This window comes from Sorex araneus, chromosome 1 (genome assembly GCF_027595985.1).
Source record: "Sorex araneus isolate mSorAra2 chromosome 1, mSorAra2.pri, whole genome shotgun sequence".
NCBI lineage: Eukaryota > Metazoa > Chordata > Mammalia > Eulipotyphla > Soricidae > Sorex > Sorex araneus.
The window spans coordinates 67627393-67741755 of record NC_073302.1 but is presented as its reverse complement, the minus strand read 5'-3'; the positions used below and the strand labels follow the sequence as shown (position 1 = coordinate 67741755).

General features: G+C 39.9%; 3 protein-coding genes across 8 annotated transcripts; 2 read left to right on the top strand and 1 right to left on the bottom strand.

Moving 5' to 3' along the window:
• Positions 1 to 12497: 12497 nt before the first annotated feature.
• SPATA6L (spermatogenesis associated 6 like) lies at positions 12498 to 66074 on the bottom strand. Of its 6 annotated transcripts, XM_055121739.1 has the most exons (14): positions 65946 to 66074; positions 65723 to 65767; positions 61382 to 61519; positions 58121 to 58169; positions 55898 to 55939; positions 42771 to 42895; positions 38487 to 38564; positions 35899 to 36114; positions 32670 to 32772; positions 30039 to 30073; positions 29137 to 29330; positions 21503 to 21596; positions 17610 to 17714; positions 12498 to 12549 (listed from the first exon to the last, which is right to left on the bottom strand). In XM_055121739.1, exons 2-14 carry the CDS (start codon positions 65759 to 65761, stop codon positions 12517 to 12519), a joined length of 1251 nt encoding a protein of 416 aa, XP_054977714.1. In that variant the 5' UTR covers positions 65762 to 65767; positions 65946 to 66074; the 3' UTR covers positions 12498 to 12516. The 6 variants fall into 6 exon arrangements, with proteins under 6 accessions (XP_054977714.1, XP_054977890.1, XP_054977826.1 ...); XM_055121915.1 differs by lacking the exon at positions 35899 to 36114; XM_055121851.1 differs by lacking the exons at positions 65723 to 65767; positions 65946 to 66074 and adding an exon at positions 61846 to 61932.
• Positions 61912 to 64750, top strand: PLPP6 (phospholipid phosphatase 6). Its single transcript, XM_055122122.1, has one exon. It carries the CDS (start codon positions 61986 to 61988, stop codon positions 62862 to 62864), a length of 879 nt encoding a protein of 292 aa, XP_054978097.1. The 5' UTR covers positions 61912 to 61985; the 3' UTR covers positions 62865 to 64750.
• A 12944-nt stretch (positions 66075 to 79018) lies between the features above and the next one.
• CDC37L1 (cell division cycle 37 like 1, HSP90 cochaperone) lies at positions 79019 to 110351 on the top strand. Its single transcript, XM_004600135.2, has 7 exons — positions 79019 to 79303; positions 83158 to 83439; positions 85812 to 85905; positions 95902 to 96017; positions 96427 to 96549; positions 100352 to 100516; positions 108626 to 110351. The coding sequence occupies exons 1-7, from the start codon at positions 79172 to 79174 to the stop codon at positions 108716 to 108718; spliced, it is 1005 nt and encodes a 334-aa protein (XP_004600192.1). The 5' UTR covers positions 79019 to 79171; the 3' UTR covers positions 108719 to 110351.
• Positions 110352 to 114363: the final 4012 nt, after the last annotated feature.

Genomic DNA, 114363 nt, shown 5'->3' with positions numbered 1-114363 from the left:
TGACACACACCTTGTCACATAATAGGCTAAATAAATGCCAATATCTGCCTCTCCATCTCCCACACTACAGAGTTAAGCCTAATCTCCACTGCTTTGTATGGGAATTCATAGAGATAGAATAGTGATTGCAAGTGTCTAAGGACTCTTGACATCAGCATGATTAAGGTATGTAGCTCTCCCTATTTGAGTTAGCTGGATTAAAATAGTAGATCCCATGAGTTAATTCCCAGCCCATAAAAGTGATCTGCCTTTCTGAAAATGGACATTGTGATTTTTAACTGTGTAATCTTAGAATATTTTCTTCTAGACAGTATCACGTGAGATGAAACAGAATAAGTGTTCGCAATTATTTTTTTCTATGGCCTGAGACCCAGGCTTGTGAGCCTCAGGCTGAGAGGCTTGTCCGTGGGGTACCCTTTACCTGTCCTGAAATAGAGTATGATGTGAAGTTCGCTTTCGCCATTGTGACTTATAAATTTCATGCTCCTGGTGACTGTACTTCCCACCTGCTACAAAGAGAACTTATTACAGGTCTCACATCAGGGGTTTTAAAACCCCCACAAGCTGCTCCAGCCCCTGCAATCTAAGACAGTTTTGAGCAAAAAATCATATACTTTAAAGTGGTGGTTTTCAACCACCGGTCTCCAGACCAGAGCCAGTCTGCATATCTAAAAATGTTGAAAACTACTGCTATAAACAGGAAGCATCACTGTATCACTGTATCACTGTCATCTCGTTGTTCATTGATTTGTGGAGTGGGTGCCAGTATTTTCCTTGTCACATGCTAGTGTAGCCCGATGGCATACTGGGGGCTCTTTCAGGATCCGGGGAACAAGGACCGTCGTTGTTAATGGTTTTGGCATATCGAGTACACCACGGGTAGCTTTCCAGGCTCTGCTGTAGACAGGAAGTAAGCCTTGAAAACTATATGGTATTTGAAAACTATATAGCAGTGTATGCATGTCAAATTAGGCGAAAGGATGTAAATAATATGTGACTGACAATGGATGGGGACACTGGGGACATTTCTCAGTGGTATGGGCTAAGTCATGCCATAAATCTGAGCAAACAGGGAGATCTAAGCCATACAAATGATGCTAGGAACCCCCTAGCAAAGGAAGTAATGGGAGGAGCTGTGTGTGATTTGAAAGCTTCTCTCCGAGATTACAAAATACTAGAGTTTTATCTGTAAATCTCCTCTTTGGTGAGCCAGTTTGAAGATATCACAAAGTTCAGAACAGTTATTAGTAGAAACTCAAAGCCACAGTAAAAACTGACTTTTTTGTTGTTATTTTCATGGGAGAAGAGGAAAAAGCAGCAGTATCCTCTCCTAAAGAAGGTCCCACTGATTTCAAGCGGGCCGTACCAGCCTGCAGCAAGAAGCTCTGGCCTCACGAGAGCAAAACTAGTATATTACCACCAGAAGCCTGACCCACCTGGAATTAAAATACACAAGCAAATTCCCGAGGGCTGGGATTCCAACCCCTCGCCCTGGCTTCCCTCTGAGAAGCTGCCTTTTCCTCACAAATGGGAAGGAGCTGGGCTCTGCAGCTCTCCTGCCTCTAGGACTCGGAAGCTGTCAGCAAAGGTTAGAAGAACACTGTTCTCTTCCCTCAGACCAGTGCACTGGAGGGAATGCAAAGCAGATCTGCATCCCCTGGGCATTTCCGAATCAAAGATCTAGCTGCCAAAGTGTGAGCACTTTGGAGTTAGGGCACTAGCCAGGATCTGTTTCATCTCATCCAAGCATGATGTCCCGGTGTCCTACCCAAGGGGATGTTGAGAATGATTGAAATGAGCAGCTGATGCCTGTGGGAGCAGGGAAAGATTCCACCTGGTCCCCACATCGGCGCTTCCTTCATGGACACAACTGGGATGAGTGCTGAAGGCAGGCACCTTTCAAAGATAACTTTGTGCAGACCCCCACGTGACCAAATGAGACACTGTCTGCTCCAGAACTAGGGCTGGGAAGGTGGCAGAATGAATAACAGGAGCTCAATTTTCTTTCCCCTTTCTTGTTAAGTGTTTTGGGAAGATTAGTGTTCGTGTGCTGCAAGCAAAATCCTCCCTAGCACCAATGCATTTGTACACTGTGTCCAGCTTCAACCACAGAGCTTTCCTCAAACTCCACAGTGATCAATATCCTGCTTGTGAAATTCAACAGATATTTTTCTGGGTCACCAATTTTTATTCTTCTGCAATATGTCCCATTTATTGACTAGCTCCCAAGCTAAGTTCTGCTAAGTTCTCTTCCCTTACTACAAGTCATGACTAGGTTGCACCGTGAATGTTCTCCACCATTCATTCTTCCATCACCTCTATAACCTCTATCTGTGTGCCCTACCTGGAACTCTCATTTTTGCCCAATTATCAGCCTGAGCCAAACATAAAAGAGTGGGAAGCTCAGAATGTTTTTGTAATAAATGAACAAGCTCCATTTCCTTCTAATCTGTCTTAGTCTTACCACCAGAAAGTCATCCTATATTTTGGGTTCACATGTCCCGTCTCAATACACAGATGGTTACCAAAAGTGTCTCTTCAGCTGCCCTTGATGTCTCTTCTTGGACAAAATCCCAGCTCCACTCTTAAAAATTGTGATGGACATCTTGGGCTTATGCATCTTTTTTTAATTGAGTTTATCCAAAAGCCTCAGGGGGAAAAATGTTGTTTTGGGGCCAAAACCTGCATTATTCGGGGCTTACTCCGGGCTCTGCACTCGGGAAATATTCCTGAAGATGCTCAGGGGAACCATATGGGATTCCAGGGCTTGAACCCTGGGCCAGCCACATGCAAGGGAAGTGCCCTACCCTCTGCTGTTTCTCCAGCTCAGATTTATTTATTTATTTTTTTTTATTTATTTATTTTAATAATGTAGGATCCAGGCAAGCTATCAAGAGTATCCTGCCTATATGGCAGAACCTGGAAAGCTACCCGTGACATGCTTGATATGCCAAAAACCATAACAAGTCTTACAATGGTGATGTTTCTAGTGCCCACTCGAGCAAATCGATGAATGAGACGATAGTGCTATACTGCTACAGTGCTAACATAGGAGTACTGCTCTTTATTCAGTCATTGATCATTGATTAAACTATTGAATTGGACATGAACTCCACATTACTTTTTTTTCCTATTCTGAATGTTAACTTTATTTTATTATTATTCCCCCCTTTTTTTTTATTCACCGTGCGATACAGCTACAAAGCTTTCACATTTGAGCTTCGGTCATATAATCATCAAACACCCATCCCTTCATCAGTGCCACACTTTCCACCACCAAAATCCCCAGTATCCCCCCCCCCATTGTTCCAACCCTTCCCCTGCTTGTGCGGCAGACACTTTCCCCCATACTCTCTCTCTACTTTGGTTACATTTGATATTTCAACACCAGTCTTACCACTACTCAAACCTGCTGAAAAGGCAATGCTAGGCAATGTTTTTGTATTGCTTGTTATGGATAGAATATAATGTCCAAGAAATTATGTGCCATTCTCTTCCGGGAGCTTTAGTTTATAGTCTCTGGGTCTTGGCCATTGATGAGATTACATGGCACCAGGGGCAGTTTGTGGGTGTGACTGCCAAGCTTCTGGAAAACTGTGAACCTGGGGGGAGGAGGCCCAGTCCCAATCTAAGTGGCTCGGAGATCTCAGTCATGTGTTCATGCACATCTGAGTTTTCCTGCCGGTCCACTCTCTGGTGAGGTTCATCCCATTTTCGGTGAGGCTTGTCCAAGCATGTGGAGAGTGGCCTTGGGTGTGGCAGTGGTTGGGTTCTGGAGGTTTATGGCTACCAGGATTCTGCTTGGGGCAGGGAGGGAAGCTCAACCCACCCTGGCAAAGACAGCCTGACATGGGGTCAGGGCATTCTTCAGCGGTCTCTCCTGGGAACTTTAGTTTATAGTCTCTGGGCCTTGGCCATTGATGAAATTACATAGTGCCAGGGGCAGTTTGTGGGTGTGACTGCCAAGCTACTGGAAAACTAGGGACCTGGGGGGAGGAGGCCAAGTCCTGATCCAAGCGAGCCTGGAGCTCTCAGTCATGGGTTCCCACCTACCTCTGTGCTATAGGCCCTAACTGCATCTTTCCATCTCTTTTGAGATTTATGGGTCTCTGAAATAAGGCCAACAAATGAGCTTATATAGATGAGCTGGAGGTGGTTTGTGGGTGTGTCTTCCACATACCTAACTTTTGACCATTTAATTCTTGGTAAACTTGGCCCCGAGTTGTTGGGGTCTGGCCAAAGGCACAGCAGAAATTTTGGGGTATCTGGAAGCCTGAAGGAATCATCAAGCTGCTGATGTACTTGCCCCACAGGTACAGGTTTACCTGCTGGCGGTACCATACCCCCTTCCAGCTCAGATTTCTTCTGTAGTCTCTTATTCCTAAAGTGGGAGTTGGGTTTTCAAAATCACCATAACTTATATTGCAACCTAGGATCATAATAATTTATTCAATCTTGGACCCAAGACACTCGAGAGTTGCAAGGCAGGTTTCTAGAGGTTATTTCATATATATATATGTATATATATATATATATATATATCCCTCTGCTTTGGTGGGAGTTTCAGGTGGGAACTCCCAGTGAACAGTGCTCGGTGAAATGGGTGGCTCAGATTTGGTCTCATCTCAGACATGGATAATTAACATGGTACAGCTCTACTTTTTGCCTTCCCATATAATTCTAGGATAAACCAAATGTATTTTGATAACCTCTATAAAGCTCAGAGTCTTTTGTACTAGGAATAAGAGTCAGAGAGAATAATCGCCACCAAAGTACAACCAAATCCAAGAGAACAAGACCCCTACTGGCCCTTAGCATCCGATCCCCCAGTAACTCTGAGTGCTCCCCACCCTGCCTGTCCCTATGGCCAAAAAAGACACCATGAAGGAAAAAACTCTTTCCAAAGGCTTTACTTGGTTTCTATTTAGTTCTCATAATTTTGAGTTCATTTGTTTAGAATATGAATCTATAATTCCATCCTTAGAGCAACAGAGTAATTATTTTCTCTCAACCAGTACTTCAATCCTGTAATTAAATGGTGCCACTATAAAGAGGCAACTCTGCCCAGGTGCCCAGCAACTAAATGAACCATTTCTTCCTTAAGGGAAGCCAGATACCTATTCCCTATCCTTCCTTATCTATTGTGAAAGTAATAGATAAAATAAGCTCTTATCTATTAAGTAATAGTAAAATAAACTCTTATCTCCCAAATTTAACAAGTTCTTTTATAAGGGGCCATGAGGAGCCACACCTGGCAGTGCTCAGAGCTTTCTCCTGCTTCTTCCTTGGCTCCCCTCTGCTCAGGGATCATCCCTTGTGGTGCTTAGGTGGATTCTGCGTGGTGTCTGGTACTGAACCTAAGGGGGCCACTTACCTGCAAGGAAACCACCTTACCTAATGTACTGTCTCTCTTGCCCAATGAGCCTCACCCTTTCATATGTGACCCTCTTATCTGGTGCAGGCTGTGTTACCCAAATTTCCACACCAGTCTCCTTGCCTCTGGTCTCTGCCTACTCCCAACATCCTTGAAAAATACATTAACAGCCTTGTTTTCTTTTCTTTTTAATTTTTTGCTTTTTTGGGGGGGGTCACATCCGGCGATGCACAGGGGTTACTCCTGGCTCTGCACTCAGGAATTACTCCTGGCAGTGCTCAGGGTACCATATGGGATGCTGGGATTCAAACCTGGGTCGGCCGGGTGCAAGGCAAACGCCCTACCCACTGTGCTATCGCTCCAGCTTCTAACAGTCTTGTTTTCCCATCCCCAACTTTAACAGTGAGTCTTATGAGTCTTCAACCATTTGTTGACAGACTGGTGCTGGTCCACAGGTGTAGAATGGCCGAAAAACACTGGACTATGACAGCGTTTTTCACACTTGTTCTGGCTGTGGTCCCGCCCAACCTTGTTTTACCTTGTGACCTCCCTGTCCTACTTGTTGGCCCTGAGTATCTTGCTAAGGTTCTCCATTTACTTACTTTTCACTTGTGGCCTCCTTGGAATATCTTGGGGGCTTAGTAGGGGCCCGATGGCCTCCAGTTGATAAATACTTGTATACAGACACATAAAGTCTAGAATACCAGTCCTGAATTAAATATAAAATTTAAATCTGGAAGATATAACCCTCGACAATATGTCCTTCTCCATGCACATGCCTTCATTAAAATGTCTCCAGTCTCCTTAATTCTCTGAAAGTTCTTTCCACCTGGTCTTTCTATTCCTTAACATCAAAAATCAATTATTCACCCTCAGTCTCTAAGATTCCATCATTTTTTACCTTCTGGAATCTGGAAAAGATACTGTATCTTGGCCTATATAATAATCAAAACATATTATGAAGTTCATAAATTTGAGTTTTGGTTACAACAATGAACCTGAATTCCACTAAGTTCAGTATAAATCAGTTGCATTATTTTATTAAGCCAGAATCAAAACTGGTGGCAACTTCAGATCAACTTTTATGTGGCCACAGTGTCTTGTTATTTAGAGTTGAATGTAAAGACCCTGAACCCCTTATGGGCAGTACAAGGGTAGTAACTCTCTCCATTTCACCCTAGTCCTCATCACTTACCTTTATTGCAAACCCTATTGTTTTTGACTGTCACAAATCCTGCCTGGTCTTTAAAGTCCTTGAATTTGCAACACCTTTTAAAGTCACTCTTGAAACACATCAGTGTCTGGGAACTCTGAGAAGTACAGGTTGTATCTTATCATCCTTAGCACGATTCACTTCTCCACCACTCTCAAACCACAGGGCCTGCTATGATACTGAGAATAGTAGGAGAGTTACAAATATAAGGTAAATAATTCCATGAAAGGTTGTGAATCAATTTGGTTAAGTGTCAGGGCTGAAGGGCTGCCTGCCTTAGTGAACATAAGAGGCTGTCATTAGCCAGTGTTGAGTTTCCCTTATGAAATGACAAATTAGCTTTCATGATAAAGAATTTTCACTATGAATCCAGAACTTCAGCAATGTCACCTATTACACATAGTCTATTCCTGGAAGTTCCCCCACTAACACAGGTGTGATATTTATCTCCATTTAAGATACCAATGAAGTGAGTGTCAGTTCCTGGAGGAAAAGGAACAGGGATATTTATTTTGGGCTGAGGGTGGAGGTGGCTTCCTAAAAATGCTGTTTACAAACATAATATTCCAATGACAGGAAACAGGAACAGGAAACAACTCTTTTTGGCCTAAACAAGAAGTGGTTAACCTCCTTCCAACTTGTCTGAGACCTTAATTGCCCTGTCACTCTGCTGAAATGCTCTGAGCTGGGTTTTATTTTTTAAACCTCTTGGGTTGAATTATCCAGTGTACACTGATCTTCGGGACAATTAGGTCACAAAACAAACAACAACAAAAAGTAATCGAAAGAACATGAGATTTGGTGACTAATAGTCCATGGTTAGTAAATAGGTTCTCACAGTCAGCTTTTCTGAACCTCAGTGTCCTGAGGTTCCTTCAAGTTCCTTCAAATAATTAAATAAGAATAACAATTAACAAGTTCCTTCAAATAAGTAAATGAGAATAACAACAGCTAGTACTTACTGTTTATTTTATGCCAGGCTCTGATTTAATGTACTTTAAATGTGTTAACTTAAGTACTCTCATTATGACATTGATACTACCTTGCACTGCACTTTACACAAAGAAGGCACAAAGGGATTCAATTGTCTGAGTTATTCAACCAATCAATAACTAAACCAGGATTTAGTCTGGGTGTTTTCACTTCCAGAACTCTGTCTTAACAGATGTTACAATTTAGCCTGTAACCTGTAAGTGCTTGGTACAGGGCCTGGCAAACTGAGGGACGGAACAAAGGAATGAAAGAGAGAAGGGCAGAGAGAGAAAATATTCTTCACATCACTTCTTTATTGGGGTTTCAGGTCTTCCAATGTCACACTGGAACATCTTTGAGAGGATGAAGCTTTCCCACACCCCTCAGTGTTGCCTGGATTTGCTTTCTTCTGTGTAAAAACTCAGAGATCCTCCTCTACACCCACGCAGGCTGAGCAAAATACATCACAACTTGGATGACTCCAGAGCACCTAAATCCATCATAAAGCGAAGGTCCAGGATCCACCACATGTACTTCAATCCTTTGCTGCAGAACTAAGTCTGGACCTTGCCAAAGATTTCTATTCTTTCTCTTCCCTTGAGGTCCTAATCCTGCTGAATCTGCAGCCTACTAGTTCCCAAATCCCTTTGACTACCCCTGGCATGCCCACAGCCATGCTGCCATCTTAGTTCCTTGTGCTGACACAAAACTTATGTCTACCCCCACCGTGATCCGCCCTCATACAAAACCAACAAAGCTGTGTGTCTGTCCTATTAGCCCATGTTGTCTTGAAGAGGAGTCAAAATGTGGTCACTGAAGAGCCACAGAGAGTAAATCAGCCCCGTAGGTGACCCTTGTTGATTGGTAGGAAGAGCTGATATCATAATATGGACTACAGAATACCTGAGGACAAAAGATAGAAAGGAGAATAGATATACAAAGTAAGGATAGGGAAGGTTTCCAACTTTAAGTAGTGGTAGAAGGTTTTGTGTGATAGAAGGACATTTTTTTTTTAAAATAGGGTATACCAACAGTTGGGAAATATATATTCTATGTACTATATAGAAAATCTCTCTCTATATATATTTTTTTCCATCAATTTGCTCGAGCAGGCACTAATAATGTCTCCATTGTTATTACTGTTTTTGGCATATCGAATATGTCACAGGTAGCTTGCCAGGTTCTGCTGTGCGGGCAGGATACTCTCGGTAGCTTGCCAGGCTCTCCGAGAGGGGCGAAGGAATTCGAACCTGGGTCAGCTACGTGTAAGGCGAATGCCCTACCTGCTGTGCTATAACTCCAGCTTCTCTCTCTCTCTATATATATATATATGTATGTATATATGTGTATATATAATATTCTTTTTATACATGTATGTGTATACTCACATATGCATAGGAAAAGCACTCTAAAAGATCATCCTTGAGTAGAAATTTCAGAGTTGGAGCTGAGGAAACAAACAGTACAACCACTCTGAAAATCATACTTTGACTCCAAGGAAAACTCTTGTCCAAGGCATAACCTGTTTTCTGCTGAATTTTTCTGGTTCTTACAGTGAAACTGAGTATTTGTTATTTTCTCTGATGAAAAAAGCAACTTTCCTGCATGCTCAACCCAGCACAAAGGATGGAAGGATCTCAGTAAGAGAGAGTTGAATGGAGTAAAACACAGAGGGTTCTCTCTGAGACCTGCAGGTCACCGAGGAACATTGGGGTGTGTCCCTAATCAAAGGCAGCAGTCCCTTCAGTGTTGTTAGAAGATTCACTAGTCACAACAGGACAGAGAGCCCATCCAGTTCCTAGAGCTATCTCAGAGAGACCAGAGGGCCCATGAACAGAACCAACTACAACAGAACCAATGGAGGAAAATCACAGGAATTGCTAAGACTGACCATCATTCAGGGTCTTGGCTAAATTCACACATCTACCCTCTCCAGCTATCCACTCAGAAGTAACCTATTTTTATGTTGAGCATGTCATACACACCCGCGTTTTATAAATCTCATGTTGAATTCTAACTCAGAGCCTTCAGACTCAGCTAACTCTGAATCAAGTTGGGTGATCTCAGGGAACGTGATCTTACAGTAGAGGGGTTTTGGCTTAGAAATCCCAGACTCCTCAAGAAAATTTTTCCTGGAACCTGTGTAAATCCAGACTGCATGAAATATGCTTTTAAATTATGACTGGGGTGTATAGTTACCTCACTTTGCCGCCACCAATCAGTCAACATTATTATAAGTGTATTACCTAAACTGTAATAATTTGAAGTTTTTAAAAGCACTTTGGTAGCGGGGTATGGACACTTTGGTGGTTATGCAATAACTCTGTGAAGTGAGAACTAAAGGCATTAATACTATTATAACCATGTTACTGAACTACAATTTTTAAAAAATTGGATATACTTCTAAAAATAAATGAGTAAAGATATTATGGTCCTGGCTTTGACAGCTGAAACTTTGAAAGTTGAGAAAGGAATAACAAACTGAAGCAGAAATTGCAGAAATATTATTATGTTTAATGACAGATCTTCTCAAAGTTATCCCATCTTTAATAGTCACAAAATTATTCACATTATTAGACACTCTAGAAAGAAACTACCTAAGTCACAAGACTGAACCCAGTTTGATACCTCAAAACTGAAATAATTCTTTGATAAAGTTAAAGTAAAAGGGGATAATTTAAACAACAGACTTAAAATAGAAGGGGGTGAAGGTGGATTAATTTATGGGGAAAAGACTTTCAGTAATGATAGGCATTTAAGAGGTAGGTAGAGGCACTTATAGCAGGTAAGGCACTTGCCTTGCATGTGGGTGGCCCAGGTTTGATTTCCAGCACCACGTATTGTCCTCTGTGCACTGCCTGGGATCCTTCTAATGCTTGAAATTACTAAAAAGTTAAGCTCTTAGCATTGAAGGGTGTTACCCCAAAGCAAAACCAAAAACTGAAAGAACTAAGTAAAATTAAGGAATTATGTTCACTATCAAATAACTGATCATATCATAAGGTGTTATCTGAAAAATAATGACATGGTACACCAATTAATTCAGGTTGATTTTCTTCTGCTGCTTGGAGTCTTTGAAAGTGATCCTCAGCTGAGAATTGTTCAATCATTTGGGTGGAGATGGGAGGGCCTTTACGTGCATAAGAAGCCTGGGGGCCCTCCCCGTGATTTGCTGGAGGTCCAGGCATGTGGTGCTTCTGGGGTCCTCTCGTGCCAGAGATTACTCAATGGTGCTCAGGACCTCTAGGATCATACTTGGATGCTGTGGAAACTATGTAGTCTCAGGGATCCAACCAGGGTTGGACACAGGCAAAGCAGGCACCTTAACCCCTGTACTACCTCACTGGCCCCTTGTTCCACAGTCTTAACATGAACCAGCATTTTAATTTTTTTGATCACTCTTACACTGTCAAAATAACAAACTGACAATTATACCTTCAGAGACACCAAGGGCATACAAGATGTAATTTAAGCACACTCTCTATCTTCCAAAGGTAAAATGTTTGCTATAATTTTTAACTTTATTGATTGGAATTCTAAGAAGAGGGTAAATTTTGTTTTATTGTTTGTTTATTGTTTTATTTTTTTTGATTAAATTATTCCTTTCATCTGTCCATCCTTTTCCCTTACAATACTTTCCCCTTCTCTTTCCTTGCCCTCCTGCTTCCTCCTCCCCCCTGCACCTTTTTCTTATCTTTTTGTCCCCAAGATAGAACCTGAAGTCCCATGTATGCAGAACATGTTCTCTATTGGTGAGCTGCTTCCCCAGTATTCCTAAACAATAAATTTATTTGAGGAAAAAACCATCTTCAAGTGATTTTGTCCTTCATCTGAAAGGACATTTTAAATTGGCTTTGCAAGTATGACTGCCCAAAGTGGAGTTTAAATGAGTTACAAAGGACACCTTTATTAAGTGCTTATATAGTTTGAAAGAACATGGGTAGGAAGAGGGATCAGAAGCATATCTGTCTTTATGGATACAGACCCCAAGAAAAGACACCTGAAAATGAAAACCTATCTTTCCTTCATAGGCCAACATTAGGATTTTCCTCTCCCTCACCTCAAAATCCTTTAAGCTTTCACAATAATTGGTGAGAGTCGAGCTTTCTTCTCTCATTATAATTGCAGGAATTGGCTTACTAGGTAAATTATATGGGTAATTAAAATTAAAGCATAAAAAAGATTTCCCCTCCCCCAAATAAAAGCGAAAAGATGTGATAGGAAAGGGGGAAAAAAAGAAGACAAATAGAAAGGGAAGAAAGAATTGTTGGGGGGAAGAAAGGAGGTAGCAGAAGTAGTCTAATTACAGCTCAAGAAATTAGTCTCCTATTACATATGTAATATAGAAATTCAACCAAAAAAATCTAAATCCTTACTTTCAGTGGAATTCATGTAAATTAAGCCTAATACGAAAAAAATTAAAGAGAAAGTCTGGTTAACAGTCTTTTCATGGATTTATTGGGTATTTCCTTTAAATAGACACTTCCTCTAGCTCATGGAAGAGGGAAGGAGGAAGGAAGGATGAAGGAAGAGAGGGAGGAAGGAAAACCAGTAGAGAAAGGGAAGGAAGGCAAAGTAAGGGAAGAGGAAGGGAGGGGAAAGGAATAATGGGCTCTTACAGCACATTATTACAGAGGAGAGGGGTGAGGAGTGGAGGGAAGGGGAAAGGAAAGAAAGGGAGAATTTTTTAAAACACATGCATTGCCAAAAATGAACACCAGAAAATGTATCTTGACAATTATTTATTTAGCTAGTCTAAGAACTTTCCTGCCATCAAAACACACTCACACACAAACAAAAATCTGACAAGAGAATATGAGCCCCAACCAGCAAATGCTTTAATCAACACCCTTACCTGTGTACAGAAAACAGAGTACTGGGTTTGGTTTAAAGGGTTTAGACACTGATGATTAGTACATTTCACACAAATTGCTCTTTGTTGTCTTGATGAGTTCCTTCACCATGCACCTCTGGCTTTGTTCGGCTTCTCCTGTGAAATGTGAAATTTCTTATACCAATTGTGATACTGAGAAAAAGAAGCCAATCGCACAAGCAAGAAGATGATTTCACACTAGCCTAACTTAGCCATGTTACTCTGAAAGGTCTCCTGGGCACATTTTCCTTCCTCTCCAGCACAGAATGGGGCAGTGTTGGACGAGCAACTGTGATACCCAAACAGCACTTTGAGTAACATCAAGACCAGCCTTTCTCAAATGGGGCCATATGGTCCCCTGAGGGCTCTCAAAATATCCCAAGGGGGTCACAAGTAAAAACTGCATACAAAGAGGCCAAAGCATAAGAGGGTGTTTTGTTTTGTTTTGTTTTGGGGGAGCAAAGAGGGGTGCAGGGAAAAGAAGGAAACAAGGTGAAACAAGGAAACAAGAAGGCAGAGCCATGATTGGAAAGATGTGGAGAAACACCCACTAGGATAATAAGCAGGAATCCACCTCTTAGTGTAATGAGGAGTCAATAGGTCCTTTGAATTAAGTAAATGTACCAGAAATTGATATTGAACTGAACAGTGAAATCAATTCCAGTTTACAAAATAATTCCTTATGTGCACGGAAGGTCAGCATAGTATCGGATGGAAGGTATTCCAAACCTCTATCTTCAAGGCTCTTGTAGCCTATTACGACAGAGGCCCACAATCCTGAATGTGTGCCAAAGTCCCCTAAAGAGCTTTTATAAATGTTAAAAGGCACACCCACAAGGAGTTCAATTTAAGTGGTCTGGAGTGGGGCCCAGGCATCAATGCGTATTTTTCTAGCCAACCTTCCCCACCATGTGGTTCTAACACTCGAAAAAGATTCTTGGCCCAGGAATGCACAGATACCCCATGTGATCGATCAGGTTATTCTGATAGGAACAGCAGTTCCTGGGTACTTATCTTTATCCATTTCATCCACACCCAGAAGCCACCAAATGACAAAATCCTCAGAAGTTGGTGAGCAACTTGGAGAAGGAGGCCCCTGAAGGCCGGAACCTGAGATTTGTAGGCTGATTTGCTTTGGGCTTTGTTTATAATGGAGGTGAGGGGCCTGCATGGGAGGAAGCAAAATGTGAGCTTGGCAGTTATGGCATTGGAGGTATAATGAGCTACACAGGCTCATAAAGCAAGACTTCGATTACTTTTTATCCCTAAGAGACATTCTCATTTAAGAATAAAATGTTCTCGGTTATTTATCTTATTTGCTATTTAACCTTAGAAAGGCTTTTGTACTACAATTCTTGTCTATGCCTAATGAAATCCAGGTCCGAATTCCTCACCCACCCTCTGGTTGGGAGCATACAAGAAGTGTTGCTCCAACTGCAGGCTGGTGTTGGTGCGAGAGTTTCCCAGTTCTCTGGGCCCTTCTTGGAGGAGGGTTTTCTTCGTTTTTCTAATTTTATGGTGCTGGGGAGTGAACCCAGGTCTGCTGTAAGCAAGGCTTGTATTCTGCTACTGAGCCACATCCCTGGCCCTGGAGGGTTTTATTTTCCATTTCTTTCTCTCTTTTTCAATGAAGCAAAGTAATTTTCACTGAAAGTAATTTTCAGGAAACAAAGTTTCCTACTGAACAAAACTTGGTTACAAAGATATGAAAGGAGAGAAAGGGGAAATATTTGTTCAAGAGAGAACACAGGTGTTTCTGAAATAGAAATAAGCAAGCAAAGAAACAAAAGAGATAAGCAAGTGAGATACATGTTCACAGCAAGCAACCAGGAGATATTCTTTTCTTTTGGGGGGGTGGGGGGGGTGGAGGCAGAACATACCCAGTGATGTTCATTTACTGCAGGCTCTGTGTTCAGAAATTACTCCTGATGAGCTCAGGGAACCCTATGGGGTCCTGGGGATCGAACCCAGGCCAGTCATGTGCAAAGCAAGCACTCTACCTGCTGTATAAGGGCACAAGGCTGAAGGAAAGAAGTCAAAAGTAAAGGCATATGAAGAAGCATACAGCAGAGGGCCTGACTGCTGTATAAAAGGTTCTCTGATAATTCTACTCTGTGTGAGCAGGGGAGAGAAAGTGGGGGGTAGTTTTGATGGTAAAAAATCACACAATAAATAATTCATCATTTTGACAATTTCAAAGTGTCCTAATTGTAAAACCTATTCCATAGAAAGAGATGAATTCCACTCCTTTCTACCCATTCTTCCACCCATCCCTGTTAATTGGATTCATTCCTTTGGGTTTTTGAACTGGGTCTCTGAATCCTGAACTCACTAGGAAGCCAGATGAAGGGAACATGACAGTGAAGATGAAGGTGAAAAGGAGGATGCAATTGACAAGGACAGGAGCTGGTGTTGCCAGAAGGAGAGTCCTTGAGAGGAACCGCAGAGGGCAGGAGCAGAAGCCAGGGCCTCTGCAGAAAGCTCCTCTCCTGAGTGGTCTTCCAGCACCAGGGGGGATGGCTGCCGCATCTTCACTGTTTGACGTTGCTTATTTGGATCTTGCCTGGATTCACTGAGGCACTCAGCTTCTCTCAATAATATCCTGTTTGCTTAAGACAAGCCAAAAATCACCTGTTGTTTTGTTTTTGTTTTTTTCACATCCATGAAATCTTCACTAACACAACCCTCTAAAAACTCTGCCTCACTAGGAATCCCTGACCCCAAAGTGGGAAGCTGAAAGGCACTGAGAGGAAAATCGAGGGATGTAGAACTTCCAGAGAAGGTCTACAAGCATTTCCTAAAATAGAATTTCCTCTTTCTTTATCTTTTCTCTATTCCCTCACATCAGTGTCCAGGTATCAGTTGACCTGGTGCTTTATGTAATATGATGCTGCCCCAACTTGAAGCGCAGACAATTTGGAATTTATTAATTAAGGGAACCCTGTTCTCTAAGTGGTAATTATGCGGGCTATGTTCTGTACCACCAGCTAGTAAATGCCTCAATGACTGGTTTGGCATCTGGAGACTAAGGGGCCCAGAATACATCCTGTAATACACTGAGCAGAGCATTCTAAGGTAGAAATCTACAAAATGGGCAATTAGAACTGCCTCTTTATTCCTCAATGCTAACCATGGGGAGCCCTGGCCAGACCCTAGGGAGGTGACTGTGCCATCGCTCATAAATACCTTCAAATCTGACTTTTATGAGCCTAACTACAATGAAAAACTAGCATGTCATCCAACACTGCTTAGAGTCTTTTTTTTAAGATTCATAATTGGAACTGGAGTATGATAATACAGTAAATAGGGCAGTTGCCTTGCATGCAGCTGACCCACATTTAATCTCCAGTATCACACATGGTCCCTCAAGCCCACTACGAGGGATCCCTAAGCACAGAGCCAGGAGTAAGCTTTGAAATAAAAGCCAAAAAACATCATAATTATTTTGATATTGCTAGAATGTGGGATTATATAACACAAGGTATAGGGATCCTTGTGAATGGTGATCAAGGGTAAACTCTGCTCAGGTTTCAAAGTGCTCTTCTGTGTCTTCCCAGGGTTCTCCCACCACACATTCTAGGGTCAAAGAGGCAATAGAAAATAATAGTTCAAAGCATGATTTGCTGGGGAGATAGCTCAAAGGACTGGAGCACGTACCTTGCCAATGTGAGGCATCAAGTTCAATCCTGGCATTTACATGGGCCCCAGGTACTTCTGGATATAGCCCAGTGGCTTCTGAGCATCACCAGGCCTGGCTCTGGGCTAGAGCAGCACTTCAGAGCCAGACCCAAACACTGACCCATCAGGCCCATACTGCCAGGTTGACTGCCACCCAGGAGGGAACCACCTCCACCCTGGGACCTTAAGTCCCCAACTATTGTGGGGGTAAATATCACTGTTCCTGACACCAGACTACTTGGGTTCATATGCCAAATTGTTCCAACTACTTGCTGTAAAAGCTTAACTAAAGTGCTAACTTCTCCATGCCTCAGTTTCCCTATCTATGAAACATAATTAATGATAGTGTTGACTTCATAAGAGGGTATTGTGAGAGTTAACTCATTTCATGCATTTGCAGTATCTGAACCAGGTCTTTCCTGGCATGTAGGGAGAAGTTAGTAAGGAAGAGCTATTACTATTCTGGGCTAGGGAGCAAGGGATAAAACATCAAAACTGACCGCCACCTCACCCTGCACTCACCATATGGCCAGCTCGTTGTAATATATCTGAATTATAGAGTTGCCTTGTTACCTCAATTTAACACTCACTCCTAAAATAATATTTATTGAGTATGATACACTGATCACTGCCCACGAGTGATTTCCAAGTACAGTTAAAAGTAAACTCTGAGCACCAACTAGAGAAGAGCTTCATGGTATTCAATGGCAGCAGCAGCAAGAAGTGGGGAGCAGGAAGGATGGATAAGAGTGGGGAATTAGGCTTTGCTCACGGCACATAATAGTCTCTGATGTTATGTGAGGATGAATTCACCTGAATTAAATGGAATTCCACTGTCACGTGCTAAAAGCTGACTCAAAACAGGGAGCAGAGATAAGGGTTCTTGACCTCATTAAGGAAGAGTACCCTCAGTGGAGCACAAAGTAATGATCAACCCAGATTTTTGAAACAACAACAAATGTTACCACATTGTATGAAAGTCAAGCACAGGGTGCTAAAATGGTATACCTCAGAGGAAGAGGGAGAGTCATGGAAAACCATTAGACCTGAAGAATAAACAGAAGTGACCCAAATCAGAGCAGGAAATACTTCAGACAGAAAAAGGAACATGAGCAAAGGTTCTATGGTAGCAAATGGCTCACATTCAAGGAGCTAACATTCTGGGCCAGAGAGATAGTACAGCTGGTATCTAAGGGGGTGATGAATTATTCTACTTTCTCTCTGCAAAGTCATTGGTTTTACTATGTTAATCACCAATCTTTTCAAGTAAGGCTTTGCAAATGGCCAACCTGGGTTTCATCGCCAACATCCTATATGGTCCCCTGAGCCCCTCTCTAAGCAAATACGTGCTATAGTTATACTGAGGAAGACCGTGATTCTCAGGTATCCTCCATGTCTCCTAGTCACATTTTCTAGCTACTTCATATTGACAACATGACACTGAAGTTATTTTATTCAGCAAAACCAGATAAGAAATGGCACTTAAGCAGCTTACTTACATCAGAGAACAACTTAAAAATATTTTTCTCTTCATTCAATTGGTTTTTCTTCAGAGGGTAGCTTGGTTTCTCAAGGATGTCATTGATTTCAGAGACAGAATCTTTCTGTAACAACAACAAAATAGTCAAATTCAGTAACAGCATTACTCATAATATAACATAGATCAATGACAACCAGATGTATAGCTTTGCATGTAAGTGATTTGAAATGCCATATGTATTTTATATATGAATTTCTTTATGAGTCAGTATTATTTCTTGCCTCCTTCTTTTACTTTCTTCCTCTCTTTCTTCTTTGTTTTTACATTTTAAATGCCAGTCTTACTTGAAAAGATTAGTAATTAACATAATAAAGCCATGACTTTGCAGAGAGGAAGTAGAATAATTCATCACCCCCTAACTATAACCAAGATATTCATTGGTGTCATCCTAGGAAACAGCAGGATTCTAGGTGCTGAAAGGACATAAAATAATATCATAATGCTCTATCAGTATTGTAAACCACATTGTCTAAAAGGCAAAACAAAAAGAAAAAATGTGACACAGAGGCAGGCTGACGGGCAGGAGGAAAAACTGTGGACACTGGAAAAGAGATTGGTGTTGGAATATGAATCCCATTCATGAGTAAATTTGTAATTCATGGATTTTTTTTAATTAGTAAATCACCTTGAGACAAAGTTACAGACTTAAGGGTTTTCATGCTTATGTTTCAGTCATACAATGATCGAGTACCCATCCCTCTACCAGTGCCCATTTTCCACCACCAATGGTCCCAGCATCCCTCCCACCACCCCCACCCTGTCCCCTTCACCCCACCCTGCCTCTGTGGCAGGGCATTCCCATTTGTTTGCACTCTCTTTCTGGGTGTTGTGGTTTGCTATAGAGGTATTAAATGGGCATCATGTTAGGTCTATAGTCTATTTTCAGTCCGAATCTCCCATCACTAGTGGACCCGCCTAGCACCCTTTGCTTGGTGATTCCTTCTCTATCAGAGCTGTTTCTTCACCTAGCATGTGAGGTCAGCTTCCAAGCTATGGAGTACTCCTCTTGGTACTTATCTCTACTATTCTTGGGTGTTAGTCTCCCATTCTGTTACTTTATATTCCACAAATGAGTGCAATCTTTCTATGTCTCTCTCTTTCTGACTCATATCACTTAACAGGATACTTTCCATGTTGAACCACCTATATGCAAATTTCATGACTTCATCTTTTCTAACAGCTGCATAGTATTCCATTGTGTAGATGTACCAAAGTTTCTTTAACCAGTCATCTGTTCTCGGGCACTCATGTTTTTTCCAGATTCTGGCTATTGTGAACAGTGCTGCAATGAACATATAGATGCAGATGTCACTTTTACTATACTTTTTTGCATCTCCAGGATATATTCCCAGGAGTGGTATTTCTGGGTCAAATGGGAGCTCAATTTCTAATTTTTTGAGAAGCATCCATACTGTTTTCCAAAAGGGCTAAACTAGTCGGCATTCCCACCAGCAGTGAAAGAGAGTCCCTTTCTCCCCATATCCACGCCAACACTGGTCACTTTTGTTCTTTTGGATGTGGGCCAGTCTCTGTGCTGTGAGATGGTATCTCATTGTTGTTTTGATCTGCATCTCCCTGATGATTAGTGATGAGGAGCATTTTTTCATGTGTCTTTTAGCCATTCGGATTTCTTCCTTGAGAAAGTTTCTGTTCATTTCATCGCCCCATTTTCTGATGGGGTTGGATGTTTTCTTCTTGTAGAGTTTAACCAGTGCCTTGTAAATCCTTGATATCAACCCCTTATCCAATGGGTATTGGGTGAATATCCTTTCCCATTCTGTAGACTGTCTTTGTATTCTGTATCTTTTGAGGTACAGATGCTTCTCATTTGTTTATCTCTGTTTCCACTTGCCTGGTCAGTGGCGAGTCCTCTTTGATGATACCTGTAGCTTCAATGTCATGGAGGGTTTTGCCGACTTTGTCTTCAATGTACCTTATGGATTCTGGTCTAATGTTGAGGTCTTTAATCCATTTTAATCTGACTTTTGTGCATGGTGTTAGGTATAAGTCTGAGCCCATTTTTTTGCATGTAGCTGTCCAGTGTTGCCAGCACCATTTGTTAAAGAGGCTTTTCTTGCTCCCCTTTACATTTCTTGCTCCCTTATCAAAGATTAAATGATCATATATTTGAGGTTGTGTGTAAGGATATTCTACCCTGTTCCACTGGTCTACTGCTCTGCCTTTGTTCCAGTACCATGCAGTTTTAAATTATTACCGCTTTGTAGTAAAGCTTGAGGTTGAGGAAGGTGATGCCTCCCATCTTCTTTTTCCCCAAAATTGCTTTAGCTATTCGTGGGGGTTTGTTGTTCCATATGAATTTTAGGAGTGTTTGGTCCACTTCCTTGAAGAATGTCATGTGTATCCATTTAAGGATCACATTGAATCTGTATAATGCTTTGGGAAGTATTGCCATTTTGACAATGTTAATTATCCCAATCCATGAACAGGTGATGTGTTTCCATTTCCTCGTGTCCTCTATTATTTTTTGAAGTAACGTTTTGTAATTTTCTCTATACAGGTCCTTCACCTCCATAGTTAAGTTGATTCCGAGGTACTTGATTTTCTGAGGCATGATTGTAAACGGGATTGCCTTTTTCATACCACTTTCTTCTCTCTCATTATTTGCATATAGGAAAGCCAAATTCATGGATTTTTTTAACTCTTAAAGAAAGAATAAAATAAATAAGACAACATGACCAATTCAACAACATGGATTGGCTAATCCAACCTCTAGGAACACTAATGCTGGTGAACTGGTGACAGGTACATCTACAGTTGACATTTTGCTGCTTACTGGGAATATCCATGGATCACTCCCCAGACTCCATAAAATTCAAACAGCCCCTGTGGCCATATAGCTTGAAGGGCTAGTATGCATGCTTTGCAAGTAGGAGGCCTGGGCCAGGTGTAGCCCCTGAGCACTGCTGGGGTATGACCCCAAAACAAAACAAATAGACAAAAAATTAAATAACCCCAAACATCTTACTTTTGCAATAGCATTCCTCATTGTCCTAGCCTCTTGCATATCTAGATTATTCTCTGAGTGGAGACTCTAGTACACAGTGGAAAAGGATGTGTTTCAGGACAGAATTAGCCTGAAATTTGAGCTGGAAAGATAGAAGAGCAGGTAGGGCACTTGTCTGGCATGCGGCAGACCCAGGTATGATCCCCTGCATCATACATGAGCACAGAACCAGGGGGAAGCCCTGAGCTCCATTGAGTGTCAATAAAAAAAAAGAAGGAAGAAGGAGGAAGGAGGAGGAAAAAGAAGAAGGAGGAGAAGGAAGGAGGAGGAAGAAGGAGGAAAAGGAGGAGGATAAGGAGGAAGAGGAGGAGGAGGAGCATATTCCCTACTTCTGGAACTTCATCTGATGCACACAGTGCTCCAAATTAGCTATAACTCATCCCTTAGATGTATAATGAGCACCAATGTCTCCCTTTTGATCATCTTCCCTGACTCCCAACCAGGTCAAATGTCCCCTTTTATATACTCTCAGGATACCATGCACCCTCCTTTGTATGGGTCACAACTTTCTATTTATTTTTTCCCACTTATTTCTATGGTTACTTAATGATTGTTTCCCCTATACACCGGATTATATAGTCTAATCCTCATATGATTTTTTTAAAACATAAATCAGGGTTTTAGGGTCTGGAGAAATAAAACAGGGGTGACGGTGCTTGCCTTGCATGTGACCAATTCCATTTTAACCCTGGCACCATAAGGTTCCCCTGAGCACCACAGGGAGGGAGCCCTGAACTCAGAGTCAGAGATAGTCTCCAAGTACCATAGGGTGTGGCCCAACTTCCTGCTCTCCCAAAAAAGAGCTGAATGTTATCAGAAGTGCTAACCTCATTTAAGTGTGTCTCAGCTCTGTGAGATGTCAGGAGACTGCACACCCTTTCATGAATCTTCTTCCACGTGGACTCAGAACTGGGAAGAAACCTGCACAAGAGATGAAACAAGGTGGGGATAATGCAGCTAAAACAATACTCAGACACATAACCAAATGGTGGCTATTATTAACAGAATGAAAAGAAAAAGCAGTGTGCCAAATAGCATGCAGTGTGCTTGAATATATTGATTAAATTGATGTGAAGGAAAAAAATAATAGACAATAAAAACAGCCAAAATGTAAAGAATAGTTTGTGTTTGAGTGTGGGGCTCTGGGTTTTGTCTGTTTTGTACTTTTACTGTGTACACCCAATGGTTCTCAAAGCAACACATCTTGCTGTTATTTAAAATTTTAAGTAGGGCAGAAATGATAGCTCAAGGCCTGTACCCAAGCTTTCTATGCAGAAGAGCCAGGTTCAATCAGTACCATTGGTCCCCTAGCAACCTCCCCCAAGAGCAAACCGAGCAAAGCTAGTAGCCATTCCAGAGAACTGCTGGTGTGACTCCCAAACCAAAATAAATAAAAGAGACCTTGGGCTGGAGAGATACTACAGTGGGTACGGTTTTTGCCTTGCTTGCAGTCAGTCCAGATTCGATCTCTGGCACCACATACAGTGTCCTGAGCACTATCAGGAGTAACTCCTGAGCACAGAGCTGGAAGTCACACAGTAACACCTGAGCACTGTCGAGTGTGGCCTATCCTCCACAAAAAAACCAAAACCAAAATTTAAAAATTCTTAATCTACCCTGAGTACCATCAGGTGTGAATTGATGTGGCCTCCCAGCACCACTAGGGGGACTCCTTTGTTGTCTCCCATCCCTGCTAGGCCCAAGGAGCACATTGCTGGGCTTGGGCATGGGCCAAACACCATGAGCCGTGGACAATGGGGAGTATAAGCAATGCTGGAAGTACACCCCTCATCACCACCAGAGAGGAATTTAATCCTGATTTTTTTAACAAGAATTGTATTTTATATTTCGTGTGTGTGTACTTCAGGTCACCCAAACCAAATTAAACCACAGGCCTTACACTGTCTTTCAGTGCCTTAAACACAAAATCATTTTCTCCCTTCCATAGATTTTCCTCCAACACTGCATTCTCTGCCTAGATGGGGGTGATGTAAAGCCCACAAAATCATGTTGTCTGACTCTGGTACATGATAGGACAGACATGATGCCCCTGTCTGGCTTCTTGTGGCCCATCTGCCTGTACTGTATTACCCACAAACATATAAATAAAATATCCAAATAGCCTTGGCAAAAGAAAAAAAAAGGTTCTTTACCCCTGGCCTGGAATGTTGCTACCTTAACCCATTCAAATTAACCCCTATTCATCCTTCAGAGCTCATGTCAATTGCTGATTTCTCAGAAAAGTCCTTCTTTCCCCTTCCATAAAGAAATTCAGTCTCTTTAGGGGAGAGACTCTCCAAACAATAATAGTGAATTTTGTTGAAATATTGTATGCAATCAAAGTGAAAGTAAAGTGAAATTTATTAGTTACACAGGCGGGGGGGGCTTAGGGTGGGGGGGCTAGGGGCGTGGGGGGGTTAGGGGTGTCAGGGGGTGGGGTGGAGCTATACTGGGATTCTTGGTGGTGGAATATGAGCACTGGTGAAGGGATGGGTATTCGAGCATTGTATAACTGAGATTTAAACCTGAAAACTTTGTAACTTTCCACATGGTGACTCAATAAAAAATTTAAAAAAAAAAAAAAGAAATTCAGTCTCCCCAGTACTTAAGAGTCCAAAATTGTCCCCAATTCACAGTCTTTCACCCAGTATGCATTTGGTGATTGTTAGGTTAGTGTCTGTCTCGATTCCAAGAATGAAACTGGAACTGAGACTCTAGCTGAGAGCTCATCCCAGAGTCTTGTAGGTTCTGAAAGCCACAGTAGCTGTTTAGCAAGTTCCTCCTAGGTGACTGAATTCACTGTCACTGTCATCCTGTTGCTCACTGATTTGCTGGAGCGGGCAACAGTAATGTCTCCACTGTGAGACTTGTTACTATTTCTGGCATATCTAATACACCATGGGTAGCTTGCCAGGCTCTGCGGTGTGGGCGAGATATTCTCGGTAGCTTGCCATGTTCTCTGAGAGGAGTGGAGTAATCGAACTTGGATCGGCCCCATGAAAGGCAAACGCCCTACCTGCTCTGATATCGCTCCAGCTCATAAAAAGTACAGACATTATTTCCTAAAAAAAAAAAAAAAAAGCCTAGAGAATTTGAATAATTTAGAGGAAAGTGTTCTCTTTGATAACTGTACAACAAACACAGGAATTGACAGGAACATCTGGGAGTCAATCCAGTTGTAGAAATCAACACAATAATGAGCCCCTACGCTGCCACCACAGCTTGGTTCTGGGCTGACTTCCAGGTCACCCATCCCAGTTGTCTCTGGAACAAGCACTTCCTACTGGTTTCCAGGGAAACAAGACCAAGAGTATAGCTGAATCTATACAAATGTATTACCAGCCCTGGAAAACAACTTACAGCAAAAAAAAGGACCACCTAAAAGCATTACGGTGTTTAAGAAACTACCAGACTGGCCACTTCTCTAGCATTTTCAAGAGGGCACTGTAAAAATACTTTTAAACTAGCAAGATAGCATTTTAAAAGAGCCACCAACCTGGATACTAAATGCTTTTTCGTAGGTCTTAAGCACAATTCCTACATGTGTTGGCATTATTATGATATACAAGTATTACTACATTTGAAAGTCTGTGAGAAGGATGAATCCACAAGCACTGCTCTGAGCCTTTATTATGGCCTTCCCTTCATGCAGTTGGAAGACTGAGGACATTAAGAATAAGGAAAAATATCTGCCACGAGTCAGTTGGTGGAGATTGGGATCAGGCTAGAGAGTGTTCCTCCTTCCCTTGAGATTCCCAGTTTTCAATCTTGATAGTTAAAAGGGTTTTCCACTTCCTTTATTAAAACTTTGGGCTTCTTCTCACTCTCAAATCTATCCCCCACCTCTCCTTCCAAGATTTGCCCTTACTAAGTTCAGCATTAAACTAGAAGCAAAGTTTTTCTCTTGAGCCTCTGACACCCAGGCATGAGGAGACCGGGTTCTGATAATTCTGGTATGAAAACAGTGAGCAAGAGAAGCAAACTGCTGGGAACACTCGTGTTCCTGTGGCCATTCTAGATCTCAGTGAAGTCACAAGGAATAAACACATCCATCCACCCACCCCAAATATGAAGACATATCCTTTATCCAAAACAGATGTCTTGGGTCAGGAGGTAGCTCAAAGGGCTACTGTGCATCTTTATATGCTGACGGTTGAGATTCAATCACTGGTACTATATGGTCCTTGAACAAGGTACTGGGAGTAGCCCCGGAACATTGCCACGTATGGTCCAGAAACAAAACAAACAAAAACCAAACCAGCTATCTTAAAATACTACCTTTTAGTGTCACTTCTCCAATTGACCTGACAACTGACCTGGTCTGCTATGTTTCCCAGAATGCAGGATTTTCAGTATTGAAACAAGATCCCTCCAGATCCTGAGCAAACCAAATGACCTTTCTGTAAGCATGTTGTTCTTTGTTGCCAGTGATTACAGGCTTATTTACAAATCAATTGTCCAATTAGGTGCAGTTTAAAATGCCTAGGCAAGGGCTTGAGCGATAGCACAGCGGGTAGGGCGTTTACCTTGCACATGGCCAACCCGGGTTCGACTCCCAGCATCCCATATGGTCCCCCAAGCGTCGCCAGGAGTAATTCCTGAGTGCATGAGCCAGAAGTAACCCCTGTGACTCAAAACGCAACAACAACAACAAAAAAATTAAAATGCCTAGGCATATATAATTTTCTGATTCATCAGAGAGAGAGATGACAAAACTCTGGGTCTGTAGCCAGAATCACCATGCAGTAGTCAACTGTGCAAATTCTTATACCTAAACTTGCTAAACTTCTCTGCTGGCTTCCAAAAAAGCCCAGACTCTTTAGCTTGGTTCCCATAATCCCCACTATACGAGCCTTAAGCCTTAGATGCCCTATTCTCCAGAACCGGTCTAAATGCTAGAGGCTGACAGAGCTAAAAGTTGCTTCATACCTTCAGTGTCTTCACCTTTCCACTTTCACCTCCATTATTCTATCACAATGCCTGACAGGACTCACTGTTATGATGACAGCCCTCCCATTAGCACCCACATGAAAGTACAACCTCCACCCTGAAACACCACAGAAATGCCTTCTTCTACTCCATTAGTGTTTGGTTTGTAGTAGTCTCAAGGTTCTGCCTTACGGAAGGCTCTATTGTATATATATGTTTTTTATTTTAATTTATTTTTGGTTTTGGGGACACACTCAGCAGTGCTCAGGACTCACTCCTGGTAGGGCTTAGGGAACCATATGCAATGCTGGGTATCGAACCTAGGTAGAATGCATGAAAGGCAAATTCCCTACCACTGTAATATCTCTCCAACCCTTATATGCATCTTTAAATCATCTGCAAGATTGCAAGTTTTCAAAAGTCAGAAGAAATGTCTTAAACATTAGCATTTTCATTCCAGGCTGAGCAAATGATCCATCTCATTTTCCTTCTGAGGCTCTGTTTTAACCACAGAGATATATACGTACATTGCATTACACATATCTAGGTCCACCCCCAGAAATTTGATTGAATAGATATGGGAAAATTCTTTAATGAGCCAAAGTTGAGAATCCCACCTTATTGCATAGATAGTGGCAAAAAAAGAGAAATGGGTTGAATGAATGCAGAGACTAATATTTACTTAATGAAAAATGAATCTCCCAGACCTACATCCCAATATAATTAACCTCCTACTGATCGGAGTTTCCCCTACATTTGGATTATACTTCTGTTCAATACATATCACAATCTATCTTCTCTTTAATAGGGGTACATCTGTTCCCCTGTCTAATATGTGAACCCCTGGAAAGCAGGAATGTGACATGATTGTGTACATTCCATGTAAGAGGTACTGCATAAATTCATATTTAATTCAATCCTTTAAAAAAGCATGCTGTGCTCACCGCCAGGAGTAATTCCTGAGTGCAGAGCCAGGAGTGGCCCCTGTGCATCGCCAGGTGTGACTCAAAAAGAAAAAAAAACAAAACAATAGCACAGCGGGGAGGGCGTTTGCCTTGCACGCGGCCGACCCAGGTTCGATTCCCAGCATCCCATGTGGTCCCCTGAGCACCGCCAGGAGTAATTCCCCAGTGCAGAGCCAGGAGTGGCCCCTGTGCATCGCCAGGTGTGACTCAAAAATCAAAAATAAATAAATAAAAAAGCATGCTGTGCTGATTATAAAGAAAACTTTAAGGGCTGTACAAAAGAAAACAAAGTGCATGAACAAAAGCCATTAGCTTTCTCCAGTTTATCAAGGAGAAGCATTCTGTGGCCTCTAAGAAGATGGATCTTTGGCCATTACAGATAGGACAGTGATACCTAAATGGCCAGCTATTTGTGTGAGATCTCAAAGCACCTAGAAATTGATGAGTATGAACATTCAGCTCTCCAAACAATCACCAGTTGTAAGTTCTTATCTTTCTCCATTTATAAACAATTCTCAGTAAGTCTTTACATCTGAGCTAAGTCCCCTGGCTTTCCAACCTACTGAGTTCCAGGTGGCAGGAAAAGCACTAGCTGGAAGGGAATGGAGACCAAACACAGAACAGCGTGTGAATAATCTCTAGCCAACTGACTGTGGGTGCTGAGGAAGATTTGGTTAACATGCTGATGCCAGATCAAGTACCAGAAGCTCATACTTGCATATGGTTTAATAAATTGCAATGCCAGAGTTAAATCAATCTATATGTATTCTCTTCCAATGAAGTAACTAATCAAGACTCACCATTCTTTACTAGATTTTATTAAAGTATTCGAAAGGTATTCTGTCATTTCTGAATAACACTTGTCATTGCAAATTGCCACAAAGACAAATGCAGTGCCACTTTCTTAATCTAACTCAATTTTAGCATAATTCCTATTAAAGTATCAGGGGTACTTTGGTTTCTGGAACATAGTTACTATGAGTCCTTTAATGAGCAATCATGTCATTTGCTATGGGGATTTCTCTTATTCTCATCAGGAATAATGCACAGGAAGTCACACTGACATAATCTTTGAAACAGCTGTCATTAAAATAGCTTCAGTATCATTCAGAGAGATAGTACAGGGATTAAGACACTCACCTTGCATGCCATAGATCCTTGGTTCAGTTCCTGGCACTACTGATGGTCCTGTGACCATCGTGGAGTGATCCCTGAGCACAGAGTCAGGAGTGAGCCCTGAGTACAGCTGGGTGTGACTCAAATGCCCTCTCCCAAAATACACAAACAAACAAACAAAATAAAAAACAATCTTCAGTGCCACTTCCCTATAGTTAACCCTGTTCTTGTTCATTGGGACAGAGAAGTTCCCAAATATCAAAAATGCCAGTATTAAACTCAGGACAACACTGGGCAATGGATAGTCATCAACTTACTTGAGAACAGTTTGGGAAGTAAATTCCCCTGCTCTCAATCTCTGATCTGTCCTCTAAACACATGGGATAATGTTTTGTTTTTATATATGAAAGTAATAAAAACCATGTCTAGAAAACATACTAACAATTAATAAAATGTGTCTTAGGGTGGCAAGACTATAAATGAGTTTTGTTGTTGTTGTTGTTATTGTTGTTTTTGGTTTTCAGGTTTTTTTTTTTCTTTTTGGCTCACACCCGGCAGTGCTCAAGGTTTGCTCCTGGCTCTGTACTCAGGAATTACTCCTGGTGGTGTTCACAGGACCATATGGGATGCTGGGGATCAAACTCGAGTCAGCCGCGTGCAAGGCAAACACCCTACCTGAACTATAGCTCCAGCCCCTATGGGTGAGTTTTTAAACTCCTTTGGCATTTTAACTCCCAAACTCCTATGATGTGCACCTTTATGTTTGGGTGATTACAGCTTGACATTTTAAATTTATGATTAAAAAATGGGTATATAGTCTATGCCAAGATAATTATCTGTCCCATGTTGTTGCTGATTTGTTTTTGGATTTGGTGCCAGACCCAGCTGTCCTCAGGGGTGATTCCTGTTTCTGTGCTCAGGGATCATTCCTGGTGGGGCTCAAAGAAATGTGGTTTCAGGGATTGACTCCAGGTTAGCAGCATGCAAGGTTTTAAGTATCCTACCTGCTGTACATCGCTTCAACCCCAATTCAATCTTTGTTTCTGTTATTGTTGTCGTGGGATCATCCTGACTGTGCTCAGGAATCCCTGAGTTCAACTCTGGGTCCCATGATGCTTGGGGGGACCATACCTGGTGCTGGGAATTGGACATACGCAAGGCAACCACCTTACCCTCCGTACTATCTCTCCAGCCTATCTGTCCCACTGTGATCCGCTTTCCAGAGGCAAAGACAAAAGACTTACTTTCACACAATGATCAAACACTATCTCACGGTGATCCAATAAATTTTTTTTTAAAAAAAGACTCTTATTTTGGGAGAGATTTCAAAGGAAAAAAAATTTTTATATCACAGTGCCATCAAAGAAGCAAAACGATAAAGAAACCACCCAACGTAATCCCTGTCAGACCACATTCACATTTAGACAAAGACAGGGCTGCTCGTCACTGACCTTTCTCGAAGGGATTGATCCAGAAGAGGGCTGGGAGACTTGGAATGCTGGGATGCAGCAAATGAAGTTTCCCGGTAGAAATCAGCATCCCCTTGGTCATTGTAACTGGGCATGAGTTTTCCAAACTTACTTGATTCTAAAGGTGATGGTGAGTCACTCCTTAAAATAATCCGTTCATCGGGCTCTTTGATAACCTGAGTGATATGGATCATTGTTCTTTAGTTGTAGTCTTGTTTTTGTTTGCGTAAATGAAAGCTTGGGTGGTGAGAGTGGTTTGCATGGGACATGCAAGAAAACTGGGGAGTAAGACGATAGAAAACCAGCCCTGAGGTCCTCCTTCAATGAGAGAGTTTAGAAGTCTTTGACAAAATCAAGGAAAGATAAGGAAATTCCTGTTCATTTGGCATCTATTAGCAAGCCAAAAATAAACTCAAGCTCTAAAGTCTCATCTGATGAAATTGGGAATTTGGATATTTGAGAAAAATATTACTTTAAACAAAATATTTAAGTACTATATGGTGATAGTATACAACATTTTTTGTATATGTCATTTCTCATATTGTAATACAGAAGTTTGCCTCCACTTTGAGGGGCCAATCAAGTTTGAAGACTGAGTCACTTATGACCTCAATGTATAAAGAGATTCTGTTAGAGAACAAGCCATGACAGTACCTACTTATGATGTGGAGACTGAGCCTCTGTGTACCCTCATTGGTCACTCTTCCAATGAAGGAGAACAAATTAACTGAAATATACTGTTGAGTCTAGCCACCTAGAAAATTCTAGTTAAACTATAGCAATTAAGCTGCACTAGCTAGAAACTTTCCAACATTCATTGGAAAAGTAACTGACAGAAGATAGCTGAAAGTAATACACGGTACAAATATTACTTCTAAAATTACCTTTACTTTTGCTGTGAGGTCGTCAAGAGAAGAAGCTAGAAAAAAAGAGGAACAAGTGTTTCAGTGACTCATTATTACCAGTTACCCAAACTGCTGCTACATCTATTCCACAGCAGACAGAAATATTACACAATGAATGAGCTACTAGAGAACTTAAAATGCTCTCTTAAAAATTATACTATCATGTTAATTTCCTTGTCTGTGAGTTTTTCTGTCCTCTTGAGGTAAAACATTGGTTTATATTATCAATGACAACACAAATGGGCATGGTGATAGTAAGACACAGTGTAAGTGAAGCAATATATTTAGTAACTCTTATGCAGCTTAGAAAACTTACTTGCCCAGGTATCCAAGGTCTTTAAAAAAAGTCATATAACTCTAATATAAATTAGAATTCACTCTCTTCTATCATTTTCTCTATATATCTGGCTTATGTGAAACCATATTTATGCAGGAACTCATAAATATCCTCATTCAAGGTAGACACAAATGTTCAAATGAGATAATGATTACATAAGACAAATACTTCAATACATTGGAGAAATGTGACAGGAAGTATGGGAGTCATTAAGATTACACTAAATAGTTAAATAAGTAGACCTAGTGTCAGAAAATGGTAAGAATGACTAGGATGAGAAGTAATAAATACACATAGACAAAAATAGAACTAAAACTGAAATGGATCTCTCCAAGTTGAGGGGGGAAAGTGCTTATGACATGAGCATCTGCCAGGCTACACAATGGCCGAAAGGACTTTCCCCGTGTGACAGGGACTTGGGAGTGACAAGGAGCTATTGCTAGACTCCTCACTCCCCTCTACCACTGGCAGTAAGAAGATGCTAAAAGGGATTTTTAAGGCATGGTAATATTCATATCCTCTGGGCAGGCCTTTATATATGTGTCTATCTTGTACTAAAGTTCTCTCCCCATGCCCAGCTGCACCAAGAAATGTGGCAAGCTAATGTCCTTCCCAGCCACCATCCTGTCTGTGTCCTACCTAGCAGCCCCTGTGCTATTGGTTTTGAGCACTCCCTTTCACAGAGAGATGGGTTTTTTCCCCTTGCTTTACAAAGTGCAGTCCATGGACCAGTAGCATTGATATCAACTGGAAGCTTGTTAGAAAAGAATCACAGGCCCCACCCTGTCCTCCTGAATCAGAATCTGCATAGTCACATGCATATCCAAGATGAGAAGCACTGCTTTTTTCTACCTTAGACCTGGATGAATGAGCTGACAGGTGATCTAAGCAAAGGTCTGGGTTGGAAGCTACAGGGATTCCAAGGATTTGTCTGAACATCTTCTCTAACTGTAGTTATGTCAAAAACTTGGTGTGTGACCTTAGCACACTCTGTAACCTCTCAGGAACCTTCGTTCTCCACCTGCCAGGATGAAGAAAAGACAAAGGCCAAGACCAATGTGATGTCTGAGTCTCACTGCAACTGAGCCCAGTATAAAGCCCAACCTGTCCTCCCTATGGGAGAGCACTTGCTGAATTTCTCGCCTGACTGCTAGAGGAAGACAGTGCTTCTCTTAGAGGCTACATGAGTGATTTTTGATCTAAAAGACTTAAATTAAATGTTAGAGGTGATGAAGCACTTTCTGCTTCAAATTGAGTATCTTCCCTTGGTTGGCTGCTGTCAGACAGTCACTGCAGTCCAACAACACCAGCTTGAATTATCATGAGACTGAATGGGCCCTTGAAAGTATAAATTTTAAGACTAAGATAGGGACCTCTCTATTCGGGGATGCTGCAGGTCCACTCCAGGAAGCATTAAGATAACGGACATCACTATCTATGTCTAACATAAGAATTCTTAAGGGACTAGCACATGCTTTGCATGCAGGTAATCCAAATTTGATCCTCAGCATCACATGATCCTCTGAGCAATGCGTGGACCCCTAAACACCACCTAGTGCGATCCCCCAATATGGAATTTAGAGTAGCACTATCAAGTGTGACCCCCCCAAAAAAAACCTCCAAAATTTAAAAGTTCAGAAATGTATGTATTTCATTGCAATGACCTTCAGTATTGCCATGGTCCATGCAGTGTGTGTTTGGTTTATTGGAATTTTCAAATATCTGTTTTAATTTCTAATACACCAGCTATAAATAGGCATCATCCACATATAAGTTCTTGGGGATCCTCAAATATTGAAGACTGCAAAAGGGTCCTTCCTGACTTTGAGATCCCCCAGTTTAAACAAACTATCTAAGCAATTTAGATAATTTCTTCAACAACTCACAGACATGAGATCTTTTAAGGAAAATATTAGGTCTTTTTGTTTTAACATGCTCTGCTCTTTACCAGCTACAGAAATGGTGAGCTCTTCTTGTCACTAACAATAGCACCTTTGTGAGGAATTTATACCAAGATAAGCTGCTACTTCTTGTGGCAACGAGACCAAACTTGGTTATCACACCACTCAGAGCAATCTCCTTTGGCAGCTATAGGAACTGACTCTCCAAGGGCAAAGTATTTATCTAATCTGACTATGGGGACTCTTTCCTGAAGACTCCATGACTTGAGAATAGTAAAGAATTAAGCATCAAGTTGCCAAAATATCCTATGATTCCTCAGAATAAAGATTTATTCCCATGGGGAATATATAAGCACATCAAGAAACAAGTACCTCTTCTCACTGGAAATGGTAAGTTTGAAGAGCCAGGCTTCATTCTAGACTTTTGGGAGTGGTGCTCTGAAGTACTCTCACCAAATGGCTTTGTACTGTCCACCTGCAAGAGAGAAAAATAAAGAACTTGAATCCACCTTAGCTTATATCATTCTCTTAGTACCCACCATGCCTTTCTCCAAACTTAATCCTGGATCATGTGGGGAAAAATTATTGGGAACAAACTAAATCCAGTCACCTTGTACATTAAATATATTTTAAATGTCATATCCAGACTATATCAAAATGCTTAAAACTATGGTCAGGATGTAGGAACTGTACACAACGTCATCATAGTACAACAAATCTTATACATAGCTGATGGGAATGTAAATTAGTTCAAAGTTTCCATGGAAAATACTGTAGATATTGGGAAACTCCAACAACAATAGTGAGTTTTGTATTGAAATATGGAATGTAATCAAGGTAAAGAGAAAGTGAAGTGAAATTTATCAGCTACGCAGGCGGGGGTTGGGGGGTGGAGGGCTGGGAGGTATACTGGGGTTTTTGGTGGTGGAATATGGGCACTGGTGAAGGGACGGGTGTTCGAGCATTGTATAACTGAGACATAAGCCTGAGAACTTTGTAACTTTCCACATGGTGATTCAATAAAATAAATAATTTTAAACAATAATGAAAATAGAAACAAATTCTACCCCTAGGTATCTATGCAAAAATTACTTAAAAACAAAAGGTGAAAAACAAAACAACTATTTCAAAAAGATATGTCCATACCTATGTTCACTGCAGCCCTAATTGTGATAGCATCATCTGGAAACAACCCAAGTATTTATAAACAGATGAGTGGTTAAAAATAATGTTATGTTTCACAATGGAGTACTATTCAGCCATCAGAAAAGATGACAGATTGCCATTTGCAAACAACATGGATGGAATTGGAGTGGGTAATGCTAAGTGAATAAGTCAAAAGGTGGAAAATATATATCAAATGATTTAACACATATGGAATATCAAGAAGCAAAACAAGGGAATAGGAAAAAATCTATGAATTCAAACCACAAAACTAAGATTATCATAAAGGAAGGAAGTATGAAAAAATGATGAGTGGCTAATGGACTGTGGTGGGAGAATAATGGTATTTTGATGGTGGTTTAGGTGAAGTAACATTTTGAAGAGACAGAAAATTGTATCCCTAAAATTTACATAATTATGTAAACCAAAAATGCCTTAGTAAAACTAAAAAATTAGACAAATAAATGTTATACTTAGCACTGTAGCACTGTCATCCCATAGTTCATCGATTTTGCTCAAGCGGGCACCAGTAACATCTCCATTGTGAGACTTGTTACTGTTTTTGGCATGTTGAATACAGAATATTAAATATTAAACAGAATATTAAATGAATTTTATTCTCTAAGAAATTGACCAGTGTTTTAGGTTATTTATCCCATAATGGCATAGACTATATTTATTTTATTATTTTTTATTATTTTTTTAAATTTTTAAATGAATCACCATGAGGTACAGTTGCAGACTTACAAACTTTTGTGCTTACGTTTCAGTCATGCAATGATCGAATACCCATCCCCCCACCAGTGCCCATTCTCCACCACCAATGATCCCAGTCCTCCCACCACCCCCATCCTATCCCCCTATCCCACTCCGCCTCTGTGGCAGGGCATTCCCTTTGTCTCTCTCTCTCTCTCTCTCTCTCTCTCTCTCTCTCTCTCTCTCTCTCTCTCTCTCTTCTCCCTCCCTCTCTCTTTCTTTCTCTCTCTCTCTCTCTCCCCCCACTCTCTCTCCCTCCCTCCCTCCCTCCCTCCCCTTTGGGTGTTGTGGTTTGCATTATAGGTATTGAGTGCCATCATGTTCGGCCTATAGTCTACTTTCAGTTTGCATCTCCTATCCGGAGTGGGCCCTCCAAGCATCCTTTACTTGGTGTTCCCTTCTCTATCTGAGTTGCCTTTTCCCCCAGCATGTGAGGCCAGCTTCCAAGCTGTGAAGCAATCCTCCTCGTACACATCTGTACTATTCCTCGGTGTAAGTCTTATATTCTGTTACTTTACATTCCACAAATTAGTGCAATATTTCTATGACCTAGACTATATATTTAAATTTTATACTAAATGGAATAAATCAGTGTTCAATAAATTCAAATCAATTTTTTATGAAGTCATCTTTAGAGACTGTCATTCTGTTGTCATTGTTTTTATTTTTGTTTTGGTGTCACACCCAGAGATACTCAGGCAACCAACCCCAACTCTGTGCTGAGGATCCACTCTTGGTGGTGTTCAGGGAAGCATCCTATGTCAGGGATTAAACTGAGGACACACTCAGACAAATTATGAGGTCAGACTTTTTGGAATCTCTCCAGCCCTGGATGCCATATTTTTGCTAAATACTTTTATTCACCCTTTCCTTCCAGAGAGCTAATCTAAGATAACTTAAAGACTCTGACTATGGCATATCATTACTTCTTCCTACAGATACTATTTTACCCTGCTTTAAATTTTGATCACCGAGCAACAACCTCATTAAGAAAATCCAAGCAGGGAATGGAGAGATAGCACAGTGGGTAGGGTGTTTGCCTTGCACATAGCCAACCCAGGTTCGATTCCCAGCATTCCATATAGTCCAAAAAGCAAAGAAGAAAGAAAGGAAGGAAGGAAGGAAGGAAGGAAGGAAGGAAGGAAGGAAGGAAGGAAGGAAGGAAGGAAGGAAGGAAAAAAGGAAAAAAGGAAGGAAGGAAGGAAGGAAGGAAGGAAGGAAGGAAGGAAGGAAGGAAGGAAGGAAGGAAGGAAGGAAGGAAGGAAGGAAGGAAGGAAGGAAGGAAGGAAGGAAGGAAGGAAGGAAGGAAGGAAGGAAATCCAAGCAATTGGTGAAATGTTAGTTTCAAATCAGGAGGGCATATGCCAGCCGTGTTGTGCATGTTACCCTTCAATTCACGGATTCTTCCCAACTGTGGTGTGCTATCATATGCAGACATTATTCTTTATTAAAAACTTTCAAAAATTAAACATAGTAATGACTGACATTTATTGATAAAACCTTTATATGTGATATTTTTGTAAGCATTTCCTAACAATGATTCTAGAAAATGAACCCAATTTAATGAGTTAACACTCTATATAAATTCCCTATTTATTATTACTCATTTGCTTTATGCTCCATCTACCCATATTACACCCTCACCATTCCACGAACCCTAAAAAAATAACTTTAGGCTCACGTGTCTAACTACAAATGGAGGTTTGCTTTCTTTTGGGCCTTTGAAATGAGGTGGCCGGTCCTGGAAGAAACGCCTGGTAGAAAATGGAGAGGGTGTCCGAGACTGCGTATAGTCCAGCAGTGTGTCAAGGTTACTATTTCGCTTTGTCTTCTTTTTACTTAAGGGAAACTTTGGTCCATATGATGATAAAGGTATTTGTGATTTATATCTTTGCTCCTGGAATCAACAAAGAAATAATTTTAGTTTAAAATTCTGAGATGGAAATTTGATCAGAATATGACTAGATGAATAATTAATTACAGTCGACAGAATATAAAGATTTACAAAACTTAAATTAAGGGAGGAAATTTCTCTAATTTTTCTTCAGTTCATCTTAATACCAATATTATTATAACTCGCTGATATAATTTCAATTAAAAGCAGATTTATTTGTATTAGGAGAAAGTTGGAAAGGAGTGCAAAATAATAGTCATAGTAGAATATTCCCAATCTTTTGAAACAATATATGTGAAGATGTATACTCAAAAATTCAATCAATTTCATATCTAGATAAAAAGATTTTCATTTTTATTTTATCTTTATTTGCTTATTTGCATTTTCTAATTTTTTGAAAAGAGATAATATTTTTCTTTTTTTTTAATTTTTATTAGTGAATCACCATGAGGTACAGTTACAAACTTATGAACTTTCGTATTTGCATTTTGTTTACATCCCTCCACCAGTGCCCATTCTCCTCCACCAATGTTCCCAGTATCCCTCCCACCATCCCACCCCATCCTACCCCATCCCCCTCACCCTACCCCACCTCTGTGGCAGGGCATTCCCTTTTGTTCTCTCTCCCCTTTTGGGTGTTGTGGTTTGAAATAGAGGCAATGAGTGGCCATCATGTTTGGTCTATAGTCTACTTTCAGCGCGCATCTCCTATCCCATGCGGGTCCTCAAACCACACTTTACTTGATGTTCCATTCTCTGTCAGAGCTGTCCCTTCCTCCAGCATGTGAGGCCAGCTTCCAAGCCTTGGAGCAAACCTCCTGGTACTTATCTCTACTATTCTTGGGTGTTAGTCTCCTATTCTGTTATTTTATATTCCACAGATGAGTGCAATCTTTCTATGTCTGTCTCTCTCCTTCTGATTCATTTCACTTAGCGTGATACTTTCTATGTTGATCCACTTATTTTTTTCATAAGAAAAAAACAAGTCAGGACATGGTTCAGTGGTAAACATGTGGTATATGTCTGAGGTCATGGGTTAGATCCCTGGTACCTTTTTTTTTTAAAGGAAAAGTAACACTGATTATAAAAGTTTACATGTTGGAACATTGTATGAATGAAATCTTATCTGAACAATTTTTAACTGTATCTCATGGTGACTGAATTTAAAAAAGGAAAAGTAATAAAAACTGTTATTTTTATATTAAAATGGTGAAATAAAAGAAAAAGATACGACTAAAAATAATCATACTCAAATATCAAACCAATTAAATAAGATGGTGGGTAAATAATATATTAAAAAGCAGCCAATGCTTCCCTTAAAACAAATAACTTTATTATTACAAGTGATATCATGCAAAATTTTCTCTTTTAGAATTATTAATAATAATGTTAGGGTTGACATATTTGTACAGATTGATGATCCTTCTCATTTACTATTTACTTATTATAGCCCTCATTTCCAAAATATTATCTATAACCCCAGGTAAGATTTAGAACAGCAAGCAATGTATTTGAAGAAAATTTACAAATTACACCCATTTGTTCTCCATAATCTAGAAAGATTACAAAATTATGGACAATCAGTAAAACAAAACAATCAGGGCAAACGTAAAATCAGGACTGAACAAGAGAATAAAATCAAGGAAAAGCTAATGGATGCAAATAAAAAAATGGCCCACAAATACAACTCTAAAAGGCTATAAATATAATACAGCAGGTAGGGCATTTGCCTTGCACTCTGACAACCTGAGTTCTATCCCTGGCACTCCAGTAGGTCCCCAGAGACCAGCCAGGGCCCTTAACCAGTTATGCCCATCCCCTTCCCCCCAAAATACAAGTCTTGAGTTTTAGCCTCAGCAAAGGAAAGAAGCAAACACGTGTCCATAAAGTCAAGAGTAAAAGCCAGAGAACCACAACAAGAAGTTAACATGTTTATATGTTGAACCTATGATCCTAACTTCTGGATCATTCTATTCCATGAACTCTACCATGACGGACAAACGCACACCACTGTGATCAACTGAACAACTAGTTTGGATACAGATTCAAACCAAGTGTTGAGTCTCTAGGTTTCTATTGACCCAGTTGTATCTAAACTTGGTGAAGCAGGGCCAGATAGCACAGTGGGTATGGTTTTTGCCTTGTACAAGGCCAAGACCAATTTTGATCCCCAGGCATACCATATGGTCCCCCAAACCTGTCAGGAGTGCTACCTGAGTACAGAGCTAGGAGTAAGCCCTGAGAACCACGGGGTGTGGCACAAACAAACAAACAACAATATTAAAAACACTTGATAAAACAAGTTTTAGATAAAGTTGTTTAATTTTGTGGAAATAAGTTGATAATTTTATCACTGGATTTTTTGTCATACTTACAAAAAATCTGTTTCTGTCCAAAAACACACATCCTCTGATGGCTGTCCTTGTACAAAATTCTAATTTGGGAGCAATACCCTAAAAAACAAAACAGCATAAAAGAAGGAAATAAAATTACTAGAAATAGATTCTTTGTAGATTTCATGCTAACTTTAATCAAGAACCTAATTGCTCTTTCTGTGGTTGGTATCATCCAATACATTATACTAAAAAGTATATATAATAAATATATATTCAATGGAATTGAATAGTATTCATCCTTTTAAAATATAAAAATCTTGCATATGTGATTATACAGAAGACCCTGGAGGACATTATGCTAAGTAAAATAAGTCAGTCACAAAAAGACAAACATTGCATGATCTCATTGAAATGTATTCTCTACATAGCCATGCCACCGAACTCTGCACCAGGCTGTTTCACTCAGGTAAAGTGCTTGCCTTGCTTGCAGCTGAACTTGATTTGATGCCTGGCACCCTTTATTGTCTCCCAAGCCTTCCAAGAATAAGTCCTAAGAATAGCTGGTTATGCCCCCCCCAATAAAACAAAAATATTGGGGCACACAATGAATTTGATCATATGGAAGAATCAACAAAGATTCTTCTTCCCTACCCATTTGTTTTTGAATGATTATATTTCTTATCAATAAATTTATCTGGCGGGGGTCATACAGGAGCAGAGGGATAAGGCAGAACAGTGGAATCTGGAGGCTGGGTCCCTTTGTGGTTTAAGTTGCCTATCATGCCACCTTCCTAGTTGCTCCTGCCAAACTATTCTCTCCTTAAATCTTTTGTCTTCAGGAACAGATTGTTTTCACTGCAGTAATGGATACTGCAGGTATCTAGCCCTGCACAAGTAGGGACCTTTGAAGCCTTCTCTGTAGCTGGTATTTTTTTTTAATCCCTAGAGTTTTATCTAATGTTTATTCAGGACTTTTGTAATCTAGCAGTCCTAACTTTACTTCCTAAATTTTAGGAACAGCGTTAGAAAGTTAAAACTGAAGATGCTGTAATGTTGACACTAGGGAACGCCTCATCCATATGACCAACCCTGAGGATTCTCTTAGAAATAATGCTGCTTTTCATCACTTTGGCATCTCCATCCTTCGATGCTCATCTCCCAGTCCATCTCAAAGTCCCTGACTATTCCTTACCTTTCTCACCCCTGTACTATCCTATATCATGCTCTGTTAAGAATTATTGCTATCTCTCCCCAACTCAGCATTACATTTGAGTTTCAAGTTTTATTACTGCAATACAATAATAAGGCCAATACAATAATAAATCTTTATGCTGACTCTTCTCAAAAAATGTATCTAATTATTAAATTGACTCAATTTTTTGCTGCATGTATAACTGTTAAGTGCTGACTCAGATAGCTTGGATCTAATCCCAGTTTTGTCATTCAATAACTGTGTCACTTTGGTAAATTATGTAATTCCTATGTACCTCAGAGCAGCGTTTCTTAATCAGGGGTCAGATGGCCTTCCTGTGGGTTCCCAGGATATTTCAAAGGAACACAAGTAAAAATACGGTAAACGAGGGGCCACAGCATAAGATTAAAGGGGTACAGCATAAGACTAAGCATAAGACAGTCACAGAAAGGAAACAAAGTTGGAGGGCCAAAGATATAGTACAGTGGGTAGAACACTGTGGCCAACCCAGGTTTGATCCCATATGATCTCTCCAGCACTGCCAGGAATAATTCCTGAGAACAGAGCCAGGAGCAACCCTTTAGCATTGCTGGGTGCTCCTGCCCTAACCCAAAAAATAAAGGAAACAAGATGGAAGGGAGCCATAGTTAGCAAAAGGTTGAGAAACACAGCCTTAGAATCACCTGTAATATAGAACTGATAAAAGTACTTTCCTGTATAGGCTTAGTATAAGGTTAAATATGGTATTATATATGTAGTATTTAGCATGTACATAGGGACATGTTTCTAAAATGTGAACTATATTTTCTTATGCTTTCAATCAAGCATCTATACTGCCTCCCTACAGCGAATAGAGAAGGTTGCATATGTCTGTGGTTCAAGACCATGAGGACAGAGGTTGTCACACATGTTAAACTTTGTGATTCCACCAATTGTTCTGTTGATTGTCCCCCTAAGCTCTCTTATTGTGGGCAATCTTGATACCAGGAAGTGAGTTCGTGGAGGCCATGCCCTTGAACAGTCTAGATTAAGCATCACCTCCCCTTACCAGATTATTTGACTGTACAAATCCAGGCAGTTAAGAAGCCCATAAACCTTAGTGCTCAAGGCTACTGCTGGCTCTGCACTGAAAGTCACTCCTGGCAGTGTTTGGGAGAACCATCTGAGTGCCAGGGATTCAATCTAGGTTGGGCTTCATGCAAGGCAAGCTCTGTGACTATTGTAATATCTCTTCAGCCCCAGGTTTTATTTTGCTTTAAAGAATATTTAAAAAGAATTCTTTACAAACTGCTTAAAGTAGTTTAATTAAATTCAATATAGGAATCACTACTTTACTTCTAGTACATGAGGATATTTCCTTGATTTTAAGCCACGTTTCATAATTGCCTGCATTTATGAATAATTTTAAACACAAATTCCTATAGGTTCCTCTTCCTACTCTTAACTATAAAGTTAAACAGAGACAACAATTGTACAAGATTAAAAAGTTTATTTCTTCCTTGCCTTCACACTTAGCTAGAGACCAGCCAATGTTTATAGATAACTCTTCTATAATCGTAATCTCAGGCAAACCAAAAGTAACCCCCACAATTCTTTCTTTAAATTTTATTTTATTGAGGTAAATAAGAGCATAATAACCCCCCAACCACCACCAATTCTTAATTTTTCTTCCTTTTTAGTTTCTGTAGAACAATATTCTTTAAACTCAAATGTCAATATCTTATCAAATACCATGAATATAAATGATGTATAAGAAGAATATCTTTGATAGGAAAAAAATGGTATCAGTGATATCCACCAAACCCTTAAGGATGGTGGAGGTCTTAAAGTTATGCCATTGGCAATTCTGATTAAAACAATTTTAAATCTACATTTGCTGTTTGAAACATTGCTATGTGTCATCATAAATATACTAATAGGAATTCTACACCACACATTATATATTCTGCATGAGCTCTCAGTGAAGTGGAGAAACTGTATTTTATTAAATAATAATAATAATAATAATAATAATAATAATAATGAGGGACAGTAATAAAAAAGTTTAGCTCTACTTATACTTTTCATAAAAGAATATTTAAATAGAAGTTATCAGAGGCTGGCTGATAGTATAGTGGGTCAGGGGTTTACCTTGCATGCAGCTGGTTGATGGGTGATGGTTGGCATCAGTGGTGAACATGGTATGTTACATGCATTTAGCAAGGTGAGAAATTATACACCTAAAACCATGATCAACACAGCTTTGTACACTTATATATCACCTCCACTTATAAATAAGGAAAATAGAAATTACCCAGATGAATAAACAGAAAAACTGTCAGAGTCACTGTGAGTTGTATATCATCACATGGCCAGAGAGAGTATAAATGGCTAAGACACTTGCCTTGTATGCTGCTGACCCTACTTCAATCATGGTACCAAATACAGTCTCCTGAGCACTGCCAGGGGTCACTCATGAGCCCAGAGCCAGTAACAGCCCCTGAGTACTGCCAGGTTATGGTAGCCCAATACAGTCGCCTCAGAAGAAATGAAATCATCATAAAATGTTAAGATTAATATTGCGATACCACCCACAAAACAGATCATCAACTGAACAATTGTCATGCCTTTTAATATCCTTCAACAATATCAGTCTGTGAATCTGTTAGTTTTTCCACCAGTAAATGGAGACCATGATATTTACTCTGGCTAGAAAAAAAATATTTACTCTGGCTAATCTAAGAAGAGTTGGGGGTGGGGGGGATGAAGATAGTATGTCTGAAAAACTGAAAGCACAATGTAAGTGGCAGAGAACATTATCTATGACTACTCAATTTCACTGTTGTTTCTACTAAAATAATAGCTATAATTAAATAAATCAAGGCCAAGTTATATAATCCATAGTAGGTGACAAAAAGCAGCTTTTATGACTATTTGACAGTGTACAGACTGAAGAAAACTCCCGCCTCTCAAATCAGTTGTAGAAATCAGTCATCACTGGTATCTGAAGGAGGCATCTAGAAAGTCTGCTAAGCAGAACAACAGTGGGACTAACCAAAAAAAGATGTCTAATAACAAACTGTATGACATTATAATGTTTAGGACCCAAGAATTTCTCTCTAGAGAAGTCCCACTGGGCACCGAGCACTTACTGGGAACCCTACAGCTGTCCTCATGAGCACTTCTCTCTGCAACCCAGAGGGTGAAGAAGTCAGTTTGGGTTCCGGAAAAAGAAAATCCCGGGTGTTTTCTTCATAGTAGGCCAATTCTTCCCATGCTGGGGAGAAAGAAAAAAAGGCATAAGTAGATGTACACTCTAAAAATGATGTACCTAAACAGCCCTGAGTTTAATCAAGACTTAGACAAGTGACAACAGAAATGGAACTCGAAGAAAAACTGGTATTTTGACCGGAGCACCTGTTCTTCAGGAGGCAGATATCTTCTACTCCTTTTCATTTCCAGAATAATTTTTTAAAGACTTCATTAATCATAACAGAGGGGAAAAAAGACTTCTAAAGAACAGCTTCATAAGACAGAATAAATGGGAAAGTCTAACAGCCATTCTTTCCTTGCACAGACTTTTTTGAAGGACATAATTTGGGGAAAACCCTATGGATAACATAGGAACAAGGCAGAAGCTGGGTGCCAGAGATACAGTACAGCAGGGAGGGTTCTTACCTTGCATGAGACTAAGTTGGGTTCAATCCTCAGTACCACATGTGGTCTCCTGAGCACCGCCCTACTCCCAGGTGTGAGCCCTGAGCACACAGCTGATTGTGCCCCCCCCAAAAAAAACAAACAAACAAACAAAGAAAAAACAGTTTAAAATAGGATCCAGGGAGATAGAGATTAAGGTGCATGCCTTGCATGTGCCCAACCAAGGTTCAATTTCCAGTACCACATCCTCTCCCAAGCATCACTCAGATATGGCCCAGGAAGCCACAAAGCACTGCCAAAGTGATCCTAGTGGCCCCCAACACCGAAGAGCCTGAGTAGCACCACGTCCTTGGACCCTGGCACTAAACAGAATTGTGGGGAGTGGACTGTGGACCCCCAGGCATGCTTAGAAGGACTCCCCAAAAACAAACAAAATAGGAACAAGGTGGAAATACTCTGTTTACAAAAAGTAGTAGAATGGGGTTCCACATGTTCTGTGAGGCAGAAATGTCAGTATCCTGATGACCCAGAGAGTATCCAGGGCTATTTTTCTCACCAGCGCTGGTACAAAGCCCAGGAATACTCCCAAAATTTCTAGGGACATTTTATAAGCAGGAAACACATGTGCTGGTCTGTTCTATAATGTTCAGTGAAGTCCTTCATGACTTGCTATCAGGCCACCTGTCTTTCTTTCAGGAAAGAAATTGTTTTTGTTATCATTAGGGCTCAGATAAGCAAACACAAAAGACTACAGTGCAAAAATTTTTTAATGGTCTGAATTTTCAGGAATGCTGGCACTATGTAAACCAAGGAAGTTTCTACTCTGTTTTGTTTTGGCATTTTAAAAATCATATCAGATCTAAATACAGGCTTCTCCTGTTATCTAAAAGCTGTGTGTGCCTATTCAATTGCCTAAAGGGAATAATTAATTGCCATTCATTTATATGGAGGTGTTTTCTGTATTCCCAATGCCCTCGCCCCCAAAAATTTACCAAATCATGCCAAAATAATGTATAAAACGTAAAACAACACTAACATATAGTAAAAGTAGAAATGATGTGATGTATCATAGCCTATGTAAGGTAGTACCCAGGGAAAGAGCTTGGGAATACCAATCTGTTGCTCACGGCACCCACTGTCTCTAGCATGGCTACTACAATGGAATCAATTACAACACTAACCTGGCTCAGGGACAGGGCATCAGTACAGTACCTGCCTTGTAGGCATGGGGACCTGCTTTTCATCACTGGCACCACCCCACATGCTGGCAGCAAGGTCACTGGTGAGCCACAACAAAATTGTGCAATCTCTTGTGCATCACAACCAAGTGTGTGACCCCAATGAGGACCACAATCAAGTATGTGAACACCAACACATTTTCCAACCAAGTATGGTGACCCTTAGTCATCCCCAAAGCAAAATTTTTGGGGTTAGCAAAAAAACTATTTTGTTTTTTTGGGGGGGGGAAATCCTTCTAAGCATGCCTCGGGGGTCCACAGTCCACTCCCCACAATTCTCAGTTCAGTGCCAAGGTACTTATATGAGTCTTTGGTAAAAGCAAAGTGGCATAACTCAAAAACTCAGACTTAAATAATCGAGGAAGATCGGGTGATAGCTCAAAGGGGTAAAGTAGATGCTTTGTATTTGCAAGGCCCCACATTTGATCCCTGGACATATTCTATAGTCCCTGGACACCATAGGGTATAGCCCTGGTAGCCTATTGAAAATACACATGACTGTATAAAAATAATTGCCCTTACATCAAATAATATGATGAATTAATTTCTACTTATTCCACTATATTTGGGTTATTTTAATAAGAATCAAAATGCAAATAATGGGTCTAGAAAGATTGTATAGTGGATAGAGCACTTGCCTTGCACACAGCGAATCCGGGTTCAATCCCCAGCATCCCACATGGTCTCCAGAACACTACCAGGAGCGATTCCTGAGTGCAGAGCCAGGAGTGTGCCCCTCCAAAAATCAAAATTCAAACAAAAGATTTCTATATTTTTCATAATAATATAATTTCTTTCATTGCTTCCCGTCTCAGACACACTCCAGCCACAATGAACTGGTGATATGTCGTTTTTTCCTGGGAAATGTATTCCTCCACATATGTGGTTCCTTCCAAAATATCCTGTCTTCCTCCCCTTTCTATTTATATCCTAATCATCTTTCAAGTTTTACCTTAAATATCTTATAAGATATCCAATATAGCAAGTCCAAATTAAAACTCTTGATATTTTTCATAAATAAAATTTCCCCTGTTTTCCCATCAGAGAAAGTGCTACCAACTGCACCAGTCAAATAATTACTATTTTTCCTCTGTACGTTTCACCAAGAATAGACACCGTTCTCATGAGTATGACAGAAATAAGCTAACTAATAACAATGAAAATGGTTCCAATGAAATGAATAACAAAATAGTTCAAACTAGTTTTAATTTTAAATATTATTCTTCTATACGTAAATTTGATTTTTGTAGCCATAATTCATAGTATAATGTTAAAGCCATGTTAGGTATACTTTCGAAGTATGCATTGGCTAATAAAATGAAGCAGTATTACACAAAAATTATACATTATTCTTAAAAACAAATGAATTATGGGGAAAAATTAGGCTGAATCCTTAATTCCATTCTTTCATTCCTTTTATCAATCCCATTAGGAAGTCCTACAGACTCTAAAAATCTATAATCTGGCCCTATTGCTTCATTTTTACAGCTACCTCATGGTCTGAGCCCCCTACTCTGCCCTGGATTACTGTCCTCATGGACTCCCAGTTCTCATTGTTTCTGTTCTTCACACAGGATGATGTGACAAATGCACTGGACTATGTCTTTTGCCTGCTCAAAATCTTTTGATAGACTTTTCATCTGATATTATAATAAAATCTAGGATTCCTATGGAATGAAAGTCCTTGGTTTACATGTAATTTCATCAGGTGCACAACCTAAGGGTATACTGCCACTTGCTATCATAGCTCATGTTTTATATTCAATAAAAGTTATCATAAAATGATTTTATTGATGCAATTATTTACCTACTCCCATCATTGCTCCATGAAAATAGTGACTTTGTCTATTCTCCTCATTATCAAATTTCTGTCCATGCTTTCCCTACAAAGGTGTAAGCTCAAGTAGTTTAACCAGTACTGGGCCGGATCCAAGACAATATCACTTGAAAAGAGGGGTATGTCATGAGATATCACTAAGACAGACATCTTCAAAATGAATTTCAGGATGATAGTTCAAGGGCTGGAGCACATGCCTTGTGTGTAGAGGTCCTAAATGCAATGCCCATGGTCCCTAACACTGTCCCTGTGGCCCACAGCATGGCCAGGTACAAATAGTAGTACATTGATGGGCCTGAGTATTAAATTTTTAGGTCTGCACAGCCACTTATCTCTGGTAGGACTTTTCTCTGGGAGAGACACCCCACTCCCTGCCCCGCAATATTGAGTTTCATGTTATTCAGAAAAGAGTGGCAAGGCAGGGGCTGCAGCAATAGCACATATGGTACGGCATTTGCCTTGCATGCAGCCAACCCGGGTTCGATTCCCAGCATCCCATATGGTCCCCCGAGCACCGCCAGGAGTAATTCCTCAGTGCAGAGCCAGGAGTAACCTCTGAGCATAGCCAGGTGTGACTCAAAAAGCCAAAAAAAAAAAAAAAAAAGAGTGGCAAGGTAAGTATCCTACATCTGCCCCCAAATCTGTGGAATGATGCCTGCTACTAAATAGATACCTGCCAATGCTTCCCAGTTAAACAGGGAAATTAAAATGGGAGAACCTCAGAGCCCTCCTACATTTGACACTCAATAACCATTAGTTACTCCCTTCAAGACTTAGTTTCCACAACTGTGAAAAAAAATGGTTTAAATTTTTTGAAAATGCTTTTCAACTTTTGCCATGAATTCACTTTCAATAATTTTTTCATTAGTACATCTAAGAAACATGTACTAAGATGTACCTGCAGGGGTTGTATGCACTGTAAACATTATTGAATAGAAAGGATACAATGCCTATCCTCCTATAAGGCACAGACCACAAGTAGACTGCTACACAAGCTGCACAATCAGATAAATGTGTAATTCATGGGGGTCAGAGAGATAGTATAGTGGATAGGGTGTTTGCCTTGCATGCAGCTAACCTGGGTTTGATCTCCAGCACCTGACATAGACCCCCAAGCCCACGAGGAATGATCCCTGTGCAGTACCAGGAATAAGCCCTGAGCACTTCTGGTATGGCCAAAAATCCAAAAATAAATAAATGTGTGATTCTAAATTATGATGAAAAGGAAGGTGGAGAGGGAGGTGAAAAGGAGGGTGGGATGCTAAGATCCATCTTCTAATTTATTTACTACTCTCCTCCAAGCCTCCTTATTCATCAACTCTCATTCACAAGCGCTGAACTCACACCTAGCACATATGAGCTACTGAGTTTAATCCTCCACATCTCATGACCCCCAACAGCCACTATGAGCGCCTCAGATCCTGGCTGACCACAAAAAAGTCAAACCTCACCACCGGTCCAAGGATCACCAGCAGTGATCCCCAGGATCCCCTGCAGCACCTCTGGAAGTAATAACTATTTTTAAAAATATAACCTATAATGGGTGTGACTTCCCCAACTTTATTGGCCAAAACAGACTTCACACATCCAAGATATCAGAAGGGCAGCTGGAAAAAATGAAAAGATTTGTAACAACTACATCAGCAACAAAATACAACTTTTCTACTAAAGCCTGGAGTGCAGTGATTAAGAATTCAGACTCTACTAAGTTCAGGCAGATCCAGGGTCAAATCCTTGCTTCACCAATACCACCTGTATGAACTTGAGCAAATCTGATCTCCATCTCTCCAAAAAGTAGGAATAGAACTTGCATATGACCCAGTGATTCCACTTTTTGGTATCTGTCCTCAAAACACAAAAACATTCATTTGAAAAAACATATGCACACTTACATTCACCACCACACTTAGCACAATAGCCAAGATATGGAAACTACCAAAATGCCTAACTACAGATGAACAGATCAGTAAATTCTTGTTATATACACACAATGGAATAATGGAGCTCTCAGGAAGACAAAAATCAAGCTGTGTTACAAAATAGATGAAACTAGAGAACATGCTGAGTGAAATCAGTCAGAAGGAAAGGGATAGAGTCAGATCTCTCTCATATCTGGGATTTTAAAAATACACAACAAACATCAAGAAAGGGCCAAAAGCAATACATAGGAAAACTGTTCCAGGCAACTGAGTTGGTGGTGGAAGAAGGTCTCAGAGTTCGTGGAGGAGGAAGATGGATCCACTTGTTATGGGTGTGGTGTTAGAATTATATACATATTATATACCATCATTTGTGTTTTGTAAATCACAAAACCTCAATCAATAACAAAATAAGTTCAAAACAATATTAAATTCTTGATATCAAGTTCCATTAAGAAAATAATTGTGCCTATCTCTCGGACTACTGTGAGGACAAATAACAAGACTATATAAAGGCTAGAATGCAGTGCCTGACATTACCAGTCACTGACAATGATGACTCCGTGGCTCCAGCCTGACAAGGGTCCCACCACCAGCAGACACTGTTCTGGTCTCTAATTTTCATTCATATGTTCCTACTCAGACACCAGGATGATGTTCTCCACAGTGGGATTTTTTCCATTGGCCTCTCACATGCTTTTGGCTAGTTTTTGGCACAACATCCAAAATGATAGCTACTAAATTACTTTTTATATGTTTACAAGAATTAAGATTTTTAAAAAAGAGGTTAGAAAACTGGAGGCAAGCTTCTCCACTACCTTTGGAATCATAGGGGTAAAATTAAATACAGAAATAGAAAGCTGTTAGGCCTCTCAATATTCTCTGGCTTTGTCATTTTCTACAAAAAAAAAATTTCCAACCATTGTGAAAATATCAGTACATTAAGGAGAGAGCAAGAGCCTAGGTTATAAATAAAGGCACAGGCTGAGCAAGTTACACAGCGAAATGTCTGAAATTCAGTGTTCTTAACAGGAAGATGTACCTACAGCAACATCACCAGTACCACCAATGACGAGTGTTTCCTCAAAAAGGAAAACAAATGAGGGCTGGAGTAATAGTACAGAGGATAGGACACTCGCCTTGTATATGACCAACTTACGTCTGAGTCCTGGCACCCAGATGGTCCCCCAAACCCTGCCAGGAGTGATCCCTGAGTGCAGAGCCCAGAGAAAGCTCTGAACACACTTGGATGTGGCCCAAAATATTAAAAAATAAAATAAAAGGAAAGGAAACAAATGAGACTTCAAGTGAAGAATCTAAATATCATTGTAAATGTATTAAACTATGAAAAATTAATACTGGTTCAATAAATAGTCAATATTAGTAGAAAAGATCAAAATTGACAGTTCATTCCCTAATACAAGGTCCGATTTGATTTCCTCCTTACAGGTAAGAAAACTGACACCCAAAAAGCTGACACTTGGGGCTGGAGTGATAGCACAGCGGGTAGGGCGTTTGCCTTGCATGCGGCCGACCTGGGTTCAAATCCTAGCATCCCATATGGTCTCCTGAGCACTGCCAGGAGTAATTCCTGAGTGCAGAGCCAGGAGTAACCCCTGTGCATCGCCAGGTGTGACCCAAAAACCAAAAAAAAAAGCTGACACTTGTCATGATGCCAAATAGAAATTCAAAACCAGATCATCTGAGGCAGGACTTCTTTCCTAGCTGATGCCTAATTCACAGTGTTCCAAGGATAAAATCAAGTTCTTATTCATGGAATGGGTATCTACAAAAATAACATTTTACAGCTGGACTGAATAAGCAGGACTTAACCCAGAGAGGTTTTTATTTAAGAGACCAATAAAAAGCAAGCACCAGCTCACTGTCAAACAGAATCATGCTGCCCCCCTGTGTCCATTATCCTTTTTACAACTTCAGTACTGAAGAATGGGGGTGGGAGAAAGGTACTCATTGTTTCTAAATTAAATATAAACCTATTCATTCTTTGAGTATGCAAATCTCATTCCTTGCATCATTAACTTGATGGTCACAATGTATCTTTTTATTAAAATAAGTGTGTTTTAAACTAATACCCAAAATAAAAAATTAACTAAATAATATCAATAGCAAAATGCAAAGCTAGTTAAGAACTGATCCCTAGAGCCCAGAAAGATAGTACTGGAGATAAGTTGCATACTTTGCATACAGCTCACCCCCATTCGATTCCCAGCACCACATGTGTCCCACAACCACTGCTAGGTATAAACCTGAATTCCACCCCACCATATCCCACCCCCAGCATCACCAGAGTGGGCCTGACACTGCAGGGCCTGAGCAGAACCTCCCTGGACCTTCTCACTGAACCCCAAGACTGGCTGACCAAGAATCATGAGTAGAGAATCCCCAGAGCCCTCCTTCCAAAACAAACTAAAAGAACTGAACACTGAGAACTGCATGAGACTTCAATAATTTATTTTTAATGATCTGGTATCAAGGACCAGCAGATTGGCCAAGGAGGTGACTCAAAGGGCTGGAGTGAATGTCTGCCGGGCACAGAGCCCTGGGTTCTATTCCAGCACTAGACAGTCATTTCACCACCACCTGAGTAGCTGTGATGGCTTGAAACACTGCTGAGAAGACCTCCCCCTCCCACCTCCCCACAAAGAAAAGACAAACAGATGAAGATGCTCACTTGGAGCATTCTATGGCAGGTGCCACCAGCATGATACTAGTAAGTGGCATCATCTTGGGCTTCTTCTAATAACCTCAACAAACATATGGTGCACCAATCAATGGATCCATTTGTCACAAATCTGAAGCTGAGCAAAATTATTTAACTCCATTGAAATTACAAATAAATCAAAGGGTTTTAGACAAAAGGAAAACAAATTTTTTCTAAAATATTTTCTATCTGCTTAACTTCTGAGTTAAAACAGCAGCCATGCACCTAGCTTCAGTATTCTCTAATTGCCACACATTTGAACTACTCTTGCAAACTCTCACAGATAAATTTCTGGTTATGTGAAAAATATACAGCAGCCTAAGTGACACTACATTTTAAAAATAAAGGTGCTATATATGTGTATATATTATATATATATTCAATCAATATTTACTATCAATGAGATATTTTAGTATATGTTTGTATTTGGGGGCGGCTGAACCATATAAAAACCATAAGCTATACTAAACACTCCTAAACACATTTTAAAGGTATAAAGACACACAAATTGTTAATAGTTATTGTTGCTGGGGGTATTAATAGCATATCTTCTAATTTATCTACATAATTTTCTGTCGATTTAAATTTTTACAGTGAAAATATTTAGTATGGGGCAAGATTTTTAAATTTATGTAAGACTAAATATTCCTTCTATTTTATTGTACACTAAAATATAACTTGCCAATTAGCAGTAATTTATGTTTAAGTATTAAATCGAATCAAATTTTAAAAGTTAAAAAAAAAAAGAAATTCTGGGGCTAGAGAGATAGTACAGCAGGTAGGGAGCTTGCCTTGCATGCAGCCAACCCAAGTTCAATCCCTGGCATCCCACAATATCCCCTGACCACTGCAAGAACTAATTCCTGAGTGCAGTGCCAAGAGAAGCCCCTGAGGATCGTAGTGTGTGGTCCCCCAAAACAAAACAAAACAAAAGAAATTCAATGCCCTGATTTCAGTATAGCACTTCTATACTAAAAATATTCCATGAAAGTCTGAAAAACAATTGTAAGGCATTTTCCATTGTCTCTGATGTACCATCCTAAGAAACCAATGAAATATACAAGAATAAACCTTGTCTGGATTCCCCGAGAATGGCATTCTTGTTTCCAGGATCTGCCTCCATCAATGAGCCATGAGGCAGAAAAAGAATGACAGACTCTTACTATCCACTCAACTCCACCTCCTCCTACAACCATGTCCTTCACTAAAGGCCCCCACAGCCACCTCCACGAGTCTCACCTTTTGTGACCCAGACGTGTTCAAGAAAAATGAAAGTTCACAATAAGATATTAAAATAATGCAGTAAATTGAGCACAACTGATTAAAAATCCTCCATTCAGCCAACTGGTCCAGCCCTTTTGGAAAACAATGTGGACGTTTTTCAAAAAATTAGAAATTGAGCTCCCATTTGACCCAGCAATACCACTTCTGAGAATATGTCCTGGAGATGCAAAAAAGTATAGTAGAAATGATATCTGCACTTGTATGTTTATTGTAGCACTATTTACAATAGCCAGAATATGGAAAAAACCCAAGTGCCCGAGAACAGATGACTGGTTAAAGAAACTCTGGTACATCTACACAATGGAATACTATGCAGCTGTTAGGAAAGATGAAGTCATGAAATTTGCATATAAATGGATCGACATGAAGAGTATCATGTTAAGTGAAATGAGTCAGAAAGAGAAAGACAGACATGGAATGACTGCACTCATTTGTGAAATATAAAATAACATAATGGGAAACTAACACCCAAGAATAGTAGGGATAAGGGTCAGTAGGGTTCCTCCACAGCTTGGAAGCTGGCTTCACACGCTGTGGGAAAATGCAGCTGAGATAAAGAAGGGACCACCAAGCAAAGGGTGTTTGGAGGGATCACTTGGGATGGGAGAAGTGTGCTGAAAGAAGACTATAGATTGAACATGATGGCCACTTACTGCCTGTATTGCAAACCATAAGACTTTTTAAAAGGAGAGAGAGAGAGTAAAAGGGAAAGTGCCTGCCACAGAAGCAGGGAGGAAATGGGGTGGGGGTGGTGGGTGGGATACTGAGAACATCGGTGGTGGAGAATGGGCACTGGTGGAGGGATGGGTACTTGACATTGTATGTATGACTGAAATGTAATCACAAATGTGTGTAAGTCTGTAATTCTATCTCATGGTGTTTCATTAAAGATTTTTTTAAAAATTGGAAAAAAAAAAGAAAAAGGGAAAAAAAAATTTTCTTAAAAAAAAAAAAATTTCTCCATTCAGGGACCAGAAGGTAGAATAGTGCATGGTAGGCATGTGCACAACCCAAGCTTAATTCCCTGTACCACATGGTCCCCTGAATATCATCAGGTGCATGCCCAAAGACCCCTAAGCACTGGAAGGCCCTAGTACCAACGGAGTGACTAAGGTAATTTTCAACACGAGAAGAAACAAGCAGCATGTCATCCGTGAGCCCTGGCATTGAACCACAGGTCTAGTTGACTAAGTACCACAGGTGAGACCCAGGTCACCTGATCATCACTTAGGAGACTATGAAAAAACTAAAAAGTCTGCCTTAAAAAAGAAAAAGAAGTTACAGACACATCATGGAAAACAAATCTCGAAGACACTGCCACATGAAAGAAAATACACATCAGGCCATATGTTGTCTTTTGATACAAAATGTCTAGAACAGGCAAATCTAATATAGACAAAAGAGGGCTGGGGCAATAATACAGCAGATAGGGCTGCACTGGCCTTGCTAGTGACTGACCCAGGTTCAATTCCTCACGTCTGTTCCCAGAGTTCTGCTAAGTGCCTTCCCTGAGGAGAGAGCCCAGAGTAAGCCTTGAGCACCTCAGCTGTGGCCTAAAAACAAAACTATATATATATATATATATATATATATATATATATATATAGGTATAGATGACCAGGGACTAAGAAGAGAAGGAACAAATAGTAAATGCTAATGAGTGTGGAGTTTTCTGAAATAATAAAAACATCATAAAATTGAGGCCCTCCACCGAGATTTAAGTGCAGTGGCCACACATCTGTGGCCTTTCCGCTGCTGCACGAGCATGATCCTGGAGGCCAACAGAACTACTTTGGACACCAGCAGCTCGCAGAAATGTCTCTAGACTGTGAACTGAGCCACTGCCCCATGTGGCAATAGGGGGATAGGGTTTCTCTCTCCAGGATTTTCCATCTTATGAGCACCACAAAAGGGAAGTAAAAGCTTGCAGTGATGCAATTTCTGGCAGAATTTTCCCTGGACTTTATACAGAAATCCAAAACCGCGCAGCTGGGACCTAATATCTCTTAATTGTCAGCAATATGAAACGGTTCCTTTTTAGCAGGTTTGACTTTTGGGGGGAAACTCCAAACAATAATAGTGAGTTTTTTGTTGAAATATTGAAGGTAATCAAAGTGGCAGCCATGTCTCTAGACTGTGAGCTAAGCCATAGCCCCACGCTGGCCGAGGAGAGGAAATATCCTTCTTTCTCGTTTTTTTTTTTCCCTTTTCAGGGAGAAGCGGCGTGGTGTCTGCCATATTATGAGGTCTATTAAGCAGGTACTAACTTGGTGGTGCGGGAAGTGAAAAAAAGAAAAAAAATTATGTACTTGGAACAGCGGGACTTCATATCTCTTCATTCTCAGCAATGGAAAACTAATTATCAAATGCTTCCTTGGCAGTAGGGCTGTCTTTTTTGGGGGGAAACTCCAACAACAATAGTGAGTTTTGTGTTGAAATATGGAATGTAATCAAGGTAAAGAGAAAATGAAGTGAAATTTATCAGTTACGCAGGCAGGGGGGTGGGGGGTGGGAGGTATACTGAGGTTTTTGGTGGTGGAATATGGGCACTGGTGAAGGGATGGGTGTTTGAGTATTGTATAATTGAGACATAAGCCTGAGAACTTTGTAACTTTCCACATGGTGATTCAATAAAATAAATAACTTAATAAAAAAATCATAAAATTTAAATGTCCAGAGTTACTGGTGATGTTGTACAACCTTTTGAATAAACTAAAGAAACTAAAGAGGAGACTTGGAAATAGTAAACGTCATATTTTAGGAAATAAATCTCATTTTTAAATAATGTAGAGACCATTCTTAGCCTCATGGGTCATGTATAGACAGCAAGGTGGATTTGGTGTCAACCCTGTTTTCAGCACAGTTAACAGAAAAGATGGCTTCAGAAAACCTATAATATTTACAAACATGACATACTTCTTAAATTAGAACATGGTCAAAGACAAAACCTTGAAATGCACTGAGCCAGGATTGCCTGGTCTTGGCCCAGGTCTATCCCTGTGCATGTCAGATGGAGCCTCAGAGGGCTCCCCCTCCTGCAGCACCACCAGCTTACCCAGTACCATGACAGCACCTCATCCTCCAGCATGAGCACTGAGCCTCCACTGTTGTCCAAGTATCACTGAAAGTGTCCCCCATCTCTCTGAGCACCACTTGGGAGCCCCCCTCCCAGAAAACAAAAGTGTAGCCAGGGTGGAAAATACTATCTGATGGCAATTTAAAGTTTTGAAAATGGAAGTCATATAGCCTGTCATTAAATTCAGTTATTCTTCTGAAGGTGGACAAAATTTTTTAAAAGGCAGAGGGGGCATAGCAGAGGCTGTTATATAGGACACAACTTTCAAATATTAGCCTTCCTCACCCCATTTTTTGATGCAAAATTCTTTTTAAATTAACCTGCACAGGGGCAGGAAGGATAGTACAGAGGCTGGGGCACTTGCTTTGTATACAGCCAACCTCAGTTTGATACTGGGCACCAGGTATGGCCCCCTGAGCACAGCCAGGAGTGATCCCTGTGCACATAGCCAGGAGTAAGCCCTGAGCACTGCTGGGTATGATCCAAACCATGGCCCCTAAATTTAACACTAATTTATAAATTAATTCACATTTACTGTTGCATTACCTGGAGATGCTTGCTGAATTAACTCAAACCTGGCTAGGAAGCCTGAAAAGAAAAACATTAGATTTTAATATTTTTGAAAATTACCAATCTTTCATTAATTATAAGTTTTAAACTGCTAAACATAATATTTATATTCTTCACAATAGTAACTGTCACACCACCTCAGGTATTTATATATGCAACTTAGAGCGAGAGTAACTGAATTATAAAAAAATAGCATTTCAACTTCTGAAAAGTAATGACAAAAGTGGTACAATATTTTCTCTTAAAAGCATACTCATAAAAGACCTAGAAAGTATCTCAACTGGCAAAGATCATGCCTTGGATATCTGAGTCTCTGGATATGATCCCTGAAACTTCTGGGACAGGTAGATTCCTGGTGACACTTCTAACCATAGCTGGGTGTGGTCCGAATGGTAACCACTATACCCAGCACCACTAGGTATGACCTTGCCCTCTCCCACCTTCAGTACTAAGCATCACTGGGTTTATTCCAATACCATGAATATGGCCCAAGACCTATCTCCCCAGAACTTTTGGGTATGGCCCCCAAGTAACAACAACAAAATGTACTCACAAATCACTAAACAACACACTTTTTGCTTTAAAAAATGGTACTCAGATGGACCTCCAAGCCCCACCAGGAGTGATCCCTGAGCAGCCTGGAGTAAGGCCTGAGCACTTCTGGGTGTGGCCCCAAAACAAAAACAAAAACAAATTAAATTAAAAACATTTTTAAACAATTATGATAACTTGATTTAATAATATTAATGTATGTGTTAAAGTTAATAGAGTAGATCTTAAACATTCTTATCACTAAAAATATGGTATATATTAGATGTAATAAAGGCATCAGCTAACCAACCACATGGTAGGAATCATTTTGGAAAATATAAATGTACAAAGTGAACATATTGTACATCTTAAACTTGCAGAATATGACATCTCAATTAAATCTCAGTAAGACACAAGACAATAAAAATAAAACACATTAATGCATGAAGATGGATTCTTAAACACCAAGCACTTTAAAGCCAAAATAGTCTATCATTTTAGTTTTTCCAAGTGGCAAAAAGGAACAGAGCCTTGTCAACCATCATGTCAGTAGTAAAGTTAAGCATTTCTTTCAAAATGCTCTACATTGCTAACATCCAGTGAATTCTCTCCATATGCCTCTTAGTCGAGTTTAATGATTAGGTTCACTTTTAAGAATGAGGATACCACCACGTCTCCAGGAGTAAAGCATAGTAACTAGAGCAAGGTCATACAGCTAACACTGATGAACTGTAGCTAAACCAAAGCAGCCTGCCCCCAAGGCCTCTGCTATTCCATGTAAGAAACTTCAGTGAAAATGTTCACTCTTTCACCAAATAAGTTTATCAGGATGTTTTACAAATACCTACATAAATTTGCCTGATGAAATGGAAAAACATTCTTCACACTTGCTTTCAATATCAATGAGAAAATAAATCACTAGAAGACCTATTCTCATGTTCTTTTAAAGTATCAGTCCAGACCTGAAGTCAACATTCGGAAATTTTAAAATGGTCCTGATTCTTCTAGTTACTGCTAAATTTCTTTAGGATTTAGAGAAACTTGAAGAAAACTGCACTCTTACAGAGGTAAGAGACATTTAACCTTCCCGCTTCTTAAGATATCATCACAATGGATCATAAGGCTATATAATTCCATTTTTATGAAACATCCAAGAATAAGCAAATCAATAGACAGAAATATTAGTCAGTAGTTGCCTAGGGCTTGAAGGGATGAGATATAATGGGAATAGTGTTCTTTTTGGTTGTGATGAAAAGGTATTAAATTTGACTATGGTAATGATTATACAACTCTGTAAATACACAAAAAAATTATGATAATCAGAAATGCACATCCAGAAAATCTCATCTATATCTACAAAATGTTCTGTAACACAATTAAAAATATTTTATGAATGCTCAAGTTACAAATATGCTTTAGTCCCCCAAGTACAAATATGAATCAAATATGGAAATATCTGGGTGAAGGATGTGACTAAGCAACACAGCATATGCCTTGAAGTTGTAAAGGGCTAGGCTTCAATCCCCAGTAAGCACATACACACACACACACACACACACACACACACACACACACCTTCAAACATGGAAGTATCACAACTAAAAAATAGAGTTTCTGTTTCAATGAATAATAAACACAGAACAGTGGATTCTTTTAGAAAGTACCTACTTTCTAAATTTTCAACTACAGTTCCAGGGTCAATTGCCTTTTCAAATATCTGCAGGAGAAAATAAATTTTCAGTGTTATTAATATACAGAAAGTAAGTATAGATTATGCTCTTCTGAATATTTAACATGTAAAATCCAGTCACATAATACCTCAGGACAGAATAAGAGTAAATGTAACAAGTATAGAGTTAAAAGTTCAACATATGACAATATTATACTTTTTTATATTGACATCTTATGACTATATATGTTATATGATGAAAATTAACACAATTCCAAGAACAAGAAAAATCTGAGTTAATGGAATATACCCACTTACACAAAATATCATCAACTTTACCTAGTCTTAGAACCTCTTGTTAAAAGGTTTGCTGGCATCAATCTCAGAGTCTTACTTGAGTACCTAAAAAAATACCTTGTATACTATAGTCATATTAAAAGTTGTTAACGGAATGAAGCTTATTGGATTTCTAAAGGAATATAAATAAATATTTTATGTATAATACAAAAGAAACACTACACATTAGTGCAGATATCCCTCACTATTTGAAAATTAAAATGCTCTGAAATCCTCTACAAGTTGAAGTGACATAAAACAAAGAAGCAATTACCCTTAATTTATGTGGAATAATTTTTGAGCATTGCTAGAAATCCCCTCCAAAAAAATTACAAAATCGTGGCAAATAACACATAAAACTTAACATAATACCAACATTTACACAGTAAATGCAGAAACAGTATAATAAACACACAGCCTGTATAAAACACTATACAGAAAGGAGTCTAATGGTTCCACTTTCACAGCTTGTGATACTGGCTGACTCTAGAGCTACTTTTTTTTGTCATAAAAGAAAAATTTTCTTCCAGCCTTAGTGTTTGCAAAAATATATACTATATAGGTCCTTCACGAAAATGAATCGGCATAACTGAAACTTTCCAAGAGCAAAGGGACACCTGGAACTTCACTCCCACAGAATCTAAAATACATCTAAAAGATAATCTCTTAAATTGAAAGTGCATCATGAAGTACAAGGAAAACAATGTGATACCTGTCTAGCTCGATTTCTTGCCAAATATGCATATTTTGTCCTAGAGATAAAAGAGCCTGGGATAAGACCAAAATTAAATGCATATGATGCCCTTCTCTCTGAACTTTAGAACTAAGAAACATAAGTTTTCAGTGGAGTTTGACATCTAGCATTAAAGGTCTGATTTAAACAGTTTTTCATCATAAGCATGGTTAAAATATACCTTTGCTCCAAAGCCAGATCTTTTTTGATTACAAAAATAAATATTGTCTCCTATTATCAATTTATTCCTTAACAACTTACCTTATTTGCCAAATGTGGGCAAGGTTAGTTTTCTTTTATTTTATTGCAGTAATTTCATCCCCTCATGTGTAAAGACTTTCTCAAATGTGATCAACATGAACTGTTCAAACACAAAGACTCATACATTTTTAAAAATTTATTATTTATCTAATTGTCTTAGAACATTCAATTCTGAATTACAAAGAAGGTCTAGGGAGGAGAAAATAGTCTCATTACATGCTACAACTATTTGCAACTAAAGAACAGAACAAAAGAAGGCTAGAGTTAACTGAAAGGAAGCTAACAACCCAAATAACTTACACAAGAGGGCAATTTTTCTAATTTTAAAATTATTGACTTAGTTGAATTTTGCATAACCCAAAATTGGTCCATCACTGCAAAGGCATAGATTTGAAAGAGGCAGGGAGTAGAGTCTACAGTGATTTAGGGTCTCACTCTTCCTCCTTACAAATAAAAGAGAGTGAACTATATGATCTACGAGGTCATCAACATGCTGTGATTCTACGATTCATTAATTGGGCATCTTATAAAAAGATGTTTTAAAGTCTTCTCCAGAAATAAAATGGTAATAAATCCAATTAGAAAATCAGGAGGTGGGGTGAAATTTTCACCATCTACTTTTTTATCTCCACCAACATCCAAATGGTAGCAGCATATGCTTTTGACTGAATATTTCAAGGAACGATATCCATTTATTTCTCTTATCACTCCATTTGGTAGACTCTTCTAAGTTCTTAAACCATAATTTATTGAAATATTCTATATAGTCCAAGCCCTTTGGAAAACTAATCCCCATCTCGTCTCACAATCTCCAATTAAAAAGACGGACTGGGGACAAAGAATTAGCTTTGCATGCAGGAGGAGGCCCAAGTTCAATCCTGACACCACATGGTCTTCACTGAGCAACCCCCAAACACCAAGCAGAGAGTAATCCCTGAACACCACCAGGTGTTACCCACAAATAGAAATAAAAATAGATTGGACATTTGCTGGGTATTGCCACAGGGCCTTAAAAGCCTCTCCCTGGAACATTACCAGTCATTCCCTTCCCAAAAAGACTACCTCAATGATAGTTTGGGATAAAATCATTAAACTTAAGGCTAACAAAATTCCAATTCCAAATTCCAAAATAAAAATCTCAAAGAATTATCAGCAATTGCATAGGAGGGAAATTACCACTCTAACGTAAGAAGGTTGTTAACACTTTAACTTTCTTAATCATGACCATATTGACTAGGAGAGAATCTATGGATCAAAGATATAGTAGAGGGATTAAGACACTTGCCTTGTATCCTTACTATTCCCTGGTTCAACCTCTCGAAGGAGCACAGACCCAGGAGTAAGTCCTGAACAACACTGGGTGTGGCCCAAACTCCCCCCTCACTTTTTAAAAATAAAAAATGAAATATAGCATATTGCTAAACCTAAATAAGCAGGTATGACCTAAGGAGAGTCAGTAATCTGAAGGGCTTTCTTGTTTTGCCACACAATTTCAGATAAAGAACTGAACTAAATTGAATCATTATTTTTCTAAAAGTGAATGTAAGAATATTTGTTTCTAAAGTCTGCTATTTTACTAATAATCCCTGTCATAAATGTGATGCAACTGCTTCTAACACTTCCAAAAACATTCAGAAAATGCTTTCTGCTCCAGTTAAAAAAATACCAAGGGAATTCCAAGAATAGAAAATCATCCACCAGGGTATTTAGTACTAGATTGACAGAAACTGGCTCAGACCTAGGTTGAAAGACAAATTCTCCAGCAGCAGTTTTGGACTTTGCTGAGGTGCCTGCAAGTAAGTTTTTAAAACAAAATTTACTAAACAGCTCTGTTAAGAACTGTTTTCGTGGCAGAACCATAAAATGATCTTCAGACAGCAAAATCATAATGTCTCTATTTAGGAAAGAGGAAAAAAAAAATCAAAATCACCTTTTCAAATCTCATGCACTGATGAATCGGAATAGGAAAGACGGGAGAAAAGTAGTCTGTCTCCAGGTATTGATTCAGGATGTAGACCCCGAGGTACACATACTGCTTGCTAGGAAGGAAAACTCCTGGGCAAGAAATCTTGAAAGGAAAAGGGGAGGAGGGGATTATAACAAAACAGGGTTTGTTTGTGTTCTATTCTTTTTTCTCTTCATCACTCACCTCCAAGGTCAAACACACAAACACACACACACACACACACACACACACACACACACATACACACTTCTTCATCACTCACCTCCAAGGTCAAATGTACACAGATACACAGACACACAGACACACAAACACACACACACACACACACACACACACTCACACACTTCTTCACCTATACTTCCCAAGCTAATTACCACCCCACTTCCAGCCCCATTCCGCAAATGGAAAATTGCAGCCTCCTTCCACACATCCGCCAGGTGTCAGGATCGTCCCCGCCAGCCTCTTCTCCCCGCCCCTTCGCGATGGGCGTGCGGAAGCGGAAGCAGCCCGACGGCCGGGAAGCCTCTCTCCAGGCCGCGGGGTCCAGCGGCTGGGGCCGGCCGCCGCGATGCCGAGTCCCCGGAGGAACGTCGAGGGCCGGCCGCAGGGCGCCGCGGTCGCGAGCAGCGGCGGCCCCGGCAGCCCGGCCCACGGCGGCGGCGGCGGCCCCCGGTTCGAGTTCCAGTCCTTGCTCAGCAGCCGCGGCCCCGGAGGAGACCCCACCTGCGCCCGGCTCCGCGCGTCCGAGAGCCCCGTGCACCGCCGCGGCTCCTTCCCGTTGGTAGGGGCCGGTCCCCAGCCGGCGCCTTCGGCCTCGCTGCCCGAGGAGGACCGCATGGACCTGAACCCATCTTTCCTGGACATTGCCCTGCGCTCTCTGCTGGCCATCGACCTGTGGCTCTCCAAGAAGCTGGGCGTGTGCGCCGGGGAGAGCTCGTCCTGGGGCAACATGAGACCCCTGATGAAGCTGCTGGAAATCTCGGGACATGGCATCCCCTGGCTACTGGGCACTGTCTACTGCCTGTCCAGGAGCGACAGTTGGGCCGGGCGCGAGGTACTGATGAACCTGCTCTTCGCCTTGCTGTTGGACCTGCTGCTGGTGAGCCTGATCAAGGGGCTGGTCCGCAGGCGCCGGCCCGCCCACAACCAAATGGACATGTTTTTCACTGTCTCCGTGGACAAGTACTCCTTCCCCTCGGGCCATGCCACCAGGGCCGCCCTGGTGTCACGGTTCATCCTGAACCACCTGGTGCTGGCGATTCCATTGAGGGTGCTGGTGGTACTGTGGGCTTTCATCCTGGGCCTCTCCAGGGTCATGCTGGGACGGCACAACGTCAGTGACGTGGCTTTTGGCTTTTTTCTGGGCTACATGACTTACAGCATTGTGGACTATTGCTGGCTCTCACCACATAATGCTGCGGTCCTCTTTGGATTTTGGAACCAATAATGACCCAACTTTTTCATGATGGCACCAGGAGATCTGAAGGCTTCCATATAAGATGATGCTGACATAAATCCGCATCCTTCTAGCTTGCCTCTCTTAAGACATTTCAGTCCCCATTTGGATTGGGATTTGGGGTGTCATACCTCCTTGAAAAAAAACCCTCTATTATATACCATTAATATTCATTGAGTATATATCTCCATGATACTGTAAAGAAGTCAAGCTGGGGTGATTACAACCTTGATGATTTTTAATAGTTGACATCAGTAAAATTTGTGTTGTGGTAACCCCATCAACATATCACTTGCAATTTAAACTTTGAAAAAATATTAAGTATACATGCAGATGAACCACTTATTAATCCTAGTCTTTTTCCTGAAGTATATTTAAACTATACTTTAAGCGGCTAAGACAAATATTTCTGTAGTTTATTCCCTGAAGATTTGTTGCTACGTTTGGGGAGATTTCTTCTTAACCCTGATTTTCTTGGTAAGCTTGTGCACTTTATTGTCTTTCCCATCTTTGCAGATTGGGTAGTAAGAACAGAGATTATAGTATATGCCTTTCTTTCCTTTACCTCTTCAAAATAAGTATTTAAAATATCCTTTTTCTTTCTATTAAATACTTTCAGAATTCTGAAACCCAACTTAAAGCAGCACTTAAAAACTGGGCTTATCTATAGAGGAAAGGATGGGACTATGGCCTCATGTCTAATTTTGTTAGCTAATAGTTGGCTTGACATGACAGAAAAGCCAAGTCACTAGGAAAGTGAGAGGAATGGAAAGCTTGTGAGTTATAAAACTGATCCCTTATATCAATGGACCAACAAAGGAGAAGGGGGTCCCTATTGTCTGTCAAATATCTGCTGAATCTCTGCTGAATAAAGAGTGCTTTCTCTTTAATATGAAAAAATACCCTAAATCTTTGCAATGTCAGCTTTCTTATACATTCCAAGAGGATGCCCCTATATTTTAATGGCTTCTCATAGAATTCCATTCCCTATATAGAGCAAATTTATGGTAACAGTATTTACAGTGTGCCTGCTGACACACCTAGGTACAAAATGTAACTAAGTCATAAACTTTTATTTAACGTCCCTTTACATTTAAATCAGCTAATGGACCCTCTCCAAATCACAAGACTAAATATTACAAATGCAGAGTAGAGGGACATTATTCTTTGAGCCAACGCATTGTTCTGCTCATAGTTCTTTGATGAGGGAACAATGAAAAGGGCATAGGATTTAAATGCTGCTCTACCTGAAAATAAGAACCTTTAAGTTACCTTTAGAACTGGTGTCTTCAGCTATGTTAATGAGCAGTGATTTTTGTTTCTAAATGTAGGGTTATGATGGAGAATGCCTTATCATAAGAGGGTTCTTAATGGGTGGGTGCATAATTTTCTGTGGATGAGAGGCACCTGGAAAGAGTAATAGCTGCTCTACAAAATAAAATTATTAAAATGAAATAAAATGAGATTCTTTACATCTCCTCAACATCCTGAACACAGACTACCTCTTCACTTACTGATTACGCCAAACTGTGACACCTATTCAGTTTAACCTTAGAGACATCCTTTATTTTAATTAGAAGAAATTCAATCCAGATATTTGGAAGCAGTGACATTGCCTCATACAGGGTTGAAAAGTCTGAATATTGGGGGTTCTTAGTAATAGTGCTGGAATTTCCTGTTTTATCTGCTGCAGTCTGAGCTTCTTGACTCTTAATATCTTAAAGCACTGATCAATTTACCTGATGTTTGGGGGACATTTTAAGAACCATAGAGTAGAAAATTTATTTTGCTGTAAATTTAATTGTGCACTAAGGAATGCCTTTAATAAATCCAAATAAAACTACCAGTGCTGTTGAATAAAGTGAGTTGATCATTTCTGCCTTCATGAAGAGAATGATTTATTACTCGGGATGAAACTGCGTCGTTCTGATACAGCACAACTAATCGAGTCTGGCTCTTTGTTGGCAGCTAAGCGGGGGGCGATCCAAGAAACATTGATTATCTTTGTTTCTAAGCTACATATACGATTGAAGCCACAGCATTCATTACATGTACTGAAGTTAACCAGATTTTCTTTGGCCAATACCTGTTGGCAGTACACATTTCACCAAGTCCAGTAGGGAACCCCCTATAGTTCGAAGACAAGTCTGCCTAACAGGCTATCAGTAACTACAGTTGGAAGAGTTGGAGAAATGCAAGTTGAATAAGAGAAAACACTGCAATTAGAACAATGTGTTACTCTGCCTCAGCACCTCATTTAAGCAGGACTTGGCGGGTAATTGTTGATTAGATTAGTTGATTTCCCTTTTGGAGTTAGCAAGGCAGAGCCATTGCTAGTGGGGAAATAGCTTAGCAAATAATTTGTTCACAGGGTGGCAAATAATCAAGAACGGACAGGGCCTTTTTGAAATTAAGTTCACCCCTAATTATCTAAAGGAGAGGTTATTAAATTCACAAATCTTAATATTAGGAAAGAAAATTCTTATTAGACTTAACGTGGGGTTATTTTTAGAGAAGTAAACGCTAAGAAGCATTCACTTTTAGAGGTGAAAGGTGGAAGGGCTTGAATTGACTTAAATCAGGAAAGACCACGGTAGTGAATCTCAGGGATAAAGGTAGGATTTGTCCTAAGAGATGAAGACCGCAGGGCCTTGGGAGGGGCCTAAGAGAATACAGTGGGTAAGGCCCTATCTTTGCACGCGTCCAACCGGGGTTCCAGACCCGATATCCCTCAGAGTTCCCCAGGTCCGCCAGGAGTGATTCCTGAGCAACGCCGGGTGTGGCCCAAAAACAAACAAACAAAACCTTGGGAAAGTCTGATTTGGAGGAGAGGACTGTTGATCTCTTACCGCCCGGATCTGCAGCTCCACCACCACCTCCAGAGGCATCGTTCCCTGCGTGGGCAAAAGTACTGAAATGAAATGATCCTCTAGTCCAGCGCCTTGCTTCAATTTCAGTCCCTGGAGCAAGTATTCCCAGCGGCTTCCCCTGGCCCCTCGGGCCTCCAGGTCCCCATCCGTCCCACCCCCACCCCAGCCAGGTCCCTCCCACCCAGAAGGCCCCCACACTAACGCGAGCCTGAGTCCAAGCTTCCAGAAGTCGGAAGCGTCGCGTTGCCCTGGACACTCCAATGCGCCACCTTCCATGCGGAACTCCGGGCGGCGGCGAGCGTGTGCCAGCCCCTCCGCGCTGCGGCCTCGCGCCGCGCATCAGGCGGTGCCGGGGCTGGGCGCCCCGGGGACCTGGCCACACCCCGCGCGGTGGCTGGTCCAGGCGCTGCAGAAGAGTCTTGGTTTCCTCTTCCCCTTGCTTTTCCTTCTACTCTCTTAAAGGTCCTCTAGTCTGTAAATTGTTTCACAGGGCCCGTTCCAAAAGTAGAATGCGCATAGGTGTTCTAATTAAAACACCACCGACATTTCAAAGCTCATCAACCCCAAACCCAGGAATTTTGGTAATGATACTAATGAAAATAGTGTGTGTCGGGGGAGGAGGGGGGAAGGAGTAGCACAGGGGTCTACACACTTGCTTTACCAGGGCAGCTCGGTGCAGAGGGTTCCCCAGCAGAGAGGCCAGTGTGAGGGTAAGAGGGAGGGAGGGGGATGGGGAGAGAGAAAGGCAGGCTCAAACTTTAGTATCCTGAATTATTTAGTAGTGATCCCTGAGCACAGAGACATGAGTAAGCCCTGAGCAATGCAGAGAGGGTGACAAAAACAATAAATAGTAATAGTAGTATAATAATGTATCTTGCCCCTAAAAATACTCTTGCTTATGAAATGTAATGTCCTCATGCTTAGTTGGAAAACATGGCTCTATAAAAAAAATGAGAAATAAAACATACACTCATTAGAAATACAGATTAGTGGCTGGAGCAATAGTACAGCCATGGAAGGGAGGGATGGAGGGAGGGAGAAAGGAAGGAAGGAAGGAAGGAAGGAAGGAAGGAAGGAAGGAAGGAAGGAAGGAAGGAAGGAAGGAAGGAAGGAAGGGAGGGAGGGAGGGAGGGAGGGAGGGAGGGAGGAAGGAAGGAAGGAAGGAAGGAAGGAAGGAAGGAAGGAAGGAAGGAAGGAAGGAAGGAGGGAGGGAAGCAAGGAAGGTAGGTTGGCTTAAAAGTTTAGTATCCTGTATTAAGCAGCACAACATAAATAATTGTCAGTCTCTTATTTTCTGGGTTTAGTTTAACCTAAGGCGTGCTTGAATAACGTGATCTCTCTATAGATGGCTAATATATTTGCTAAAACCAGATTTACACTAAAAATAGAGATGGCAAGCAATTTCTTCTGGCTATGGAAAATTGCTTTTTTTTTTTCTTTCCTTATTTCCTGTTTTTGATACCTACTATGATGGAAGGGAAGGAATGGCTACTTCCAGCTAGTATGAAAAATCTGGTGAGGTTTGGGTGGGGGTGGGGGGGTGCCTGCTGCCTCCCTAGGGAAAAACATCTTAAATTGTGGTGAGTCACTTATGTCTGCTAATATTTTGCATTGGGGGTTTATGCAATTGCAGAAATGCAAATGGAGAAGGTTGTACTGTACAGAGATAAGAACTAGGTGTTCCCTTAGGTCATTGGAGTTTCTCTCCCTGGAAGGGGAAAAATAACTCAATATAGTAAAGGAGGGTACATTGTGTGCTCACCAATCTCTGGTTTTCTTTTTTTCTGAATACCAGGAGGCACACAGGAACTGGGCTCCCAACAGTATCCAGAACACTCCTTTGTGAGCTCACAACAGATATTGACATCCAGGATAATAAAGGGATATAAAGGGACGGGCCCTGTACTGACCCTTGCAGCTAAATCAGCAACACCAATGCTAAGACATCAAAGACAGTGACAACCAAAAATGGATAAGCGAACTGGGGTATAATGAAAGGAATCAGTCTTTACTGATGGGCTAGACACCATGGGCTGGACACATAGCATATGCTAACTCATTTCATCGTATCACTCTTTGTGGTTGTGTTACTGCCATCCCTATTTTTAAATGCAGGTTCTGAGAGCAGGCAGCCTTTTGCTTAAGGCCACAGAGCTAAAGGGGAGCAGCCAAATTTGAATCCAGGTGTGCTCTAGTACATCATGCCCCCTGCAACATAGTGGGGAACCCTGGCATCCTGTTTTTCCCTAGAGGCACTCTGCCCCAGCTTATGTTCTTCCTAGTCTTACTGGACTCTCTTCATTCAACTGAACCTCTAGTGATAAAAACTATTCTACTTGCTCAGCTCCTAGCCTTCTTCTGGGTCCCTCAAATTTACTGACACATTATCTGTCTGCTTCTGTTTAACTTCTACCTGACTAGGCAGTTTCCTTGTCTATCCTTCTCTATTCTACTCTTTGTCCAGGGTGTCATCCAGTGTAAATAGGGATTAACACATGTACACAGATTAACTTCTCCCTTCTGCTTGTTCTAACCAGGTAGGATTTCACCATTATAGATATATGTATCTCCTCTTCAAGTAACTGTTGCAAGGACAATTTTACATTAATTTCTATGATTGTTGATTACTATTAGTCTCCACAAACTGTAAGTTCTGCATGACTAAGCACATTTTAAATACCTACTAGCAATGCTCAATAAATACCTTCAAATAGATGTTCAATACAGATATGACCAAATGAGAATATGCAGTTGAATGTACTACAGGTAAAGAGAGGTCATCATCTGAGGATAGACTGTGTGCAGAATGAGAAAGGATCAGGTGCAGCTTCTCTGTTCATCTGCAATGAGGGTATTAAATAAATTGATAGTAAATATTTCCACTCTTAACTCCCCACACAGAATCACCTGAGGCTTTTTTCTGGTGGAGATGTGAAAGTTACCTCTGGCCCATCTTGCAAAGTGGTTAATCATTACCTCACTCCTGAACAAACCCATTCAAGAACTGGATACCACCTCCAGAAACTGGTTTTCTTACCTGTGTAGGTAATACTTGGTGACAGTAAACAAATACCATTGAACAACTTTTATCCTCAAAGTGTTTCTACTGAACAGCCTGGTCAGCAGTGACATCAGCATTGCAGAAATGACACAGCGGCATATCCTGACCTACTCATATCCATGCCTCAAATGGAAATTTCCCCAAAAGTTAACACAAAAGCATTGCAGTCAGATTACTGTGGCTGAGACTTCCCTTTCAACAACAAAAAATATATAATGCATGAAATTGTATACTTATCAAATAATGTAAGAAGAATTCATATATGGGAAGGAAACTTTTTAAGTTTTCTTTTGTTTTGGAGCCACACTAGCAGTAAGCTAGTGTGAGTGTGAGTATGAGTGTGAGTAAGCTGGGGACTTACTCCTGGCTCTGCATTCAGGGATCACTTCATCAGGCTCAGGGCACCATACAGGGTGCCAGGGATTGAATCCAGGTCAGCCATGTGTAAGGAAAGCACCCTACCCACTATAATATTGCTCCAGCTCCATGGGAAAGAAACTATTTTTTTAGAATTTAGTCGGGATGGTGGGAAAACACATCCTCAGTGGGACTATAAATAGACATAATTTTCTATACTGCTGTAACAAATTACCACAAACTTAGTGATTCAAAACTAGACACATTTATTATTTTACGGTTTTTTGGAATCCAACACACCTCTGAGCTAAAAGCAAGATGTCAACAAGGCTGCCTGTCTTACCTTTGCTTTCTAGCTTCTGTGAGATAACCATTCCTGTACCTTCCAAGCCATTCATATTGTGGCACAGATTTTTTTAGTGCTGCCATTTCTCTGGTTCTTTGGAGGTGTGGGTTCAGGGAATGCAGGAACCATTCCCAGTGATACTAGTCTAACCAGGCTGATGGTTCTGTGCTAGGACTGAAGGATGTAGTAGTGCTGTTGATAATTCCAGTGCCTGAGATCACCATGGCCATGCTGTAGTGCTCAGGGGTCTTCCCTAAGTATATACAGGAACCTCCCTGGTTTCTATATACACTTTAAGTACATAAAAATATATGCTACAGGGAGCAATATTTCAGTGGGTAGGGTGTTTGCCTTGCACGTGGCCTACCCAGTGGCCCTCTGAGCCCACCAGGAGTGATTCCTGAGCACAGAGTGAGGAACAAACCCTGAGCACCGCTGGGTGTGGTCCTCCCCAAAAACCAACACAGCATTATACTTGAACTAAAAAACACTTGAAACAGGTGGGAACGATAGTACAGGTGGCAAGACACTTATCTCGTATGCTGCCAACCCCGGTTGCACATACAGTCCCCCAGAACTGCCGGGGTAATTACTGAGAACAGAGGTAGCAATATCCCCTGAACATAGCAAGATCTGTCCCCCAAATCTAAATTCCACCCCCCCCAAAGTGAAAACCATAACAACCTTCACACACTTTTATCTAAGAAAGCTTTTTTGGATCATTTTCAGCAGTTTATTTATAGTAAATAATACAAAATAAATTATTTTGGTTCTGCCTTGGGGCAGGGATTTGGGTTTGGGATAGAAATACCCGAAATATGATGGTGGGAAGGTGTAATGGTGGTGGGATTGGTGTTGAATATTAAATGTACTCAAATATTGTGAACTTCTTTAAAAAATGAAATAATTAAAAAAACTGAAAACCATCTAAATGTTCATTAAGTAGGGTCAGTTTAAATCAAATATAGTTAAGCCTCAAGATAGAATACTATTCAGGATGGAAAAAGAATAAATCAGTTTTAAATCCCATCAGTAAATGGTGAATCTTTAAATGGATTAAAGAAGAAAAGAGCATAAAATGAATGTGAAGTATGCTGCTGCCATTTAGAAGGGATGATGACTATAATAACTGCATATATATATTTAGAATATGCCCAAAAGGAGTCATTATGAACTGAGTAAGTGGTTCATGGGGAAGAAAACCTGAAATAGAAATGTCAAAAAATTCTTTCTTTCCATTTAGTACTCTCGTGTATGTAAAACCCCTATCGGAGAGCCTGACAAGCTACCGAGAGTATTGCGCCCGCACGGCAGAGCCTGGCAAGCTACCTGTGGTGTATTGGATATGCCAAAAACAGTAACAATAAGTCTCACAATGAGAGACGTTACTGGTGCCCGCTCAAACAAATCGATTAGCAACGGGATGACAGTGACAGTGTATGTAAAAAATATTTTTGCCAAATATTTGCGTGATTTAATCAAAAAGAGAAACAAATTAAGGTAAGTAGAAAACATGAAACAGTCAAAAGGATAAATCTGGGGAGATAGGAAGGATCAGAATCTTAGGGGGCTGCATCCTATGTGCCACAGGCCATGAAAACATCCATGCAAGGATGGCAGCCTCTTCTGCCTCCGGTGCAGGGTTTCTTTTCCTGTGATTCTTGGTTTTCTCAGGACTTCTGAAGTCATTGAAATTTCAAACCTCTTTCCAACAAATGCCCATCATTTTCACCAGAAGCATATCGTTTTCATCAGAGTCTAGAAGCAGTAGCATTAGAACATACCTGCCCTCTGTCCTGCATCATACAGCCATGCAAGGGTCTATCTTCTTCCTGTCACATTCATGCTTATTTTATAGAGTCAGTTATCTTTCCTAGGGCAACTTTATTCAATAATGAGTAGAGGGAAAAGCCCTTTAAAGTCTTTATCAAGTCCATTAGTTTGTATCAGTAGACACATTTGTTAGGCCCTACATTCTGTTAAGCTGGTGAATTATTCATTAGTAATGTGAATAATGCCAGAAGATTGAGTTTCCAAAGTGAGTTCTTCATTAGCATCTTTTGAGAAAAGCCTGAATAGGAGAAGAAGAAAAAATCAAAGACATGAAACATGTTGAATTATTCAGCCATACTGAGTTTCTAGTTTTCTTTTCCTTAAAAAAAATAACTCCCATGGTAAGAAATAAGACTCAGTTATAAAACCCATGATATAATTGTGTTTTATATTTGGTTTTTCCAAAGTCTTATATGAAATGTTCTTCAAAGTTTCATTTACTCACAGTCTGATATGTAGAGAAACAAGTTTACCTTTCTGAGTTTTACTGTGAATATATGTAAGTTCTCAATGATAGGCAGTTCTTTCCTTAGTTCTCATAAATTTCATAAGGATGAAGTTTATCTTTTTTTAAAGTTCATATGGGAGCTGGGAAGATAACTTAAAGGGCTGCAGTGCATGCTGTGCATGCAAGAGCCCTAGCATCTATCCCCAGTGCTAAATGATTCTGCAAGCACCAAGCTGGGAGTATGCCTTAAGTAGCACCACGTGTGGCCCCCCCCCTTAACCCCCCAAAAATCAGGCTGCTAGATGAATCCCCTGATAGATTTTATCATTACAAAAAGTTCTGATATGGAAAGTATCTTTGGAGCACTTTTACTGTAATGTTGATTTTGAATCTAATAAGGCCACTAGAGCTGCATTGTCTATATAAACATATATGAGTGTTTAAATTTAAATGAACTAAAGTAAATAAAATTAGAATTTTCTTCCTCACACACTCACTCATACTAGTCACATTTCAAATGCTCAAACCACAAGCGGTAAGTCACTACCACCACAATGGATAGCGCAAGTAGACTAAGTCAATCTAACTTCTTTCAAGGAAATATGACGGCCTAGAAAATAATGTTGATGGTGCCACAAGAAAACAAACAGGCATGTCAATATTATGAAAAAACTGGGAAAATAGGACAAATGACCTCATTTGTTTAAAACAAATCAATGATATATTTTTAAGAGGAAAATGGAAATGCTCTTATTTGAAATATACTTAAGAGAACTGACAACGAAATACTATCTGTGGATTTTTGGGGGACCCTGGTTCAAACAAACTTAAGGACAATACTTGAATAATATTTTGGTTTCCTCAAATTTCTAAACTAGGAGAAATTTTACTATGCATTAAGACAACAGATTAAGACATAACTAGGCAAATGGGTAGGGTCTAAGAGATAGCACAGCCGGTAAGGTACTTGCCTTGCATATGCCTTACCCAGCATCAATCCCCAGTAACACCATATGTTCCCCAAACCCACCAAAAGTGATTCCTGAGTGAAGAGCCCTGAGTAAACACTGAGCACAGCAGATGGGATCCAAAACCAAAACAAAACAAAACTTAAATGTGTACAGGGAGACACCACTAATGGCAGGGTAACAAATGCTAGAATCCCATCACTGCATGGTACCAAGCACTGCCCAGGGAACCCCAAGTGGCCCTGCTCATTACCTACAGTCACACCCACCACACCAAGCCAAGCATCTATGAAATTGGCTCTGGGTCTCTGAGCACTGCTGGTTGTGGCTCCCAGAAAAACAAGAAGAAATTAATTTTGCTAGGTCTAGATATAGTCTTGTGTTTAAGTAAAGCAAATAAAAACATTGTTGGGGAGCCCGGTGGACACTTGCCTTACATAAGACCAGCCCAGGTTCAATCTTCAGCACCCCATGTGAGCAACAAAGTCCCTCCAGGAGCAATCCCTGCTAACAGAATCAGGAGTTAGTACTGGGCACTGCCAGTGTAGCACACACACACACGCACAAATACCCAAAACATTGTTGATAGATGCATATTAAAGTGTGTAGTAGTAAAATGTCTAATAGTTAAGGTTTTTCCTTTCAAATACACTAGCAAATGAATAGGATAGACAGATAAAGCAAATAGAACAAAACTTTGATAATTGTTGATCTGACTGATAGACATATGGGTTTAATATAATTATATACTTTCATGTATTTAAAACTTCATGGTAACAATGTTTAATCCTGAACATATAATTAAATGAGAAAAACTATATTCTTATGTGTGCCTTCTTCTGATACAAAATAGCCTATAGGAAGATTCTTAGTGGCATCAGTGTAAAAGTATCAATACAAGTCTTCCATACTGTTAAAAAGAAAACACGTGTTCCAGAGAGATCATGTGGCTGCATTGCAGCAGGCTCAGTTCTACATGATCCCCAGATCATCACTAGATGTAGCCCCAGAGACCTGCGGAGGTGGTTTTGATAATCCCCAGCACTGCAGCGACCCAGCAGCACCACATTTGGGTCCTGACCCATTTGCTGAGAATCACAAGAGAGTGGCCACAGGGCCTCCTGAGCACCACTTGGCTGGCCCCAGAAGTTAAAAAGGGAGAAATGATGGCAGTTTTATTCACCTCAAATGCATATTACTTTGGTAAACCATAGTTCATAAGTAATTCAGAGAGAAACCCACGCAAGGGAGAAAAAATCACTGACTTTAAAATAGTCATCTGTGAGAATATAAAAACCAAAACGGGGAATTTGAGTATTTCTTCTGTAAGTAAAAATACTTTTTGAGAATTTCCCCTAAGGATAAGTAATACTTCCAAGGAAGGAATCAAATTGCAATTGAACAGCTTTCAACAATCTTGAAGTCATTTAGGATCTGGAACCACACACGGGATCTATTTCACAAACTTTATTAGAGTTCATGAGTCAGACTTATGTATTACTCTCTGGCTTCTGCTTTGATTCACTGGCATTTGTAGGCTAAACACTTAAAAGTACCACATAAACCTTTCCACAGAGACTGCCATTGGCCATCCTGGACTACATCATTAATATCTTTTCATTACAAAAGAATTTTTATTCAGGAAAAACTAATTTGTCCCTTTGAGATTAGGTTTGCTAATTCTATTTCCTTGGGAGTAGTTAAGCTAATTAAGACCAAAGAAAGTTCCAATAAATTAAATTATTATATATAGAGGACTGGAGTGATAGTGCAGCGGGTAGGGTGTTTAATATATGATTTAATTTTAAAACTTGTATAAGCATTCACTGACTATAAACCATAGGATTTAGGTCCTAAAGTCATCAGTGAATAAGATGTTATTTTTCATGTCATTATAGTTTATTTACTTCTTCTCACCTATGAAACACCTTGTTACATCTCCTTTTCATCCTTTCTGCTCCATGCTTAATCCCACACTTTCCCTTTAATCTTGTTTTATTAATAGACTGAATATTGAATAACCTTCTATGTGTTATTCAGGCAATGGTACAGGGTGAACAAGAAATAATATATGTGCTACATGAAGCTTACATTCTAGTAGATGAAGAAACAGAATAAATGGACAAGAGTAAGATAATGGTTTGATAAATACTGGGAAGAAAGTACCTGAGGACTGGAGTGAGAATAGATTTATAGTTAGAGGTTTAGAACCTAAATTATGTAAATCCAGTGGACAGGTAAGTTTCCCAAAGTCCTAAGGTTTAGAAAGGAAATATATGACCATTAGCAAGACTCTTAAAACTGAGGGAAAATATATGCCAAAATCAACAAATATGATGCTATAAAGAATCAAAAAAGAAGATCATAAATCTGAGAAATAAAAAGGTCAATGAGCACACTAAGAAAGATTTGGGCAGAGGATAGAGGAGGCTAAAAATAATTAACTTAAGAGTTAGTCTAGCACTAGATAGCACAAGAACTAAAACAATTACGGTGGATAATTTAATTGTGTGCTTAATAGCCATAAGTTCTACATCCTTGTTAATAGAACCCCAGTTTTGTTGGATGACAAAGCAAATAACTCCAGAGAATTAATCATAATTAACTCAAGCCATTTGTGGCCAATGATATATAAGAAAAAGTCACTGGAAACTTTTAAGAAACATTAATTTTTTGTCATTGTTGATTTTTGCAATACCATAGAGAAAAATTTGAGGCAATTGTTCTGCCACTGAGCCACATCCTCAGCCCTTTCTTTGACTTTGTTGTGATGTCCAGAGCTATGTGACCATCCTGTACCCATGAAAAGTCTGAAGATCAAAATCAGCAGTCTTAGTGTTGTGGAAAGGACTAAAGGATGTAAATGTCATCCTTGATGACATTTCCAAAGTGTTACAGCAAATCTGGGAACACCTATCTTCTTACTTTTTGTTAAAAAGAAAATAAATAAGTAAATTTTTTGTAAACTGGGGTTTGAATTATTTATTGAAAGCATATATGTGTGCAGAAATAAACCTTAATTTAATTTTTCTTCTTTTTATTTATTTGAGGGGGTGGGCAAACCAAGGCTTACTCTTAGCTCTGTGCTCAGAGATCACTCGTAGGGTTGCTCGAGCAACTGTATGTGGGGCCAAAGACAGAACCCATATCAGTCACGTGAAGGAAATTGCCCAATTCACTGTACTATTTCTTTAGCAATGTGTTTGAGACTCTGAAGAATAAAAACTGAATAAAAACTTGAAATACTGCAGTGGTTCCGCAAAGGATCATTTTGTCCTGGGCTAGAAAAGAAACAAGGCTGAAGAGAAAAAAAAAATTAAGGTTTATTTGCAAGTAGGATAACGAAACTTGTAATTAGTTCAGATATAGGAGGTTAAGGAGAAGGGTGAATTAAGGTTGATCTATTTTGGACATGAAGGGAGAGCGTTTATTGATTTGAAAAGAAAAGTTTGGGGAAAGGGTAAAATCAAGAGTTCTCTCTTGGATGTTTGGTGGCAATGATCACTCTGGGCAAAAACGGAGAACTGAGAAAAGGTAAAGTGATATGTATGATACCCCCTTCAGTTATAGTACTGCAAACCACAGTGCCTAAAGGAAAAACAAGAGAAAGAGAAGAAAAATATCTGCCATAGAGGCAGACTATGGGGGCAGAGTAGAGCTGGGTGTGTGGGAGGAAAACTGGGGATATTGGTGACTGAAAATGTGTACCAGTGAAGGGATAGGTGTTGGAACATTGTATGACTGCAACTCAATCATGAACAACTTTATAACTATATCTCGCCATGATCCAATTAGAAAAATAACAAAGAGGTCTCTGTTGGGATATATTAAACATATGATAAGCATGAGTCAAAGAGAGATGTCAACTTATCAGATAGACATGTGAGTCAGGGATTTGGTCAGGGATTGGCTTTCATTTTGGGAATTATAAGTATACAGATACTCTTAAAGCCACAGAAACACATAAGGAACTTCCCACTGTACCAAATTTGTGGAATTCTAAAATTTGAGGTAAGATAAAAGTGGCAACTGCTAAAGAGACCAAGGAGATGTAGTCATAGAGGTAAGAAAAAATAAAATAAAAACAATGTTTACATTTATGTAGAGCTTGCTTTGCTGGCATAGGGGACTTTAGAGCTTACCTTATGCTGTGCTTTCATGGGAACAAAATGTTTTTTTTTTCTTCTTGGGTCACACCCAGCGATGCACAGGGGTTACTCCTGGCTCTGCTCAGGAATTATTCCTGGTGGTGCTCGGGGGGACCATATGGGATGCTGGGAATCGAACCCGGATTGGCCGCGTGCAAGATAACCGCCTTACCCGCTGTACTATCGCTCCAGCCCCTATTCTGTGACTTTAATTTCTAAACTCAGGTTTTTTTTAACAGTGTTTCATTTGTTTTATTTATATTTTTGAATAATCACTGTCACTGTCAGTGTCAACTGTCATCCCATTGCTCATCGATTTGCTCAAGCGGGCACCAGTAACGACTCCATTGTGAGACTTGTTGTTACTGTTTTTGGCATACTGAATACACCCTGGGTAGCTTGCCAGGCTCTGCCATGCGGTGGGGGGGGGATACTCTCGGTAGCTTGCCAGGCTGCTCGAGAGGGGTGGAGGAATCGAACCCGGGTGAGCTTCGTGCAAGGTGAATGCCCTACCAGCTGCACTAGATAATATCCCATTACGTTTAAAGTTTTTATATTAATGAGTGATTAAATTGCTTCTTTTATCTCACTTAAAAATGTTGCAATAGGTATCCAAATGTTGCAAAGGAGCCTCCAGCAGATAGGGCATTTGCCTTGCATATGGATGACCTGGGTTTGACTCCTGACAACAGGTAGGGCTTCCTAGGCCCAGTCAGAGTGATTCCTGAGCACAGAGGTAGGAATATTCCCTGAGGTGTGTTTGAGAACCACCAGGTCCCCCCAAACAAAGCAAACCCCAAAAAGTTGCCACAGGAACCAGAGATAATACAGTGGGTAAGGCATTTGCCTTATATACCCCCAATTTGGACTCAGTCCCCTGCACCAGGTATGTCCCCTCAGCTCTACCAAGAATGATCCCTGAGTGCAGTCAGGAGTAGGCCCTGGGCACTGCAAGGTATACCCCCACACTAAAACAAAAATATGCAACAAACATCTTTGTAGACAAATCATTGGTTATTGGTCTAAGTATAAATTTAATAGACAACTTTCTGGTAGGGAAACTGCTGAATCAAAGCACTTAAACCTTTGATATTGACAAATTGTCCCCTACCTCACAAAGGTTACTTACATACGCTATATTCTCTAGCAATTTTTGAGGCGGGGATGGGAGACTTTTTCAAGCAGTGCTCAGGAAGCCCCAGGGCCTCCCCTCCCAGGTTGGACCTAGTTCAGTGCAAGAATTTGTAGATGCATGCAAGACCAACCGCCTTAACCACTATTCTAGTTTCTTCTATCTCGCACTAACTTCTTTTCTACATTTTGCCCACACATGGTATTGATAAACTTCAGACGTCTGTCTCCCTAATTTTAATTAGCAAGACCTCATTGTTAGTGCACATTTTGAAGTCAAGTTTCCAAGAGTGATGGTTGTTTATCCCCTTAAGATCTGATCTTAGACTAACGTGTCTGTTTTTTTCTTCTTTAAAAAAAAAGTACTAAGAGCACAAATAATCAAGATCAAATGAGATATACCAGAGTAAATGTTCTCATTTCCTTTTTTGTTGGGGGAGGGCGGCCTGGAGTGTCAAGGATCAATCCAGGACGTCATCCATGCGAGGCATGTGCTGCACCACTGAGCCATAACCCGCGCCTCGTGTTACCATTTTTAAGCTCTGCTCTCTACAGTGCTTCATTACAGCATCTCTCTGCTCAGCCTTCTTCTGCAGAACTCTTATTGCTTGTACATCGAAATGAGCAGAAAACTGGGTTTGCCCCCATTCTCTAGACCCTCTTCTTCCTGCCCTCCACCCCGCTTGAGAACACCTATATTTATAAATAGGAAGGAGTTGCAGTTCTTATTATCATTTGCGCTGCAGTTTTTAAACAACACGCAGAGCGGACGATTTCCCGGTGTTTCGTGTACAGAAGACGAGCACCGAGTAGGACTACACAACCTGCTACACGAAGACAGCGCTGGAAAGAGCCGGGCAAGGGGAGTTTTAAACCAGGAGTTCAGTCCCCCTCCCTACGCATGCCCCGGACGCGCCTCCCACGGTCCCTCCCTCCCATCGGAAGTGACGTGTGCCGAGCCCGTCTCCCTCCGCCGTGTGTGGTGGTGCGGCCGCGGCGGGCGTGAGCCCGCGTCCCGGCCGGCTGAGGGATTGTGGGTAACGGAACCCACTGGCTGGGGCGGCTGGCTCCGCGCAGCAGGTTCCACTCACGTCTAGTCGGTTGGCAGTGGCGGTTGTAGTGCGAAGAGCAGCCGGATGGAGCAGCCGTGGCCGCCGCCGGGACCCTGGAGCCTTCCTCGGGCTGAGCGTGAGGCTGAGGAAGAGAGTGACTTGGACGTGTCCCCGGGTTCTCCCCGCTGCCCGCAGCTGCCGGGCGGCGGCGCCCAGGTGAGAGGGGGCCGGCGTTCTGCTGGGGTTATAGGGAGGTGCCTTGGAGGGCCCCCGCAGCCCCCCTGTCTGGGCGACCCGCTCCTGGGCATTGCTCCAGGCCCCCTCTTAACTCCCGGGAGCCGGCTGCCCGCTGCCACCCCGTGGCTATTGTAGCATCTTCTGAGGGCGTTGAAGAGGGGTTGGCCAAATAGTCCCAGCCTCCTGCTCCACGCACCCCTCGTTCACCTTGCCCAATTCCTCCTCCCCGCCCCCCTTTGCGGGACGGGCTCCCCTCTGCCCCCTGACAGCACCCAGACCTGGGGCTTCTCGCGTTCTGGCACTCACCCTTTGTCTGCTGTGCATGCTTTTAGCGGAGCCCTTGATGCCGTCGCAGGCTCTGAACACTTGGGTACAGTTGCTCGGAGGAGCCGGCGGTAGTATTTCAACAATTCACCAAGCTCCTTACCAGTTTACAAAGATGTGCTCTCCAGTGCCACTGACTTTGGACGTCTTAGCAGTTCTGGGAACCCTCTCCCCTTGGATGCCGGTCGCTTTGGAGAGGGGCATAAATCTCTTCCATTCATGGGACCATTTTTCCACCCAAGGTGTCCCTTTTCGGTCTTGCTTCTCTCGCTGGCCAGTCCAGGCAGAGAGGCGCGCCTTTCCCGCAGACTTCCCCCAGATTTCTGATGTGCCCGGTGCTTTCCACACTAACCTTTTTCACCCCAAACTTACCGAGATGTGCCAGACTCCTTAGGATCCCGGGTACTTACCTTCGGGAGTGCTTACCTGCTCCTATCACCCTGTCCTTGTTTTTCTCCTAACTTGAGTGTCTTTGGGGAGTATATTTCAGGATCAGAGACTAAACATTAATATGTTGAATGAAGTGGATTAAAGGCGTGTCTGCTCTCTGGCTAAACCTTTTTGGAAAAACGAATTTCCCTGAGAGTGAAACTGAAGAATAGTTTTTCATTCAGTTCACCTATTAGCTGGTAGTGAAGATAAGTGATTTAAATCTTGCAGGAGTAAGTGGAGCGTCATAGATACTATGTCCAGCTCACTGGGTTTAGTTGATTTCACACACGAGGAAAATGCTGTTTCATAACCACAGACTGTACTTCGGCCAGCCAGTCCTTGGGAAAGTACAAGGCGTTTTCAGGACAGAATGAGAATTGATAGGTTAGTCGTCACCCACTAATTATGAATCACTAGTGTCATCTTTGTATACAAAAATAATGTTAATAGTAAGTGACAGGGGAATAGGGGCAGGGTGAAAAAAGAAGCTGCCATCATGGGTTTTGAAGGCATAAGGAGAGAACAGAAAGGTTCCAAGAATTTCAGTGCATTGTGATTCAATCATAAAAGAAACAAGTAACTCAATTTTTTAAGTATTATGTGAACTTTCTACTTGTGGACTGGAGAATTACAAACTTATTTGGCAGAATGGGAATATAAAAGTGAAGTTTTTTATTATTATTTAAAAAAGCAACCACTTTATTACAAAAGTGAGACTAGCTAATTAGTTGCAGGATTAAAGCTGGAACCCACTTGCTAGTACAGTGGTCATGCTGTGACATAAAACTATTTGAAACTATCTTTAGTGTTAAAATTTGCAGAGTGGTTACAAATCTTAAATTAGTGTTCTTACACTGTCAAAAGTTATATTAAATAAAAGTACCTCTCAGTGGCAGGCAGGCAGAGAGAGGGAAAGGGGAGGAGTGGTGCATTGGTACAAGGAAGTGGACACTGGAAGCATAGTATTCCTGAAACCCAGGCATGAACAATTTTGTAATTCACAGTGAATTTAAAAAAATGTTTTAATAAATCACACCCCCTCCCAAAACTAGTGTCTTTGTAATAAAAATGTTTGTCTTGGATTGGAATATTTAGAATAAAATGTTCAATTTTTAAATATTTGTAATCCCTTTTCAAAATGACACTTAACTAATCATACCAAATAGGCGTATCTAGACTTCTTAATGTCATAATGCAATATGTGATACATAGTTGTGAGATCTACCTAAAGTAAAGACAGTTTGGAATTTTAGAATACCTGTTTTGAGAATATTCTTTTCTGTAAAGTTTTATTATCTTATTGTTTACAGTTTTGTTTCAGTTTATTTTCATTTAACATTTAAGACGTGGGTATTATATTTGATGATCACAAAAAAATTAGACATTTTTCTTGATAAGGGCCCACTGGTACTGCTGTATGAATCTTACCTGCATGGCAGAGCCTGACAAGCTACCCGTGGCGTATTAGATACACCAAAACCAGTAACAAGTCTCACAATGGAGATGTTACTGGTGCCCGCTCGAGCAAATCAATGAACAACATTTTATTGCCGACAGTGCAGTGCAGTGCTAAGGGCCCATGGTACCTGGGCTTCAATGCTGCTTAATGAGTAGGTAAGATATCTTAATAGCAACCTTGTTGACATTTTCCTCAATAATAATCTGTCTAAAAACTCAGCTAGAAAGTAGGAACCTTGCATACTACTTGCATTCCAATTCTTTGCCACAGTTAGTGTTCCAAGAAGTGAAAGTTAGTTCTTCATCTAAGATTTGTTAAATTCTGTCTCCTTCCAGAGGCTAATAGTTGAGAAAACAAATACGCAGAGTATTGTGCAAACATACTACTATAGAAGTTTGCATAATTTGGATGAGAAAGGAAGGAATATAAATCTTAAAGAAGTGATGTCAGAATCTCATAGGGAAGGGACAGGTCACCACATTGGGGTGAGGGATAGGAAAAATAAGCCAAATCGAAGAGTAAGTTATGGGAGATGATTGGAAATGAAATTATGAAGAACTTTGTCATGCCACACCATAGTTATATTTTATCCCAAGATTCTGAGGATCAGTAAAATGACCATACTTTTTTTTTTCCCCCTTTGTACAGTGGTTTGAGATGAGAAAGACTATATATTATTAAAGTGTGAAACAGAGCTTAAATAATGATGCAGATAAGAGGACAAATAGTAATGAAGTTATTCTGGATAGTTTGAATAGGGTTTTATTGTGTAAAAGAAAAAGAATGTGGGCTGGGGAAATTAAAACGAAAAGGGCTAGAGCATATGCTTTGCTTGTGGAGAAGCTCTGGGTTTGATCCCTAGCACCGCATAGTTTCCTAAGCTCTGCCAGGTGTTGGCCCCTAGTCATTCCCCTGTCTCTACCCCTTACACCTCCCCCCAACAAATCAAGGTACACACATGTCTGTGTTTTACAGAAGTTGATAGATTTGAGAAATACAAGTGATCAACCCCACAACAGTGCCTTATTAGTAATGGTTCAGTAAATATTAAAGCAAATCACTATCACTTGTGAGTAGACCAGTCACCAGTTAACTTTTAAAAAAAGTCACTTTGCCTATTTTAATTAGCAATGAGTTACAAGTTTTCTGATATAGTTAATTATAACTAAAAGTTTCCAAGAAAATCCAGATCACCAAGGACTGGAAATATACAAAAGAAACCAGAAAACAAGAAATTATTTGTTCTAACAAAAGGTTCTTTCCATTGTAGAACTTGCACAGCAAAATACTTAATGGTTTGATTTTCAAAGCATGTTGAGTCCTAAGGTAATGAACTGAATTTAAGCTTTGTTCTCATTCTGTTAATTTGAGGATTATGAAGACTATAAATTAAATGTGTAGCAATAACCAGATCCAGGACACTCTTCTAGTTGCCAGGCTTTTTTGTTGCTGTTAGTTGTCAGGGGAGGGACACAGATTAACAAAGAAATTTAGAATAGAGTTGATAAAGCCAGACTTTTAATATTTGTAACAGAACTTCTTAACTAAAAGAGAAACTATGTTATGCAAACATAATAGTTACCTTTTTCATTTCTTATAAATACTGTTTTTCATCTAGATGTACAGTGATGGAATTGAACTGGCTTGCCAAAAACAAAAAGAGTTTGTGAAGAGCTCTGTAGCGTGCAAATGGAATCTCGCTGAAGCTCAACAGAAACTTGGTAGCTTAGCACTGCATAACTCTGAGTCCTTGGATCAGGAACATGCCAAAGCACAAATAGCAATATCAGAACTGAGGCAACGGGAAGAAGAATGGCGACAGAAAGAAGAAGCTCTAGTACAAAGAGAGAGAATGTGTCTGTGGAACATGGATGCCATTAGCAAGGATGTTTTTAATAAGGTACAACCTTTTATTGAACCATAGTGAAGAAAAAAGTGTTTGTACTGATCAGATGTGCATATTTGGTAGCCAAATAACAGTCCTATAAAATTGTTTAGTATTGGCAGTTTATGAAAAGAACTTGTTATAGAGACCTGTATCCCCAAGAGTGTCTGATGTAATTAACTTTAGTACAAATATATGGCAACAGTATAGAACACAGGATAGAAATGTGAACTTTGGAGTCAGACTGCCTCAAACCTCAGCTTTATCCCATGTTGACTGAATTTCCTTGGGCAAGTCATCTAAGCTCTTGCAATGACTGTCCCAAAATCTGGAGTGGTTCTGAAGGCAAAGCAAATACCATAGGGCCTTGTGTGTGGTAAAGCTCAAGATGTTAAGAATAATTTCTTATGTTTTTGTGTCATCAGTTTTTTAACACTAATATGTAGTCACTCAGTTTATTAAAACAAAGTCTTGTTATTTGCTAGTGTGTATTTACTAAACTTCAGATAGTAATCTGGATTTAGTGTCACAAGCATTATTGCTGAAAGGATTAGTAAAGTATTTATGCTGAGATTACTGAGAGCAGTGTTCTATTTCTCACTGGACTGTATTACATTTATCATTTGACTTTTGTGTCTGAAGAAAAAATGGACAATGAAATTCAATCATTTGCTTTAAATGTGTCAAGTACTTATTTCTGTTCACACGCACTTTAACTCTCAAGCTTCAAGGATAGACTCTTCATTCACATCTAAGTCCACATTCACTCTTTAGAAATATTGTTGTTTTCTAGACATCAATCTATTAACACTGCTGGTCTCTATCCTGATATCCATTCTGAGCCCACCCACCTCCCCTGGGCCAGTTGTATCTCTGTTATAGCAATAAATAATACACATAGATAAATGTCAATATTGCTAGCTTTGCCCCATACTTAATCTCTAATTGCCCAAAGTGATAAGAATGCATCTTACTATGAAAATTATACATAAAATATAATTAAAGGACTTCTTTCATTCTCAGTTCTGTTTCCCAAGATAGCCACTGTTAATATTTTTAAGTCATACCAGTTTATACAATTTTTCACCCCTTCAGTATTGTCATTTAATAATTTCCTCTTTCAGCACATATTCTGAAGGATGTGTCTTTGTAAGAGTTATTTCTGGTTTTGTTTTATGCCCAAAGTTAAACTATTTTTCTTTTTCAAAAGGAAATGATCAAAGCAATGTTTGTTTCAAAAATTTAATGTCTCTTAATGCAGTAGTCACAAAAGAAATATTTTTATTTGTTTCTGCTTTTGTTTTTTTAAACTTAGGTTCTAACATAGCCTACATTTATACCACAAATTAATTAGGACTATCTTTATGTTCCAGTCATTTGCTCAAAATCGTACATTGATTTTGTCTGGGAGCTTGAGACTTGAGAGGACTGGTCTAGATCTGCGCTGTCCAACTCGATAGCCACTAGCCAAATGTGTTTTTGAACGCTTGAAATATGGCTAGTCCGAATTGAGATGTGCTGTAAGTGTAAAATACACACCAGATTCCAATGACTTAGTACCCCCCCAAAAGTAAATTACTTTATTAATAACTTTTTATGTTGCTTACATGTTTAAATGATAAAATGTTGGATATGTGGGTTAAATAAATATTGTACTTAATTTTATTTCTTTTTACCTCTTAATGTGGCTAAACAGAAAACTTTAAATTACAACTGTGACTGATTATATTTCTATTGGACAGTGCTGGTCTAGATAACAGGATACAAGAAAATAATGCTTTTATTATGAAATTTATAAACTTTCATGTACTTCCTGGTTGTAAACTGGCATAGAGCTAGTTTGCTATTTTCATTTTTGGCAATGATGATCTCAGGATTTAAATGTGATCACAGAATGTTCTGAGAAACTGTTCTGCCAGTTTTTCTAGCTAGATAGAAACTTCATCTTTGTCTGTTTTATAACTTATTCAACTGAAAATAAGCACTTCCTTAATAGAAATTTGTATGATTTCAGAATCAAAGTTTTTAGCCTCTCATAAGAAAAGTTTACAGTGTGGGTCTATTTTACATTTATGTCTTAAAGAACTTATAGTAAATATATATATTTTTCAATTATTTGAATTTGTATTTATAGCTAAAACTGGGGAAAACTAGGTTATTGTTACAAATATTTAATGGAAATGAATACTGCAAAATGTAAATTATGCATGTAAAGGATCATTCTGTATGGAAATTAAGTTTAACCAAAAGGCTAATTCATTTTTCTGTATTTTCTGAAATCTGTAATTTTCCATATATAATTTTAAAGGATTGCTAGGCATTCAGTACTGATAAAAAAATTTAATTTGAATATGAAATCTGATTTTAGTTTTAAATTTTTTTCTTAGAGTTTTATTAATCAAGATAAAAGAAATGAGACAGAAGATGAAGATAAATCAAAATCATTTATGCAGAAATATGAACAAAAAATTAGACATTTTGGTAAGTTAATTGCTTAAGTTTTCTTTTGTAATGCTCTTGTTATCATGTAAATGTGTACAGAAAGTGGAGTTAGAAAATGGACACAGAAAGAAGATAAGCAAAGTGACAACTCCAGTTGTATAGCTATTTCTGGTACTGTTATGTAGTTCTTGTTTTTTGTACTTCAGTTATAAAAAAATAGATTGACAAGAGTAAACCAAATTCTGAAGAGATGAATCTATTGTATAATACGACCTTTAAAACACAATTTAAAACTCATTTTTTATTTAATAACCTCTTTTGATTTCCCAACTAATTTTTGCTTTTGTCTTATTTTCTTTTTGCTTTTTTAGATTTTTATTATCTTGGGTAATAAAATCAGTGTCTTTTTTTTCAGTTTAATCATTTATTGCAGATCTTGATTCATCATTCTTATATATTGATAGATCTATACATACCTATAGCTATCTATAAGTATCTGTGTAGGTATATATGCACACATAGCAATAGAAATATTTATACAGGTGTACAAAGAACTGAAATACAGTTTTCTCTATTGGGGAAAAATGGTTTCCCCAATAGAGAAAGGGCACCCCAAAGGAAATAGTATCTGGGCTAGATTGTGAGAAACAGGAATTTTTTTATTTCAATAAAGATAGGTTAGGCAACAGCACCTGAGAAGGCAGAATTTAGCAGCAGCATTCTGTTCTGAATATAGGAAACAATATGTTATTCTGAAATGAAAATGCTGGTAGGAAGTGTTAAGATTTAGGGCATTTTGGGGCCAGAGAGATGATACAGTGGGTAGGGTACTTAGCCTTACACGCAGCTAACCCGGGTTCAATCCCAGGGCTCCATACGGTCCATCAAGCCCACCAGGAGCGATTCCTGAGGCAGAGCCAGGAGTAAGTCCTGAGTACTGCCAGGTGTGGCCCAAAAACAAAAGATTAAGGGCTTTTTTTTTTTTTTCATTCCACGTATTATTTCAGTAAACATAGTTTTATTTGTAGTATTAGCTTTTTGAGTGGCTTTATGAAATTTATTTTGCTACTGGTATTTTTCCCCAAAAGCATTTTATATATTTATTATTAGATGCTGCTTTATTCATATTATTATTCATAAAAATTGTTATTTTTCATGCTTTTTATTTTAAAACAAGAAAATAGACTATATTCTATTAAATTCAAGAGTAAATTCAACTTGGGCCAGAGAGATAATATATCAGGTAGGGTGCTTGCCTTGCACACACCCAACCCAAGTTCAGTCCCCAGCATCACATAAGGTCCCCTGAGCAAAACTCAGGGATGGTTCCTGAGCACCACAGGATGTGGTTCAAAAAACTGAAACCAAAAAAAAAAAAATGACTTATTAATGTATCAAGCTTATTATAGTTATTCACTGCATCACTGTCATCCTGTTGTTCGTTAATTTACTTGGGCAGGCACCAGTAACGTCTCTATTACACTCAGCCCCGAGATTTTAGCAGCCTCTCTTTACTCATCTTTCCCAACGATTAAAAGCTCTTACAGGGTCAGGGGAATGAGACCTATTGTTACTGTTTTTACTATAATTAATATTATGCATTATTTATAATATACAAAAAAGTCAACAAGATCCTGAGTAAGAGGGCTAAAAAATTTTTATAAGTGATTCTTTGATGTGATAAGATAAGTTGCCAATTCCACCCAGTCATCAATTCCTAGTCTTGAGTTCAGCTGTAGGAAAGAGTAACTTACATAGGTTTTATGACTGGAGCATGACTGCATTGGTAACAAAGTACTCAAGGTGATATTACCCACTGTCAATGGAAAACTTCCTGGGTGTAAAATATGCAATCACTTTTACTATAAACTCAGTGTCTTGGTCAAATGCAAATTTGTGAGGAAAATTATCACAGCCGCCTAAGATGTATAGCTCACAAGCACTGTTAAACACTATGAAACAAAGCATTGCATGGGAATATAGATTAGTGTAATTGTTTTGGAAACTGCTCTGGGGTTGCTTCAGGAAACTAAAGATAGGGGTCAGGAGGGATAGCACAGTTCAGAGTGCCTGTCTTGCAGGCAAATCCCTATTATCACCATGCTCACCAGCAGGATCCTGGCAGCTGTATTGTTGAATATCCCTTTAGCCAAACGTGATTTCTTGCCACACTAAAACCAGGTGTGTGCAAGTATCTCAACTAAGTATGTACGTACCATATCAGGTGTGTGTGCTACTTGCATCACCACAGCAGCAACATATGAAGGAAAAGAAAAGGCAGAAAATATGAAAAATTAAGCAATAATAGCTAAAGATAGAGCTGCCATATCATCCTCCATCTCCACTTGCATATCAGTCGAAGAATACAAAAAATTAATACAAAAAGTTATATATACCACAATATTTATTGTAGCATTATTCCAATAGTTAAAATATAGAAGCAGCTGTTACTATATAAAGAAATGTTCATCGATAGAGAATTGGGTAAGGAAGATGTAGTTTATTTATATGGTATAATACTATTCAGTTACAAGAACAAATGAACATTCAAAACAAAATGAAAGGAGCTTATGGGCATTGTTTGAAGCCAAATAAGTCAGAAAGAAAAGTCAAGTACTGTTTAATTTCACCTATGGTGCAGCATGGACTAGAGCGATAGCACAGAAGGTAGGGCATTTGCCCTGTATGTGGCCCACCCGGGTTTGATTCCTCCGTCCCTCTCAGAGAACCTGGCGGGCTACCGAGAGTATCCCACCCACAAGGCAGAGCCTGGAAAGCTACCCGTGGTGTATTTGATATGCCAAAAACAGTAACAAGTCTCACAATGGAGACGCTACTGGTGCCCGCTCAAGCAAATCGATGAACAATGGGACTATAGTGCTGTGGTGCAGCACAAGGATATAAAGATAATAGATAGGCAAAGCAAAATAGAAGTAAGTGGACATTGATAATAAACTACAATTATCCAAGGAAAAAGTGGTAGGGTGTGTGAGAGAGGCTGTGGAGTGTAAAAAAGAAAATTTCAGAAAGGGAACAAATGTCTTACCATTCCGTAAAAGTCTGTGCTTCTGGCTAGTGATGTCAAAACACCAGCGAATTTCATGAGCTCATTGTTCTCATTTCTTTTTCTGTAAAATAAGTTTCTGGGTCAGAAGTAATGTGTAGGGAGATCTTACTCGGAGAAACACAGAAAGGAAGGGAGAGTGTGAAAGAGAAGAATCACTGATCCTTCCAAAATAAAATGTGACTAGGGCTAGAGTGATAGTACAGCAGGTAGAGTGCTTGCCTTGCATGCAGGTGCCTGGGTTCGATTCCCAGCATCCCACTTGGTTCACTGAGCACCATCAGGAGTAATATATGAGTGCAGAGCCAGGAATAACCCCCGAGTATTGTCAGTGTGACCCAAAAACAAAAAGCCCAAAATGAAAAGGGACAAGAATAATCATCCTTTTAGCTGGTCTCTCCAACATAAGGTACAGATTCATTATTTAGTTTTTAACACTAGTTTCTGCTACTGACAAATTAGGTTTTCAGTTGTGGCCTCTGCTATAGCCTAAGGTGCCGGTGCATATTGGGGTTTCAACGGTTGTTTGTACTACTAGTTATTTCAGCTCTACTGGCATATCCTTGATAAGGAGATCCCCTGCTTAGGAATTTGCATAGTCTTAAATTTAACACCTTGATCCCTTTGTTTACATATTGTATAAGCCAAAGGATAGCCACAGAAAAGCTGACTTGACATCCAGAAGTGATAATAGGCAATTGATTTGTCATGCATGTTGTGGGCTTTTAGTGTCTCATCCTGTAATACTAACCAGAGCCTTACTGTCTTCAAAGCCAACCAGACCTGATAGCCACTCCCAGACTCACATTGTGCCTGTTTCTTAGTGGAAGTGCCCATTGCCTTTTCATTTTGGAGGAGATATCCTACTTGCTGCAGCTTATTGGATCCCCAGAAATGTTTCTAAGGTAGTAGGCTACCAGATTTTTCATGTGTTTTATATCCCACTCTGGTGTGCATGTATCTTACCAAGACATCTGAGGTAATTGCTGCTTCCTCCTCACTGTGTTCCGTCAGTGTGAAATGGACCAGCGTAGATTTATGTGGGATGATGAGGAAAAGTCCCTGGGGACTGTATGGCATAGACTTGATATGGAGATGGTAGGCAAGATAGTGAAAGTTTCATTCTGTACTTGCTAAATGGAAACAAACATTTCTGTTTGTGGTAAAGGGGGAAAAAACACCAGAGTAATAACTACAATGATGCAGTCTTTTGAAGTAACATCTGGACTAGAAATTGTAATTAAAGGTCCTAGCTAGGGGCCTTCTAAGTCTGAACTGAATTTCAGACTCTTGGAAGAGATGGGCTATGCTCTCTCCAAGATACTGGATGGGACATGACCATTATTCTGTGATCTCAGGTAATTAATATTCTGCAGAATTATAACTTTCCCTTGACTATTTTATGTTGCTTTTACCCTTATGATTAGCTAGGTCTTGCCTAAAAATAAATAGTTTAATCACATCATACAGCATTGTAAAGTGTTAGATTCTAAAGTCTTCCTTTTCTCCCTGACTTGTACATAATTTACTAATTATGATTTATAATTATATAACATCAAATAATTGATGTTTTATAAATATAAAATTAATTTAGAACCAAAGTTTGTTCTCTGTCTTAGGTTTCACAAAAGTTGTATTTAGAGTCATATTTAGGTGGAGTGGGGCCATCTACGTTAGGGCCACATCTGGAGGTACTCAGACTATTTCTGGTGCTTTTTTTTCCCCCCCCTTGCTTTTTGGGTCATACCCAGCAATGCTCAGGGGTTACTCTTGACTCTAAGCTCACAAATTACTCCTGGCAGTGCTTGGGGGACTATATGGGATGCAGGCCAAATGCCCTCCCCACTGGACTATCACTTTGGCCTCCTTCCTGGTGCTTTTTCAAGGGTCTCTCCCTGTACTGCCCTCGTAGCACAATGATAGTACTTCTGATTCCACTTCTGGCACTGCTCAGGGGTCGTGGTGCCAGGGATTGAACTGGGGTAAGCTGCTTGCAAGGCAAGTACCTTAACCCCTATATTATTCCTCTGACCCCTTATTTTGTTTTGGGACCACAGTCCCCCCAAGCAGTGCTCCGAGTCTTCTGGCTGTATGCTTAGGGCTCACTTTCAGAAGTGCTTGGGACATCATGCAGTGCTGGGAATTGAACTTGGCCTCCTGCCTGCAAAGCATTTACTTAGCCCATTGAACTCTCTCTCCTGCCCTGGATTTGGTTATAAATAAGTTTCTGTGCATAGTGAGTTGAAATAGTTTTCTGGTAGTAGCTGATTGGGAGTGCAGGAGATAGGGGCCTCAGAAAATATAGAAAGATGTTTTACAACACCCAACAGGAGAGAGAAGAAAAGGGAATGCCCTGCTGCAAAGGCAGGTCGGGTGGTGGGGGTTGGGGTGGGGGTGGTGGGAGGGATACTCGAAACATTGGTGGGGGGAGAATGGGCACTGGTGGAGGGAGGTAAACCAAATGCAAACGTGAAAGTTCATAAGTTTGTAACTGTACCCCATGGTGATTCATTAATAAAAAAAAAGAAAAAGAAAAAGAAAATATAGAAAGAGAGCTCATGTGTCTTTCATTCAAAAGTGTACAGCCTTGGGGGCTGGAGCGATAGCACAGCGGATAGGGCATTTGCCTTGCAAGCAGCCGACCTGGGTTCGATTCCCAGCATCCCATATGGTCCCCTGAGCACCGCCAGGAGTAATTCCTGAGTGCAGAGCCAGGAGTAACCCCAGTGCATTGCGGGTGTGACCCCCCCCCAAAAAAAAAGATATAGCCTTGTTGGGAAGTTTTTATTAGCACATTGAGAAATATAAATGATTAAAATGTAAAGGATTAAAATTGAAAGGGGAACCAATAAAAACTTGTATATATGGGAACCATTTTAGGAATCAGATGAAATATTGAAAGAGGATGGGTGCATTGGTAGATACTTAACCAGGAAAATGCATAGGTGAAAATACATTATTTTTTAAGATACCTTAGTTTGTAAAAGTAAGGCTTTCAAACATTGAGAGAAATTGATTAACTAATTTAAATGATTATTCTTCAACCTTTTCTCATCGTAGCCTGCTTCTGACGTTGTTTCCTTCCTATCCTTCCAGTTGGTCCCCTTGTCTTATGTTGTTCCCCATTTATATGATTTTTCACTTATGGCCTCTTGGAATATCTTGCGAGTTCACAGTGGGCCAACTGGCCTATAGTTGAGAAATGTTGCTTGAAAGGACTAGATCATCTTTAGAGGGTTATTTTAATAATAAGTTGAATATACCGATTGTTCACTTTTTTGTGAATAATGCCTAACATCAAGTGTTTATCATCTCAGGCACTATTCTGCTTCATTTATATGTTTTAGCTCATTTACCTAGGTGTTAATTGTGTTACTATTTTTAGCCCCATTTTATTTATTTATATATATATTTTAACTTTTTAATTGAATCATTGTAAGATTGACCCTTACAAAGCTGTTCATTGATTAGATTTCATTCATGCAGTTTTCCAACACCCATCCTTCCACCAGTGTACATTTCCCAGCACCAGTATCCCCGAGGTTCCCTCCTGTCACGCCCTAAACCCTGCCTGCCTCTATAGCAGGCGCTCTTCCTCCTCCTCCTCCTCCTCCTCCTCCTCCTCCTCCTCCTCCTCTTTGTCCTCCTCCTCCTTGTCCCCTCCTCCACTTCCTCTTCTTTGTCCTCTTCCTCTTCTTCCTCCTTTTCCTCTTCCTCCTCCTCCCTCCTCCTCTTCTTCCTTCTTCCTCCTTCCTCCCTCCCCTCCCCCCTCTCTTTTTGTTTAGCCCTATTTTATGTTAAGGAATGGAGGCATAAAGGTAGGGTAAGGAATTTTGGCATGGTGTAAGGCCAGTGCATGAACACAGAGTTTATTTCTGGAATTTGTTTCCTTAGCCATCATGGTACTCTCCATTTTTATATAAGTCTGTTTACAAGATTCAGAATAACTTTAGTAATTTAAGTTTTTTTTTAAACTAAGCCATTGATCTCATTTTTTAAAACAAAATTATAGCCCCTAGAAATGTCTGTAAGCATCTTCTCAATGTAATAATAATTTGGTATGTAATTTTATTTTGGTGGGTTTTTTTTTGGGGGGGTGGGGGGATTGGAGGGCAGTCGTTGGTTTGGGCCATACCAGCAGTGTTCAGGGCTTACTCCTGATTTTGCTCAGAGGACACTCCTGGCAGTGTTTGAGGGACCATATGCAGTGCCGGGGATTGAACTGATGTATGCAAGGCAAGTACCTTACCTCTTGTGCTATAATAGATCTCTGATTTCTGGTATGCATTTTTATGTGTTGGTTTGAGGCCACACCTGGCAGACCTGGTATGTATTTGTTTGTTTGTTTGTTTGGGGGCCACACTCAGCAGTGCCTAGGGATTATTCCTGGCTCTGCAGTCAAGGATCACTCCTGATGGAGAGCTCCGGGGACCATGTGAAATATGGGGGATTGAATGAATTGTATGCAGGGTGGGCTGCATACAAGGAAAGTGCCCTACCTGCTGTACTATATCTCCTCCCTCATATTCATTTTTAGAATCAAATGATAGTTCTCAGATCAGGAAGAACTGATCAACCTCCTATTAGTCTTGTTTCCAGTGTTAAGTTTTAAAACTATAACATTTAATCATACTTGTTTCATGGCACCGACAAGTATCACCTGCTCTTTCATAATATCTTTGTTGCAAAAATAACCAAAAATGGATAGGATTTTAATGCTTTGGTGTCTTGATGCTGCCATGGAGAAATAAGCATTAGTAGTATTCCCTGGGCATGTTTGAAAGCATGTCTACTTCTGAAATATGACAAAGCTAAGGCAAAAGTGCTTCATAGGATTTAGGTTTTGACTTTGGGCAAAATAAATTAAAATTATGTTTTCTTTAGATTTTTTTCCTCAGAACTTTGTTAACTCTTTAATTTGAGTAGTTTTAAGTAATCACACTTAGTTTCTCATAGTTTAATCAACTACTCAGTCACTACATCAAGAATGTTGCAAAATAACTATCAAAACTTACAATTCTTTGGGAAAATGGTTAAAATGCTCATTTTTAACATGGGGAAAAATTATTTTAAGTAGATTCCTATGTATTGCTAAATGCATTTTCTTGGTAATACATTTTTTTCTCAGTTTTCTTTGTGTTTTCATATGAAACTTTAAAGTTTATTTTGTATCTAGAGGGAAGATGTCCTGCCAACTATTGAGACTTGTAAGATTCCCATGATGGTTCAAAATGTCCAGACTTCTTGGATGAGTCTAAAATGTCTACAGCTAATATTGTTATATTCAGATGGGAAACTGACTGGCTGATATTTTTTTTCTGGTAGATTTTTTTGTAAAATACTTAACTGATTTCATTATTTCTCAGTTGATACAGACTGTCTGTTCACAATTTTTATCAATTGGAATAAAGATGAAAGCCCATAATCAGTACTCTGCATTAGTTTGATCTTTTGAAACAAAACGGCTGCCATTTGTTTTCTGTGCATATAAACATGAGTAAAAGGTTAACTTGACTGATATATTTAAAGTATATTACTATTAAAATATATTACACTATTGGATTGGTTTCCTTTACTGACAAAAGTTTACCATTTTCTCTTAGACTTCCTCCCATGTTCATTTGTTCTGTATTATTTTGTTAGAATTTAAGTTAACATGGTTTAATATTACTGTTTATGGTTTTGTCACTACACCTCACCAAGGCCAAATTGCCCAAGAATCTCCACCACTACCTTAGACAATAATTTACAGATAATGTTATTTTTCCTGAATCTTCTCTTGCTAGCTTAGTGTCATTTCTTGAGGTTTCAATTTCTTAGTCTTTGTAAATACTGCATTGACAAAGATTAAGAAATACTGTATTCTGTGAATAATTTCTTTTGGAAGTAATCTATTGTCACTCTACCTCAGGAAGACCAGCACTCTTAGTTTGCCCCAAACTTTGGTCACTCCCAGATCAAGTCAAATTTTGAGGTTTTTTTGTTTGTTTATTTGTATGTTTGTCTGTATCTGGTGGGGCTCCATCTTACTTCTGGCTTTCCCCTCAGGGATCACTCCAGGCAGGCTTTAGGGGACAATAAGGGGTGCGGAGGATTGAGGATTGAACCCAGGTTTGCTGCATGCAAAGCAAGTTCCCTACCCTCTGTGCTCCAGCCCCTAAAATAATTTTTTGTAGTAGTGGCCACATGCAGTGATTCTGAGAAGCCCACAGCCACTCCCACTGATGTTCAGCCCTGCTGTGCAGGGTTGTTAGTTTGGTGTTGGGACCTTGGGGTACACTGGTGCAATACCCAGTGGTGGTGCTCTAAGCTTGAGCTGTCTCCTTGTCACTTGAGTGAATAATTTAGCAGCGAGGGTAAGGGATCTGGCTCAGTGAACCTCCCAAACAGTGCTGAGGCTCTGGAGCCTTTCCCAGCAATACTTGGTTTAGTGCTTGACCCGGCAGTGTGGCAATGGCTTGGCTTAAGAGGTGCTAGGCCAGCATGATCACATCTGGCAGTATTTAGGCATCCAGGGCTATACCTGGAGATACTTGTGCTGAGGATGCGAAAGACGTATACCCTTGGCACAAAGCTATCTTTTCAGCCCCAAAGGAACTTGGGTGTGGAGTAGGGGTACGGTGGGGGAGGGGTGTTGCAGAGGAGTGCAGGATTTCAAACCCAAATCCAGGGCCTCACATGTGCAAGACAAGTGTTCAACCACTGAGCTGCATCCCCAGCCAAGATTTGTTTAAATCTTTAAGCAAATCACTTTGCTTTAACCTTACCTGTTATTAAAAATAAGACATTCAGTGATTTATGGAAGCTATTTGTTGTATAATGGATATTGCTTTTAAAAAAGAAACCTTTTTGTTTACTTTCTACTTGAACACATTATTGTGCTAAAAACTATCTTTAAAGAGAATCATTTAAAATTCAATTTTTCACTTACAAAAGGAAAGCCTTTGACATTCATGGTTTCTTTTTTACAGGTATGTTGAGTCGATGGGATGATAGTCAAAGATTTTTATCTGACCATCCTTATCTTGTATGTGAAGAAACTGCTAAATATCTTATTTTATGGTGTTTTCATCTAGAAGCTGAACAGGTATTGTGTGAACCTAGATAAATTAAAGCAAGAAGCATTAGATGAAATTATCATTTGTTGTTTTTCATCATACCTACTTAAGTTTACTGTGGGAATTACTTTTAACTTATTTCAGTGAGTTATGAAAACATTTTCTTAATCTGCCTTACCTGCTCCCATTTCCTTACCCCATATATTGCAACCTTTTATTCTTTTTGCCTATTAGATTAAAACCCAAATAGTAATCACAGTATTAATTATATAAGTCATTGGTAGAGCATATGCATTGCATATCTGAGACCCTGGATTCAATTCGCATAGCATGCATGCGCACGCGTGCACACACACACACCACACACCACACATACACACTTGAGACAGTCACAAAGAGATTGCAGAGGTATTTCTTACAATTTTTATCTATTTTCAGAAAGGAGCTCTGATGGAACAAATAGCACATCAAGCTGTTGTAATGCAGTTTATTATGGAAATGGCCAAAAACTGTAATGTGGATCCAAGAGGGTGTTTTCGTTTATTTTTCCAGAAAGCCAAAGTAAGTAATTGGTATCATTTAATGGGAAAATTAGACCTCAGCAAAGACCTCTTTAGTTGATGCATAAAAGCAAACCCTTCAACCAGGATAACACGGGTTAAATTCTTTGTAGATTTTATAGTGTGAAGTTTTTACTTCTGGTTTCGTGCTAATTTAAACTTAACAGATCTATTATATTACACCGTACTAAAGAATGTATGTAAAATTAAGACCCATTTAGAAGAAATGTGTATATTCACTGTTCTGTTCCATCAATAAATAGACATTGGGTACCAGTGCAAAGGACAACTATGTAAGATGCTAAGGAGACAGTGTTGAAATGATTACATACTATCCTCATATGCTCAGTATAGTGAGAAATCAAATTTTTGTAATAACAAAATAGGAGACAACATAATATTCTACAGAGGACAAATTAAAAAAAAAACTTGTGACACATGTAGACGTGTAGCAATTAAAAGACATTTATTTAATTGTTAATCTGACAAAGTGCTATAATGTGAAAAAAGTAATAGGTATTCAAATGTGTAGAATCATGTGATGTGCTAGGTGTTTTTTGGACTGGGAAGGTAGCTTAAAATGTGGGAACCATATGCCTGGCGCGCGCTAGTCCCTGAATTTGATTCCTGACACTACCTATCCCCTCATCCCTGCTCTAGTACTATCTCGCACTACCAGGGACACACTAGTGATGCCTAGCACCTCGGGGCTGAGCAGCACCATATCAATGTATTGAACCATTAGGCCTGCACTGCTATCCCGAGTATCACTGGGAATAACCCAACCGCTAGCCCCTTATGACTGCTTGGGAGGCCCTTACTACTTCCCTCTGCCCCTCCCAAATTTGTAATTTCAAGGTGTTGTTGAAGAAGTGAAAAATCCACATCAATACAGTGTGGGAGTATTGATGGATTACTGTGGAAAATTTCCTAGTAAAGTTGAACAAATATTCATTCCCAGAAATTCTCCTAGGTATGTACCCTAGAGAGTAAATTTCTCAGCATAAAGTTCAGGGCACTGGAGAATCATGCACAGACCCTTTCAGGAATTCTGAGTAGAAATTATTTTCATAATTACTATGATATTATGTGCTATTTTCACTGTCATTTTCTTGAGAATATAACAAAGACCAGTTAGGTAAAAGCTGATGTGTAAATCCACCTTATCTTCTAGTAAGCCAGGCATCTCAATAAAATTTTTGTTTAAAAAGATTTTTTTTAATGTCATAAGCATCACCCATGTCATGGGTTTATTATTCTTATATTTTAGTTTAAACTTTTTTTATTGAATCACCGTGAATTACATTATTAAAAAGTTATTCATGATTAACTTTTTATGTTTATGTATGATGTATCTGTCAGTACTTGCTGTTAGAAATGAAAACAGGAATTTTAAAAACCACTAATTTAAAAAACATTTTAAATATTGAATAAAATAAAAATTGAATAAAATAAAAAATTTAAATACACTGTACACAAATAGTGATTTTGTTTTTAGGTTCCTCAATAATTTTCAGGTGTGTGAAGGAGTATTATGTACTAGATACCATATTGCTCACACTAGCGTTGTTCATAGTTTCAAAAAAAATAGGAACAACCCAAATACCTATTAACAAAATGAATTTTTATATATACATTTGGTAAAATAGTGTTATTATGGATAAGGGAAAAAAGAAGTCACAGAATAAAATATCCAGTATTAGTTAAAATATATGTCATTAGAGTTTTTTTTGTTTTGTCATGTTTTTTTGTTTGTTTGTTTTTTGTGGCCACACCCAGCTGTGCTCAGGACTTAACTCCTGATGATGCTCAGGGGACCATTATAGAAGGCACATGCTCCTCACCTGCTCTCTATACTATCTCTGCTGCCCCTCCCCAGCTCTCTCTACTATCTCTCAGCTGCGCCTCATCTGCCCTCTCTACTATCTCTCTGGCCCAGTCATAAAGTGCTTTATAAATTTCAAACACAAGAACTAAGCAATATAAATAATTCCTATATTTATAAAAAGAAAAATTAGTATTATAATAAATTACATTATATTTGTGGATGTTAAAGACAATAACTAATCCATAGATTTTTATCTGGCTCTTCAATTTAAAACTAAACTTAAGAAAAAGAACATGGTAGTTAAGTGGACCTATAAGAGTAAAGAAAAGGGAAGAAGGGAGGGAGGGAGGGAGCAGAGAGGGAGTGCAGGGGGACTGTTCTGTTAGTGTTGCATGATGTGCCCTGTGCCATTCTTTTTGTTTTGGGTCCACACCCATCTTCTGGCTCTGCACTCAGAGATCACTCCTGGTGGGGCTCGGAGGATCATATGGGGTGCAAGAGATTGAACCCTGGTCAGATGCATGCAAGGCAAGCATCCAACCCACTGCTCTATCTCTTTGGCCTCTGATTGTGCCATTCTTAAACATTAATAATGGAGGCTAATCCCAATAGATCTTATCAAGAATTTTGCCTATATTTTACATCATTGGAAGGAGCTCCCCTTACATAACTTTTTTGTTTACATTAAATATAAAGACGATACTATACTTAACTAAGATTCTTAATGGTTTTCTATTATGATGGTCATCACTTTGACAGTGGTACTATGATTTGTGTTAATCAAACCACATTCAGTCAGGTATGAACCACTGATTGACGGTGTCAACATGTTTATGTTGTTTTATTTGATTTTCATGACTTTTACAAGGGACTATATGGTTGGAAAATAACTTAAAGTAGGTACTAGTACTACCTTATTAACCGAGGAGATTTAAAAAATATTTATATATATATTTTATTTTCATAAAATAGTTCACAATAGTTCATTACAGATAATATTCAAACACCAGTCCCCAGTGAGCATCTTCCCACCACAATAGAAGGAAAGTGTGTGAAGGTTGTTGTATTTCATTCTGGAGCCATTTAAGCCCATAGATAAGAGAATACAAGCAAGTATGTTAAAACCAAACAAATACATGCTGCTTTTGATAAGTGAGATAGAGTGTAAGATGTTGTGCAGCCTCAAGTGTGGCCTCACACTGCAGGAAATTCTGCATTGTTCTCTTCCGGGAACTTTAGTTTATAGTCCCTGGGTCTTGGCCATTGGTGAGATTACATGGCGCCGGGGGGCAGTTTGTGGGTGTGACTGCCAAGCTACTGGAAAACTGGGGAACTGGGGGAAGGAGGCCCAGTCCTGATCCAAGTGAGCTTGGAGATCTCAGTCTTGGATTCCCGCATACTGGGTTTTTCTGCTGGTCCACTCTTAGGTGAGGTTCATCCCCTCTTGGGTGAGGTTCATCCCTTCTTGGATGAGGCTCATCCGAGCATGTGGAAGTAGCCTTGGAATGGCAGTGGTTGGGTTCTGTAGGTTTTCGGCTGCTAGGGTTCTGCTTGGGTTGGGGAGGAAAACTCAACCTGCCATGCTCCAAGGTGCCCCAGTGAAGACAGCCTGGTACGGGGTGAGGACATTCTGCAGCTGAGATTTGAAAGGTTTTAGGAGTATTTCTTGGTAGAAGTTTGACGGCAGAATGAATTAGTGGTTAAATGATGGCTATTTTGCATCATGCTAGAAATCCAGGGAATACTTTCTTTTTTATATGTGTGTTATCTGTGTGTGTGTGCATGTGTGTGTGTAAAAAAGAGTTTTCTCAGTTTTGTTTTTACTTTGATTAAGCAGAGGGAAAAAGAGCAAGAAAATCTGAGAAGGAACTAGTGAGATTTGCATTTCAACTTTTTGCCTTGCTATATATGCTTGCTAGAATTTACTGTGTGGTATGGAATTCTTGGAAAATATGTCTTTATTTTTTGTTTTTAGGCAGAGGAAGAAGGTTATTTCGAAGCATTCAAAAATGAACTTGAAGCCTTCAAGTCAAGAGTCAGACTCTACTCTCAATCACCAAATTTTCAACCTATGATAGTTCAAAATCATGTTCCCCATTCTGGTGTTGGATCTATAGGTTTATTAGAATCTTTACCACAGGTAAGTTCTAAAAGTAAATATTTCATTAACATAGTAGTATTTTTTTATTCTTTTGTCTATTATATGTAATATATGTGTGGCTGTTTTAAACATTCTTGCCTCACAAGGAAACTTTGAGTTTCATTTTGTACCATGTTTTGGCACTGATTCTCTTTCATCTTTTAGGTATTTAAAGAGACATCCAATTCCACTTTCTTAAATACAGAAGAGATGATTTGTACCTTAGCATCCTGAAGGATAGTGTTATCTGCTGATCACTAGTTACTATGTCTCAGGATGGCATATGAGTTAGACTACGTTTTGAGTAGAACTATATTGTTAGGGACTTATTAAGATCAACAAGTCTCAAAGCATGAATACAGTAGCAACCAGTCTGATCTATTGGATGATTTAATATTGTTAAATGTTACTGTTGTACACCGGGTACATTTTTATTACACATTAGTTCATGCTAAGCTGTTTTCTGGTAAATAGAAAAACATGTCACTAGCATGAAATTATCTTGTTATCTTTAGTAAATCATTACCCATTTCAGATTTTAGAAGTATTTTAGTAGATTCTACTCATTTCTCATTTCCTGACCCCACAATTTTCAGACCTGCTTTAATGGCCATTTAAAATGTTTTCTACACATCACCTTTAGGAAAGGGGAATCCTGTTTAGAAAAGAATGTGAAGAAAACACTTTTTTTTTTTAACCTCATAAAGGATAGGAACTGAGCTTTTCAGTATCCTGATTTTATGTCTCTATAATTTCACTGTTCTGGTTGCATGTATTGTGGACAAAAGGGAAGATTTACAGTCCAAGATATAGCACAGTGGACCAAGTACTGCTTTGCATACTGAAGGTCCTAGTACCCAAGCACTGCTGGCTGACCCTTGAGTACAGAGTATAGAGCACAGAGCTCAGAGCAGTAGTCCTTGAGCCCCAGAAGTGTGTTTCTTAAACAAAAGAGGGAGATGAAATACAATTTAAGGGAAACAGTTTGTCATATTCTCCTCAGCCACAAATACTCTCAAGGATCAAAAGTCTAAGATTTTTTAAATAATAATAATGCTGTTCATTAGACATGAATGCAGTATTTCTCTTGTTTGTCCTTTAGATGGTCTCATGTTGTTTAAATTCGGTTATAATCTTCGATTTTTTTAGAACTAATCCACAGTTGTTTTGTGTGTGTGTGGGGGGGGGTTTAGAGGTTGGGGTCAAGGCAAGGAGGGGTCTGGAGTTGTAGTTCAGAAGTAGAGCCCTGGATTTGATTCCTAGGACTGTCGTTGTCCCCCCGCCATAAAAAGTATTTTATAAAATTTGTTATTATGGGGGCAACAATCAGCCAAAGATGGTGATGCTTAGGCTTGTTTATACTGGAGATTGAATGCAGACCTCACACAGGCAAGGTTCTGCCACTTGAGCCACAACATCCCTACCCCACCACAGTAAAGAATTCTGTCCAAGGGAATTGAGGGACTAAGTCCTGTCAGGTACAACCTGTAAATATCCTAAAACAAATAATGTTACATAATGAATGCAATGAATAAAAGGGATTTTTGAATGCTATTGATTCTAAACATGAGGGGAAAGATCACTGTATCACTGTCATCCCGTTGCTCATTGATTTGCTTGTGTGGGCACCAGTAATGTCTCCATTGTGAGACTTGTTGTTACTGTTTTTGGCATATCGAATACACCATGGGTAGCTTGCCAGGCTCTGCTGTATGGGGGAGATACTCTCGGTAGCTTGCTGGGTTCTCCAAGAGGGTGGAGGAATCGAACCCAGGTCAGTCGCGTGCAAGGCAAATGCCCTACCTGCTGTGCCCAAGGGAAAAGATACATATTAAAATATCATTATGGGAGCCAGAAAGATTGTTCAGATTGTTCAGCAGGTAGTACATTTGCATTGTATATGGCTGACCTAATTTTTTTTCCTTCAATCTTTATTTATTTATTTATTTTTATTTTTTATTTTTTTTTAATTCTTTTATTAATTCACCATGTGGAAAGTTACAAAGCATTCAGGTTAAAGTCTCAGTTATACAATGCTCAAACACCCATCCCTTCACCAGTGCACATATTCCACCACCAAGAATGATGATATACCTCCCCCCTTCCCCCCAACTCCCTCCCCAGCCCCCCACCCCTCATGTATAACTGGTAAATTTCACTTTACTTTCACTTTACTTTGATTACATTCAATACTTCAACAAAAAAAATTCACTATTATTGATTTGGAGTTTCTCCCCCCTAAAGTCGATCTGCTGAAAAGAAAGCATTTGGTAATTTGTTTTCCATTGCTGAGAATGAAGAGATATGAAGTCAGGAGGCCGCACTAGCAGCAGCGTAGTTTTGGATTTCTGTATTTTAGTATCTAGTAATTAAGTCCAGAGAAATGTCTGCCAGGAATCGCAACATTGTAAGCTTGTACCTCTCAGCTACTTTATATTCCACATATGAGTGCAATCTTTCTATATCTGTCTCTTTCTTTCTGACTCATTTCACTCAGCATGATACTTTCCATGTTGATCCACTTATATGCAAATTTCATGACTTTATGTTTTCTGACAGCTACGTAGTATTCCATTGTGTAAATATACCAGAGTTTCTTTAGCCAATCATCTGTTTCCGGGCACTCTGGTTTTTTCCATATTGTGGCTGTTGTAGACAGAGCGGCAATGAACATGGAAATGCAGATGTCATCTCTACTATACCTTTTTGCCTCTCCGGGATATATTCCCAGGAGTGGTATTGCTGGGTCAAATGGGAGCTCAATTTCTAACTTTTTGAGAATCGTCCATATAGTTTTCCAAAAGGGCTGAACCAGTCGGCATTCCCACCAGTAGTGAAGGAGAGTCCCTTTCTCCCCACATCCACGCCAACACCTGTTGCTTTTGTTTTTTGGGATGTGGGCCAGTCTCTGTGGTGTGAGATGATATCTCATTGTTGTTTTGATCTGCATCTCCCTGATAATTAGTGATGTTGAACATTTTCTCATGTGCCTCTCAGCCATTCGGATTTCTTCTTTGGAAAAGTTTCTGTTCATTTCATCATCCCATTTTTTGATTGGGTTGGCAGTTTTCTTCTTGTGGAGTGCAACCAGTGCATTGTATACCCTTGTTATCAACCCTTTATCGGATGGGTACTGCATAAATATCCTTTCCCATTCTGTAGATTGTCTTTGTATTTTGGTCACTGTTTCTTTTGAGTTGCAGAAGCTTCTTAGTTTGAGATAGTCCCATTTATTTATCTTTGTTTTCACTTGCTTGGCCAGTGGCGTGTCAGCTTTGAAGATACCTTTGGCTTCAATGTCGTGGAGGGTTTTGCCGACCTTATCTTCAGTGTACCTTAGGGATTCTGGGGCTGACCTAATTTTGATACCCAGCACCCCAAATGGTCCCCAGAGTCTCTAGGAGTGATCCCTGAGCATAGCTGGTTATGGCCCCAAAACAAATTAAAAACTCTGTGTGTGTGTGTGTGTGTGTGTGTGTGTGTGTGTGTGTGTGTGTATGTATTACTGAAAACCTGTTTTCAGGAAGTTCTTATCACTGTATCACTGTTGTCCTGTTGCTCATCAATTTGCTTGAGCGGGAGCCAGTAACATCTCATTCATCCCTGTGTCGTTCAGGGTCAGGGAAATGAGGCCCATCATTGTTACTGTTTTTGACATCTCGAATACACCACGGGTAGCTTGCAAGGCTCTGTTGTACGAGATTCTGCATTGCTCTCTTGTGGGAGCTTTGTTTTTATAGTCTCTGGATGTTAGCTGTTGATGACATTACTTGGCACCAGAGGCGGTTTGTGGGTGTGACTGCCAAGCTACTGGAAAACGGGGGATCTGGGTGGAGGAGGCCCAGTTCCTATCCGAGCAGGCTTGGAGATCTCAGCCACGGATCCTGCATACCTGGGTTCCTCTGTCGGTTCCTTTATGATTGAGGCTTGTCCGAGCATGTGGAGAGTAGCCTTGAGCATAGCTGTGGCTGGGTTCTGGAGGTTTTTGGCTGCCGGCAATCTGCTTGGGTGGGGAGGGAAACTCAACCTACCCCACTCTGAGGGGCCCGGGTGAAAACAGCCTGGCTCAGGGGTAGGAGGTTCTGCGTTACTCTCTTCCAGGATCTTTGTTTTATAGTCTCTGGATCTTTGCCATTGATGAGATTACATGGTGCCAGGGGCAGTTTGTGGGTGTGACTGCCAAGCTACTGGAAAACAGGGGATCTGGGTAGAGGAGGCCCAGTCCCAATCCAAGCTGGCTTGGAGATCTCAGCCACGGGTCCCACATACCTGGGTTCCTCTGTCAGTTCCTTCATGAGTGAGGCTTATCCGAGCATGTGGAGAGTAGCCTTGAACATGGCTGTGGCTGGGTTCTGGAGGTTTTTGGAAGTTCTTATGCATAACAAAAACTAAGGTTGTCCCTGTACATCCCAGTCACTGTCGCTGTCATCCTGTTGTTTGTCGATTTACTCGAGCGGGCACCAGTAATGTCTCTATTCCTCCCAGCCCTGAGATTTTAGCAGCCTCTCCTTCCTCGTCTTTCCCAATGATTGGAGACTCTTTCAGGGTCAGGGGAATGAGACTTATCATTACTATTTCTGGCCTATTGAATTCACACCATGGGTAGCTTGCCAGGCTCTGCCCATGCGGTCGGGATACTCTCGGTAGCTTGCCAGGTTCTCTGAGAGGTATGTGTGTGTGTGTGTGTGTGTGTGTGTGTGTATACATAAAATATATGTGTGTATATATATGTGTGTGTATATGTATTATTCTATGATTTGTTGCCTACTGTCTGAACTCAATCAAATATGGTGTGGTAATTATGGAAAATGGTTAGGAAGTATCTTATAATCCGCATTATCTGGGTTCTGTGGGACTTCATTCATGTGTGAGGCTCGGCCGGAGCATCTGGAAAGCAGCCTGGAGTGTGGCGCCGGTTGGGTAGTGGAGGTCAGCTGCCAGGGCTGGATCCCTTGGGGCAGGGAGGGTTCTCACCCGCCCCCCTCTGGGGTGCTACAAGTGAAAACAGCCTGGCGTTGTATCCAGTGGCATAGCAATGGAGGCCTCATTTTATACATCCGAGTCATGGTGTTTTAATAATATTTTTATCAATATTATTCTTTAAAATATAAAAAGTGAATTTTTTTGTTCTTTTTTTTTTTTTTTTTTTTGCTTTTTGAGTCACACCCAGCAATGTACAGGGATTACTCCTGGCTGGGCACTCAGGAACCACCCCTGGCGGTGCTTAGGTCACTGTATGGGATGTTGGGATTCGAACCCGGGTCGGCCACGTGCAAGGCAAACACCCTACCCACTGTGCTATCACTCCAGCCCCTGTTGTAAATTTTTCAAATGGATTAAAAGAGTGCCTAGTTCTTTCCCCCACACACTTTTTTTCTTGGTAATTTGGGTTTTTTTGCAGTCAAAAAATTGTTTTTAATGGGGCTGGAACAGTAGTACAGAAGGTAGATGTTTGCTTTGCATGTAGCTGACCCAGTTTCAATCCCTGGCATCCCAAACAGTCTCCCACGAGTAATTTTTTGAGAGCAGATCTAAGAGAAAGCCCTGAGCGTTGCCGGGTGTGACCCCAAAACAAAACAACCAAATTTTTTTTTAATTTTTAAAAAAACTTTATTTAAACACTGTGGTTTACAGAGTTGTTCGTAATACATTTAAGGTCTTCAGAGTTCAAATTCCAATCCCACTACCAGAGTGACATTCCCTTCCCTCCATTTTGTTCCCATTTTTCCACACTCCCCTCCATGTCTCCTCCCTTAGCAGGCACTAATTTATTTATTTTATATTGCTTGTTACAACTAAATGGCTAATGGAATTATTATAAACTAGTTCATTAAAAGAAAGCTTGTGAAAATTGTTATCTCTCACCATGAAATCATCAAGTCCTTGTCTGGGGGTTTACTAGGCTGTTGTTAGTTGAGCCTCTGTGTTACTGTTTCTGTTTATTGAGCTTAATTGGCTGCTATGTTACTTTTACTTCTAATTTGGTGTGCCAGTGTTGTGAAATTTGCAGGTGTCAGTGCTCCTGGAGTTACAGGATCTGTAGAACCGGGCTGATGTGCTTAAGTGAGGGTGGGTGTGGGATGTGGCAGGGCTTCAGAAAGTTCTGGGGTGGGAGGAGGTTGCCCACCCCCACTCCAAGAAGACCAGAATTCTCTGTCTGGTCATTCTACTGTTGAGGGCGCCCACTGAGTTTTTAATTTCATCTACTGAATCCTTTATTAGTGACACTTCTATTTGTAGCTTATTTCTGCTCTCACTTCTTCCTGTATTTTATTGGATGTCTGTTCCACTGTTTCTTTCATGTCCTCCTCTAATTTACTGGATGCCTGTTCCACCGTTTCTTTGAATTCGTTAAGCATCCTCAACATTTCAGCTCATTTTGTTTCATTTTATCTAAAGAATTCATCTTGAATTCTTTATCGGAGAGATTGTATTTGTCAGTGTTCCCTACTGAGAATTCTGGACTCTTCTTCATCCACTCCTTGTGGTGGTGATTTATGCTGTTTCTTCATCTTGCTGTGGTAATATAGAAGTGGGACCCACTCGCTCACTACCAGTGTCCCCCTCTTGCTCTGAGAAAGGATTCTGTTGAGCTCGGTTGATAGTGTAGTGATCACCTTTTTACCCTTCTAGAATATTAACTTCCTCTTTTGTGCTCCTCTGTGACTTATGTGAGCCCTCTAGTGCAGCTCCAGAAGAGGTGTTCTTTTTTTTTTTTTTTTTCTTTTTGGGTCACACCCAGCAATGCACAGGGGTTACTCCTGGCTCTGCACTCAGAATTACTCCTGGAGGTGCACAAGGGACCATATGGGATGCTGGGATTCGAACCCAGGTTGGCCGCATGCAAGGCAAACGTCCTACCTGCTGTGCTATTGCGCCAGCCCCAAGATGTGGTCTTTTATATTAGATTTGTTCGGGTTCTTGTGTTCACATTTATTTTGGTGAGCTTGGAATAGGGTACTGAACTATTAGCGTAATGTGTTTGTGACAGTCAGACTGTCCTCCTCTGAATTAGGTAAAGGAGATTGAGATATGAGACCAAAGTGTTGGGAAAGGGGAAAATAACTGCGGGTGCCCCTGAGGCCACACCTTCTGCCGAGCTGTACCTGTTAGGGAGTTGGCCGAGTTGGTGCCTGAGCTGGATTAAAGTCCCACTTCTGATGCAGTCCTAAAACTTGCCGGGGATCCACTCTGGCCTGGGTGCTTGCAGGGGGCACCTTGGCCAAGGAGGTGTGGGGGGGTCTTGCAGTTCCTTCGGTTGATTTTCTGGGCATGCCGCCCTGGAGGCCACACCCCTGAAAACTGGTGTACCTGGAATTTTCATGGGTTTGGTGTCTCTGCAGAGATTAGTTGAGAAGAGTCAAGTTGGGCCAGTGGCAATGGTTGGGTGGGGACTTGGCCCACTTTGCTCCAGAGGGCACCCCAAAGTTTTTAGCCAGAGACTGGTGTTTGGAAATTTGGATTTTAAGAACCTTTCAAATAATTAACATATTCCTTCTCCTTGTTAGTTTGTTTTTAACCTTTGTGAAAGCAAAGTTAAGCTTAAAAATAGCAATGACTTTCATTTAGTAAATGGAATTTTTTCCTTATCAAGTATTTTGTGTTTTTAGTATTTACTGTTGTATTAAATGGAAATCTTGAAAATATATTGTTGACATAAGGCCTTTTTTGTTTGTTTGGGGGCCACACCCAGAGGTGCCCAGGATTTACTCCCTGCTCTGTGCTCAGGAATCACTCCTGGTGGGACTCAGGGGACCGGGGATTGAACCCCAGTTGGCCATGAACAAGGCAAGCACCCTACCCCTGTACTCTCTGGCCTTTAAAGCCATATTTTAAGTAATTGCTGTGTACATAATCACATGGAAGATGTCATTTTGTATAATGATTAAGTGAACAGTTTTGTTTAATGAAACCGTAATGGCTTTCTGGTATTTTTTACGTATCATTGTCTTTAAGATGTCTCTCTGAATTGGGTGCTTATAAGTCTTTTTTTCCCCTTTACCTAGCTAAACTGCAGAGAAACAGTGAATGTGAAATTAAATATGTATTTGTACTTACTGGCATAAAATTAATTCTACATTTTTTTTCCCCTGTCCTTTACACCCCCAGAATTCAGATTATCTTCAGTATTCTATCAACTGCAGTTTAAATTCAGTGGTACATAAAGAAGATGATGAACCTAAAATGATGGACACTGTATAAATTGGTTAAGACTGCTGAGGCCAAGTGCTATTTTGTTACAAGAAAGGAAGAACTTGGCTATTTTCTTGACACTTTTATGGGTGCTGCACTTTATTTTTGTTTGGTTTTTGATGAGAGGGGAAAAAGAGTACTGAAAACATTTTGTAAATTTTTTTTATGTGCTGCTAGGTTTTTTTTTTTTTCCCTGAAGAAAGGAGTGGTACCATATGTTGTGGGACATGAAACTGGACTTTTTATTTTGGCTACTAAATTTGCCTTTAATCTTACTGTTCTCAATTTTGGAATCAAAGTATGAAAATCTGCACAAATGTGATTGTTTACAAGAACTGGTTGATTCTAGGAGGCATCTGCTACAGTCTCTTTTTACATGGATGTGTACATGTCCTACTCTGCAAAAATGATTAAAGAGAAAAATGTACTTGTATCCTATTGCTAATTTAGCTGTCAAATCTGGTATTTCATCCTATTAAAAGCAATAAATCAATAGTTGATTATCTACTTACTAAATTAAGGTGGATAAACAAATTAAAAGTACCCTGAAAATAATTTGTATTTTTCGACACCATCAGTTAACTTCATGACTATATCAAATTATGTAGACACTAATTTACCTTCTCAGTATCCTCAAAACTGGATCTGGACCATTGTTCAGTGGGTAAGGTGCTTGCCATTCACATGGCCAACCTGGGTTCAGACTCTAGCACCCCACATGGGTCTCCTGAGTATCGCCAGGAGTGATCTCTGAGCACAGAGCCAGGAGTAAGCCCTGAGCATAGTTGGGTATGGCCCAAAAACCAGGGTGTAAAAAACCAAACTTCCTAAAACAGTATTCCTTAGTAGTTGATTTTATTCTGTTGATCTTTTAATATTGAGGATTAGTGGTGACTTAAAAGTGATACTTTTTTTTTCTTAACAATCCCAACCAACTTCAAGCATGCTGTTTCTTTGCAAAATGTAGTCTGGGAATCTCTCAGGGAAAAAGTTTAAAAGAATATTAATGGCTTATTAGATCAAACATGAGGAATCTGATTTTCAGTCGTTTCATTCTGATGTACCCAAGGACTTTTTAAAAAAGAGATGTCTTGTTTGAGCTCAGTGTACCAAGCTACTGGCTTGTTTCAAGAGTTTGAGCACCCTTATTGGTAATGATGCCTTTTACTATTTTTTTCATTTTTAACTGTTAACGCAAAATGTTTCTAAACATTACTCCTATATAAACCACTTCAAATGTGTTGAGGTATTTGGTGAATCATTTTTATTTGAAATAAGATGAAAGTACTTATGTTGTCATTATTTGAGGATTAATATGATTTACAGGATCATGGACTTTGATTTGTATTGGGTAAAGTCTGGTTCAGTCCCATTAAGATGTGTAGAACATTTAGAAAACTTGTTTCAACTTGAGAAACCAAATAATGCTAAGGCATCAACCCATATGGTGATCAGGCCTCTGACCTTGGCCTCATTTGCACTTTTTTTTAAACAGAAAATGAGACACTTAGTACCCATAAAAAATGGACTGGAATTACTGAACAATATCTCTGTAACATCACTATCTTCCTGATTTTCAGAATAAAACTTTCTGTGCTTTTGATATAAATATATACTCTAATAAAAGTGTTATACTAATTTATATAGTAGTATTCATCAGCCTCTACTTTTTTTTTTTTTAAATATCAATGATCAAATAATAGAAGTGTTTTCTCTCTTACTGTTCTGGAAAAAGCTCTTGTTTGCCCCTTTCTATGAAATAAAAAATGAACACAGTAAAATCCCCGTAGTCACAAAAATCTGACTTCACTTTTTCACAGGATCTGAGTGTTAGTACCCAAGGTACTTTAAATTTCATTTGCTTTCTTAAAAGAATTAATAGCTAAAGAGTAGGAGAGAAATATTGTCAACAAACTGAGTACACTATTCCTGAAAGGTTTTTGGTCCTATTTTCTTAAAAGGAATTATTGAATAACTGTTCAAAATTTGGCTATTTACTTTCAAATTAACTTTTGAATATGAAAGTTTTACTAGTTATTTTAGGGTCCATTGATATAATTTGTAATTAAATCTGTTTTTACATGCTTAGCAAAATTTCAGCAGTCTGAGCAGTAAATTACCATCCTTTTTATTTTGCTTTTATTTTGTAATTAGAATTGTAAGAGAAATATTCTCTTTTCTGTTTCCTAAGCAGTATTTTAAAGGAATTATTCAGATTCAACAATTTTTCCTAAATTTTTGTAAAGATAGAAAGTCCTTCTAATCTTCCTCCACCTAATTCATGCTTACTAGTGCCAACTTATCAATGATAGTGGCGGCCATACTGATTTGAAATTATTTTCCAGGAGATATAAATGGACTATATTCTCATCAAAATATACAATGGCTGGAGCAATAGCACAGCGGGTAGGGCTTGCACGTGGCTGACCCAGGTTTGATTCCTCGGTAACTCTCGGGAAGCACGGCAAGCTACCAAGAGTATTCTGCCTGCACGGTAGAGCCTGGCAAGCTACCCGTGGCGTACTTGATATGCCAAAAACAGTAACAAGTCTCACAATGGAGACGTTACTGGTACCCACTTGAGCAAATCGATGAGCAACGGATGACAGTGCGGCAGTGCTACAAATATACAATTAATGGATTCTGAAAATATCCCTAATCCTCAGAATCTGAAACTTGTTAGAAAAACTGAGTCTCCTTTCACACTAGCAGGATGAACTAACATGCTGCCTGCCCATAGAACATGCTGCTAAATTTCTTACAGGAGGGAAAAAATGTTGATTTTTAAGCACCCTGATCTTTAAGTGATATATTGGGGCATTTTCAGGGAAAAAATTAAAAATGTTTATTTTCTGTTCTTAAAAGTCAGCCAGTTTCAGTTTTTAAATTGATGAAAGGGAAATTTGAGTTGAGGTCAGGCTTTTTCGTTCCAATTTTGCGATTATCTTCCAATAAGATCCTTAAATCCTGTGTGCCTCTTTCCCATCTATACTGGACATCGATATACTGGTTCACAGTTTTTTTGAGAACCTAATTCATTTAATAAGTATTTACTTAACTGTGTAAGCTGATGGGAGGGGCCAGGAGTACATACAAAGATGAATAAAAGTTGAATCATCTGATAATGAAGAACCATTTTCAGCAGCTTGAAGAATTAGACTTGAAGTCTGGTACTTTCTAATATTGTCTTAATAATAAAAATGATTTAAAAAAAAGTCTGTATGCTTCACTTTATTTCTTTAACACTTTGACGCCAATACTGCAGTTTGTGTGTTGATAAAACCACATTCAAGTGTGAGTCACTGGTGGTGCATGATGGCATTAACATCTTTCAAACAACTTGATTCCTTAGTTTAGAATCCTCTGATGAAGTATGACAGACACATCACCAGAATAAGTAGAACTTTGGTAAAATCCTTCCAAAATGCAACGGTTTGGCATAACAGTTTCCTGACTGATAATGTACACACACACACACACACACACACACACACACACACACACACACACACACACACATTCTTAAAAGTGGGTAAAGTGGGATACGGATTCCACAAAGCATATTGGCTTTTAGTGGCAACAACAAAGGAGGAGAAGGTGGGATAAACATACATATTTAAAACTTACTTTTTTTTGGGGGGGGGTCACACCTGGCGATGCACAGGGGTTACTCCTGGCTCTGCACTCAGGAACCACCTCTGGCGGTGCTCAGGGGACCATATGGGATGCTGGGAATGAACCCGGGTCAGCCCCGTGCAAGGCAAACGCCCTACCCGCTGTGCTATCACTCCAGCCCCACATATTTAAATTTTAACTTCAAAGTTGAAGTCAAATTATAAAGACAAAGGAAAGCCACTTCCATTTCATTGGCTTTTAGTGTCTAGGATATTTTTGTTGTTGTTGATGAAAAAACACAACATATTTTAATATACAAATTCATTTAGTTGCAACTTAATAGAATTTGAACTCTGTAATTACCATGATTTTCTTGTTAACAAGTTCTATTACAAACTGTGTCCACAGTATTTTGTTGTTTGCTAGAATGTCACTGTAAGTTAGCTGGGGGAAAAGTAGCTATGAACTGGGGTTTAGGAGTTTGATCCAATATTTAACCTATTTCAAATAGAATTGAAGAATACAGTAGAATTCTAACAGCACTTACTGCATATTTGCGCTTTCCACAGCACACTCTATTTATGAACGGTGTACCAAAATAACTGATACTTCCGAAAATAGGGTAATGGGTGGAGGCGCTGTTCTCATTAGCTTTATGGCATTGGAGCTTCTGACCAAGGGCACTCAGTTTCAAAAGTATTTCTGTGTAGCAAACAGATTATTGTTTTTTTTCATAGGCTGCACGCCTCAGATACAGTACTTAGACTGCTCTAGGACATCAGCTCATTCTGCCTAAGTTCCCTGCTTAAAAAAAGGTAGGAAGCTAGCTCAGAAGGGTGACTGCTCCTTCACCCAGGCAGAGTGTAGATGTAGACCTGATGGCCACTGTTTCTTTTGAAGTGCAGAAGCTTCTTAGTTTGATGTAGTCCCATTTGTTTATGTTTGCTTATACACAAAGAGCCCACAGAATGGGAAAGAATATTTACCCAACACCCATCTGATAAAGGATTAATATCCAGGATATACAAGACACTTGTAGAATCGTATAAGAAAAAAACCTCCAACCCCATCAAAAAATGGGAAGAAGAAATAAACAGAAGTTTCCTCAAAAAAGAAATACAAATGGCCAAGAGGCACATGAAAAAATGCTCCACATCGCTAGTCATCAGGGAGATGCAAATCAAAACAACAAATGAGATATCACCTCACACCAGAGACTGGCACACATTCTAAAGAACAAAAGCAGAACCAGTGCTGGCGTAGATGTAGGGAAAAAGGGACGCTCTTTCACTGTTGGTGGGAATGCCAACTGGTCCAGCCTTTCTTTTTTTTTTTTTTTTTTTTTTTGCTTTTTGGGTCACACCCGGCGATGCACAGGGGTCACTCCTGGCTCATGCACTCAGGAATCACCCCTGGCGGTGCTCAGGGGACCATATGGGATGCTGGGATTCGAACCCGGGTCGGCCGCGTGCAAGGCAAACGCCCTACCCGCTGTGCTATCACTCCAGCCCCTGGTCCAGCCTTTCTGGAAAACAATATGGACAGTCCTTCAAAAACTAGAAATTGAGCTTCCATATGACTCCGAAATACCACTTCTGGGAATATATCCCGAGGATGCAAAAGAGCACAGTAGAAATGACATCTGTACCTATATATTCATTGCAGCACTGTTCAAAATAGCCAAAATATGGAAACAACCCGAGTGCCCTAAAACAGATGACTGGTTAAAGAAACTTTGATACATCTACACAATGGAATACTATGCAGCTGTTAGGAGAGATGAAGTCATGAAATTTGCTTATAAATGGATAAACATGGAGAGTATCATGCTAAGTGAAAAGAGTCAGAAAGAGAGGGACAGACATAGAGGGACTGCAGTCATTTGTGGAGTATAAAATGTCACATGAGGCTGACACCCAAGGACAGTAGATACAAGGGCCAGGGGGATTGCCCCATAGCTGGAAGCCTGCTTCAGAAGCAGAGGGGAGAAGGCAGATGGAATAGAGAAGGGATCACTAAGAAAATGATGGCTGGAGGAA

Excerpts from the sequence above, each read along its gene's own strand:
- PLPP6 (XM_055122122.1), top strand. The coding sequence starts at position 61,986 with ATGCCGAGTCCCCGGAGGAACGTCGAGGGCCGGCCGCAGGGCGCCGCG.
- SPATA6L (XM_055121739.1), bottom strand. The coding sequence starts at position 65,761 with ATGCCTCTGGAGGTGGTGGTGGAGCTGCAGATCCGGGCG. Across the intron at positions 61,520-65,722 it reads TGGAGCTGCAGATCCGGGCG|ATTTCTTGCCCAGGAGTTTT; the intron begins GTAAGAGATCAA and ends TTTCCTTTCAAG. Across the intron at positions 29,331-30,038 it reads ACCTCACAGCAAAAGTAAAG|GTTATCAAAGAGCCCGATGA; the intron begins GTAATTTTAGAA and ends CATATCACTCAG.
- CDC37L1 (XM_004600135.2), top strand. The coding sequence starts at position 79,172 with ATGGAGCAGCCGTGGCCGCCGCCGGGACCCTGGAGCCTTCCTCGGGCT. Across the intron at positions 96,018-96,426 it reads TTCATCTAGAAGCTGAACAG|AAAGGAGCTCTGATGGAACA; the intron begins GTATTGTGTGAA and ends ATCTATTTTCAG. Across the intron at positions 100,517-108,625 it reads TATTAGAATCTTTACCACAG|AATTCAGATTATCTTCAGTA; the intron begins GTAAGTTCTAAA and ends TTACACCCCCAG.